The sequence below is a fragment of the Tasmannia lanceolata genome, unplaced genomic scaffold (assembly GCF_043159265.1).
Source record: "Tasmannia lanceolata isolate RefF3 unplaced genomic scaffold, GAP_Taslan_0.1 ptg000015l, whole genome shotgun sequence".
NCBI classification, from domain to species: domain Eukaryota; kingdom Viridiplantae; phylum Streptophyta; class Magnoliopsida; order Canellales; family Winteraceae; genus Tasmannia; species Tasmannia lanceolata.
Window position 1 is genome coordinate 40759285 of NW_027518692.1, and position 119371 is coordinate 40878655.

A 119371-nucleotide genomic window follows, 5' to 3' on the forward strand; every position below is an offset into this window, starting at 1 on the left:
CATGCAGGTAACTTTTGAACCCCAGCACCCTTCTGACATCAACATTTCTCCTTGCAGGTAACTTTTACATTAGAATCCCACTGTATTTAATGCCCATTAAATTAGCATGCTTCACAAGGCTTATTTTGGTTCTGTCTGAGCCGTCTGGAGATAACTAGAGACGAATGGATATTTGACACGTGTTAGAAAACATTTTAGAACGGTTGTTGTGCCTCTATAAACAGGTGGTTTGGTTTGGATTTGAAAATTTTCCTTTAAACCAAAGTCCATTGAGTTTGTTTAAATCTTGGCCGTTTCCAATATGCATAGACGGTTGGATCCACGACACCTAGACATCAATATTGAACGGTGACGTCTTCTAATAATACTGTCTCTCTGTATCAGATTCCGCCGACGTATCTTGTGATATTCCGGCGATGTACTCTAGAATCCGGCAGTGATATTCCAACGGCGTACAAAAAATCCAGCAGCGTACTCGATATTTCGGCGGCGTACACTAGAATCTGACGGCGTACTTGATATCTTTGAACGATGGGTGCTTCTTGAATCTGGCGGTGTACTTGATATTCCGGCGGCGTACTCAAGCGTTCTCAGCCAGCCAAAAGAGACGTGGGAAATAATAAAATTCTCAATAACCTCGCTTGTTCTAAGCAAAAAGAGACGTGATAAATAATAAAATATTCAATAACGTAACCATTCTTAACCAAAAGAGATGTGTAAATAATAAAATTTTCAATAACATAGCCGTTCTCACCCAAAAGAGAAGTGAGAAATAATAAAATATTACTTTAAAGATAATAATTAACGTCAGTGATAAATAATAAAATATTACAGATAATGATTCACGTTGGGTTGTGAATTTGTTATGAAGGGCAACATACGAGGACTCTGATCATGTCAGAAGGGTATTGGGGTCTTTTTCCACCTATTTTTGAAGAATCACCCGTGTTTGATGCTTGTTTTAAAAAGTACCTGAAATCCATAATTGCTCGAAACTATTATACACATCCTGTACTTTTCTCAAAAATATCTTAATTGGAATAGTCGAATAGAGCAATTATGAAATTTGAAAAATTAGGAGTAATTTAACATAAATTTAGGGAAATGATTCATGCGCTCCAGTGTTTTCATAAACATGCGCTCAACTTGTTTGTCGTGTACTATTTAAAGGGATGTAAGAGGATATTACGGTTCTCAAAAAGCTCTTAAAATCCTTTAAATACTACACGACAAACAAGTGAGTGAATGTTTACCAAAACATTGGAGGGCAGAAATCATTTCCCTAAATTTATAGGGAATGATTTTTTCACCCCTATAGGATAATGCGCCCAACTTTTAAGGTGATTTTGAGTATTTGAAGACCTCAAAAAAGTGTTAAAAGTTTGCCGACAATTCACCTTACAAGGGCCGCATTATCCTACAGGGAGGAAATAATATATTGGCCTCCTCTTCTTCCCTTGGTCAACTCGACAACCTCTATTAGTGTAAAAAGAGTAGTCATAATCATGGTTTTAAATTTCGACCAAAATTTGGATTTCGGACCGAAATTGCCAATCCCGCGTCGAAATTTTAAATTTTCATTTTAAAAAAAAATTTCATCCGAAATTTACCAAATTTTCATCCATCCAACTGTATAAAGACTTGGTGAGTTGGTGCAGTTATCAAAACACGGTAGCTCTAATATCAGTGGGCAATAAAAGAGGAAGGTAGAAAAGAAGGGTGTTTTGGAGATTTCATTATGAATAAGTCATTCGGAATTGTAAAGAGAGTGTGAAGAAAACAAGGGACAGGGGAGAGAAAAGAGTCCACAACGCGGCCTTCCCGGGATTCTCACCTTTCCCGTTTGTCCCTTTGCTCATCGCATGCGACCGTTGGGTGAAATGAATTTTGTCATTTTCTATGCCACTATTGACTATACTATACGTCAATAATTTAAGCATGCGCTCCTCTCCTTAGCCTAGTTTTCAAAAAGCAAAACCTAGTATCGTCTCTTGCCCCACTCTCACATTCCTTTTCTATGCAATGGTTTTTTTAAGAGAAAAAGCATATATTATTTTTATCGGGAAGAAGGGATTTGCTAACATCCATCGCAAAAGGCATTTTTCGGATGGACTGTTGCATGTGAGAGCAGCCCACATAGCTAGGGTAACTTTGCCGCATATTTTGTCTTCATTCACGAGGTGGCTGCTCTCAAATGCAAAGAAATGCCTTTTGTGATGGACGCTAAAAATCCATATATATATATATATATGAGAAAACGGTTTCTACACACATGTGTAGATAAGTTATCTACACACTAGCTTAAAATACAGTTGATGCCCACATTGTTTGGGTGATTCAAACCATTCATTTGATTGGCCCTCACATAGATAGGGTGTCCACAAAAAATCAGTTCTATAGGATCATCCTAACCCTTCGAACCGGGAGGCAAAAAATGGACAAATTTGTGAAGGTCTATACACGTCCATTTTACCTCCACAAATCGTAGGATTGGGATGATCCTATGGAGCTTATTTTTTATGGACACCCTATCTATGTGAGGGCCAATCAAATGAATGGTTTGGATCACCCAAACAACATGCCCTCCATTGTATGTTAAGCTAGTGTGTAGATAACTTATCTACACGTGTGTAGAAACCGTTTTCTCTCTCTCTCTCTCTCTCTCTCTCTCTCTCTCTCTCTATATATATATATATATATATATATATATATATATATATATATATATGAGAAAACATTTCCTACACACTTATGTAGGTAAGTTACCTACACACTAGCTTAGGCAAAAAATGGACTAATTTGTGAAGGTTTATACACGTCCATTTTACCTCCACAAATCGTAGGGTTGGGATGATCCTATGGATCTGATTTTTTGTTGACACTATATCTCTGTGAGGACCATTGTTTGGATCACCCAAACAATGTGGGTCCCCACTGTATTTTAAGCTAGTGTGTAGGTAACTTACCTACACAAGTGTGTAGAAAATGTTTTCTCATATATATATGTGTGTGTGTGTGTGTGTGTGTAGAGAGAGAGAGACATATATAAATCTATCTTATGAAATTAGAATACGTATACGTGTGAGATTTAAAATGTTGTCGAGATAGAAAGAAAATATTCGTTCTTCATTACAGTTCCTTCAATTGGTACGCACAAGAAATTGGCCGATTCAGCAAATTTTGTAACCATTTTGCAGCTCACTTTTGCCGGAGACAACCACCACTTCAGATGAACTAAATGAGGACGACAAAATCAGATAGAAAGTGAGCCTGTGACCGTTCCCTCCATGAAAGGCATTTCGCAAATGGTCTGTCGTACGTTAGAGCAGCCACCTCATGAATGGAGACAAAATCTGCTGAAAAAGTGAGCCTATGTGGCTGCTCTCACATGCGACAGATGGCCTGTGAAATGCCTTTTGCGATATGATTATGATTATGATTGTTGACTATCAACATATTACCTGTAACTCTGTAAGTTACTTGTATATAGTCGATAAATTAATGGCTACTAAAAAAAATCTGCTCAACCATGTTTTGATAACACGTGGCAAGCTCACCTTGTTTTACATGTTTTAATCATCCGTGAAGGCAATGGCAATTCCAAAAAGCTCTAAAAAACCAACAAGAGAAGTGTAAAATATAGTGAGTCGTCCCACTATCAAAACATGGTCGTGTGCATATTAGTGGGAGATGCCTGGAACCCCTAACAAAGAATGTGGGAGATGCCTAGATTTAGATGCTTAGATTAAACAAATGTTAAATTTATTGAATAGCCTAATCTAAATTATTACATGACATGCATTGGGTTATGGAAGACCAGAGGGGAGAGCATAATCTTGTGATTATTTTATAGGGAAGTGATATATTCTCTCTTTTTTTTTTACTTGGGAAGCCCCCTGTAGCATATTTATGACTACTCTTTTATACTAGAGGGGGCTGTCTCAAGTAATAAAAAGGGTAGAGTATATCATTTCCCTTAACTATAATCAAGAAAGTTTCCAGTCTAATTGGGCAGGTATGGAGAGGAATTATAAAACAATATAAGAACATGTGAAATTGGAAGCATAAATTAAATATACCACAAAAATGCTTTGATGTTGTAAGCTTCTTTGGCTGGTGATGATCATGGTCCCTAATCTTTAATTATTCAAGTGGAAGGGTGTCTAGCCTGGATCTTTTGTCTCTCATTAGAATAATACATTTGCAATATGAGTAGGTCTAAGTTTAATGCGATTCATTAATACCCACATTTTACTTTTTTGTGAAGAGCTGAGATTAAAAATAAATAAAAGTGATGGAGCTTAGACCATCTCTAGCAAAGCTAGAATGTAAATTAGAGAATTTTTATGTGGAAGTGATACATTAGACCCCTTTTCTTACTCAGGCCACCCCCTCTAGTGTAATTATGACTCCTCTTTTTACCCAACAAGGGAGTGGCACGGGTAAGAAAGGGGGTGAATATATCGGTTACCAAACTGAAGGACACCCTTGCAAAAATCCAGCCACAAGGGCGGACCTGTTGGATCCACATCATCAAAGTGCATTGATAATAGTATTGAAAATTTAAAAGTAATTGAACAGTTAATGCACATTGATGACGTGGAAGCAATAGGTGTGCCCTTGTGGCTGGTTTTTGCAAGTGTGCCATTCAATTTAGCATTCCTCTTTTATACGATGTCTACAAGTGCTCGTGCATATTTTTCAAAAAGTATTAAGTATAGTTGGGGCCTGTTAAATTATAAGAAGATTTTCACTAATATTGATGAATTACAATGATGCTAAAGAGTTATATAGAACACTCAAAAGATAAACATGGAAAGATGAAAAGTAATTATGGAAAGAAATAAAGAAATAAATCCTAGCCAAGGAAAGAGATGAAGATAGAAATCCTACCTATACTAAATCTAGCTCAGTTGCCAATCTAGCACCTTAATCAAATCCCATCAAATCTAATATCCCAAATCTAACAAGGTTACCTCTTTAACCACCTTGCCTAATCTACCACCATGATGATCCAATGGTGTGATTTCAATCCAATCCAACGGTAAGATTCTCATATTCTAACAGGGCCTAACTTGTTCGAAGATCCAAACCATTCATTTGATCAGTCCAACGTAAATTGGTTTGGCCCCTAAAACCATCTCCAATGGATTATCCATAGTATAAAAACTCTACAGATCATCGGAGGGTTTAGGATCATCACTCGGAGCCGATCAAATGAATGGTTTGGATCTTCGAACAAGGTGGGCCAAACTATAATTTTTGTAAAATACACGCAAAGTACGCAAAGACATCATAAAAAAACTCTTAAAATAAATTGAAGGTTACAATGAAGGTGACTGAGAGGAGGTATCTGACGATCATGATGTGACACGACACCCCCTTGTTATTAGTGGGAGTGGTTAAGTCACAAAGGTATTTAAATGGATATAATTTTAGCCCCACAAAGATGAGAATGTGAATGATTGTGAAAGGCACCGAAAGGATCACGAAAAGAGTTTGTATTGATATCATATTTTTACTAACCGGAGCCGGGGTGAACTGGGTCACTAGAGATTTTTTATTATTATTATCTAATCCCCTGAATTTGAGCTTGTTTTATGTTACGTTTGATGGCTTTTCCTTTGTACACTAGTTGCAGGCCCATGCAATGCACGGGTATTTCTGTCATTTCAATCGAAAATTAGGATTACATGCTCCACTTACCCCCTCACATAGGTTATCGACCGTTCATTTGTAGGCCACGCATCAAATGCGTGGGAGCTCGGGATGGCCAAAATTAAGAGAGCTATCAATCATGGGTCATGGGTTGGGTCTGTTTTCAAGATTCGGGTCAATCTGGATCGGGCTTTGGTATAAAAGCCAGACTGTAGCTGGGATAGTTTTTCAAGTAGGTTAAGGTATTACTATAGCATGGGTTGGGATTGCCAGAATCAGGAATTTAAATTGGCATCCTATCTATGCTTATTCCAATTCCCTAGAACCGCAATGGGAAAAATTAAAATAAAAGATTTAACTTTTTATTCCAACTGGGGCGGAATCAGAATACCTCTACTTGGGGTGGAAAATAGATTCTGGCATTTCCTCCTTTAATTCATTTATGCCATTAATTTTGTTCATTTTTTAATCCAAACACCAGAATCAGGTGGCATTGGAATAGGATGTGCTTAATTTCAGCAATTCAAACTCATCCTATAATCAGATCTTAAAAACTTTCAGTAAATATCGTATCGAAAAAGACAGTTATTAGGTCATGCTTCTGCCTCTGTACGTGATATGATTAGTTGATTCAAATTATAAATATAAGTCTAGCCAAGATGCCAATAAGGGCACTTTTATTGGATGATCTAGACCATTGACCCATCAAGCCTCATTTATGCTTCAATCGAGAAAAGATGAACCATTGATTTCTTACATCTTTTTAATTTTAGGAATGATCGAGGCAAAGGCGCCCTTGCATGAAGAGCCAGAAAGGGCCCTTGATTGGATCCATGCCATTTTCAGTTACTTTTTAAAATCGGTTGTGAAAGTAAAATCAGTTATACTTAATGATGTGGATCCAATCAAGGGCCCTTTTGTGGTTCTTTATGCAAGGGCGCCCTTGCCTCTATCATTCCTCTTATAATTTATATAGGGATGTTGGTTCAAGATTTTATAAGCTTAAGCCTGGATTTTATAAGCTAAAATCTGGATGTTCGTGAGCTTATATCACCTCTGAGAGTGCCACAGCCGAGATCGAAGTCAGCCTCAGTTCAGATTTTAGCGACAGCATGGATGCTTGGACAAATGTAGAGTGTAGGGATGAACAGAGTCGAGAGAGGAGACATGAATCGGGAAGCCCGAGTAAATATATGTTTACAAAGGGATTTGCTAGCGTCCATCCCATAAGGCATTTCGTGGATGGTCTGTTGCATGTGAGAGCAATCACCTCGTGAATGAAGATAAAATCTGTTGAAAAGTGAGCCTTGGTGGCTGCTCTCACATGAAACAGACCATTCTCGAGATGCCTTTTGCTTGCTAGCAAATCGCAAATCGCAGATTTGCTAGCGTCTATCGCATAAGGCATTTCGTAGATGGTCAAATCCTATCCTTTTTGGTAAAATCACATCTCTCTCTCTCTCTCTCTCTCTCTCTCTCTCTCTATATATATATATATATATATATATATATATATATATATATATATATATATATATATACCTAGAGGGCATCGATTGGGACACTGATTTTCGTCACCCCAGTAAAATGCTAGGACACCGGACTTCAGGAGGGGCTTCTCACGGGACGCTTCCTTCATCGTCATAGATCACCACTAGAGTGGGACGACACCAAACTTCAGCAAGGAAAGGCACTAATGGCCGGAAATCCTTGGAGTTTGTCACTGAGAGAACCCATCAGAGAGAAAGCGAATACTTGTGCCTCTGTTTTTGGGTACTTCCGGGGATGCAGTAGGGATGCCACATCACGCGACAAAGCCCCGACATCCCGAGTAACCCCCATGCTTTATTTGCTAAATTAACAACCAAGCTGAGGATAAGATGAACTGATGATTCTTTTTGTTGTTGTCTTTTTTATACAAATGTAAATTGCTAAGAACATGCGGTGTGGAAGAATTTTCTTATTTTTAATTATTATTTTTGCCATTTCATTTGCTCATTCTTTTTAGGCATCAAATCCCATCCGTTTGGCATGACTTTGGTATCTTTAGAAATTTTTTCAATTAAGATCATGCGATTTCGTTGTGATTTGAGCAAGTTATGGGCATTTTATGGATATGGTATATGCTTATTACGGGATTACTATTTTAGGTAAGTATTAGTCAAGATTTTATGTTCTATTTATGTTATTTTAGACGGACGGCAATGATTAGTTGATTGGGTATTAAGTTAGCTTTTAGGATTTCTTTTCTTATAAATATATGTTATAAAAGAACTATAATGGATTCTGATCATTGAATGAATTTAGGCTTTTAATTCATTGAGAACTTTTGGTTGCTTGAATTAGCATCTGCAGTGAAATTTTCAAGTTTTGCTCTGAGAAACTTGATAATCGAAATATTTTATTCCCTACGACGGTGATCAAAGGGCCTCTTTTCTTGTTATTTTATTTATTTTGCCTCTGCTGCTACGCAACAAAATATGTCCAAATTTTGGACTGCATCACTTTTATCTTATGGATGAGATGTCCCTTTGGATTTGGACCAAGACAATGTGGGTCATCTATGTTTTCTACAAGATCAATGGTTTTGATTTCATATGCATGCCCCATATGGATTTGATGAATCCTCTTAATTCTAGAAGCTACACTTTCCTTCCAGACTTTGGATTACATGTAATTTGGACCTCCTGTCTTGATTGGACTTCATTCACCGAGCAACAAAACTTCATGCAAAACTGAGCACTGATATGTGGCGATTTTTCCTATATAATGAAGCAAAATTTCAGTGGTAATGGCTTGCATCTGTATTGAACATTACAGAGACACTCTCTGTGTCTCAAGTCTCATCCCTAGAGTTTCAAATTCTCAAAAAGGAACTCGATTTCAAGGAAGGTCTGCAGGCCACCATCATTCATAGAAGAATGTGTGAAACAACCAATTACTCCAAAATCTTAAGCCGTTAGAGTGGGTGTTATCTACGCCTTTTCCTTTTACGGGGAAAAAAAACCCGAGCGTAAGAAATAAGACCAGCCATATCACTTTACTGTGTTTTGGACAAACAAGACAAGTTAGGCCCTGTACGTTTAAGATTATAACAACCGATTGTGAGTCCTAAACTGATTATTGGACTCAAATTTAAACTAATTTTGGGTCAAATAATCGCTTTGGCACTCACAATTGGTTGGCATAATCTAAAACAAACAGGGCATTAAGACTTCAGCCCATTTAGCAAGACAAATTACTATAATTTGCAATGTTTTCACATTAAAGGATAATATGAAGGTGTAGATGAATTTCTTGTTCTATTTGGGACGGACCTTGACCTCTGAACGACACTACTTGTAGCTGAATTTCATGACTTGTTGAAATTGCAAGGTCTATATTAGCATCTCCTTGAACTGGTATCAATTCATCTAGCCCGAGGCTTTATTAAAGTCTTTAAATTCTCCGCGATTTGGAAGACACATATTCACGGTCATATTAACATAGCGACTGCCATGGAAATGAGCTGGTTGAATCTTTTGTCCCTTGATTTTCTTGGACCAGTCAGTGGAGTTATTATGTAGAGGTATTATTTGAAACTTCATAGGAATAATTCTTGATCATTGATTGCAAGGACGCCATTGGTACATGACATTGGAGTATGGATAATCACTTTTGGTAATTGAAATCTAATTCCATAGGGAGTCTTTTGCACAAGGCATGCAAAACATACTGCATCAAAAATTCATCGTACAGGAGGACCCATTGCCATGTGTATGATGATCGGGTCTATGATTAAGCTAGCATACCTAAAAAGAAATAGTTGAAGATGTCTTTAAGCCGTTGGCTTTTGCATCCTTATTCTTGCAAATGACTGCTAGGATTAGCTGGGTCACCTTGTCACGCCATCATACCAACGACCCTCGATCACCAAACGCATGACATGTGGGCTAGTGTCATGCCTTTTTTTGTTCATCAAGATGTGATCTTCTTTGTAGTTGATCTTAAAAGTAAATTATGTCAACAATCACTAGTTGAAGTGATAAGTTGAATCTAAGTGTGTCCCATCCTAGCTTAGTTGAATCTAAGTGTGTCCCATCCTAGTTGAATCTAAGTCATGCCTTTTTTTGGCCATCAAGATGTGATCTTCTTCGTAGTTGATCTTAAAAGTAAATTATGTCAACAATCACTAGTTGAAGTGATAAGTTAAATCTAAGTGTGTCCCATCCTAGCTTACCGAAAGATACCTTCCTTTTTCATTTTTCAAACCATCTTTTAGAATTTTTTTTTTTTTTGCATTATCCCACTATTTACAAGAAATGGAAAATACATCTTTTAAGTGCATGTTTTTCAACCATGGAATATTCATTGGTCCAATTGTAAAAGAGGAAAAGAGAAAGAGGGAAGGGGAGAGACTTGTGAGGGCACGAGTGGAGAGATGATGAGAAAATCCTAAGAAAAATATAGGAGTGGTAAACTCAGGGTCACCCTTGGAAAAATTAGCTGAAAGGGCACTCCTATTGGCTGCACGTACCCGAAGTGCATGTGATACTCTTTGACTTTCAGCTATTAGAAATCCAACTTACTTTGGTGACTTTTTGCCGATGGGGGCATCCTTTCAACTGATTTTTACAAGGGCAATGATGCAATCCAAAAATTAGCAATAAATTTTGAGGATGGTTATTCTAGGAAGATTCATAAGTGGAAGTTTCACAAGTGAAAAATACGGAAAGTTTTCATGAATAAGGAGATGTTTTGGCAGAATGGAAACTTGCTAAGCTTATATGATTTTGAGATATGGGAAACTTACATTCTTGAAAAGCTTGCAAGATTACAAGCTTTGAGATTTAGCAAGTTTTAAGAATTGAAAAATATGATTTCATATTCCCTCAAGTATTGTGTTTCCTAGAAGATTATTATTTTCTAAATTAGCTATTTACTAGATTTGATAGGTTCTAGTCGCTTTTCTTATTTCTAGCTAGTTTTAGATAAGGAAACTTTAATATTTTAAATATATATGCTAATACCATATTTAGCTATTTTTTTAGATTGTGGAAATCTTTTAGAGATGTAATAAAAGAGATGTACGATTGGAGTTGGGATAATTTTTAAGATTGAATAAAATTTTATCTTCACGGCATACGTGAGATTTTGTATGAGTTCTTCTTATTACTTGTTCTTTCTTGATTTTGTTTGATCTTGGTATTTGGGATACGCAAGGCAACCTTGAATTTAGCCTACGTCATAAAAATAAGCTACTTCAAATTAAGTTTCACCCCCTTTTTTAGGAGGTATTTGCTTGCCAATTTCGCGGAAAGCCATTTCGTATCTTGCTTTTGCATGCATGTTGACTTTTTAGTAGATTTTGTCTCAACCATATAATTTAGTTCATCTGAGCTTGCTGCTCTCACATGCAAAAGCCAGCTGCAGAATAGCTTTCTACGAAATTGCCTAGCAAATCCCTTTCTAGAGTCTTTACATGCCTCTCTCTCTCTCTCTCTCTCTGAACCAGTGTTTAAAAACACGGATGTGACGGGGGTACGCGGCCAAGAGAAATCCTTGTCGACTCGGCGCGGATGCGGCCAAGAATTCGGTTGACGCAGTTGACACAGTCATAACTCAGGAGAGTCAAAAGAGTTTTTATTGACTATGTAGGGCAAAATGCGGAATGCGGATGTGGTGCAACGCGGAAAGGCTAAGAAAAATCCTTGTCGACTCTGGCGAGTCATATCTGAGTTTTTAAACACTGCTCTGAACTAGCCACACTAATATTCCAAGAAAGATTTTTTTCGTGATTGCCAAACATGCTAAGGGATTTTCCTTGGAACAATCTCTTTAGTTATCTTGAGAACCAAGACTCCCCCAACTCAACCCACAAGCAAGAGTAGATGGGTCCCATTTTCATTTGTTTCTTGCCCCCTCTACTCAAAAGAAGTATCCTGTAGAGAGTAACATGGCTAGACATATTCCCTGTTTTTTTTTTTTTTGATGACGTAGGGTGTCTCCACCTCTTTGTAGAGTGGGACTAATGTCCCTAAGATGCGCGCAATCACCCGTAAACCACGCGCACGGGTAAGCCGAGGGGGATTTGAAGCATTTTCCCTTTACGACAGAGAAACGGAGATTCCACCTATGAATGTCGAGACATGATGAAACCCTATTTCATTCCATTGCATGTGCTGTTTTCTTTCATCCAAACAAAACAAAAGGATAAGTGGACAAAAGACTGAACGAGACTTGTCATCGGAGAACACGCCTTATGGAATTTTGCAGGCTCTGGAAAAAGCCACGGCAACCACTTTGTATCTTATCTACTCCAACTAATACAAACATTTGTTTCACGTGACCATCACAAAAAGTAGACTACTTGACTTGCATTTCTTCCATCCCTCTAGAATGAGATTAGGAGTGTAGTAATACAATGGTTGTATGCCAATTAAGATGCTAATACTGCATTAGGAATATGAAGAACAGAACAACCGAACAACTATTAGTGAAAAAAAAAACATGAAAATTTTGAATTAAAGAAACAACCAACTAGGGCTGCCAATTTCATCCGTGAAAACGGGGATCCGCCGGATTCCCCGACTTGGAGCGGGGGAGTGGCGGGTGCGGGGATGGGGATGGCCCGGCCCGCCCATATTTTTTTTTACAATAAATATTTCTTTTATGCTAGTGATATTGGCACTACCATATTTTGATAAGTATATAAACACGGCTTGTCTTTTTCTTTTTTATGGGTGTTAAAAAGTTTTTTTGAGGTGAGAATTTTTGTGGGGCGGGGATAGGGATTAGGTATTACCCGCGTGGCGGGGACGGGGAATGCAACATCCGGCCCCGCCCTGTTGCCAGCCCTACAACCAACAGAAATAAAGTAATAGTCCACATGTAATCGAATAAAAAATAAATAAATTTTGAAGTTTTAAATGACTTTAATTCTCACACGAAAGAAATAAAGTCGACAAGTACTTGATTGGATGATCCTTGATCTATTAAGCCTTGAAATGATAAAGCATATCAATGTTCCCAATTACACACATAACGACCCACAATGGAACTTCTTTTCCTGAACGGCAACGATTTATTAAACCCTCTGTGAGACTTGGCAATGTTTGGCAGCCATAAAAAATAAATTTCCCATGGAATAGTAGTTGGGGAGAGAAAATTGTGAGAAGATGAGTGAGGAGTGGGTGAGAAGTGGCTGAAGGCAGGGAAAACAAAACTCAACTAAAAATGAGTTTTAATTTACCTATTGTTTAGTCTTCTCTTCCTCTCCCATTCTTTTTACCCCTCCCAACCATTTGGAAAACTTAGATTCCCTGAAAAGAATTACTGTTGTCAAGTATGGCCTTAATGCCTATCAACTTTATATTTAATTAGGTTTCTACACATGGGTCTTTAGAAGCCGTTCACATTAATCTATTTCTGCGATAAAAACTAGAATTGGGCATAGGAGTTTAGTCAACACAATTAGGTCCTGATTGGCATTAAGAAAGGGACCAGAAAAAACCAAATTCTTTATTTAATAAGAAAAGTAATATATTGGGAGATGATATCTGTGCCAAGGTGTTTCGATAAACAAGCGCTCCACTTGTTTGTCGTGTAGTATTTCTGAAATCCCTTTAAATAATACTACACGACAAACAAGTGGAGCGCTTGTTTATCGAAACACCTTGACGCAAATATCATTTCATGGTCCCTTCTTTTAATATTGGTACTCCTTGCATTATTGAGCAATTATTTGATTAGTTGTCGTAGCTTTATTAGGGCATGCTTGGCAACAATGATTTTTTTTTCTTTTAAAAAATTCCGTGGTCTAGTAAGTTTGCAATTTTTCTTGAGAACAAGGAAAAGTTTTCTTGAGTTGGGTGTCTTGAATTCACCTTGGGTGGGGTCTGAAATATTATATGCGACCCAGATGTGGCCTGTTTAGGACGTTTGACCCAGCCCGTTTTAAGTATTTTCGGCCCGATAAGAATTAGTTATGGGCCGCTTTATAAAAAAGGGGGTTTTAGGGCTTATTTTTTTATTCTTGTCTATGAGAAGAGGGTTGAGAGCTCAAGAAGGGAAAAGGGGTGTATTAGAGTTTCTTGTGGGTTGGGTTGAGAGATACTGATCTTCTCTTGTAATCTCCTGTTCTTATAGTGGATTCTCTCGCCACCTTTATCGTGGACATACGCTTTGTCAAACCACGTAAATATTTGTGACTTTGTGCGCTTGCTTATGTTTGTTTACTTTGTTTTGGTTCGCCATTGAAATTGCAGATCGCTAATTTTAGAGGGGTTTTTCACAAGAAGTTTTCAATTTAAAAATTGCGCGGAAAATGAGTTTACCAATTAATGTTGGAAAATTAATTTTTATGAAAATAAATCCTAATAAAAATTTCCTATGCAGCGAAACCATCTTGGAAAAGTTTTAGCCTAGATAATTAATGTTTACAAAAAATGGTATTGACAACCTTTGGAAAATAATAGACGGAAATATCGGGGAAAATCTTTCATGGTAGCAAATTATGCGCATGAGTTTTAAATTTTGTTTGGGCAAGGTTCATGCATCCTTAAAAAAGAGTCTTGTTTTTTCTTTCATCTTGAACTGTCTTTAGTTAGCTCAGTTTTTGTGGTTACACAGGCGAGAAGGTCGAGGGAACAAAGAAAACACAAAGATGATCAAATAACTACAAGAATTACAATCATCAAAGATCACTTGAGATGTATGAGCAACACTGGCTTTAGCCAAACAATCTGCCTTTAGCCGACCTCCGAATATGATGGAACCTAATTGGCATGGCTCTCCACACGGTCCAAGATCCTGTCTATGAACTCTGAGAATCTCCAAGGGTAGGGATCTCTCATCCAACCATCTAACAATGTTTAGGAAGTTGCTCTCCACAAAGATTAATTATCTAAAATTGTTCTTGTCGTTAATATAATGCCCTAAAGAATTGCCCTCACTTCTGTCTTGTTCGAATCCTTAATACCAGTTGTCCAAGAGAGCCCATTTGGTTGAGCCTATCTCATCTCTAAGTAGGCCTCTAATACGTGTCGTGATCGAGTTGACGAAGTGAGAGCAATCAAAGTTTAACTTCAAGTAACTAGAATGGGGTTACCATGTAAAACTTGCCTCTGTCCTTTTTTTTTTTTTTTTTTTTTTTTTGGTGCAGTTTCTTAAAATGGCAAAACTACCCCTCCTTATGCCAACTGACGTATAGGAATTTGGTTAGGCGACCATTTTCCTTATCAGCACATTTCCATTTGGACCCTAACTCCTGCAGAGGACAAAAGGAAAGAGGCCATTTCTTATAAGTTGCGTAGCTATTTGGAAGTACAAAACATATGATGAAATCGCAATGAAAATGTGTAAAATATGAGAGAGAGAGTGGGGGTGGGTGGGGGTGGAAAATGATCGGGACCGCTTATCTACTCTAGTGTGTCCCAAGTGTGTTGTGGCCTGAAAATAGGATAAGGCCGTGTTTGGCAACCATGAAAAGTTATTCTACGAAATACTCATGAGAAGAAGAGCCATGCGGAAAGGAAGGCAATCGAGATTCGACATAGAGCATTAAAATTCCCTAAAAACTAGTGAAAAGAAAATACTTATTAAAACTGGGTTTTTGTTTTCCAGGATTTTCAAAGCTTTTCATGCTCCCCTCACTCTCAAAACCATAGTTAGCAAAATGTGATTACGCATTAAAAAAACAGGGGGATTGGAAAAAATCGAGTTTAATACAATATTGGTTAAAAGAGAGGGCGATGATATTTTCACCCCCCTTGCATTACGCATGCGCTCCTCTTATACTGTGATTTGAAGTTTGCCCACTTTTCACTTCAAATCACAGTATAAGAGGAGCGCACTCGTAATGCAGGGGGAGTGAAAATATCATCACCCAAAAGGAAACATAGAAAAAATTGGAAACATGGGAAGCGATATATCTGCCCCTTTTGATTACTTGGGACACCCTACAGCACTGTATCAATGACTGCAGTGGGGCTGATGTACTTCATGTCAGAAAGATTCGATGGGGCTGATTGCCTTGGGTGTCCCAGGCAATCAAAAGGGGCAGATATATCACTTCCCCACAAAAACATGAATTTGAAAATTTGTAATTTACAAAATATGGTGGTGGTAAAGTTGGAAAGTTGGCCAAAATACGCATTTAGTATGTTTAAAACGCGTTTAAAAAAAATTGTTGAAGAGTTTTAAACAACGTATTAAAAAGGGCAAACCATTAAAATGCTTCTTTAAAATAAAAATAAAAACAATAAAAAAAAAAACCGCAGTTTAAAACGACGTTTTGCTAACCATGCTAACAACTAGGCTCACAAATATTCAATAGAATATTTTTTCCATGGTTGCCAAACATGGCCTAAAAGATGGTGACTTTCTACTTAGAGAAAGACTTTGGTGACACACGGTCCACATCAATAGTGAGAGGCACTTTTTGGGTCCCCCAAGGGCGTTTGTATGCAATCAAGATAGTTGATCATGTAGTTTATCATGAGATGTTAATTTTGGATGCGACGAAAGCTATGTAGTGCATCTTATATTGTTCTAAATATTTTTATCCTTTGATTTGGGGAGACTTTCCTGTTAAATGTGGATCATTGCCTTTAAATATAATTTAACTGAGTACTTATTTACAATTTTTTTAATTAGTTGACTCTAATAGGGGGATCTGCTCTTGATGGATCCCCTGTATTAGTCACTGTTCATTTAAATCCTTTATTAGTAGGATCAGTACCTACATTATGAGTTTGTGACTTTGTGTCACGTTCCATTTTGAATTGGGCATAAAAAATGATCAGGGGTGCCACCTGGTTCGGTCTCAACCCAAATCCGACGGTTAGGATCATCCCTACGGAGATTATTTACAGAGTAGAGCCGATTTACGTTGCGGCCAGTCAAAAGAACGGATTGGATCATCCCATGCACTGTGCCCCACAGTACTTTCTTACAAACACTGGACTTCACATGCACACAGCTTAGAAAATCTCTTTACAATATAAGGCAGGCATGAATGGGCCTCAACTCCAATCTCTAACGCATACATTTGACGCCCTCATGAATTGATCTAAGCCGTTAAAATGAATGAAGGGCTACGATTATCCAATCAAGGTGGGCCAAACAAAATCTGCGCTACATGTGGTCCCCAGTCAAATCAACTTATACGACCACATCCGCGTAGCACACAACGGCCCATAGGAAATTTCCAAACAACTACCTTTATTTTGACATTATCCTACTAGGATTAGTCCTTATCATGGCTTTAGTCAAGATAAAATGATAAACAACCCTCTAAAGACTTCTTCCCTCTTATTCAGGGTTGCAAACGAGTCGAGCTTTGGGGTGTTCGGGCTCGGCTCGTTTAGTTTTTAAGAAGGCTCGTGTTCGGCTCGGCTCGTGAAATATTCGAGAAAGCTCGACTCGTCTCAATAATGATAAAAACATACATATGTGGGATTTGAACCCAAGCCCCCTCTAAATCCAGCGCCTTAACCACTCGGCTTTGCTTGTTTATGAACCGAGCCTAAAAAAATCAAGAGCTTTTCCGAGTCGAACTATATAAAGCTCAAGTTCGGCTCGTTTATTTTGGCGAGCCTAATTTTTGGATTCGGTTTCGGCTTGTTTAGTAAATGAACGAGCCCGAGCCGAGCTTTTAACGAGCCGAACCCAAACATGTTCGCGAGCCGGCACGGTTCATTTGCAGCCGTACTCTTATTCCTTACGTTTCTAATTTTCCGTCAACGGCACGTACCAACCACTGAATTTTCCGTCAGATAGAAGCAACCTTGCCCAACACGTCAGTTAGCTGCCGTTAGGTAAGTACATGTGGGCCCCAATGACTTATTGTCGGTCGTTTGGTTTACGTTAAATCAGTCAAGACCATCCAGACCGTCCGTAGATCTGCTTCTGAATCCCGACCGTTCGTATGATGCCAGAGATAGGCTGTACATGTGGACAATGAAAGTGTGAGGAAAAGAGAGAGATCACGTGTCTCTTTATGAGTTATGACAGCATTTCTTCGGGGAAATTGTTAGGCAATTTCGTGGATAGTTATTATTTTGTGGGTCACTTTTTCAGGAGAAAGCAACCACGTCCGAGCAGATTTGTCCTATTGATTAACTATTCATCTGCGAAATTGCGTTCCAAATACTTCTTCTCGAATATTTTAATATTCATGCATTTGGCGCACGTTTTGTGCGCGGGAGGAGCTACTTACCAGCTACCAACTAACTTCATCTGATAATAAAAAACAAAACTTTCTTTATCTGGACACGCAATCCGGAATATCTTTTCCCCGAACAGTCATGATTTATACTGTGATAATGTGACGAAAATACCCATCGGAGCATATATTCCGCGTTTTGATTGGTACTTTTGATACGGTTGTCGATGGACCCAATATGTACAAGGGATCATTGAATTTGATTTTGGTCTTATCCATTGGATTTACTCGTGGTTTTAAATTTCGACCGGACTCAACCCGAAATTTGGCGAAATTTCAAATTTCGGAAAAGAAAATGCCATTTTTTTTTTTTAAAAGAGTTACTAAATTTCGGAATTTCGGTCCGGAATTTCAAACTGAAATACCAAATTTCGGCTTGAAATTTCGGATTTCGGTGAGGTCCAAAATCGGTACCGAAACTGAAATTTAAAACCTTGGATTTACTATGGCCTTGTTCCTTTATGCTCTGTTTGGTTGCCGGGTTTTTTTTGTTCCTGGGAGTTATTTAGGAGAGTAAGTTAAATTTTGGTCCCATCCCATGTTTGGTTGCCTTTTAGCACTAGGTTTATTTTAATCCCACTCTTGTAATGATTACTTGTGGGGTGAATTTTTTAATCCCACTTTTGTAATGATTGCCTTTTCATCCCATCCCAAGATAACCCCAGGAACAAAAATAAACTCAGGAACCAAAAATAAGCTTGAGAAGAATTTTTTTCTACCCAACAGTTCAAACAACCAAACAAAGGTTTTTTTTTTTTCCCACCATATCTCCCAGGGTATTTTTTTCTCCCACATAACCAAACATGGGATTTTTATTTTACCAGGATACTTCCAGGACTCTTTTTTTTCCCACCTATCTCCCAGGGTATTTTTTTCTCCCACATAACCAAACATGGGATTTTTATTTTACCAGGATACTTCCAGGACTCTTTTTTTTTCCACCTGTCTCCCAAGGTATTTTTTTCTCCCACATAACTCCCGGGAACAAAAAAAACCTGGCAACCATACAGAGCATTACAGAGTGTTGCAGCCGATGGTGGACCCCAAACCGATTAATGAACTCCAAACTAAACATAATTTGGAGTCCAATAATCAGTCTGGGCCCACAAGCGGTTGCAACAATCTGTAACGAACAAGCCCTAGGCCGTGTTCGTTTTAGATTGTGACAACCGATTGTGGGTCTAATCCGATTATTCAATTCCAAATTAAACTTAATTTGGAGTCCAATAATTTGCTTGGCACTCACAATCGGGTGTAATAATCATTAACAAACAGTGCCTAAATGATTAAAAAAAATCCGATAAGGCATCTTAAATTTGAGCAGACGGTTTAAATTTCAAAACATAAGGCATTTTCTTACCGTTTAAATACTAAGTCAAAACGACAAACAACATTTCATTTTCTCACTTTCCATTTTGACGGAGATTCTTCTATCTTCCTTCCCCTAGTCTAACCCTCTTACTAGGTACAGTTTCAACCTAAAACACTCTGATAGACTGTATGATTCAAAATAGATTGTGATTTGAGACCTAGATTTAGAAGGTATGATTCGAAAAGCACTCCAAAAAAGATACGACTGATGAGCGATTTAAACAAACTGTGATCAAGAAATTATTGTATCCAATCCAAACAGGGCTGATTAGCGATGTCAATGGATCTAGACAGTTCGATGGACTATCTGAATCTGAAGTTTAATAGATAGGACCTAGACACACTACCAGGGCCTATGGACATACTGAGAAGGATACGGGGCTGATTTATTAATAATGTCCTTGGAGTTCATGTTTAATAATGGGGTTTTGCTAGGGATCATCACGGTTTTGCTAGGGATCATCACATTAGGCATTTCACAGACTGGCTGTTGCATGAGAGACCAGCCACCTCAGAGCATAGGACAATGGTTCCTAGCAAATCCCTCTAACTTAAAAATCAAATGCAAGCGAGTGGAATTTATTATGTGTTGATGATTATCGACGGCCATGATCTAATCATTACAGATCTCCAATAGATGGCTGATGATGACCACACGATCTAACAAACATATGGGTCCATCTTTCGTTCTAATCTTCAATGAATGGTTAGGATCGTCGATCCAAGGACTGGGCCTCACTGGACTTAATTTTGCCACCACCATTCAAAGCCTCACACCATTTCCACGTAGGGCTGGCAATTTCATCCGGAAAAGAGGGGATCCGCCCCGCCCCGCCCCGTTTGGGGCGGGGATTCCCCGATTTGATAGGGGAAGGGGAAGGGGAATTTAAAAATTCCCCAGTGCGGGGAGGGGAAGGGGAAGGGGATGTAGTTGTCCCCTCTCCGCCCCGCCCCTCCCCGCTCAACCCGTTAATCAATGCCATTTTTTTGTATAATTTTAAGTGTTTTTTTTTAGGAAAACTACTAGAAACTCTGTGGATCGGCTATAAGATTTTCCCAAATATAAACTTAGCTTGTCTTTTCCTTTTAATTAGCTTCTGAGAGCATTTTGGGAACTATAATAACCTTTTGACAGATGTTGAAATAATAAAGACAAGCTGAGTGTATGCCATTATCAAAAAATCGTAGTGCCAACATCGGTGGCGAAAATAAAATAATAAATTGCATTTTTATTTTGGTTAGGGACTTTTTGCATTTTGGTGATTCCCAAGCCTCTGAACATTGCTGAGGCATCTATTTGGGTTTATAATGCCTGTTGGTGCCACTGCTGCGAGGGCACTCAAGAGTCAAGTCAGTACTTCAAGGGATTTTGCTATCTTCTGAAGAGTAAGAAATATATCTCCTTCGTCTACAAGTATGTTAGTTTATAACATTTTTATATATTGAAATTGCATCAAGTTGATTAGGGACACCCATCATCAGTGTATCAATGACTAAAGAGGGGGTGATGTTGGAGTAGGGCGGGGCGGGGATTTTGTCCCCGAAGGATGCTGGGAGGGGAAGGGGAGTAGATATTCCCCGCGGGGAGGGGAAGGGGATTCCCCACCATCCCCGCAAAGGAGAGGGAAGGGGAGGGGGGAAATTCCCCGCAAAGGGAAAGGGGTAGGGGACCCCAACATCCGGCCCCGACCCGCCCCGTTGCCAGCCCTATTTCCACGTGCCCGAATTTAAAAATAAGATTACCCAATCCTCACCGTTCATTCAGATTGGATAAAAATTTAAAATGCCCCATCAGTCCTTCATTTATTCATTCCTCATTAAAGCGGTATTTCCGTCTTTTCGTTTCCCTTGTACGAAAGTAGTAGAGAACAGTGTAGTAATTTCGTATTCTACCCTCTTCAATGCAACTCATGGAATTCATGTGCTCTCTCTCGATATGTCGATTTTTTCGGTACTCTCGCCCTAGTTTTTCTCGTGTTTGATAACACGTGTTTCTTCGCCGCTCCTTTCCATTTAAAAGAAGAGCTCTTTTTTATTTTTTTTCCAGAGAATTTTATTTTCTCCTCAAGAACTTGAAATACCCATTCGAAGAGGAGAAGAGAGAAAAAAGCAATGTCTAGGGCTAAGGTTGAGCTCGATTTCTTCCGAACCGAGAAGCAGAACGCAGAGATCCATTTCTTCGAAAAGCCTCTGGATCACAAAAGAACTATCCGAGGTAATCGATCTTCGCTTTTGGATTTTTTTTTTGTTGAGATTCTCTTTCTTCCTTCTTTTTCCGTTTCTAAACACTAGTTCTGCTATAGGCATTCGATTTTCTTATATATTTTTTCTGATTTTCTTAATTTTTTGTCTTTCTCCATTTCTAAACACTAGTTCTGTTACAGGCAATTAGATCTTCTCTGACCTTTCTATTTTTTTTTTTTGGTAGATCCTGTTGTTTTTTCTCCTTTTCTAAACACTAGTTCTGCTACAGGCATTCGATCTTTGCTTCTTTTTTTTTTTCTTTTTTTTGAGATCCTGTTGTTTTTCTCCGTTTCTAAACATTAGTTCCGCTACAGGCCTTCGATCTTCGCTTTCTGATTTTTTTTGTTTTAATTTTTTGTTGAGTTCCTGTTGTCTTTATCCGTTTCTAAACACTAGTTCTGTTACAGGCATTCGATCTTCTCTTTCTGATTTTTTTTTAGTGTTTTTTTTTTTTTTTTGGTGAGATCCTCTTGCCTTTCTCCGTTTCTAACCCTAGTTCTGCTACAGGCACTCGATCTTTTTTTTTTTTTAAGGAGTTCGATCTTCTCTTTCCGATTTTTGTACGTTTTTTTGGTGAGGTCCTGTTGTCATTATCCGTTTCTAACCCTAGTTCTGCTACAGGTATTCGATATTTTTTTTTTAAGGAATTCGATCTTCTCTTTCCGATTTTTTTTACTTTTTTTTGGTGAGATCCTGTTGTCCTTATCCGTTTCTAACCCTAGTTCTGCTACAGACATTCGATCTATTTTTTTAAGGAGTTCGATCTTCTCTTTCCGATTTTTTTACTTTTTTTTTTTGTTGAGATCCTGTGGTCATTATCCGTTTCTAAACCCTACTTCTGCTACAGGCATCCAGAACGCGATTTCTAGAATCGATCCCAAGCTCCTAAAGTCATTAATCGCTTCCGGAGTAGCGAACGGAGGCCTTGACGGAAAATCGTCGGAAAACAACGTCTTGTCGAGGCACGAAGTGGTTTTCCGTCAAAACGGAGTGGCAACTCAGAAAAATCGGAGACTCAGTTCGCCGTTGCCTCTCTTGAGTCCAGTTTTCCGGTACGCTTTATTTTTGTTTTGCACACATCTAAAAACTAAGTACCAAAATGTAGATCTTTAGTAGAGATTTTAATTCCGCAAATATTCAAGTTTTCCTCTTTATTTATGTATTTTTTTTATTTGAATCTATTTTTCAGACCAGGTACTGAAAATCCTTCAGGATCAGCTCCGCTAACGATATTCTATAATGGAACGGTCACAGTCTTTGATGTTCTTCAACATCAGGTTCGTTTTTTTAATTCTTCTTCTTCTTCTGCCTCAAATAAATCAAAATTCTCTATCTAATCTATTTTTTTTCCCATTTTTTGTTTTCATTTAGGCTGAGAGAATCATTAAGATGGCAGAAAAAGGAAATATCCGTACTCCCGAACCGTCCGATCTGAAGATCTCCGATTCTTCCATCGACGGTCAGGAACTTCTGGAGAAACTTAACGGAGGAGGTAAGAGGTCTTCTGTTACTAATTTAACTAAAAATGGCAAATTATTTGACGCTGTTTGTGGAAACCGTTTCCTTCCTAAAATTTGAAATTATTTTTGTTGTTATTTGCAGACCTGCCTATTGCGAGAAAGCACTCGTTACAGAGGTTCCTGGAAAAGCGCAAGGAGAGGTACTCGTTATTAACTTCTGTTTGTTTTTTCCATGAATTTTGTTTTTCTACTGATGGTTATACTAATATTCCATGAAATTTTTTTTCTTGGCCCCCAAGTATGGAAACATGTTTCCTTTGGGCTAGTGTTATAGCCACCCACGGATTTAGGCACTAATTAATGTAAGCTTGGATTTTTAATACGCTGTTCTATTAAAGGCATTTTAAAATTTTGTCATTTTCTAAATAGAGTGAGGGTAAAGTTGGCCAAAAAAAACCATGTTTAACTCGTTCAAAACGTGTTTTTTCCTAAAGAAAACGGAGTTTTTTCATTATAAAACCATTAGTTTTTTGGAAAAAAAATAGCCATTTAAAATGGAGTTTAATTAGGGGTGGCAAAATTGGCCGAACCGGAACCGAGCCGACACCGAACCGAAAATTCAGTTTTGGTTTGGGGATCAAACCGAACCGAAACCGAATATCTCCAATAATTATGAGTAAGGGGTGGTAAAATTGGCAGAACCTAAACCGAACCGAAAATTCGATTTTGGTACGGTTTTACCAAACCGAACCATTGCCACCCCTAAGTTTAATGGAGTTTTGTTAACTATGTCATGGATTGCAGGAAAAATTTTAGTGGCAGAAAATTTTTTCTTTGAAACTTTTTTCCTTCACACTATTTAGATGTAAATGAGATGGTCAGGGCTTATCTTAAAAGAATATTATGATTGAAGCGTGGTGGTGCAACTGTGCAAGTAGTTTTCATTTCATGTGTATTCAAAATCGTATATTCAAACAATAGAACAACTAGAAATTCTGGAAAAGGTTTTCCAAACTTTTCCAGAAAATTCCTACAATCCAAAGAGTGTGTAATAAAAACAAAGGGAAAAAAAATCCCCCGAATTTTGCACCCAATTTTTTTTTATACGGTATGTATGTACATGCACATGAACGTATTTTTAAATATATAATTGGACGCATAGAAAAAAAAATTCCACAAAAAAGCACGTGGGTTGGAGCAATTAGGTTGACGGGTTGAACCATCTCTCATTAAATTATGGTCATTTATATACACAAGCGAAATGATATATTCCCCCCTTTTTCTTCCTCGGGCCACCTTTTTGTAGCGTAAAAGGGTAGTCCACTCCTAAATAGTAAATGGAACAAATATTTCACTTCCCTTAATTTATTGCGAAGAACATTCATTAGGTTTGTTTGGTGAGTCGGCATGACCTGTGTTCTTTCTTCTTATGTTATAGAAGTCTTTTCCTCTTTTCTTCTAGGTTTCTTAATATGATAAAGAGGAAATTTTGGTAACGGCACCCCTGCCTTTGAAATTTGCAGGTTGACTTCCGCTGCACCCTACTCGAGTGCTGCTTTTCCAAACGAAGACAAGAAGAAGTTCATGGAGATCGTTGGAGCGTAGTGGGGCCCACCCACTTCCCTAGTTGTGTCGGGCTAACTTTAACCTCTACTGTTATTAGTATTATTTTACTTGTTATTAGTATTATTTTACTATCGCATATACTCTGGTCGATGGTGTATACATGCAAGTTAAGAGTTTGTTCTGAATCCACATTTATAGTAATCTAGATTTTTTGTTTCTTCTTTATGATAATTCCCCCTTACGTCGATTGCATCAATTAGAACCGTGGGAGCATGATTTTTAATGAGATATCTAGTGAAGTGATATATGCGGCCCTTTTTCTTCCTCTCCCTTGGGCCACCCTCCTCCACTCTATTCTATGGCTACTCCGTTACACTACGAGGAGCTGGCCGGGGGAATAAAATGGGGGTAAATATATAATTATATTTCATTTCCCATCCTATTTGGAGTTAAAGTTTTGGGTCGGGCCCTACCCGAACCCGTCTAGTTTTACCCGATTTCGGCTCAGGTTGGGTTGGCCTTACCTTGGACTGGGTCGGGAAAAAGCCACAGGATTTAATTCCGGGTTGGGTATGGATGGAGGCAACCCGACCCTTACTAAATAAGATCATGTCCCCTTAATACAATGGTGATTTTCTTTAACCCGACTCAGAACCTGAACTCAATATTCACTTCTTTTTTTTTAAATTTTTGTCACGTGCCAACAATAACCCGGCTCAGACCTATTTGAAAATAGGGTTATACAAGTTGGATTAGGCTTGATAGGTTTGGATTGGGTTAAGGTTGACTCTCCTCAACCTCAGGCGTGCGTTTAGTTGGGTTAGGGTTAGGGGTTGAGGTAATGTTACCTTAGGTTGGGTTGAGTTTGACTCTCCCCCATCCCCTCAACCTAACGTTTTGGTTGAGTTAGGTTAGGAACTTAGGATTAGGGTTTTAGTAATGCTACCTTGGCTTGGGTTAGGCTTGAGAGGTTTGGGTTGGGTTAAGGTTGACTCTCTCCAACCTAAGGTTTGCGTTGAGTTGGTGTAGGATTGGTGTAATATAATAATTAATAAATCTTTATAAAGTATTAAAAAGTAAAAGATAACACAAACAATAAATTTAACTGATTTCAACTAAAAAAATCTATTACAACTATTTTTTCAAGCCTCAGGAAAGTTTGCTCAACTCTCCTGGGCAAGTTTTCATGTTTTGAGAACTTTAAATCCAATAAACCAATTCATTACTAAAAGATCAGAGAGAGAGAGAGAGACAGAGAGAGAGAGAGAGAATTTTAAAGTTATTCACACTCTGATAGTTAAAAAAAAGATTGAAATGAGGGTTGGAAAGGTTGAGAGATAAAGAGAGAAAGATTGAGAAAGAGAAGGATATAAACATACCTCCGCAGTTGAATATCCGAACATGGAAGAAACAATAACCCAAAAAATCGTCTCGAGATTGAAGATGGGAGAATGAAACCCCAATCGAAGTTCTTTCTCGAAATTAAGGGTTTTGCGCAAATAAAAAGGGGAGAATTCATTTTTAGGTATATCACGTTTTTAGTTTTGAAAAAAAAAGGCAAGTGATAAATTAGAATTCGTTTTTAAGTAAAACACGTTTTCAGTTTCGCACAAAAAAAGGCGAGTGATAAATTAGCCCCCTGTTTTTACTTAGAACAGCCCTCTCTAGTGAATTTATGACTACTCTTTTACACTGTATGGGGCTGTCCTGTGTAAAAAAGGAGTGGATGTATCACACGCCAACAAAAATGGCATGAATCGGTTTTTATAAAAAGCAAAGATACGATTTAGCAAAAAAGTTGAAAGGAGCAACTTCCCCATTCATTGCAAAATCAGGAAATAAAAGGGGCCAATAGGGTAGTTTAGAAATTTAAACTAATAGGAGAAAAAAAATCATATTTTTTAGGGGGGGCATTCGCCCCCCCTTGCCCCCCCTCCTGAATCCGTCCGTGGGTTGAGGTAATGCTACCTTAGGTTGGGTTAGGATTGGCCTCAACCAAACACAATCTAGCCCGCATTGCAGAGAGGTGCAACTCGCGTTGATTTTTGGGAATTCAGGTTGAGCTCTTACTATGAATTTGGGCTGCGTTCGGACTGATTCTAATCCATTTTTAGCAAAAGCTCAATCCGACCCAACCCGAGTTGCACCCTCTAATTTCTACAATCTTGAGGGCGGGTACATTATAAATCGGACTCATATTGAAGCTGGAGTAGAAAAGCTAATAAAAGTAAACTCTGGATGTATAATCAAGGGTTAGAACCAAATATGAAAGTTTCCTGTAAACGGAGAACACGGGTCGAACGTAGTATATTTTGTACCCCAAAATTGCAACTATTGTTAAAAAGTTTTGTCCTTTGGCTTGATTCAAATATTATGTAGATGATGTCATCTGTTCAGAATGAGTCCACAGAAGGAATTTTTCTAGTCAAAGCCTTTATGGACTATCTCATCGTCTCTTCCTGTTCTCACCTCGCTTCCTCCTTCAAATATCTGCCTAGTGAGTGGATATTGTCTACCCAGCCAATTATCAAAGCTTTGAATCTTGAGATTCAATGGTGCAATGAGGGTTTATCCAGCATGGAGAGAACTCAATCGACCCCCTTTCTTTTTCAGGAATTTTTTTCCAAATAGAGTGTTACATCTTTCTCCCGCAAAATCATAGCTCAGTTAGTTGAGGTTTTGTATCTCAATCTTGATGTGGCAAAATTCAATCCCATCTTACCAACACAAAAAAAAAAAAACAATGGTAAATGCGTCGTTTTGCTACGGGTTGAAGGTGCAAGGCTTTAAGGTTTGTATGTGAATTGATACTGGGACTGGTGTGGAAGGCTATGGTTGGGAAACGATGGTTGATGTGGTGTTAAGGCTGAAGTTTAGAAGGGAGAAGAGGGTGGTTAGAAAAGGTGAATATAGGCTCTCTGGTGACGGTTCACCAATGTAAAAAACGAAGAGCAGCATATGGCTCTTTTGGGTGCAATGGCAACAAAGGCAACAACTTTGATCGACCAAAGCTAAATTTTATTTCCAATAAAAGAAGATGATATTGCTTACAAGAATAGTCTATTTATAAACTTGCAAAGACAAATCCTATTCAAACTTAAATTAGTTTCATAATAAAACAAGGAAACTCAAAAGTACTTCCTAAAACTCTAACCCCTAAACTCAAACCAAAATCTAAAAATCCTAGAACTCCATATGTCCAAGACTCAAAGAATCTCTCCTACACTTTATTTCCTAAAATCTATCCCCATCAACCTATCAAAACAAGTTTCCCTATTTCATCACAAAAGAAATAATAATGAAACTCAAATTACTAATTTTCTTTCTCCTCATGGCAGTGGAAGCTATGCAAACGGTAGATCAAATGGTGCTTGGATCTTCTGTCGATCCGGGGCGATCGGCCTTTGGATGGTACTTCTCTTCCATAGTCTGGGCTTGATCGGCGATATCCCTTGTCGAATTGTTGATCTGATGGTGCTGGATGATCCTATCAAGGTCTTGGTGATCTTGATCGTTGATCTTTGCAATTTGGAGGGATCGATGAACCTTCATCACATTTCAACCATGTTGTACGTTTTTGAGTTTTGATCTCTTCAAATGGATCTTGACCTTTTGGCTTATATTTGATGTGATTTCAATTTTGTCGAAAATTGGATCGGAGAAAGTCTTTCAGATTTCTTAATTTTTTATTTTGAACTTGCATTTTTTTTATGGGTAAGCTAGGGTTAGGCGGACCCCTACCAGATATATTAATAAACAGAAATATACATCAATAAGAACAAATAACAACCCCTAATGTTGTGTTCTCTTGTTTCCTTTCCCGTTGGGTTTCCGGGGAAACCCCTGTATTTTTCTGTGGAAATTGATATTTGTGGTGTTCTTTTAATTTCCTCGGAAACTATTTTATCAAACGTGGAAAATGAAATAATTACGTGGAAAAGACTTTTCCGCGACTTTTCTCCCATCCCATTTCCGTTACAAACTATCGGAAAACCCTACTTTCTCTCAAGTTTCCCCGATCGTAGCTGTGTGGAGAAAAAAAAGAAGACAAACAACTTTGTCGTCTCCATCCTCCCACTGTGGCGAAAAAGCCTCATCTCCGACCTCGCTCACGGTACATCCTCTCACTCTCTCTTCTCTGTTTCTTGTCTCTCTTCCCCATTCTTTCATTTTTTTTTTTGAAACCCTTGTGCTCATCTTCTCCAATCTGAAATAGGGTTTCTATAAACCTGATTTAGTAAATCTGAAATAGGGTTTCTATAAATAGCTCTGTAAAATTGATTTGAGAAATCCTATTTCATGTTTTTGAGAAACCCTATTTGAGAATATTTAGAGAAACCCTATTTCGGGTTTCATAAAATTGAAATAAAGTTTCATTCTCCCTCTTTTCCGAGTCTAAGAACCGATAATCCAAGCTCTAGGTTTGTTGGGTTTTTTTTAGATTTAGGGATTTTTTTATTGCGGGTTTTGGTTGCTTTTTTTTAAAAAACTTTTTATGCTAAAAATAGGCATAAAAAGAGTTTGTTGGTATGTCTTTGCTTGGGGGTTTCTGTACAATGCATTTTGCTAGTGTTTATTTTTGTGATTTTGTTGTACTGAGTGTGGACCCCGATCCGAGGACGGTGCCGAGGGACGCGAGATCCCACCTGCAATCCTCAAAGATCTCCACAACGTGAAGGAGAGCTCTGCCAAGGAACTCTCGAAACGGATGCCACCCTCACAGCATAGCATGAGTGGCGATAGAAAAAGAAAGAGATACATCCTGATCCGGAGCCAGGGCTCGAAACCGAGATATATCTGAAAATAACTCAGAGTCGCCATCCATGGACACGCCATGGAACCAAAAACAAATGTTCTGTTTGCAATGGATAACCAGAGATACAAAAGGTCCGTGCCTGATGACGAATGGAGAAGGTCCGAAGAGCGCCCCCAATTCGCCCGAGTGCGAACACTTGGTCTCTTATGCCATTTATTATTAACCTTGAAGAGTTTTAGGCGAAAATCAAGTGAAATGGGAACAATCCTCAGGAGTCGTTTACCTAAGCATGCATTTCCTGAGAATACAAATGATAAGCACACAAAATAAAATAAAAGATGTGTCGCCTAATGATTGCTAGGCTATGAGTGACATACCTAACTGGTGTCTAAGTTCTGGTGGACGAACACATGCATGCTACAGCTAAAGGTATAGGTCTGCACAAGAAAGCAAGAAAACATAGCAAAACAAACGATGACTACACAACAAATCCTAAGACTCTAAATGATTAGCCCGAGTCCTCGGATGGTCTGGTATTCATCCAAAGAAGCCTACGTATCCCCGCCTCCACGAGAATCAAGGCAACGTAGTTCTTCGCGCCTATTCTAAGCTATGATGCCTAAGACACCTAGGCCTCTATCTTAGACTCGATCTAAAAGACCGGACTAGTTATTAAAGTTTCTTGTACGATCATTTAAATTCCAGTGAATTGTAGATTTTAGGACACCCTATATGCCCTAACTAAATGCAGGTTAGCCCTAAGCTAATGCAGGTGGTTCCTACAACCTACGTGTAACTAGGCTGTACGCCCTAAGGAAAACAATAGGATTGCTAACGTATCCAAGACCTAGTCATCAGTCGGCGATGTGAATCGCCAACTGACCGGACGGAGACGCTCCTAGCTAGGACAGACTCCTAACTCTAACACAAACACACAACAAGCACACAACAAAAGACAAGCTCCTAACTCTAAAACAAAACAAACAAGCACACAACAAATAAAAGACAAACTCCTAACTCTAAAACTCTCTATCTAGGACAAACTCCTAACTCTAGAGGAAGATCTTGTTGAAAATAAGGTTTTAAAGAAAAAAAGGTTAAAATATATTTATTTACAAAGTTTGGCTGGACCTGAGATAAGAATCCCAAGCTGCACTACGTACCTCGTGGAAGAGGATCAAGCCAACGTAGTTCGAAACGAACTCTCAAACTACGCTTCTAAAAGAAACACTCACACTTCAGATTTTTTAAGGTTTTTTATATTTTCAAATGTTTTTGATATTTTTAAAGTTTTCAAGTGTTTTTGAGTTTTAAATTTCTAATGTTTTTGGATTTTAAAGCTTTTCCAATGCTCAGGATCTTTAGATGAATTCACTCTTACGGAGAACAAACAAGCATAACCATAAACTAGGGCAAAGCCCTAAAGCAAAAAGGGAAAACCCCAAACAAGCAACTAACGCCTCAAAGAGACGAACCACAACAAGAAAGATAGCGCCCCAAGAAGAGAGAAAACGATCCAAGATCCCAAGCAAGCAAAGCTCTAACAAGACTGAGTTAGTCTCTAATCAAAGTGAAGAAAAAGGTTATCAAATAAACTTAGATTTCCATTCAATTATTATAAAAATAAATCAAGTGTTAAGCAAAGAAGAATTTTCAATTAAAAAAAATACACAACCTATAGCAATCATAAAATGATAAACAACATAAATTAGTCCAGACCAGCCGCTGGATAGCCTAATAAAGCAAAAATAATATCAAACACTTCTATGCCCAACCACAAACATCACCCCAATATGGGGATGAAATCAGATGATGCTAAAGTAATCATCTGATATCATAATACACAAAATAATATTTCTAATCCCGCCTTGAAATCAGACAGTACTCATGTCGATAATATCGAATAGAGTAGTCATCTGATCTCCTTCTTTCATAAAACAATTTATTTAAATAAAATTTAAACAAATATGATAAGCTTCAAAATAATCTCACCTGAACAGTCCATTCATTATTGTCTTCAGAACCTAACTCAATGCTTAAGATAAGAAGAGTATTAGAAATATCAAAAGATTATGATAATTCCAATTAGTAAAAAATTTCAGTGCATACAGGGGACATCAACTTGTGCAGATCCAAGTGCGAAGCAGTGAGCAACAAAACATAAAGACGGGCTCCAAGTAACCTTATCATTGCCCAGAGAAGGGTTCTTTTTTAAAAAAAAATGGTTAAAGAAAATCCAAAAGGTTGGGTAGGCCTACTAAACAAAAGAGGGGAGCGCTACTTAAAGTTTAAAACAAATTGTTCAAAAGAACCTTATAAAAGGGAAAGACCTGAACAGTAGAAGAAAATATCTCAAAGAGTTTGTCTTCACAAACAGTGCTAACACTTTAATGAAATCAAAATGAGATTATAACCTTCATGAGAATGAAATGGAGCCCATTCAATTTACAAAGAAATTTCCACAATTAATTAATACTCAATGCCTATCGCATACCCTATATTAGCCACATCAGCCAAATCCATGTTCTGGCTATGAATTAGCAAGAAGAACAGGGAACATGAGATTAGAACCATAACCTAGCATCAAACATCTTACGAATCTATATACCAGCATCATTCAATCATAGAGATGACTAAAATAAGGACAGCCACACGAATTCCAAACCAAAACAGGAGCAGATTAAGATTTTACCTGAAATATGCAATTGAATTGATAACACCTTAGTCCTCTTTTTCTCTTCTTAGTCTCCTCTTGCTCCAGCAACGATTTGGTGATGAAGATTCAAGGAGATGACGACCAAACAAGGTGAAAAGGGATAGATCTGCGATGGGAGAAATGGGCAGAAATGGGGGGAAATGGTTTTAATGGTGGTAAAAGGGGTTTGGGTATTGGGTTTTAGAGAGGAAAAAGATGGAGATGGGTTTGAGGGTGGGGATGGGTCGGATTTTTGGGTTAGAGGTGGTTTGGGTAGATCCGACGGGCGTGGGGGCTCTGATCGGAGAAGAGGAGATGGGTGAGGGTTTGATGGAGGTAGAAGTGGGTTTGAGATGGTGGGTCGAAACAGAGGGTTAGAAAAATGGTGGAGATGGAATGGGTTTAGTGGGGGTTTTATTGGGGAAATGGGAATGAGAAGCGGCTCACAACGGAGGTGGCCGGCCGGAGTTGCAGAGGCTAGAATGGGTGGAGAAAAAAAATGGTCGGTGATGGTAGCTTGCCGGAGATGAGGCCGGAGGTGGTGCGGCTGCGATGGAGGAAAGGGTCGGTGGTCGGAGGTGGCACGGCCGGAGTAGATGGAGGATAGTGGTGGAAATGGGTGGCTGAGATTGAAGATGGTGGATGGCGGCTCCTCCTCTTCCCCTCTCTCGATTTCTCCTTCTCTCTATTTTTCTAACAAAAATGGGAAAACCGCTTTTGCTTTTCTTTGCAAGAAGAATCAAATGGGGTTTGAGGTGGATCTTGACAGGTAGAAGGTTGAAATTAAAATGGTGGCTTGGCTGATATGGTGGAGGGGGTTTGATGGAGAAGATGATGGTGGTGCCGGATTCCGGTGGTTGGATTCCGGTGGCCGAGGTTGGAAGAGGGGTTGCCGGATTTGCAGAGAAATAGGAGGTGACTGATGGTGGTGGGTTTGGGTGAAAGGAAATGGGGTTTTGAGGGAGGAGATGAGCGAAGAAGGAGGCCGGATTCTGCTGTAGCGGTGGTTGAGATGGGGGCTTAGGGAAGAAAATTGAAATGGGTTTGGGGTAAATAAAATGGGCGGAAATGGACCTTGGGAATCTGGAGCTCCGGTGACACATCGGAGAAGATGGAGGCGATGGTTGCACAATCCCCCCCTTCTGCTCTGCAAGCCTCCTTCCTTTCTTCCTACTTCTCTCTCTCTCTCTCTCTCTGCGCGATTTTTCTAGCGACTATGGAAATCCACCTCTAGTATTTCGAAAATGCGGGTTTTGGTGGCCGGCCGGAGGATTTGAGGGGCGGAGATCCAGCGGATCTGCCGGAGAAGAAGGCAAACCCTTCTCTCCCTCTCTTGCAGCTGCCGAAATCTCTCCACCCTCAACCCTAATTCGCTGCCTTATTTAGGGAAATGATAAATTCGCACCCCCCCCATCCTCCATGGACAGCCCTCCCTAATCCATTTACAAACATTTTTTGTACTAGCAAGGGGGGGGGGGGGGTCCCAAGCAAAAAATAGCGGTAAATACTTGCTTTTTTTCTCCACAAATCCTAGGCCTTCATTTTACCTCTTGCATTGGATGGCTAGGATCAAAAGAAGACTAACCACCTAGGAAGCTTCCTAAGATTCCCCCTAACTGATTTTGATACACACTAATCCGCATACCCCCGTATCTCCCTGGACAACCCATTATGGCAAATTTGAACTGGCTTTTTTAGGTTCCAGAGCACCCCCTCTTCAGGCTAAAACGCTACCCCTCCGAACTTGTACCACGAAACTTTCTGAGGTTTGCTCGCTGGGCAAATTAGCTCGGATTTCGACGAAATTTTACGGGGACTTAAGGGGGATCCTAACCTAGCTTAGGGTGAAATTAGGGACCCTGAAACACTCATCTGATGGAATTTTTATTCAAAATGATAGCTTGGGGTACGGTCAAAATGGGGTGTCTACACTGAGCTTTGTGAGTTTAACCCTATTTCATTTCCTTGAAATACGGTTTTTCGAAATCGAAAGGTACTGAGATTTTTTTTTGGATCTTGGTGGTGGGTATGTTTGATTCCTTTATTTTGGTGTTATTTTTGTGTTATATAAATTTTTGTGATTGAAACCTCTGTTTTTCTCTGTTATTTTTGAAATGTTGGCATCATTCTGCATATCAGTTTGTCACAGTTTCTATTTAACAGGTTTCTATTGAGTTTCCCTTCAACGAAACGCATATTTCTGTAGTTTCTCTGAGGTTTTTGTCAGGTTTTTTTCCCTTCACTTTCCTTTCTGCCACATCAGTTTACTTCCCTTCATTTCCCTTTCCTTTCCTTTTCCGATGAGAGAACAGAGCATAACAGACAAGGGGAAAGCAACAAAAGGATAAACCAGAGGCTAAAGAGCCTACAAAGAAGAACAAAAGATGCAACAAGAGAGAACCAAAGCTAACCAGCCCATCCTAAGCCGGGGCTTTTGTTTGCTGTTGGGACAGTGGGTACATGAGGATTATTGGTGGTGATTTTTGGGTTCTTGGTTCTCTCTTGTTTTTAGTTTGAACTTGCATTTTGACATCTCTATAAAAAGGTTATTCTGACGTCTCTATTGAAGGTTCTGCCAGCTCGATCAAAATGACGATGGTTTTGTCTCTAGTAATGAACTCTTTCATAGTTTTCCCATGACTTCACGTCTGATCTCAACCTTTTCAAAAGAATAAATTTAATCATGGCGTCCACCTAACTTAGCTACTCCAACCATGGAAAATCCAATGATACTATACATTGCGGATATTATAGGCAATGGATATGTCCTTTGAGGCTCAATGAATGCAAGGAAAATGAATTGTATTACCTAATTTGTACCCTTGTTAGCACTGAATTAAGATATTCTCCATAGAGAAAATTTATTTAGTCTTGATCTCTGCCACTTAGAAATTAAGGCAAGAAATTAAGGCATTACTTGCAAGCATATTAATTGCACCTTTTTCTCAAAAGTAAAACTCCTACAAATTTTCATTCTAATTATTTTAGCATTGATCTTTGAAGCTTAGTGTCTATTTCCTTCCCAAGCGGTGGTATTCTGATTTCGCTCCGATCAGAATTACTTTTTTATTGAAATTTTTTATTAGAATTTACTATCCATTTTTTTTTTACTGGCGAATCTGAATAGGATGTCGATTCTGATTTTTTATTCCGACAATCCAAGCGTTTGAGGCAGAACACGCCGGTGAGCACTAGTGAACTAGAAACATTTTACATGTTATTCTGATTCCACCCCAATCGAAGTTAAATTTTTATTAAAATTTCTTATTAGAATTTTTTATCCACTTCATTTACAGGTGAATCTGAATAGGATGCCGATTCTGATTTTTTATTCCGACAGCCCCAAGTGTTTAGGTAGAACATGCCAGGGATCACTAGTGAAAATGCTGGCGGTATATCTGATTCCACGCCTCGATTGGAATTAACTTTTTATTGAATTTTTGTATTGGAATTTTTACCCACTCATCTGGTGAATCCAAACAGATTCTGATTCAAGATTGCGACAATCCAATGTCTGGGGCAGAACGTGTTAGGGACCACTACTATAAACACGCTTATAGAAACACACCTACACACTTAGGTCAGGCTCAACCCGAACCCGATGGGTCCAACCCGATTTTGGCTCGGATTGGGTTGGCATTTCCTCAGGTAGGATTGGGTTAGGGTTGAGGTCTTAGCATCCCGACCTGACCCGAGCCCGACCTCCGTCCTCTAATTTTATCTTGATTTTCTTTGGGTTATCATATTTTTCTGTTTCGCCCAAGGTGAAGCCGAACTAACCTGACTCAACCCAACCCGATTTCAGGTTAGATGGGTTGGGTTAGGGTTAAGGGTGTCAATTTTGGCTCGGTCTCGGAAGCTAGCTCGAGCTCAGCTTGATAAAAGCTTGGCTCAAATCTTTAACGAGCCAAGCCGAGCTGGCTAGCCAGGCTCGTTAAGCTTAACGAGCAGAGCCCGAGCTATGCCAGGCTCGGCTCGGCTCGTTAAGGATTTAATATATTTAAATATATATATATTATATATTAATATATACACTAAAAGGGTTGTCCATGGAGTTAAAGGGGGAGGCAAAATATTTTAATTTTTTTGGGAACCCCATTTGTTACTTGGACCACCCTCCGTAGTGTAAAAAGAGTAGTCAAATTACACTAGATAGGGCTGTCTAGGGATAAGGGTGTCAATTTTGGCTCGGGCTCGGAAGCTCCCTCGAGCTCGGCTCGAATCCTTAACGAGCTGAGCCCGAGTTAGGCCAGGCTCGGCTCGTTAAGGCTCGTTAAGAATTTAATATATTTAAATATATATATTATATATTAGTATATACACTAAAAGGGTTGTCTAGGGAGTGAAAGGGGGAGGCAAAATATGTCACTTCTTTTTTGGAACCCCATTTGTTACTTGGACCACCCTCCTAGTGTAAAAAGAGTAGTAGAAAAACACTAGATAGGGCTGTCCAGGGAAAATGAGGGGTGTAAAATTAATATAATTCGAGCTCGATAAGGCTCGCGAGCCTGGCCGAGCCTGGCTTTTGAGCTTAACGAGCAGAGCCGAGCCGAGCCTGGCCAACCTCGGCTCGGCTCGGCTCGTTTACACCCCTATCTAGGGAAGATGAGGGGTGTGAATATATCAATGCCCTTAATATAACCAGAGCTCGGTAAGGCTCGCGAGCCTGGTCGAGCCCGAGCCCGGCTCGTTTACAACCCTAGTTAGGGTTGAGAGATTTAGAGGCGGGTTGGGCTAGGGTTGAACATCCTCAACCCGAGGCTCAGGTTGGGTTGGTTTGGGTTAGGGTTGAGGGAATGCCATCTCGGGTTGGGTTAGGGTTGGCCTCAACTCGATCCAATAGGGGTGTTAATGGACCCAAACGGTCCTCCGAATCCGAACCTTGATAGACAGGATCTAGGCAGATTAGAAGGATCCCTGGACATATTTTGGATCATCTTCATAAGATCCGAAAAATTTCGGATCGTGATCTAGACATGGCAAAAAAATCCGATGGATAGTCACAATCTGAAGTCCTTTTACTAAAATACCCTTAAGAAATTTCTTATAATAAGTCTTAAAGGAGGGGTATTTTCCATAAAAATGAAGTAAATATTTCTTAGCTTACGACTTTCCACTTCCCCTGTTTTCCAGACATCATTTTCTCTTCCTTTCCTCAATTGGCTTTTCTTTATGTAAACTTGCCACTCAACCTCGATAAAAAGTTATTTTCAACAATAAAATCCTATTTCTCATCAAAATAATGGGTTGTTATTAGATATAGTAACTAATTCTTTTCTGAATTGAGGAAATTTTGGAGTTCATTTCAAATGAAGAAAGCTGAGTTTTTTTGTTGTTTTGTAAGTAGGTCGTATTAGGACCAGGGGTGTAAACGAGCCGAGCCGAGCCTGGCTCGCGAGCCTTACCAAGCTCGGGTGATATTAAGTTCACACCCCTCATCTTCCTTGGACAGCCCTATCTAATGTAATTTGACTACTTTTTTACACTATGGGGGGTGGTCCAAGTAACAAATGGGGTTCCAAAAATGAAGTGACATATTTTGCCTCTCCCTTTCACTCCCTGGATAACCCTTTTAGTGTATATATTAATATATAATATATATATTTAAATATATTAAATTCTTAACGAGCCTTAACGAGCCGATCCTGGCCTAAATCGGGCTCGGCTCGTTAAGCTTAACGAGCCTGGCAAGCCGGTTTCGCTCGGCTCGTTAAGGATTCGAGCCGAGCTCGAGCGAGCTTCCGAGCCCGAGCCAAAATTGACACCCTTAACTAGGACACTCCGATTTGAAATGGATCGTGACCGGGACGCAAGAAGCAGGATCTGAAGAAACTCCGAATCCGATCCGATCGATAAGGGATTTGAGTGGATCGTGACTAGACATAGGTAGATCCGATCCGAAGTGGATCCGTTGACACTCCTACGATCCAACCCGACCAGAGTTGCACCCTTTCAGTGATGCATCAATCTCATGTTCCTCAATTTATTACGTACGGCTGGGGCTAATCATGATCTGAACCATTCATGTAGTAGGGCTCACCTGGATTGTTTATTGCCGAAGATCAGTTGGTCAATCGATCTTAACCGTCCAATCAAGATCCATAAGGGGTCAATCCAAATCGACCCTACATGGATGTGGTTTTTACACTCTGGCATAGCTATGTTGGGACCCACAACATGGATGATATAAATCATATTGATCTAGCAAGTTTACTTAATCACATCTCTCTATGCTCTCCATTCGCCTAATATTTGGATCGTTAGTCTTGTGGGCCCAACTTAGTCAAAAAATCCTTAAATCATTGAATCAGGGAAGCGATATATATATTCTCCCTGCCACCTCCCTCCAGTGTATTTACGACCATGGTTTGAAATTTCGGTTTCGGCATATATTTCAGACCTAGCCGAAACCGAAATTTCAGCCGAAATTCGGTAAAGAATAAAGATGCGCGAAATGTCGTTTTTTTGGGCCGAAATTTAGGCCGAAAGTACCAAAATGAACCAAGGAATAAAGTGAATTTTCTACTCAAATTTGAATTTGCGACATATACAAATAGATTGATAAAAAATTCCCGGAAACGAAATTCTAACATAGGGATTATAAATTCTCCCATTTTCATCCGTTAAATAATGTTTAAGCACGTGGAAAGTCTGTTTTAAATTGTCAAGTAATCTATCCCATTAAATTTACAGGAGAAAGACTTATCATCTCTATAGGATTAGATCCCGAGTTATTGCAAATAAAAAAAAAGGATGAAATTATGGCGAAATTTCAGCTGGAATTTTATAAAGGAATAAAAAAATAATATTTTTTTGAAATTTCGACCAAAATTTGGTAAGTTTCGGTAATTTCGGATTTCGGTCATTTCGGTTTCGTTGTTGACCGAAAAATTTCAGATTTCGGTTGAAATTTAAAACCATGTTTTTGACAACACTTTTTACACAACAAAGAGGGTCGCTTGGGGAAGAAAAGTGGGGCGATACATCTATCATTTTCCCCTTAAATTAGTAAGATTTTCTGAATGTGTCCCATCTATGATGGAACTCACTATTGAACCGTTAGGATTAGCTGGGGCCCACAAAAGAAACTTGTTTTTTAAAGGGAAATGATATATTCTTCCCTTTTTCTTACTTCGTACAACCCCCCTCGAGTTTAAAATAAGGGTGCAACTTTGGTAGGGCTCAACCCGAATTTGGCTCAATATGGGATGCATTTACTTGGGTTGGGTTGGTAAATGTAAACCCGATTTAATTTCGGGTTGCAATAAGGTTGAGGCTTTAGCAACCCGACCTCTGTCCTCTAATTTTATTGTGATTTTCTTAGGTTTATGTTTTTTTCTTGTATTTTTTCTATTTGGCTTAGGTGAACCCGAACCCAACACCATCCAATTTTGAAAAAATCAGGTTAGATGGGTTGGGTTAGGGTTGAGAGATTTAGATGTGGATTGGGTTAGGGTTGACTATCCTTGACCTGAGGCTCGGGTTGCGTCGGATTAGGGTTGGGGGAATGCTACATGGGGTTGGGCTAGGATTGGCCTCAACCTGATCCAACCGACCCGAGTTGCACCCCATTTATAAGAGTAGTCATAGCCCATAAATACGCCAGTGGGGCTGTCCCAAGTAAGAAAAAAGGGGCGAATATATCCCTTTCCTTTTTAAAAATTCAATTATATATAGGAAATGATATCAACACAACCATATTTTAATATTTTCACAAAACCATCTTTAGTATTTAAAGAGCTGTCAAAAGGTTCCCAAAAGAAGAAAAGACAGCTAGGTTTGTGCAATTATTAAAATAGGTTGTGCTGGTTATAGAAAAATTATTTGATCGGAAAATTTGCGCGAGAATCTCCAATCAGGGCCGTAGGGATTAGACGGGGATAAAAGAAAAGGTACATTAGTTTTTCGCTCCACTGTAGAATAATGCGCCCCACTCTTTAACGTTATTTGACGCCAATTTACGTTACCAGGGGGCGCATTAGCCCGCAATGTGGCGAAAAAAACCATCTCCCAATATAAAAAGTATATAGAAAGAGACGATTATCCACCCCTTGCCTCTGCTCCGTCATTCGAATCCCTCTTTATCTCATTCCATTTTCAAAATCTCTTTTTTTCACTTTCATTTTTTCTCCTTCTTCTTTCTACCGATCTAGGGCTTCTAAGAAAAAAAAAAGCTTCAGATTCTCAAATCACCGATCCGAAAATCTTTCAAAATCCATCATTGTCCGAGTCCAGATCCGATCTGTTTCATCGATCGAATGATCGCGATTCCCATCCCTTAAGAAATTAGGTAAATCTTTCAAATTTCGACATGATTACGATCCCTTACCTCACTGCTCTCACCACGCTCTTTAGCTACGGCCTCCTCTTCGCTTTCGGTCAAATCAGAGATCTGTTTCGGAAATTCCTCGATTGGTCGAAAAATAACAATCTCCAGGTATTTTGATTTTCTTCAGATCTGATTTCTTCAGAATATTTTTTTTTTTTTGCACTTTATTTGTATAAGATTTGTGAACAGATTTGTTTTTCTTGGAATAGGGATACGCGCCGATCTGTTTAGGTCTTGAGGATTTCTATACTCGGCGTTTGTATCTTCGTATTCAGGTAATTAAAATGTTTTATTTATTTTTTTCGATCGGTTTTTTTATATTCTTAATTGTGTGAAATTCATGGTTTTTATTCGTTTTGTTATTGTCATGGATTGTTTAGGCTTTTTTTCTTGACATTCGATGCCATTGGGTTAAAGAGGACTGGAAATTTACTGTTTTAGTTGCCGCACGTTTTTTTCTTTTTAAGATTTTCAAAAGAATTACGGAGAGAAATGAACTTAGGGCAGAAGTTTTGTTATTAGATTGAGAATGATGAGAAGATGCTCTAGACTCATGTGCACGCGTTCTAACATCTGTGAAAACAAAGGAGTTTGCTGGAAAGTCACTGTAATTAAAATTCATAATAGCTCATTTAAAACAGATTTGAGTAGGAAATTACGTGAGTAATACAGTTCCTTCTGCAAATAGTATGGTCCAAAGACAGGTTCAATTTACTTTTTGATAAATAACAGAAAATTTTGTTAGAAAATGCAACTAAAATATGTAGATGTATCACGATACATTAGATCAAAGGAAAATGAGATTAAAAACAACCGGTGGTTAATTAAGTGTGAACACCCTTTTTAGTATGTAAATTTGCCTCATGGTTAGCCTTCCTATGAATAATGATTGAAAGACACCTGAAGAGAACAACACATGTTTAAAATCTTCTTAGTTGGGTTAGAAAACCTACAGGGATCCCCTAAAATCTCATCAGGTGTGTGGATACTCTAATCTCATGGCCCTTGGCGTCTTGCTGCCAATTTGGTCTCAATGATTATTGTTATTTCTATAAATTGACATACTACATCTTGGATTGTGGACACTAGAGTGCCAGAAATCATGAGATTTTGATCTAGGCAAACTTAAATGTTCTTATTCTTTACAAGGTGGATTCGTGACTTTTATGAATGATGAAACTAATTTACCCATTACACCAAAATAGCAAATGTCAATTCTAACTTTTTGAGAGAGTTGAAAAGTTATATATATATATATATATATATATATATATATATATATATATATATATATATATATATACACACAGAGAGAGAGAGAGAGAGAGAGAGAGAGAGAGAGAGAGAGAGAGAGAGAGAGAGAGAGAATAGAGTTCCTAAGGGTGCCCTCATATAGCTTATATGAGGTGGCTCTCACAAAACATAAGGGGCCCACATTGTTAGGATGATCCGAAGCATTCATTTGAAAGGCCCCATCATAGATGGGGTGTGTACAAAAAATCAGCTCCATTGGATCATCCTAACCCCTCCAAAAGTGGGGGCGAAAATGGGCAGATTTGTGGACAAAACGTGTCTATCCATTTTTGCCCCCACTTTTGGAGGGGTTAGGACGATCTAATGGAGCTGATTTTTTGTACACAACCTATCTATGATGGGGCCTTTCAAATGAATGCTTCGGATCATCCTAACAATGTGGGCCCCTTATGTTTTGTGAGAGCCACCTCATATAAGCTTATATGAGGGCACCCTTAGGAACTCTATTCTCATATATATATATATATATATATATATATATATATATATTTTTGGTATAATGAAAGAAGAAATACAAAATGGCCGGAACAAGGAAAAGAAGCAGAAAAAAGCAAGAGGAAAGAAACAAAAGAATCGAGAGTCCTTAATGCGGAAGGAAATCAAAGATCTCCAGGGCTGCTCTAGTAACACCGGCTTGCGCCGCGTCACTGTTCGCCGACCTCTTCACATGCTGAAAGGCGCACATAGAAGTTTTTCACTCACTCCTGGATCTCGTCTATCATGTCAATAAATCTCTAAGGGTGGAGATGTCTACCATCCATCCATCATCTGATGACATTGAGTGAATCTCTCTCTACAATTAGCCTACTTAAATCCCTCTCCTCGATGATTGTTAAACCTTGTAAGTTGGCTCTCAAGCCCCCATCATTTCAATCCATGATCATAATGGGTCCAGAGAATGCCCACTTGGTCAGATTGGGATCAGAGAAGGCCACCTGGTCAACCTCTTTTCATCTTCGACAATACCTCCAATGCCCGCTGGATCCGGGTCACCCAAGCTCGATCCAAACACTCGATCCTGAGGGGACCACACAGGGACATGAAATTCTTTATACTTCCCTGAATTACGGACCTCTCTCCAACCTGTCCATAGGTCTGAGCTCGAAGTAAACCTGAAAGATGGAAGAGTCTTCACCCAATCCATAGTAAGGAAAATGATTTTAATAAATGAATAATACGAGCTTTTAACCAAGCCTCTGAAGATTCTATCATTTCGTTCCTTCCGAATAACCCACATGGATGCCATCAAGACCACTCTCTGCAAGATTTCCCCCTATTTATCCATGGGTCGAAGAACCAACAATCGAGGAGATCTATCAAATGATTATGTAAGACCCATGATAAACCATATCTCCCAAGAATACGACTCCATCTCTGGCAAACCTACAGTGAATAAAGATATGATCCACTGTCTCTCATGCCTTTAGACACAAAGCACAATGATCTATGTTTCGCATCTGGCGATTTCGAAGGTGATCCACCATCCGAATTTTATTCTAAAATGCATTTCCACCCAAATGCACAGACTTTTTGGGGTTGGATACTCCACCCTCTAGCTAGATGCAAGGAAAGAAAATTTGGGACAAGGTGGCGATAAAAGGATTTGATAGTGAATACCCTAGTCGAACTCCATATCCAAACCCTCTTTTCTTCCCCGGACTTCTGTTTTTTTTTTGTTGAAAAATATTCCCCAGACTTCTTAATGTAGCACAAACCCAATAAATTCAGCAAGCGAGCTATGTCGTCGATTCCCGTTCAAGGAAATTCCTTCTAAAGTTGATCTTCCATGAGAACCAGCCCTCCTCCCACTAGAAACAATCCTTTACAAAGACATCCGTATTTAATACCACTTCATACAAATCAGGGAACACTCTGGCCAAAACTAACCTATCACGCCAATTGTCAAGCCAGGATTTGAACCTATCACCTTTGGAAACTTTGAATCTATGCCCTCATCAAACTTTTTCTTAATCTTCAAGATATCTCTCCATACCAAACCGATCGTCGGCGATCCATCTATCAAGAAGGGAGCCATATTTGCTCTCAATCACCTTGTATCATAGTTCCGATCGTCCTTCCCCAAATCTCCAAAGACATTTCCATAGAATAGCATTGTTCACACTTCTCAATCTTCTAATGTCCAATTCTCCAGCCTTAATCGGTTTGCAAACTTGAACCCAACTAACAAGATGAATTTTCCTTTTTTCATCAGACCCACCTCATAAGATGTTTCTCTAAATATGCTCAATATGATTAACTACAGTTATTGGGCATCTTAAAACAGACAAGAAGTAAATAGATATGTTTGTAAGGACTGCCTTGTTAAGCGTAATTCTTCCTCTCAATGATCCTAGGCCTCGCTTCCAAGAGGCAAGCTGTTTTCCACCCTCTCAACTATTGGGCCCCACACCTATGTTTTGGGTTTTCCTTCACCAAGTGATAAATAGAGATAGGTAGTCGAAAATTGATCAACCGGGCACCCAATGAGACTCGCCAAACTCTCTGACCACGGTAACAGAAATTTATTAGTTGAAGAGAAAAATGTATAAAGAAATAATTAAGGCATGTTTGGTTGTGAAGAGATTTTTTTCCTTTCAACCATTTCCCCCAATAAATTAGTTGTTCGGTTCTCTATTTTCTACCATTTCCCAAAAAAGTTTTCTACTATCTTCTTCATTTGCACAAAGATGAGGAGGGCACGAATTAACCAGCTTTGGCCTGATTTGACCAACATAAGGTCGGAATGTTGTCACTGGAACAATACAAATATGTCATCAAAATTGTTGGCATAGCTTTTTGGGGAATCTAAGCATCTGGCTAGGTGAATGATAGTGGGAATGCCACTAGTACAACCGAGACTTGGGCCAACCATGGAAGTGTTGAAGGTCGTCGGCCAATGTAGGCGTGTGGTTGTTGGTGGTCCTCGACAAATGCAGGTGCAAGAGAGGGCATGAGAGGTCTTCGACAAACATAGAGATGAGGGAGAGAGCATGATAGGTTGTTCGTAAACACAGAGGCGTTTGAGATGACAATTATGGTTTTAAATCTCCATTGAAACCGACACAAAATGACCGAAATGTTTCCGTTTTGTCCTCACCGAAATGATACCGAAATTGAAACGCATACCAAAACCAAAATTCTAAGTGCATTAATGGTGTATTATATCAATATGTGTTATATAATTTTATTTAGATGAATTGCATGCGAAATGTGGTCTATGCATTTTGTATAAATCTTTATATGAATTACATGTAAAATGCAATATGTACTGTATCATACATGCACGACAACACATGTCACAAGGTGTTTGATATTGTAAAACCGTTATGGATGGCTGTGATTCTTATGTGATGGTTTCTAAGTATGTATTTATGCTTATTCTAGCATTTCCGAAAGTTTCGTCTTAAAATTCTTGATTATGTTTCCATATGTTTCTGTGATTTTTCAAGTTCTTCACCAAAATTTCTAACCGAAACCGAAAAATTTCCGTTTCCGGGATGACCGAAACTGAAAGCAAAATTTAAAACCTTGATGGCAAGCGAGAGCTTTAGAGATTGTCAGCAAGCACAGAGATGGGAATATCAGAAATGGAGGGAGGGCCAAAATTTTCTACGAGTGGCCAGAAAAACTAGGTTGCTTACATTCTCACGAAAGTGCTACCATGACCATGTTAAAATACTGAATATACAGATATGGAGATTTGACATGTACTCTTTAAAGTTAAGGGGAGTGTTGAAAGGTTAAGGGCTAATTCCATTTCTCATAGGAATCACATTTACTTTTCAAGTAAGCTAATAATGGCTTTTTTTTCTTTGCCTTAACTGTATCAATCAATTTATTTAGTGCTTCCCTAGGGCTGTTCAATTACTGCTGGAACTAAGCTCTACCTTTTCCGTAGATAATGGGTGATTATAATGCACACAAATAATGTACACAGTACACATAAAGGTCCTCGTATTTTGCTACCATCTTTTCCATACAAGGTTCTGAGGTGTTACTTCTAAGATGTTAATAACAAATTTTATTTAATACTCCAATTTTGCTCTCAATTTTTGGCAGGACTGTTTTGGAAGACCAATATCAAGTGCACCTGATGCTTGGATTGATGTGGTAGAGCGTTACTCTAATGACAATAACAAGACACTATTGTGAGTTTTCCCATTTGTTTTGGAATTTATTTTCTTTTGAGTCATTTGGCTTTTGACTCTTGATTATCCTCTTACTTTTAATGGCTTGCCTTTTTATTGCTTAAACAATTGTCTTAGTAATATCCTCTTACTTCTAATGACTTCCCTTTTTACTGCTTAAACAATTGTTTTGGTAACTTAAAGTGTAATTCTCAACTCAACTCAGCTCAACAAAGCCTTTGTCCCTAACTAGTTGGGGTCGGCTAAATGAATCCTTTAGAAAAATTTCATGAAGAAGGTGAAAGGAATCTACCCTGCTCTAATCAGGGCTCTAGTTGGGTTCGTCTGCGTGAATCATTTTCTTCCATTCTATCCTATCCAAGGTCATGTTCTCTGTTATGTTCCTAGCTATCAAGTCTTTCCTCATTGTTTCTACTCAAGTTGTTTTCGATCTGCCCCTACCTCTTTTTACCCCATCAACTTGCACGAGTCGCCTCTTCTCACCGGAGCATCCAAAGGCCTACGTTGGATGTGTCCAAACCATCTTAAGCGGCGCTCTCTCATCTTCTCCACAATTGGTGCCACCCCCACCTTTTTACGAATGTCTTCATTTTTAATTCTATCTTGGTAACTTAAAGTGTAATTATGATATTATAAATCAACTCAACTCAACTAAGCCTTTGTCCCAAATTAGTTGGGGTCGGCTAATGAATCCTTTAGAAAATTTCCATGAAGAAGGTGAAAGAATCTACGGTCTCAAATTAACTAAGTCTAATAATGACACTAGTTGAGTAAAAGTTTTTACCATTCAAAAAAAAAAAAAAAATAAAATAAAAAATATAATGACACTAGTTGGGTTAGTCTACATATAAATCATATGGGAGATAATACATCAGGTACTATATCTTGACATTCTAGATGATATTCTTCTAGTGATTTTTATTTATTAATGACATCCTCCCCATTTATTTGTCTCGTATGTTTCTGAATAAAATATTTTATCAAACCTGGAATGTGTTGAGGATGTTATCCAACTGATTTCTTTTGACGTAGACGAACCACAAAGGTAAATAAGTGCTTGAACTTAGGATCATACAACTACCTTGGGTTTGCGGCAGCGGATGAATATTGTACACCCCGTGTAATTGAATCTTTGAAGAAATTTTCACCAAGTACCTGCTGTAGTCGTGTAGATGGTGGTACGTATATTGTGATAACAAATTCCATTGTCGACAATCTTGCTCTTCACGTATTCAGCTAATGTTGTTATGGCATTAGGCACTACTACGTTGCATGTGGAATTGGAGGAGGCTGTTGCTAAATTTGTCGGGAAGCCATCTGCTGTATGTTTTGGTATGGGATATGTGACAAACTCCGCTATCATTCCAGCTTTGATCGGGAAGGTTTGTCAAGTTGCTGAAAATAGAATGGTTTCCTTTATAGTCATTGGTTTTTTATTATGAGAAAGGAAAGATGGTCTGGGAGGATGCTGCAAATTGTGTACATGTTGCTGGTGGTTAACCAGTCATCTGGTTTGCGCCACCTTGGTACCTGGTTAATCATCAGCAACATGTAATACCTACATAAGAAATTTACGCCAAGTACCTAATTAAACATTAAGGGCCATTTGGATAGATGGATTTTATAATCTAGGATTGTAAAATCTTGGATTTTATAAGCTAAAACCTAGATTTTGCTAGATTGAGTGTTAACACACCTTATTTACGCATTTAAAATCCAGGTTTTCGCATTTAAACTCTAGGTTTTTTCTTATAAAATCCAGATTTTAGCTTGTAAAATTTGTGATTTTACAATCCTGGATTATAAAATCCATGCATCCATTGTTTCTGGTAATTAACCAATCACATAGTTAGCCATACGTCGGATGGGCCAAGGTGCAATAATTGATAAGGTTGTAAGTTTTAACTGTCCCATCACTGTGATCTTATGCACCATGGTACATGCATTTTGTCCCAACAGTTGGACATTCCAGATCATCTGACTGCTGTGCTACATATATAATGGTTCTGGGTGGTGGGAGGCAGTCTTTCCTCGTGGGACACCAAACCCATCTTCTTCTTTTTTATAATAACCTGATTAGCATTTATAACAATGAACATTTGCTTATCATGGTCATATACAGGGTGGTTTGATAATTAGTGATTCTTTGAACCACAACTCTATTGTCAATGGCGCTCGAGGATCGGGAGCCACAGTTCGGGTTTTTCAACATAATAGTGAGTTTAATACTTCAGATGCACTGTTGATGCCAACTTCAAAGTTACAAGAATGTAGCCTTTTAATAATTTATTCTTATCCATCTCACAAACTCTTACAAGACCTTAGCATCCCAGCAAACTTCTATCCCACAAACTTCTAGAAGATGTGGATTTCAAGAAAGCTTTTATCTCACGAACATCTGCAAGAATGCAGCCTCCTAACAAAATTGTTTCTTGCTCTTAGCACCATCTCACTTGGAGGAAGTGCTGAGAGAACAGATTGCTGATGGACAGCCTCGCACGCATAGACCTTGGAAAAAGATAATAGTTTTCGTTGAAGGAATCTACAGTATGGAAGGGGAAATTTGCAAACTCCCTGAGATAATTGCAGTCTGCAAGAAATATAAGGTTGTACCAATTCAATACGGTCACTTTCTATTGTCCTTTTTGTTGAAACTTTTTAGCACTTGAAATTTAATGATTTTATATAATTATAGACTGTTTTGGAATTTTTACTCTGCATATGTTTCTGGCGTGATAATTTTTATGTTTCTATATCGATGTTTCTTTTCATCTTCAGATTGGCCTTGACAAAACTTTTAGTTGCCTACCTCTTAAAAATTAACAAAACTTATAAGCTATAACAGGTTTTTGATACTTCTTTGTTTAAACATCATGATTAATTATATAATAGTCTTTAGTAGTATGATTAATTGATAATGTTATGAATTACACTTTGTTACAGGTTCAACTTTCTAAATGTTGCGTTATGATTCAAGGTATAAGAAGCTATGAAAATCTTTTCCTTTGCAAATGTTCCTTGAGTGGAGGTTTTTATGGTATATATGTATGTTTCTTTGCATATTCAGAATGACCTTGATAATGTAACCGATACCTACCTATAAAATCTTTACAAAAATTATGACAGATTTTTGACAGTTATGTCCTTAACATCACGATTAATTATAAGGCCACCCCAGCACGAACTCATGGAAAGAGAGAAAGAGAGAAACATTCTATGTATATGAAAATCTACAAAACTGCATAATATATGTAGTCTCTAATTCCTTTTGTGCATAAACGCGTGAAAACACAGAGTTGGCATAATAACTGAATATCTCATAAAGGTAACTTGTAACTTCATAAAAGGATTGGCAAAAGACTGTAATTGCAAGTCACACAACATCAGTCCTGACTGTGATTGAGCTTGAAGGGTTTAATACCTTCTTTGAGATAAATCAAAGTATGAAATGCATATATTGAACTGCAGTATGGACATGGAGATGTGCTGTTAAGCATCACATAAAATGATCTGTTTATTTTGATATTAAAAAAGGCAGTCTAGTGCACGAGGCTCCCGCCATTGCGAGGTCTGAAGAGGGCTAGATGTACGCCCTTTTTGATATTCAGATAGTAAATATTTTAGATCAAAGTACTAGTGTAGGTACCATTAAAAAATAAAAGGTACTAGTGTAGGTACACTATAGTATGATTATGAATATGGAAGACAGCTGAGTTCTTAACTGATGGATACGACTAATGTTCTATTGTTGCAAAATATATATATATATATATATATATATATATATATATATATATAGAGAGAGAGAGAGAGAGAGAGAGAGAGAGAGGTGTTCCTGCGCTGCAGCGCAGGGAGCTTCCCTGCGCTTTAGTGGCTTACAAAGCCTCCCTTTGGTTCGTAAGGCGGGTCCACCTTTGCGGGTCCACAAAAAGTGACGAATGGGAGGCTTTATAAGCCACTAAAGCGCAGGGGGCTCCCTGCGCTGCAGCACAGGAACACTTTCTTCACACACACACACACACACACACACACATATATATATATATATATATATATATATATATAGAGAGAGAGAGAGAGAGAGAGAGAGAGAGAGAGAGGAAATGGTTTTTGAGCAGCTGGTCAGATAAGCTTATCTGAGCAGAGCTCACAAACAATAGGGGGGCCACATTTTTTGGGGGATCCAAAGCATTCATTTGTAGGGTGTGTTCCAAAAATCAGGCCTATAGGATCATCCTAACCCAATCAGAGGTGGAGGGGAAAATGGGCAGACACTGTGTGTCCATGTTTCTGCCCATTTTCCCCCTCCACAAATGGCAGGGTTAGGATGATCCAATAGGGCTGATTTTCGGTGCACACCCTATGCATGGAAGGGCCTTCCAAGTGAATGCTTAAGATCTCCCAAAAATGTGGCCCCCCCTATGGTTTGTGAGCTCTGCTCAGATAAGCTTATATGAGCATCTGCTCACAAACCATTTCCTCATATATATATATATATATATATATATATATATATATATATATATATATATATATATATATATATATAGAGAGAGAGAGAGAGAGAGAGAGAGAGAGAGAGAGAGAGAGAGAGAGAAAACGGTTCCTACACACATGTGTAGATAAGTTATCTACACACTAGCTTAAAATACAGTGGGGGCCACATTATTTGGGTGATCCAAACCATTCATTTTTAAGGCCCTCTCATAGATAGGGTGTCCACTAAAAATCAGATCCATAGGATCATCCTAACCATTCGAACTTTGGAGGCAAAAAATGAAATAATTTGTGAAGGTTTAAAGACATCCATTTTACCTCCACAAATCGTAGGGTTGGGATGATCCTATGGATCTGATTTTTTGTGGACACCCTATCTATGTGAGGGCCTTTAAAATGGATGGCTTGGATCACCCAAACAATGTGGGCCCCCACTGTATTTTAAGCTAGTGTGTAGAGAACTCTCTACACATATGTGTAGGAACCGTTTTCTCATATATATATATATATATAAACGATTGCTGACCTCCCATTTTTTGGAGTAAAGATGGTAGGGATTTCTCTCTTTCCGTGCACATGATTGGTTCTAATCAAGCTCTTATAGGTTGCATATAAAGCCACCCAGTGTTGATGTAACTTTTGTTGATGCACCTGCCAGTGCCCTTTGACCTGAAACCATTTTAAAGGTGCATGGTTTTACACAATTTACTTGCGGCCTTTAAAATGTTTCTCAAATTTCCAATTACATGATTTTCCTCCGGGGAAGAAGGTGAACTAACTTCTTATAGATTTGTGGTCTATCTGCAATGGCTACTGGCAGTGATCTTATTTTAATGGAAAGATAACTAGTCCTGAAACATAGGGTAAGGTGCCACTTCCAGTGCCTATCTGACCATTTCACATATGCTAATCAATTAATCTCCATGTTGACTTATGATTTGTTGTTTTGGGCTATACCCACTGTTAAAAACTCCCCAAGTCAATCATCGACTAGCTGAGTCGACTCCGTTTTACCTTGGTTGAGTTCTCATCCGTGTCTGCGTTTTCCCTAACAAGTCAACCAGAGCCTCTTTGACTCGCCCTAGTTAATGAAAAATTGACTGCATTAATCTTTGGCTAGCACGAGCTGACTTCCTTTTACGTTGGCCGAGTTTTTGTCCGAGTCCGAGTTTCGAAACACTGGCTATACCTACTCATATAGTAATGTGCACGGTTTGTCCTTTTAATATATGTATCAAGATCTCAATCACTTGTCTACGACTTAGGAATGTTGGTCTACAATGCAAGTGCTTAGTAAGGCATATAAAATGGAGTGATATTTTTGCAGTTTTTAGTGATGTCTAATGTGGCAAGCTTATTGTTTTATAGCTGTTTGGTCTCTGAAGCAATTTTCTTCTTTGTCAAACCTCATGTAGCCACTTTTATTTTCCAAAATATATATTCATTTAGATATTTTTCTTCTTTTGTCTGATATTTGAAATGGTTGATTCATAGGCTTTTTCTTGTGGCCATGCTTCACTCATATCTATGTTACCTATTGTTGGTCTATAGTGATGTTCTCTCAATTTTCAAACTGATAAATGTTCTGAGGGAATTTTGGGTTTCTTTGTTTTTCTCATTTTGTTTCTCTTTTTGAAAAAGGCATACACTTATTTAGATGAGGCCCACAGCATTGGAGCAATTGGAAAAACAGGAAGAGGTGTTTGTGAGCTCCTGGGAGTGGATACTGCTGATGTCGATATTATGATGGGAACTTTTACAAAATCTTTTGGATCATGTGGAGGGTACATTGCAGGATCCAAGGTCAATTTATTCTTGTGCACTTTATTTTATTTTTATGTTTAGAATAGTGCATATTGGGAAGTAGTATTTGATGTGCACCACCCCACATCATTCATTTTTTTCTTTAGAAAAATAGAATTAAAGTTGAAAAATAGGGGTTTCTTATTGGAGGACCTTGGATGATAGCAAACCATTATCTTACTGTTCGAAAGTGGCACTCTGATTTTAGGTGTGACTGATTAATTCCTATCACACCCAGATAAGGAGACATAAATGGAGATATGATGCAACTTTTTTCAAAATATAAGTCACGGATAATATCCCATTCCCATGCCATGAGATAGGATGGAAAACCACTATAAATAAATATTATATAGCTTAACTAGATTTAACTTAGACGATAAAAATAATAATAAATTTAAAATCAATTTTTTAGCTCAGCTGGTAAAGACTTCTTTCACCGTGAGGTTGGGGGTTCGATCCCAGCTTACCAACCAAAAAAAAATAAAAATAAAAATCATTCGTAAGACTCGCATGGTCAAAGTTATAATTGCTAGTAATCACTAACAGCTACCAAGCAAAAAAAAAATGATAGTTAGTTCAAATAGAGAGGTATGTGTTTGAAACAAGACAATTATTTGGCTAATAAAAGTATTCATGAAGTATCAGTAAGGTATCCGACTATCGTATCATGCCAGGCACTGTACATTGGATATTATAGGTTAATTCAGGGCCATGCAATTATCAATGACATGTTACACCAATTTGTAATTTTTGATTCTACCGAAATAGTTTTTTTTTTCTTTTTTTTTTCATGAACATGTGCTATCTGGATTCTGGAGATATTGTCATTTCAGGAAGCGACATAAATTACCCTCCGAATGGAACATGCCATTTTTTTGTCAAAAATTACCATCTGAATTCTGAATGGAATGTGCCATTTTTTTCATTCGCAATTTTATTAGTTTTCTGAAAACTCAGTTTTAATGTGACCAAGTCATCTATGGACTATGGTGGTTCCAAATTGCATCGTGTACACTTGGATGTGGAGTAGGCATTGGTGTGCTTGAGTCTTGCACATTTGAATGGGCATTTATGGAGTAGGCATTGCTGTGCTTGATTATTCCGGGGATGTTATTAGTAACATTTTTCACTTTTATTTTTTGTTTCTAGAAGTATTAGGATGTCTTTGGATGGTTCTAGGATGTTAGATACTCAGGTTTTGGATCTGATTTGCTTCAACCATATCTTGTCATTTTCAGGAACTTATTAAATATTTGAAGTACACTTGTCCAGCTCATCTTTATGCAACATCCATGTCACCACCTGCTGTACAACAAGTTATATCTGCTATTAAAGTCATTCTTGGAGAGGATGGTTCAAATAGAGGTATGAAATGTTTTTCTCTAACATAGCTTATGATATTTAATTTTGAAGTGTGCTCATTTCAATGCTTGAAAACTTTATGACATTTAGTTCCAATACAGGGGCTCAGAAACTGTCACGAATCCGTGAGAACAGCAATTTTTTCCGATCAGAACTGCACAAGATGGGATTCGAGGTTCTTGGTGATAATGATTCTCCTGTAATGCCAATAATGCTTTACAATCCAGCGAAAATCCCTGCTTTTTCCCGAGAGTGTCTTAAACAGAATGTGAGTGTCAGCCTTCCATCTGGTCATCTAACATAGTTATGTATTTACAGCCAGAAGTGTGTTAAGGATTAATAGGTTTATATATATATATATATATATATATATATAGGAGGAAAAGGATTGTACGCTCGAGCGTACCAAGCTTATGGTACGCTCGAGTGCTCAATCACATGGGTCCCACATTTTTTGTGGTGATCCAAAGCATTCATTTGCAAGGCCCTATCATAGATAGGGTGTGTACCAAAAATCAGCTCCATTGAATCATCCTAACCCCTCCAAAAGTGGAGGGCAAAAATGGGCAGATTTGTGGACAAACAGTGTCTGTCCATTTTGACCTCCACAAATGGATGGGTTAGGATGATCCTATGGAGCTGATTTTTGGTACACACCCCATCTATGTAAGGGCCTTTCAAATGAATGCTTTGGATCATTCTACCGAAGTGGGCCCACATGTGATTGGGCACTCGAGCGTACAATCCCTTTCCTCTATATATATATATATATATATGAGGAAACTGTTAAGCTCACCAAACTTATGGTGAGCTAGCTTGCCCAATCACATGGGTCCCACATTTTGGGGAGTGATCCAAACCATTCATTTGAAAGTCCCTTACATAGATGGGGGGTGTACCAAAAATCAGCTCCATGGGATCATCCTAACCCCTCCATTTGTGGAGGACAAAAATGGACAGACACAAATCTGCCCCATTTTTGTCCTCCACAAATGGAGGGGTTAGGATGATGCTATGGAGCTGATTTTTGGTACACCCCCTATCTATGATAAGGCCTTGCAAATGAATGGTTTGGATCACTCCCCAAAATGTGGGACCCATGTGATTGGGCAAGCTAGCTCACCATGAGTTAAGTGAAGCTACACATACGTGTAGCTAACTTAGCTACACCGACGGCTTAAAATACAGTGGGCCCACATTATTTGGGTGATCCAAACCATTCATTTGATAGGACCTCACATTGATAGGGTGTGCCCAAAAAATCAGCTCCATTGGATGATCTCAACCCTTCAAACTATGGAGGAAAAAATGGACAGATTTGTGAAGGTTTTTACACGTCCATTTTTGCCTCCACAAATCGTAGGGTTGCGATGATCCTATGGAGCTGATTTTTTGGGCACACCCTATCTATGTGAGGGCCCATCAAATGAATGGTTTGCATCACCCAAACAATGTGGGGCCCACTGTATTTTAAGCCGTCGGTGTAGCTAAGTTAGCTACACTTTTCTCTCTCTCTCTCTCTCTCTATATATATATATATATATATATATACCCTATCTATGTGAGGGCCCATCAAATGAATGGTTTGCATCACCCAAACAATGTGGGGCCCACTGTATTTTAAGCCGTGGGTGTAGCTAAGTTAGCGCTACACATACGTGTAGCTAAGTTAGCTACACATACGTGTAGCTAAGTTAGCTACACTTTTCTCTCTCTCTCTCTCTCTCTCTCTCTCTATATATATATATATATATATATATATATATATATATATATATATATATATATAGAGAGAGAGAGAGAGAGAGAGAGAGAGAGAGAGAGAGATAGCTTGACAAGCAGTTTACCTTGTTTTATAAATAACATAAAGAGTTTTGTATTAGTGGCAAAATGCTTGTTTTTTTTAAATATCGGACCCACATGCAAGCTTTTCTTTCCCAAATGGTTTCAGTTGTAAGAACACTAATATTGTTTTGTGATCTTCCACCATAATCTAATACCAGCTGCCATTTTGTGTAGGTCGCGGTGGTGACAGTTGCATTCCCTGCAACACCACTACTATTGGCGAGGGCACGTATCTGCATATCTGCTTCTCATACCAAGGAAGATTTAATTAAAGGATTGGAGGTATGACCAGTTCTCAAAACTCCTTTTTTCACGTCATGGTTCATTAGGGTCTGTTTTGGATGCACGTAACATACAAGTAGAAGGAAAGGATTATTGATTCTCATTTTTTTTACTTTCCTTTTTCGTCTGATTTGAGAGGAAAGTAAAACAGTGCTAAACAGCTTGCATTTGAAAATTTACAATTGACTAGGACTGTCTTGTGAATAGTAAATGGCAACCAAACAATGCTAGTAAATGAAAAATGTCCTTTTTACTTTGATTTGCCCACTTTTTAGGCATTCTCGTTCCATTTTCAGATATTAGTGGGTTCTCATTTAGTTAAACTGATTGATTTTTCTGTTACTATTTTCTTGCTTGGATCTGTCAGGTCATCAGCAGAGTGGGCGACCTTGTTGGCATAAAATACTTCCCAGCTGAGCCTCAGAAGCACCAGGATGAAGTGAGGGAGAAGCTGGAGTAAAACATTTTGGCAGAGAGACAATTCCTCACATGCTTTAGATCTACTACTGGTAAATCCCTCCGTATGTTATTGTACTCTTGGAAACTGGGAGTATCTGAAACTTATTTTTGGGTGTCTGTTTTTACTCTTATGATTTTTATTAGCATGATGTACAGTTTCTACTGTAATTTGTAATCTATGCTCTGATAGTTTTCTTTCCTTTCCGACGTCATTGGTTGCCTTTATCATGCCCCTATAACAGATGTGGTAAATTACGAGAATTTTTTTGCCATGAATGTTGAATATCTGTGATTACAAGAAACTACTCTATTCAAGCAATGAGAAACAGATCAGAAGTTGATCATATAGAGAAATATCAAGAGGAAAAGGAAGGTACTTTCCATTTTCATTGAAAGTAAAATTGTGGGACCCACCCCTGAAACGATTGGAGCTGCCGATCTTTCATGGGCTTCTTCTATCTCTTAAAAATGGGCAGAGAGCCAGAGAGCAGTGCTCTGCAGTACCAAACTGCCTTTGAAGATCAAGATGAAGAGAAACTTTGCATGATAGATAACATGTATAAAGTTGTGTTCATTAACCATTCTCGGCAGCACCTTTGCACTTTTTTCCTGTGCAAAGAATGACAAAAGCCCCAATCGTTCACCTGTTTCTCTACGTTGGGTTGCCGGAAATTTTTTGATTCTTGGGACTTTTGTGGAATTTCCGAGATACTTTCAGGGAGTTCTTTTTCCCACCAATCTCTCAGGAAGTTTTTTGTTCCACAAAAATCCCAAGAACGAAAAAAATTCCGGCAATCAAACGGAAAATTTGAATTGCAGGAATTCTCAGGCCCTGTTTGGATTGGAAGAAAAGCAGTTCTCATGAATATTTTTTTTCTGTTGGGAGAATTTTTCCCCTCCAGTTAGAGGGAAATAATATTATTAGGATTAATTTAGAGGGATATCATCAGAAATTGGAGGTCCCTCTAAATAAAATTTGAATAGGGTTAGTTCATGTCTTGTTTTCCTTGTGTAAAAAAAAGTAGGAAATTTTAAAAATATTTTTCCTTTCCAAAAAATTCTTGCAATCCAAACCGGGCCTCAGTGAAGCGGAGTCCCTCCAAGCGATTCTGATCAAAAGACATCGCCTGTTCCGAATGTCAGAGAATGAGACACACTGAAGAACACGAACAAAACTTTAGGCCCGGTTTGGATTGCAGGAATCTTCTGAAAAGTTCTTACTTTTTCAAAATTTCATGCTGCCCTGTTTGGATTGCCGGAATTTTCTGGATCAGTTCTTACTTTTTTGAAATTTCATGCTTTTCCAGTGTTTGATTGGATATGAAAAAAGGTGACTTGAACCACCACAGTTCAAGTTTTATTTACAGGGGCCTTTAATTTATAATGATATCCCTAAAATCTTCATCTAGAAATATTTTTCGAGCAATCCAAACTGGAGTGGGTTTTCCAACTCCAAAATTTTACAAAGAGTTTGCCTTGCCATGGCCATCCACTGCAGAGAATAATACATTTCCCTCCATCTGTTATTGTTAGGTATATACTTACACAATCATTTTTTGGGAAAGTAAGGCAAACGTTTCTAACCTTACTCAATTTCACAAGAGTTTTTGAAGTGGTGAGAAAGAGGGCGGGGGTTCAATTAAGTAGCTTTGAGTGGAAGAAGATCCACGAATTCTTAGAAATTATACAGTCCTGGGAGGGGGCCTACGCATGTATGGGACTAGGTGGGACTCAGCCTCATATGTGATATGTTTCAAGGCCCTAACGAGTTCCATCAGCTCTAGAATGATTCCTCAATTGACACTAAAAAATTTTGCACTCTATTTTATACCTTGTTTTATTTGAGTTATTGCATGATGCCCGTGTGTTCCTGCACACATATTGAAATTATACTCTTGAGGCATACCTTGATTCAAGATTCAAACCATTCATATTTTTAGGCCGGAATTTATCTAGGAACCCAGGTGTGAACCTTAATTTATTTTTTTTTTGTTTTTTGGTACCATAGGGTATCCCCACCCCACTTTGAAGGGCGGGACTAGTCCCTAGGGATGCGCGCAGGCACCCGGAGACCACGCGCATCAGGTAAACAAGGGGGATTCGAACGCGTCACTGGGGAGCAAACCCATGACTTTATGCCAAAGAGCCACACCCTTCGGGGTTTAATATGTAATATGTAAAAAGAATTACAAGAAAAAGAATTACACCCTTCGGGGTATCCCCACCCCACTTTGAAGGGCGGGACTAGTCCCTAGGGATGCGCGCAGGCACCCGGAGACCACGCGCATCAGGTAAACAAGGGGGATTCGAACGCGTCACTGGGGAGCAAACCCATGACTTTATGCCAAAGAGCCACACCCTTCCGGGTTTAATATGTAATATGTAAAAAGAATTACAAGAGAAGGAATAACTCCTTACCTCCAAACTGAAGAGAAAACTAGACTTACAAGTTACAACTAATGCTAGGAGTTCCCAAAACATATTTAAGTGCACCTCAAGATCTAGTCAGTAGATCCTTCCAATATCTAAAAACTGAGAATTTATATGATGATGGGTGGCCGTGAAAACACGTGAAGTCTCAAAAAGGAGGTACGGCCCACTTTTTGAGATGATCCAAACCGTTCATCTGTTTGGGCACAATGTAAATAGGTTGTGCCCCAAAAATCATTTCCATTGGATGATCCTAACCCTCCGATCTGAACTGATCTGAATATGGAGATTTTCAAAAACCATTTATGGAATCTTCTACAGATCGGAGGGTTAGGATCATCCTATGGAAATGATTTTTGGGGCAACCCCTATCTACGTTGTGCCCAAACAGATGAACGGTTTGGATCATCAATAAAAAGTGTTTTGGATCATCAATAAAAAGTGGGCCGTACCTGTTTTCCAAGACTTCACGTGTTTTCACGGCCACCCATCATATAAATTCTTTACCTTTTTTTTTATGATGGGTAAAGAAGAAAGTGTGTGAGTGAAGGTCCTACCGGGAGTCGAACCCAGGTCGCTGGATTCAAAGTCCAGAGTGCTAACCACTACACCATAGAACCCTTACATCTAAAATCTTTATTACTTTTACTTTCACAAGAATGATGAAAGACTCTCCAACTTGATTTCCTTCTATTAAAGCATGAGAAATCCGTGGCTTCAGCTCCAAGTAGGGGTGTAAACGAGCCGAGCTTGGCCAGGCTCGGGCTCGGCTCGGCCCGAACAGGCTCGGCCAGGCTCGCGAGCCTTACCGAGCTCGGGTAATATTAAGTTCACACCCCTCATCTTCCCTGGACAGCCCTATCTAGTGTAATTTGACTACTTTTTTACACTATGGGGGTGGTCCAAGTAACAAATGGGGTTCTAAAAATGAAATGACATATTTTGCCTCCCCCTTTCACTCCCTGGACAACCCTTTTAGTGTATATATTAATATATAATATATATATTTAAATATATTAAATTCTTAACGAGCCGAGCTCGAGCGAGCTTCCGAGCCCGAGCCAAAATTGACACCCTTAGCTCCAAGATAACTAAAATCAGACCCTTCAAATAAAATTTAATGTTCCAAGGAGGGTCTTTCTTACCATTAATAAGGTCGATCAACACTCGTCAGATTCCATCCATGTATTCACTAAGATCCAAACCATTCATTTGTCGGGCCCCAAAGATTCCATCCATAGGTTGATCCTAACCCCGGTTTCTATAAATTGCCCTCATAAAGATTGAAGGGTTAGGATCACCTTATGGTGATGATTTTGTGGAGAACCACCTATTTACGTTGGGGCCCAACAAATAATGGTTAGTTGAAGCACAAAATATTACCCTCTTCAGATTTCACCCCAGTAAACTTTTACCCCTTTTTTAGCTGAAAATAATAATAATATGGGCATTCATTAAGACTTACTAATAAGTGGGCCCACTATTGATATTGGTGATACGGCACTGATACCAAAAGATCTTCCCTCCTTGGACAATCCTCACCGTCCGATTCGTTCCCTTACAAAACCTGCGAATTGAAAGTTGAAACCCTCTAACTCATTGTTTTGATAGAATTTGTCCACAGCCGATATTTTTCCCTCATCTTCTTCCATGAACAACAAAACCCTCTGTTTTTCCAGTTTCCTTCTTCTGAAACCTTTATCTCCGTGATATGTTGAATTCAAAACTGAGAAATGTCTATCGCAAGTTGGGGTTTCGTCTCCAAAACCAGTTTCCCTTTCCGTCCTCCTCTAGTTTACTGCGTTCGCAAGGTTCTCTCTCTTAATCTTTTCCCCTTTCAAAGATTTTTTTTTTTCATTCTTTTGAAGCTTTTTCAGGTTCGTAATCGGAGCTCTGCTGCTGCGGTAGAAACCCTCTCTGAGTCTGAATGTTTCACCAAAGAGGAAATTCGGGATCCCATTACTCCTCGCCAAAGAGGTGAAAAATAAGCTTTTTTATTATTTTTATGGTTATTAATCAAGGGCAATGATATCAACACAACCATGTTTTGGTATTTGCACTAACCCATCTTGTCTTTTATTATTTAAAGAACTGTTTAAAGTCATTACAGTTCCCAAATAGGCCTATTAAAAAGGAGAAATCAAGTTGGGTTTGTGCAATTATTAAATCGTGGTTGTGCTGATATCATTTCCCTCAAAATTTTTTTTTTTTTTTTTTTTTTCGATTGCCGAAGGGGAATGAATACCTTGGATTCGACTACCTTCCTTTAGGCCCTGTTTGGATTGCGAGAGAAACGTGTCTATGGGAAAGTTTTCTCTTTTCATGTTTTAGAGGGAAATTATATGATTATGGTTAATTTTGAGTGATATCATCATAAATTGAAGCTTCCTCTAATTAAAAATTTAATAGGGTTTGTTGTAGATGTCTTTTTCGTGTAAAAAAAAGGTAAGAAATTGTTGGCCCAGCCCAAGAGGGGGGTAAATTGGGATTTGGAAAGACTTGTTCTTTAAAACAACTAACAATTAAGATCAAGAACAAAGATGATTAAGATCAAAGAAGGTAAATGCAATGCACAATTAAAAGTAAGAAAAGAGAGGACGAATATGTGCGCTGGTTTTATAGTGGTTCGGCCCAATCCCGACCTACATCCACTCTCACGACACGTCCCCTCTCGTGGCTTCACTGTCCCTCTATTCTTACAGGTGAAGACCAAACCGTTACAAGCTTTGCTCCAAGCTTCAAGGGTTGATTTGGTGCCCTCCTACCAAGCCAAGGCTTTATCCCCAAGCCTTGAGACCGGAGGTTGATGCGGTATCCTTCTCACCAAATCCAAAGAAGAAAGAAAACAAAAAATGATCATTCTCATGGAGGATTTACAAGATAAATCTCACTACACAATCACTCAAAGGATTTACAAAGAATTCTTAGTCTAATCCCTCAATGGATATGCAAATAATGGCACAAAAGGGTGTTTACACAAGTGTATAGGTCAAAGATAGTCCCAAGTGTGTTCTTCACATGTTTAGGGGCCTTAGAGCCCTTTATATAGAGCTTGGAACACAAAACTAGCCGTTATAGGCTTCCAATGGTTGGATTGGATGATCCACGGTCGACCGTCCAACTAGCTGTTGGACTTTATTTTTTGGGGACAGATTCCCGGACGGTCGACCGTGCACTTCCACTGTCGTTCGTGGGCAGTTCTGTTCGGATTGCACAATTAACTTCTAAAAGTCATATCTCCCTCGTTTCTTATCGAATTTCGACGTTCTTGTGTATTCCGGAACCTTAGAGAGCCTACTATCTGTTAAAAATGATTTAAAATGTTTTGAGACTTACCTAGTTCCATTATCCACCTATTTACTTCGTTTACTTCGAGGGACTAGAATTACACTCTAGACTTCACAAAAACTTCTTCAATTCTTCAAGTCTTGAGATCCATCTTCTTCTCCATGCATCTTCTAGCTTGAAAGTCTTCTCACTTAGCTCCATTATCCATGGCTTTAAGTTCCATGCCTTCATGGTCACATCTTCAATATGGTCCCTTGAAGAGCATTCATAAACAAACTAAAACACATTTTAAGAATTAGTATAAACAACTAATTTAAAGTGTGTTTGGAAAATTGAGAAGGTTGAACCCTTGGGCTTATAGAAATTTAAGATATATTTTTCTTTTCCAATCTTTTCCTAAAAAATTCCTGCAATCCAGCAGGGCCTTAAATTTTCGGTGAGATTGACTTTTGTAATTTTTTTGAAGTGGTGGACCATTCGGATGTGCCAGAATGGAAGAAGCTGAGTTCGAAAGATCTTGGCATCACTACATCGATGATATCAAAACCTACGAGATTGGTGCTAAATGGGCTTCGGAAAAAAGGTGTAATATCTCTCACTAACTTAGTTTTTTTTTTATTGCTTTACATTTGTTATTAGCACTGTAATTAGTTTATGCTGTGTTTTATCGGGATCAGAATTTGGTCGAGTCTTGTCTACATTCTATTAGTGTCTACCCGAATTGTGTAGTTTATTCTGTAGTATGTACTTAGCAGAGAATGTTATATATGTTGTAATTCACATGTATTAACCATGAAGATGGTTTGAATAGATGATTGGACCACCCACCTGGTGGCTCCACTTTGCATTTCCCTTGGGCAATAATCTGAGAAAGGCATAGGTAATAGTCCACATTTGATTACTAATAATCTCTTGGTTTGATGGTCGTAGTTGTCCAATACATGTATGGTCACTGGTAATGGATGATCCAGACCGATGTGTTACATGCTTCATTAGATGTAGGCTTCTTTGGTTATACTTAGGTTAACCATTCAAATTCTCCTCAAGTCCCTACGGATGCTACCTATATGGGAGGTGGAAATTCGATGACTCACAAGTGGAAAGTGGAGAGTATACATATGAGAGTTGGAGATACGAGAGTCGAAGCTGAAGTTGGACAAAACTGCTACTTTCCATTCACTAGTTTTTGTCAATTATTGTGACCCATATTTCAAGCCGATTGACAGTATGGTATAACATTGATCGAACTAGAAGCCAGTATCAGACCATCTTAAGGCACCGTACCCGTAATCTGGTGTACATGTGTTGCACTGGATTATTCCTCCACTTAATGTACTGTACTCCTCATAAATCGTAACTGTTTTAAAATATTCTCTCTAGAATTTTGTGCTATATCACACAACACAAGATACAATATTTTCTGTATGTCATGATCATAATTAGTTACAATTATCCGCTTTTCATTTGGAGCTAGAATGGGATTATGTCTAAATTGGATTGTTGATGCAGTTTGCAATCTTTATAGTGTATTATGTTCTTACCATTACAATTGGTCATTACAGATATAGAAATTATTATCATTTCCAAAAAAAAAAAAGATATAGAAATTATTAATTCAATTTAGAGTTTATGTTATAAATGAAAGAAAAAATGATAGTCTATCTTGTCATATGTAGAGTAATAGAGTGCAATTCTAGATTTGTGAAACAACAGGATTGCCAAATGCTTCAAAAATTAAACAGCTAAGATTTCCCTAATGTGCTAATCATTCCAAAAGTAGCAAGGCTACCAGTGGTTATAATATTATTTTTTTGAATGGTAATGAGATTTCATTAAAAGAGAAGATACCAAGAAGGACTCCAAAATACAAATAAAATCAAACAGAAGAACAGAATAGCCAAAACAATACAAATAATAGAAGCTAGGGAGGGAGAAAATCAAATAATTCTGTACTCTCTTTAGATACTCCCTCATGCTAATTTATCCGTCTCCCCATCAGCTGACCGTCTAACTTGGGATAAGACACCGATACCGAACCCATTCTATCTTAGATTTCATCAAATAAGGCTGCAAATCTCCAAGGAGGTAAACGTGCGCCTCTCAACCATCTGATGACGTTGAGAGAGTCTCCTTCTATCACAAACTTGTTCAAATTGACATTCTGGAGCCTTTTAACTCCTTCATGAATGGGACGAACCTCTGCTTCATTAGCATCTGCCACCCCATTCAGGCCCATGAATGCCCAAATTACTCTCCCTTCTTCATTCTGTATAGACTTGGCAAAAAGTGACCCGGACCTGCGGGTCCACCCGGCCCGCCAGTAAATTCCGGGTCCGGGTCCATAATTAATGACCCGTTAGAAAGTGACCTGCGGGTCCACCCGGCCCGTCAAAACTGGGCCGGGTCGGGTGAACCCGTGGGTGCCCGTAAAAGTGCAAGAGTCATTAATAGAAGGTGGAAATATCATTTCCCAGGCCTCTTTATATGTCAATCTTCTTTCGCAGTAGGTGGGAAAAGACTTGTCAGTCCTCTCTCTCTCTCTGACGAGACTTAACGGGAGTTGCAGATATCATTTTCTAAAGGTCAATTTTTTATTTGCCAAAACATCAATATCTCTGTAAAAACGTCCTCTTTCTCTGTCAAAACATCATTGTTTTTAAAAAAGTGACAGGCAACGGTTCCCTTTCTCTCTCTTGCAAGGCAAAAACCAAACAGGAGGTGGAAATATCATATTTTAAAACAGCTAAGCTCCAAAACAGTGAATACAAAATTTCCTTTAAAAAAAACGGGTGACCCGCGGGTCGACCCGGCCCGTACGGGCCGGGCGCGGGTCCAAGCTAAGTGACCCGTAAAATTTTCCGGGTCATTTTGACCCGGCCCCGTACGGGCCGGGTCAAACCCGGCCCGGCCCGCCCGTTTGCCAGATCTAATTCTGTAATAGTCCTCCAACGCTAGCGGGACCGGGATTTCCCATATTAGACCCGTCGAAGTTTAATTTTAGAAGACCATGGGCCGGCGGATTCATTTCTCGATGATTTGCAAATCTCCCTCCACCCATACCATAAATCATATGCCGATACAAACCTAAAGCTTTCTAGAATTTTGACCCATAATATTGTAAGCGCAATCACCTTATTGAAAAGTACTGAGCTCCTTTAGAACGACCCTTGAAAATTCTAGCATTGCGTTCTTTCCATAGCACCCAAATTGTGGCCAAGAAGGATACATACCATAGTGTTTTTCCTTTGCTTCCCCAAGGCACTAAAACCTAGCTTTCCAGGAGCTCTAGGAATGTTGCCGAGAACACCCAGTCTACCAAACCTGATAGCAATCTGCCCCACACCTCACTAGCCATCTTTCAATGGACTAGAAGGTGATCCACGGACTCCCCCGACTCCACACACAAGGCACAATAATCAATAAACCACATATTCCCAATTTTTCTGGTTATAATTTATTATTAACTGCTTCCCAATTTTCTTGGATAATAAATATATGAGTCTAACCACAAAGAACAACACGTTCTGCCTCAAGGAAAAAAGACAAATCAAATATTTCCACGTCAGAAAATTGTGTTGCTTTTGATTCGAGCAACTGGATGACTGGTTGAGGGGCTTTCACCCTTTTTTAAAAATGGTGACTCGAAGAGACACCATAATTGCTAGCGTTGCTAGAGATGAGATGAAGCTGGGGCTTCGCTCGTCTTCATCATGTGAGGGCAGATTCAAGTCCACTTGCAATAGGAGTAGGTCGGCGGTGTGGTGCGACCGAGGCAAGGATGGGAGGGGCCTAGCAGCTTGAGAGGCGGTGGAGAGGTTGTAAATAGGTAAATATTTTCTCCTTCATCTTAAGTGAAAGGTTAAATTGATTCCTGCCCAATCAGAAAAACTAATCAATCAAGCAAGCAATAAAAAGACCATATGGGGATTGGTTCTGTGGGTTAGTGTGTAACATTGCATTTGGTGACCAGAGTCGATATCTTGACTGCTTCACATCAAACGATCAAAAAGTCTTTTGAACTTCCTACTTATCTCCATGGTAGAAAAGCATTGTCTATGCTTATGGAGCTTAGAGAGGTTGGTTATGGCGGAGAAGAAAGTTTGAGGGGTTGTAAACAGGCAATATAGGTGGAGGAAATCGAATGAGTGGCTTCGGAGAGGGGAAGCATTGCTGTACGACAAGAGAGAAGGTTGGGTGGTTGGCCCCACAAAGCTTGTTTTTTTGCTGATGGCAAAGGTTGGGTGGTTTGCTCTCATCATCACCTTTTTCATTTAAAAAAAAATCAAATACTGATTATGCTGACAGTTAGCCAATATATGAGTACACATGTATAATTTTTGTTTGTCTTTCTTCCTCTTTCTAGAATGTGTCTTTCTGCATAGCATTTTTCTAAATATATAATTTGATTTTAATTCTATAAGCTTTTGGTTAAAGTATTGGGATTTGACTTTAAACTAGTTTTATGTTTAGACCATTTCATTGCAAATGTGAGAGCCTCATGTGGTGTACAAATCATTTGTTTCTTTCTTGCAGGATATCAGGTCTACCTTGTTGGGGGTTGCGTGCGGGATCTCATTCTGAAGCGAACTCCAAAGGACTTCGACATTATAACTTCAGCTGAGCTAAAACAGGTACTCACAAACCAATTTCTTATTTTTTTTAAAGATGAATTACGTGCCATTATGCGGTTGAATTTGGTCTTATACAAGTTATGAATATCATTTTGGTGGGCACATTTCGTTTTGCTCTCTGGAATGGAGTGTATTGTTTTTTTTGGAATGAAATGGAGTGTATTGGTGTTTCATCCATTTCAGTGTTTCGTTTTGGAAAAGACGTTACAGTCAGCATTTTTTTAAATCGACCATTATATCAACGAAATTTAAACAAAAAGACACATTTTATTATTTAAAACATCTACCATAGGTATGAATTTGGCTCTTGATGAGCCTAATTAATATCAAATTTCGTAAAAATCAGTAAAACTCACAATTCATTATACCAAATACCAACCATAATTATTACAAGCGTAAATCAAGTTTATGAATGGTACTCTTCATCATCAACACCAACAGCTCCACGAACATCATCATCATCATCATCATCTTCACCATTGTTGTCCTCATCTCTGTGGTTTGTGGCGCTAACAGGTTGTTCCACTTGTGACCAACCTAAATGTTCTATGGTGAAAACAACATGATCATCCTCTACTATCCAGTCTTTGAAGATATCCACATTGTCTAGATTGATGGGGTCGCTAGTGGTTGATGTCTTCATTTTGTAAATCCCTATTATAAAATATTAAAAATTATAATTGGTTAACTTTAAAGTATGAGTCTTAAAAAGGGATTACATTAACTAAAAACACTATACATTTTTCTAAACTTCAAGTTGTAGTAGACAAACACCAGATCATCGAAAGTGTTCAGCGGTGTCAGAGTGTCAGATTTGGTCCGTTTCGCCGGACGAGAAAGTGTAAACCTTAGGTGGGGTCTTGGTCCACTGCTTTGGTCATTTATGGGCTTGTTTTACCTTGGTTGCTTATTCTTTAAACAATTTTAAAACTGGTAATTCCCCATGTTTGTGCCCAAACCATTTAGAACCCAAGGCAATATCTATGGCTCAATGTTTTTTATTATGTCAAACTGTAATTTGTTTCATATATTCATCATTATGTTTGTTGTGATAAAAATGCTTGATTGGGACATCTGATTAACTAGTACAAATTTTGGCTAACATCACAGGTAATGAGAACATTTTCACAATGTGAAATAGTTGGAAAGCGGTTTCCTATCTGTCATGTGCACGTTGATGATTCCATTGTAGAGGTTCGTGCTTATTTATCGTTGTGTATTCTGGTAGAATTGTCACCTAGAGAAAAGTAAAGGTTTTATGATGAAGTTTTTGGGTGTTTGTTGTGTATTATTTTTCATATTATATTTGTTGATTTAAGATTCCTCTATGAACCAGGTTTCAAGTTTTAGCACATCTGGAAGAAAGTCTGGCGGTGACTTGGCTTATTTCTTCAGAAGACCCCCGGGTTGCAATGAGAAGGATTATGTCCGCTGGAGGAATTGTCTGCGGCGGGATTTCACAATTAACGGGTTACTTATAATAATAATTTTTTTTTTGAAATGGATTAATGGGTTACTTATTTAACCTTGTATACTTGGAAAATTGATTCTTTGAGCGAAGTTATTCTCTCATATTTTAAGTTTGATTTTTCAACTGTTTAATCAATCTATCCTTGTTAATCACATTTCTTCAATCATTGTCACGTAAATTTGTTTTACTTTCGATTCACATTTCTTCAATCATTGTCACGTAAATTTGTTTTACTTTCGTTTGACACTTTCTTTTTTCTTCTGGTCAGGTTGATGTTTGATCCATTTGCAAATCTAGTGTATGACTACACGGGAGGCATGGAAGATATTAAAAAAGCTAAAGTGTGCATGTATCTCTTAATTGTAACAGTTTCATTGTGTTATTTTTGACATCTTGCTTATGTTTTTTTTTGCTAATGTGACTTTTCTCTGTCGTTAGGTTCGGACTGTAATTCCCGCAAACACTTCTTTCCAGGAGGATTGTGGTATGCATCTATTTACTTAGTTTGCATGATTAATTTAAGTGTAGCTGTATATATTGTTGTTGAAGTCTGTAAGATACAACCTACAACGGTCGATACCTATATAAGATTAGCTTCATCTACTGGTGATGCCTAGCTGCATAGTTGTCAACCCGGGAATCGACTCATGACTCGATTTCTTAATTTTATGACTCGTGACTCGTAAGAGTTTTTGACGTGAATAGGAATTTAGTTGGAAAAAATATAGTTATATATCAAAAGATGAAGCATGTAAAAAATATAACCCAATAGTACATTGATAAAGCACTAAGCCAAAAATATAAATAACTATATTCTTGTAACTTGCATGCACAAAAATAATTAAGTTTTAAGTTCCAACTTCCAAGTTTTCAACCATCAAAACAAGAAAGCCCATGCCCAACAACTCAACTCGACTCGTAAGAGCCTTATTTTATCGACGACTCCCAGCGACTTGTTCTAGTCACCAGACAACTCGGATGAGTCTTCAGCAGAGGCGAGTCACCAGCCTCGAAAGCCCAGCGACTCGACTCGATTCGGGAGTTGACTCGTACAAGTCGTAAGAGTTTGACAACTATACCTAGTTATTTTCATCTAATGCCATTAATTATCGATTGTACAGCTCGCATACTACGTGGGGTCCGAATTGCAGCTCGGTTAGGCTTCCGTTTTACAAGAGAAACAGCTCATTATGTGAAAGACTTCTCTTATTCAGTGTTAAGACTTGACAAGGTGGTAATATATTTCTATGGTTTTTTTTCACTTGATCTAGTTTCATCCTACACTCTGTGACAAAAAATATCCTGATCTCCAGTTCTTGTTGTTGCACATACTGTAGGGAAGGCTTCTTATGGAAGCGAATTATATGCTGGCATATGGGTCTGCAGAAGCTTCTTTGAGATTACTTTGGAAATTTGGTATTCTGGAGATCCTTCTGCCCATTCAAGTATGTTGTTGTCTTTTTCCTCATTTTGATGTCTCTTTTGGTTTCATTGTATATCTATCTACACAACATTTTCTTTAGATCATGTGATATAGCTATACCACACAGGCTGCATATCTTGTGTCACAAGGTTTTCGGAGACGTGACAAGCGATCTAACATGCTCCTGGTATGTGCAAATAATGACTCTTGGCATGCATGAGTTTTTAGTATAGTTATTTACCTGTATGTTTGTGCAACTCTTGAGTTATTTTATTGTTTTTCTTGAGATAATAAGAAAATTTATTAGGCAAAAGCAAAGCTGAGAGGAGTAGAGGTTGCCCCATTCTTAATGAATCCCTATATACCTAGGTTTTAAAATTTCGGTTTTTGTTTCGGTTGCCGTGGAAACGGATATGTTTTGGTTTTGATGGAAATCCCGCAAAATCATGAAAATATATAGAAACATATGCAGATAATAGAATTTTAAGATGAAACTTCAAGAAATGCTGGAATAAGCACAAATACACATTTAGAAACCATCACATAAGAAAGAAAATGATCCATGATAGTTTAACAACATCAAATACCTTGTGACATGCACTGACGTGTAGACCTGGCAAAAGCAACCCGTGCCCGCGGGTCGACCCGACCCACCCGCAAATTTGCGGGCACGGGTCTGACTTTTAGTGACCCGTCAAATGTAACCCGCGGGTTGACCCAACCAGCAAAAACACGGGCCGGGTCGGGTCAACCCGCGGCCACCCGCATTTTTACAGTAATTTTTAAGAATTTCTCGGAGAATGTTATCAGCACTTGGGAAATCATCCTATGGAAATGATTTTTGGAGCATAACCTATTTCCGCTATGGCCCATCTAATGGACGGTTTGGATCATCCGATGGTGTGGGCCATACCATACTTTTAATAAAGTGAGAGTGCCCTCAGTAGTGTTGATAACATTTCGTTTTTTTTTTTCATAGGTGGTAATACTCTGTGCAAAGATGAGCAAATGGCGAAGGTTTCTAGCAAAAGAAAAAAGAAAAAAAAAAGTAATCATTACAAAACAAAAGTAAAATAACTGAGTTTATAAAGTTTGAAATGAAAAATTACGTATAAATGGTTCTCAAGTTATAAAATTACGAGAAAAATACTAACAACATGTAGAGAGTTATGACAATTACTGGAAAAACTTTCTGCGGTGCGGTCAAATCATGAGAATTGGTCAAATCATGAGAATTACAATCCCATATTATATTTGCGGGTGACCCGCGGGTTGACCCGGCCCACCCGCGGGCCGCGCGGGTCACCAAAATTCTGACCCGCAAAAATGCGGGTCATCTCTTGACCCGACCCGTGTGACCCGCACCCGCATCACCCGCGGGTTGACCCGGCCCGACCCACCCGTTTGCCAGGTCCACTGACGTGCATGTTTGATAATTCGGTACATACCACATTTCACATGTAATTCATATAAATATTTATACATAATATATACGACACATTTCACTTTCATTTCAGATAAATATAACTATGTAATGCATACTGATATAGAACACTACTAATACACTTATGGGTTTGATTTCGGTTTCCGTATGCAATTCTGTGGGGATGGAAACAGAAACATTTTATTCTTTTCGTTTCGCTTTTGGTGGTAGTTTAAAACCATGCTATAATCTATATACACCTTATTTGGCTAAATCGTGTGCTATCTTACTAGGCTATTCGAGGTACTTGAAGAGGGTTGCATTAAGCAGTCTGGGAAGGATAAAAGGATTTGGATATGGAACTCACCTAGGGATTTCTCTGTAAAGTCATACTACCATCATCTTATTTCTAGTCCTGAATCTAGTGTAGCTAGAATTTGGGCGATTCAAGCACTCCCAAGAGTATGTACTTTTGGGTGGGCGGCGCTGTTGGACAGGATTCAGACAGTCGATTTCTTGCGAAAACGGGAGATTATGATCATTGACCACTGCGCCTTATGCATTGAGGCTGGGGAATCAGTTGACCATATATTCATTCATCGCAAAGTTGCGAGGAGGTTTGGAGCAAAATCCTAGCTAGATTTGGCATTGCTTGGGTGTTTCCCTCCATTCTCGTGGATCTTTTTCTCAGCTGGCCTATGGTTCCTTCGAAGAAAAAAGGGTAAATTCCATGGGATGTATCTTTTGTAGCCACCATATGGGTCTTATGGAAAGAGTGTAATGCTAGAGTATTCAAAGCATCCTCCTAGGGTTCTCATTTCCTCCATTGCAAAGTGGTTGCTATGGTGATTTCTTTCATAAAAACCCTAGCTATCTTTAGATTTGTATCTGCCTACGACCAAGGTTTTAAATTTCGATTGAAATCCGAAATTTCGGACTAAAGTTTCGGGTTTCGGTGGAGACCGAAACCGAAATTGGGTAAAGTTGAAACGTTACAAAATTTCAATCGAATTTTCGTTTCCCCCGAAATTTCGGACCCAAATTGAAGGAATATCTCCATAAAATCAGTTCTTTATTGATTATTTAATATTATCGGGGATTTCGTCGAAATTTGGTAATGGATAAAATATTCCTTTTTTTTTTAATTTCGATCAATTTCGTCGAAATTTTAGAAATTTCGGTTTCGGTGAGGACCGAAACGCATTCCGAAACCGAAATTTAAAACCTTGCCTACGACTTGCGGTTTGGGTGGCGGGAGGTGCAACCAAAGTTTTTGCAGGCGTGGGAGCCTCCGATTCCAGGAATTTTGAAATTCAATTTTGATCCTTAGTTTGGGGAACCCTGGTGCCGCTGGAGTGGGGAGAGTGCTTAGAGATGATAGTGGGGAGGTGATTTGGGCTTTTGCGTGTCCCATTGGTGTAGCGGATGCCAATGAAGATAAGGTTAGGGCGATGTATCAAGACTCCAAGTTGTTTGATAAAAATAGCCTTGATAAAGTGGTGGTTGAAGGGGATTCTTTAAATGTGATTTGGTGGCTCAAAGGCCTTCACCCTTATCCTTGGAGATTTGCTAGATTCTTTGATGAGATACAAGATTGGGTGGGGTCCTCATCTATTGTTTTTAAGCATGTGCGGCATTCTGCTAATGGGGTGGTTGAGGCGCTTGCTAGGGAAGCCGTGGAAAAGGATGATTTGGAGCTTTTTGAATTTTTGCCGCCTTGATTTTCTCCTTTTTCGCTTTTATCGATGTTTTTTCTCCTTTTTTTGAATGGTGAAATTTCATTCAAGAAAGGGACTGAGATGGTAAAGTACAATAACTAGAGAAAATAAAAGAAGAATACAAGAGGATAGCATATGAGATAGACTTTGAAAACTCAAGGCGGAAGAAAATCAAATTGCTCCAAGGCCAATAGGCGCACTGCATTTTTGGCAAGCCTATCCGCCACTTCATTGGCCGACCTCCTGATATGGTGAAAGGAGATGGTCGAGTTGGCCACAATATCTTTTATCTCCTCGAAAATCTATGCAAATCTCCACGAGAAAATATGGGATTCGCTTAGCCAACGTATAACATTGAGTGAGTCCCCTTCTACCACAACTCTATGTAGATCCCGTCCCTCTAAAGCTTAATTCCTTGATGCATTGCACAAGCCTCCACCTCACTTGAGTCGGCCACTCCAATAGGGCCGGAGAAGGCCCATATCACTGATCCCCTTTCATCTCCTAGGACTCCCCCTATCCCAGTCGGACCCGGATTTCCATGACTTGAACCATCAAAGTTTAGCTTCAGGAATCCGGGGGCGGTTGTTTCGCCTTATTCTTTATTTGTAATTGACCATTTCGGTCCTTTTTAATGATATTAGCTGCCATGCAAAAAAAAAAAAAGAAGAAAAAAACGGTGTGCTATCTTCTTAGTCTTTTCATTAGAAAATATCATGATTTTACCAAGAATGTCTGCCAATCTTTATAGGATTCTGAAACAGCCTTTGAAAGTGTATCAACATAGACACTAAGGGCTGAATTCCAAAGCCCAAATTTTGATTCGGAATGAGGATGATGGTGTGGGGCTCATGTGGTTTTGGTGACCTTTTGGTCCTTTTCCCTTGTTATGGGGGCATATGAGTCTTTTACCTTTTCATTCACTTAATGTATTTAAGTTAATCTAGAGGGCCCACCTAAAGCTTGCGACCAAGAGGGGAAAACCACAATTTATGGGAGTCCATGTTATGCCTGGAAGTTTCTTTAAGAGTCCATGTTTTACTCTATCCAGAGTCCTAGTTAGTCTCATGTCTGGCAAGATTTGATTTGATTTTTTGTTTGAGATTTAGTAGAAGTGGAGTCCTACAGACCACAACCACCCGATCGTGGGATTTGATTGAAAGCTATATATGTAGGCCTTTGATTGAAGTCTGTATATGTAGGCCTTTGGCCCTTTTTGAGAGACACGATGAATAAAGTTTCAGACTGTTGCAGTCCTTGCATGCTTTGGAGTGAGATGCTTCAATCCTAGGAGTGATTCCTAGGAACCTTAAGAGTGATTTTAGGTTCTTTTCCTTCCCTCTCTTCTTGATTTCCTATTCTTTATACACATTTATTGATTTCCTTTAGATCTTTAATATGTCATTGATTGTTGATCAAGAACCATCTGATTACCTCTTTATTCCCGCCACTTTTCCAATCTATTTTCCAAGCCTTTGCACGACCGAAAACCCCAACCCTGCTCTTCTCTTGACCTTTTGTTGATCTGTCCATAAATCCATGAAACAGTCTCAAATCCTACCTCCCTACAGTCTAAAACCCCTCACATCCAATCGCACACCATAAAGCCCCTCATCCAATCACCATCATAAAGCAGTCCATACAGTTCTATTCAATCACCCCCAACTGTCCCATCCAATCAGTCCCAACAGTCATACCCAATTAGTCCCCAACCCGCCAAGTGAAGCTGAATCATTGATTTTTTGTAGGCCTTAGGCATGGGACAAAGACCATGTGGGTCACCTTATGATGGTCAACTGGATGAGTGGTCCCAATCAAAGTTTTAAATTTCGGTTCGGAGAGCGTTTCGGTCCTCACCGAAACCAAAATTTTCGGCCAAATTTTCGGGCGAAATCCACGAAACCTGATAGAAGTATATTTTATTACGTAGAAAATTTCGGCTGAAATTTCTGGAAAGTAATAAATAATTAAAAAAATCTAGATTTTTGGGTGAAATTCCTTAAATTTCGGGGAAAAAGAGATCAAAATTTCGAACGAAATATTGTAACGTTTCAAGTATATCCAATTTCGGTTTCGGGGTTGACCGAAACCCAAAATTTCGGATTTCGGTCAAAATTTAAAACCTTGGTCCCAATTACACACACGCCCCATATGAGACCCATTGATTATCGTTTGTATTGATCCTAACGGTAGTTGTCTGCATAGTCACTCATCTTTCACAATTGCTTAGTTGCTATGAACTATATTTTATGAAATTTTGCTCAAAGTACTATACATTTAACTGCATGGATGTGCCACATTCAACTATGGTAGGTTGTTTCCCTTTCTGATGCCAGCAATTAGTTATTGTAGGGAAGCTTTGTAGATTCCATCACAATTTAAAACCTCCCAAGACAATTCAAAATATTATGACTTTTTTAATCAAGAGCCAATGATTTATTTGATTAAAACAGACCATTTGAGGGAAGAAAGAAAAATATCTGCATGTGGTACCCAGGGAATATAAATGTGTTTATTCATTTGATCCGTAGTTTCTATTTCAAGGTTCAATTTACGTTCACTGCTTAAGTTGTCTTATAGATGCTTATCCTATTCTTTGATCATTATGTAAATTTTAAGCTGTCTTAATGAAATGTTTTGCTTACTCTAGTTGGCAAATCAATGTTATTTTCGTTGGTTTTTTGAGAAATTCGTATTGATTATTAGCATGTAGTATTATTTGCACATAAAAAGGAATTTGAAACCCTTAGCCATTAAAAAAAATAATAAATACTGAAGACTGCCTTCGAAATGGAACTATTTTACATTTCAGTGTTGTAAAGAAAATAATATATTTTAATCAGGGGCTTCAAATTATTTTTAGACAAGTGCATGCCAGAATCTCTAGTTTGTTAACTTTACATTTTTCTGTGCAGGCTTTGTTTTCTAACTTGGATAGGCTTCTTGCACCTGACAGGCCTTGTCATAGTAGCTTATGGTAAGACGTGAATATTTTGATTATATTAATGGTATTGAGTATTTAGAATAAATTATTAAAGTTGAACGAGAAGTTGAGAAGAAAGCCATGGTTTGCACCTCCACTGATTCATGTGGCAGAAAAGTGTGAACGAGAATGGCTACTTTAAATTTACTATTGGTTACATCTTCTAAGTTAAAGCTAGTTAAGTTTTAGGATTTTTTTTTTATACACGCCTTGTTTCTTATCTCATGGTATGGGACACCTGTATCCATATTCGTGTCCTGGAATTTGGAAAATGGATTCAAATCTTCATTCATGTTCCTGTGTCCATATCCATGTCTGGGTATCTTAGAAGAGCAACTGTCCTTATGAAACCCTGCAACTAAAAACTAAATTCCTGAGTTGAAAGTTCAAACTCAGTCAGTTGCGCACTTTTACCGAGGAAAAGCAATCCAAAATAAACTAAAATTCCTTAAAATTACATGAATATTCTTCCCAATTTTATCTTCATGCCTGAGAGTCCAAAGCCAGCAAAAATATGCTTGAAATCTATTGCAGAAGCTACTCCCAAATCTTCCTGAAATGTCAGCATGCATGCTGCATGGTCATCCTCAAAAGGGACTTCTTAAAACCACTTTAATCATCTACTAATCTTGAAAAAAGTCACAGAAATCCCCAACAAAAACCACATGGTCTAGAGATTTTTATTTGTTTTTGACATCGGTCTGTTCTCCTGCTGAAACATGTGCCAGGCTGGCATTATGATTATATCAGTAATATGGCTTGTGGCTATTTTCTTCTTCCGCCCTCATACTCATGAAATGTTTCAACCAAAGTTACCGGAAACTCCCCGGAAAGTGGGAAGCATGCTTCGGGGGGAGTGTGTTTTGGAAGAGGGAAACACTACAGTTCCCCAAAATTGGTGAAGCGCGTTTCCTCAATCTTTGCACTGTATCCTTTACCACTATCAGGAAACAGAATTACAGGGAAATACGAAGAACATGGTATTTACATACAAAGTCATTTAAGTTCCATTTACTTATGATTTACATGTAAATAGGGAAATACCCCCGTTTGGATTTATTAAAAATAGTTTCAAGATCCACATCTAAAAGGGTAAAAAGTCAACTTCCCAATTCTAGGACAAAATCCAACATTTTTTTGGTCATTCCGGGCCGCGTCAAAATCAACTTCCCTAAATAGGGAAATACCCCCATTTGAATTTATTAAAAACAGTTTCAAGACCCAAATTTAAAAGGATAAAAAGTCGACTTCCCAGTTCTAGTACAAAATCCGACTTTTTTCTGTCATTTCGGGCTAGGTTAAAATCTTAACTTCCAAATGATAGGGTATTTTGCCATTTTTAAAAATTCATAAATTCTATCATGTCCAAACATTACTAAATTCCTAAAGTCTGGTAAAAAATCTCATAATTTTTTTTTTCAGCTGACCCCAACTAGTTTGGGACAAAGGCTTAGGTGAGTTGAGTTGAGTAGTGAGGCGATGGCCAACACAGGCATTTCACCTGACGGTGATTTTCCTTTGCATATATGTTCCATGTAATTTATGATGATTGGATTCAAATTGCTTACGTTAATTGGAAACTATAATTTCCTTGTTTTTAAATTATCATTTTTCCATTTATTTCATGCTTCCCTTCACTCTTTCCCATGGCTTCCCTTCACGCTTCCCCGACCCTTCACGCTTCCCGCCTCCCCTCCTTCCCGGGAGTCTTCACTTCCCGCACTGGCAACTATGGTTTTAACCATCGTCAGCTGGTTTAGAGTTGTATTTTCTGCATTACCTTCCAAACAAGTAGTGCTTTTCCTCGAACTAGGTGCCTATGGCCTTGAATTTTGGCATGTCTTTGTGTCTATGTGTAGAAATTGTCAATGCATCCCCTGAGCATGACATTTGTTTTGGGAATTTAATATAAATTAACTTAGTGTTTTACATCTGCTACTTTCTTTTGTTTGTTTCTTGAATTCACGTGTTTTCATCACACTTCTACAATGTATGCATCAATGCCACCAAGTGCTTATGGGCTGATTATGGGTTTTACAGGGTGGGAATATTAGCATTCCATCAAGCAGTGGTGGATGAATCTCAAGATCCTTTGGTGGTTGCTACTTTTGCTCTCGCTGTCCATAATGGGGGGGATCTGTTAGAAGCAGTAAACATAGTGAGGGGAATATCCAGATTGCATGAGACTAGTTTTAGTGAATTACAGGAACCTCAAAAACTTGTGGATGGGGAATTGATGGATGAGGTGTTGGATCTTGCATCTTCGGTGAAATCCGCATTGACTATGATGACGGATGAGTCTTTTGTCTCTCAAGCAATGGCAAAGTATCCCCAAGCTCCGTATTCAGATCTGGTAATCATCCTTTTCTTCATCTGCCATGTTTTCATTTTCCTTTTTTTTTTGGAAAGAGGCAGCTGATGTCATTGGAGTAAAAAAGACCGAGATGGACAATACAAAGAGGGAACAAAAACAATACAGAAAAAAAAAAAAAAAAGCTCGACGGGGAAGGGAATCAAAAAGTGCTAAAGATTCCATAGAGACTCCATCTCTAGCAAGACTATCCGCCGGACCGCCACCTTGTTGGCGGAACGGACGGCGCACATGCTGAAATGCTACTGAAGAAGATCTCACCTAATCAAACATCTCATCAAAATATCTGTCGAACCTCCAGGGCGGCTTTTGGGAACCATTGAGCCACCGAATTACATTCAATGAGTCACCTTCCACGACATTGCTTGTTGGTGGAACAACACACATGTTTTCATTTTCCTGTGGATAGACGAAAAAGAGGATTTCCATGAATTCTATACTGCAAAGTTTTCCAAATTCCAAAACTCAAAGCCTTAAATTAGAAACCATTAGCTACTTCAAGAACCTTAAACCTTCAAACCTTAACATTAATAACCAAAATTCTGGCAGGTTCTAGTTTAATTTTGATGGGTCTAGCATTGGAAATCCGGGGCCTGCTGGCGTGGGCGGTTTGCTTAGAGATGATAATAGGGAGACTAGGTAGGTTTTCTCGAGACCCATTGGGGTTAAGGAACTCCAATGAGGCAGAGGTTAGAGCAGCACTCCAGGGCATGAGAATTGTGGATGTTAGCTTGTTGAATAGATTGATAGTCGATGGGACTCACTTAACCCCATTAGATGGATGGAGGGCAGCTGGCCGTATCCATGGAGATTCACAGATTTGATTGACGACCATGTAGATGGTCATCCTATTCAGTTTCAACATGCCCGTTGCTCAGCAAATAACAACGTGCATCAGTTAGCTAGGGAAGGGGTTAGTCGGGCGTCATTGGAGATATTTGAATTCCCACCGGTGCGAATTGTGTTTTCTTTGCCTTCCATCTTTAGTTCTTTCTCATTTGGAAACGTTATCATCGTCTCTCTTTCAGCAGCCCATGAATTCATGTATGTGTTTCTCAGTGGTTTTTGGGGTGAACAGAGCCACCAGCCTGAGAATCTCATACCCGAGTCCAAAACCAAAACCTTAAACCTTGATACTCAACTGAACTGTGACATTATTATTATGAGGATTCCCCATCGCTAATAACTTATATGATTTGTGGACACGGACACGAGTGTCGCGTGTCGACACTGAAGATGGAAGGCAAAGAAACGTGGACTCGGCTAAAATTGAAAGTATATACAATCATAATTTGTCAATATGGATTCACGTGTAGAGTTTCGACACGGATATGAGTTGTCCAACATGGCAACATCTAAAAATCTAGAAACAGTGGCACACCCTTACACATAGTTATTGATTATTGCACAAATGTGTCTACACACCCACATTAACTCTGACACTCCTAGCAATACATTTAAAAGTATCCAAAGGAGTGTTGACGCGCGTGTCGTGTCGGACATGGTGATGCAGCACCGTGAAGTGAAGAAAAGAAGAGAGAAATAGACGAAAGGGGATAGAATTAGAAGAATATGGGAAGAAGAGACGAATTTATGGAGAAGTAGAAGAAGAAGAGAAGAATTGACGAATTTAGGGAGAGGAGAAGAAATCAGAAGAGGGAAGAAGAAAACCAGAATTAGAGGGAGAAGAATCTTTATTCAATATCAATCAAAGTTAACAATAAAGCTGTAAAGAGGCCTATATATAGGCAAATAAGCAACCTAAGAATATAGAAACCTTCTGAAATAAGAATTCCCTAAAAGACTAAACTTCCTAATTCTAAATAACATAGAAAATAAAATCCTAGAAAATAATAACATGGAAATAAAAATACTAGAAACTAAATAATACGAAAATAAATCCTAATATCCGCATCACATGGTAGGACACGTTTGTCAGAAAGAAATTCGAAGTGCCGGCTAAATCATAGCTAATAACTTAATGACAGTTAGTTAAACAGGAACCATAAAAGAAAAAAAATGAAGAATCTGGAAGGGGCTGTCATTATGAAATGGATCTCCCCCTTTGTCTTTTAACTTGCAACCAATCTACTACATGAGGTTTCTCTGCTTTCTTCTTTCTTGACCAATGGTGTTTAATTTTATCATTGCAGGTCCTTATCCCATTGCAATTATATTTGAAGACGTGCAAGATCTTCGACTGTGTGGGACGGAATGGTAAGGAGAAAGGTTTTGTCGCTAAACGCGGGAGTAGGATTAATTATGAAGCTTTAACCCAAGGTGAGTTACAAGAGGTTCGACACACGTTTGCTCGCGTTGTGTTTGACACTGTTTACCCTCCCAACATTAATCACAGTCCTGTGTGAAAATTGAAAATGAAAGTCTTTTTGTTTAGATTTTCAGTCTTTAGCACCCATTTTTTCTCAATGAGTATAGCTTATTGCCCTCTCAACACTGATCACAGTCCTGCATGAAAATTGAAAATGAAAATCTTTTTGTTGAGATTTTCTTAGCACCCATTTTTTCTCTAGAAATATAGCTTATAAAATATTTCAACTGTGTGTAAAATGTGTCGCCTATGGGTTCCTTAGAATATTTCAACTGTTTTTGTGTAAAATGTGTCGCATATGGGTTCCTAATCATACCTACCTTACATGTGGTGTCAGTTCTACGTTGGTCGTGGCTGTTGATCCGGTTGGGATACAACATGATGTGCTTTGCCTGAACAGGTGTCGAATTTTCCGTAAACATATCTAACTTTTTATGAATATTCCCCAATTAGTCATTGAAAATTATGAAATGTCTAAAAAGTTCAGCTTTTGGAAAAATATTCATTAAAACCCCCAACTGCACTAGACATCTTCCACCATCCTCCGTAGCTCTTTTCATAGCTCGAACTTTCCATGGCTCCAGTACGAGTTTTGGTGTAGGCTCTGATACCAAATGTTAGCTTCCTAACACATACCGAATGTTAGCTACCTAACCAATACACCAAAAGCTCTCCCATACCAAATGTTAGCTACCTAACCAATACACCAAAAGCTCTCGGGTGCTGGAACGCATTTGGGTAGCCCCTTAAGCCACTTAGGATCGTAACCGTAGCTAGCAAAACTTTGACTGTTTTTTACTACGTTTTTTTCTCATCATATACTTTATGAAATTCGAAAAATTTTCCTCCCATTTTTTGCGGATCACATTTTGCTATCATTGTAACAGTCTTGCCCTAAAAAATGAGGTAAGTCATTTAAATATAAATATAATGTATATTATCCAACCCTCTCAATTTTGTTTAACCTTAGGCCCTGTTTTGTTTAACTTTAATTAGGCCCTTTTTGGACATGAAGAAAGTATTAATTTTTTTTCCTTGAGTGGAGAGGGCAGTTTTTTGAAATTTTAATCCTAAAAAGGATATTTGGGTCATTATTCACCATAGTTTTTTTATTTCAACAATGGAGGCATACCTCTTCCAAGGGGATTTTTCTAATAAAAAGGCTTAGAAAGTGGTTACCCTAACCCTAGCACCAATTCAATGTGTATACTATTTGGAGGGCTTTGCCCTTAACTTCGTTCCATCTCTTTTATTTTTTCTTCAATCTTCTGTAATGTGTTTTCCCGTCTTCTTCTATTCGTCTCTTCTTTTTCTTTGTCCTCTATTTTTTGTAGTTTTAATGTGTTTGAGAAAGTGAGGTTTTGAGCGGATGATGATATAGAAAAACACAGCTGATTTTTAAAACTGATGCTCACGCCCAATCTAACGCCATCTTCTTTTTAAACTGATGCTTAAGCAAGATAGCTATTTATATCGGTTTAAAAACATCGAATACGGAGTAATAATATGCAAATATGCACTGTCGCGAATGTTTGATAATTTATTACTTTCTAAATTTCACATGTAATTCATATAAAGATCTATACGTAATACATGCACCACATTTCATATGCATTTCTGTAACATATATATGTTGAGAAAACGGTTCCTGCACACATGTGTAGATAAGTTATCTACACACTAGCTTAAAATACAGTGGGGGCCCACATTGTTTGGGTGATCCAAACCATTCGTTTTTAAGGCCCTCACATAGATAGGGTGTCCACAAACAATCAGATCCATAGGATCATCCTAACCATTCGAACTGTGGAGGCAAAAGATGGACTAATTTGTGAAGGTTTAAAGACATCCATTTTACATCCACAAATCGTAGGGTTGGGATAATCCTATGGATCTGATTTTTTGTAGACACCCTATCTATGTGAGGGCCTTTAAAATGGATGACTTGGATCACCCAAACAATGTGGCCCCCCACTGTATTTTAAGCTAGTGTGTAGAGAACTCTCTACACATGTGTAGGAACCGTTTTCTCATATATGTTATACAACTATTACGCTTGGATTTTGGTTATGTATTTCGGTTTCGGTTGGGATTGAAACAAAAGCCGTAATTTTGTGTTGGTTTCGGTGAAAATTTAAAATCATGGTAACATAAACCTTAAACAACTTAGTAAAACTAATTATTTCTCGGGCATCTTAATCCCCCCTTCACCCTCGGTTATAAAAAAAATCGAATTCAATGAGTAAAACCACACTTCACGATGGCAGTCAAATAAGTGAAGGGACTATTCACAAAATTGATGGTTTATAATTGCAGGTTCATCCTTCATGGATCACGCATTCCACATCTTTAATTTTGGGAGATACCTATAACTTCAGTCAACTTATCAATTCTAAAATTTCTTGTACATAACAAAAATAAGCATCTTTGCGACAGAGCTTTCTAAAATGCAGTCAATATATAATCAAATATAGAATGATACCTAAGAAGCATCTAGGCCCAAGCTAAGACTAATGGAGATTTTATATGGTTTGGTGTGAAGCCCATTGTTTTTCAAAAAAGTACTGTGTGGACCATGATGCAGACCATTCATCTGTTTGACCGCAATGTAAATAGGATGAGGATGATCCTAACCATCCGATCTGTAGACGGCTTTGGCCCACAACTGAGTGAAGCCTATTTAACTCTAAAAGGGCCCAAAAAACTATGAAAATATTCATGTGCGTCTTTTGTAAAAATGGTATGATGGCCTTAAAAGGTGATTAGGCCTACAGTAATACAACCATATCTAAATATTTAGGTGCACTAATTACCAATTATAGCCTCATAATCACTTCTTGATATGGGTTAGGAGATTACAACCACAAGTACCAAGTCTGAATAGCTCCATTGTTTCCAACTTTGGTGTTACAAAATCGAGATTTTACATGGTCTAAGCCCTTGTAGTCTTGTATTTTTCAAAAGTACTGTAAGGACCATACTATAGGATGATCCAAACTGTGCCCGCAACTTAAATAGGTTGTGCCCCAAAACTCATTTCCATAGGTTGATCCAAGCCCTCCGATCTATATAGTTTTTCATAATATGCAGTTCCACTATAGATTGGAGGGTTGGGATCATCCTATAGAAATGATTTTTTGGGCACAACCTATTTTCGTTGTGGCCCATCACATGGACGGTTTGGATCATCGTACAGTGTGGTATGTATAGTACTTTTTAAAAAAAACGGGACTACTATAAGGACTTACACCAGATAAAAACTCAAAATCTCCTTTTTACTGAGAGAGAGATTTAAAGCAAGGAAAAGGATTTACATGCTTTTGTCTTCTTTAGGGGAGCGAAGGACGGTTTTTAATGTAAGATGGGGACGTGACGCCAATTGGCGTAGCGAGAGGATTGAGGATTTTTTTTTCAAAGAAAAAATCTGTTTTGCTGAGAAAAGAACTATGTCTTCGTATGATGACAAATGACTAGACAGTCACGCCTTCCAGATAAGTCGCACTCAAAAGATCCTCACATTCACTCTATAATTTTCCTAACCTTCAATGCTCCAATACAACCTCCCACTAAATTTGACATTGACATCCCTCGTGTTATCTGAGTTGTATGCATGATTTTAAATTTCAATTCGGTTTCGGCATCCATTTCGGCCGAAATCTGGTACAGCAATATTTTATTCTTTACCGAATTTCGGCCGAAGTATCGAATAAATACTATATATATATATATATATATATATATATATATATATATATATATATATATATATATATTCAACTTGAAATTTCTGAAATTTCAGCCAAAATTTAGTAAGTCCGAATTTCGGATTCGGATGAAATTTAAAACCATGGTGTATATTGGGATTTGCTAGGGACCATTGCAGAAGGCATTTAGTGGCTCGGATGTTGCATGTGAGAGCAGCCACCTCAGCTGAATTAAGTGAATATAGGACAAAATCTGCACCTGTGTGGCTGCTCTCACATGCAACAGTCCAACTGCGAAATGCCTTATGCGATTGTCCTAGCAAATTCCTTGTATATTTTAATTTTCTTTAACCTTTCACTCTATAGCCTTCAATATCTAACCCTCAGGGGACCGGATCTATAATTTGTTGTCAATCAAGTTTGCCCAACATATGCAAAATCCACGCTTGGGTCATCTTCTTACTGTTAAATAGATTCTTCGCTTTGTCAAAGGGACACTTACACTTGAATGAACTTTCACTGCCTCCGAGCATTTTAAACTTGGTTGCCTTTCAGATGCTGATTGGGCAGGTAATCCCGATGATTAGACTACAAAAATTAGGCTTTTACCGACGTACATTTAATTTAAAACCACGGGTATATGTGCGTTTTAACAATATATACCAGTGGTGATAAAAGAAAAAAAAACCACCACCATTTTACCACCTGTAAAGTCTTTACTAATGACACATTTAGCAACCCCCGGTAATCTGCAGCTATAACCTTTACCAGTGGATATTTACTCCTTTAGGGGCTATCATGACCGCCGGTAGTCATGTGTCTTTCTTGGAACAAACTTGGTATCATGGTCATCCAAGAAACAGACCACGGTCTCACGATCAAGCGCTGAACCGGAATATAGGGCTCTTTCACTGTAGAATTAATTTGGCTATAATATCTACTTTGTGACCTTGGGGTACAACTCAGTGGTCCTTTATTATATTGTGATAATATCAGTGTCACTTACTTTGGCGAAAATCCAGTCTTCCATGTAAGAACTAAGCACATTGAGATTGATTTTCACTTTGTACGAGAACAAGTTGCTAGAAAGTTGCTTCGTTCATGTACACAATAGGATCAAGTGGCAAACATATTCACTAGAGGACACTTATCACATCGTTTTCAAATTTTATCAGGCTTACTCTAACATATAGGCCATTGCATTTGAAGGGGAGTGATAATGATAGGAGATGCCAGACTACCGAAAACCTTTCAACTACTAAAAAGTCCTCAGCAGAAGTCTTCACGCATGATGCTCTCGTCAGCAACTTCCTATGTTAATCTCTTCGATGACGTGTCTTGTATGTCTTGTCCATATCTGGTGTCCTGTGTAAACAAAACATTATAAAAATAGTAATGTAATGATAAGTTGACATAGTGGAAAATATACAAACTCGTTTTCCTCTCCATTTTTACATGGATTGCTTGAAAAATGGTTCTTTAGCTACGAATCTAGTGACTGATATGGTTAGAATTGATTTTTTTTTTCATCTGTAATCAAACAATAGAAAGCATGAAATTCAAGAAAAGTTTTTTCTTTCCCAAACTTTTTGTAGAAAATTCCTGCAATTGATCCAAACAGGGCCTGGATTAGGGGTGCAAGTTTGGCCCCATCAGCCCTGACCGGCCTTGAGCCCGAACAGGATCAAGGTTCATTTTTTTAGACCCTGACTCAGGTCGGGTCGGGTTCTAGGTTAATGCCTCGGGTGCCCTGACCCGTCCCGTCCCTAAGTTTTCTATTATAGAATTGAACCATCTGTGCATGTTTCTTTTGCTAATGTTTTCTATTATCTTGGATTGATGTTTCTTTAGATTATTATTATTAATTGTCCATGTTGCCCGTCATGTTGTTGAATTCATATTGTCTTATTTTGTTCCCTTTCTCTGTTTATTGATCATTTTGTTCTATATGATAAGTGGTTGCTTTATTTTTGGCACTCTTAACAGGTATTTGCCCTAGGGTCAATTCGGCCCGGCCCAATCATGGCCAATCAGGGCGGGCCAGGGCAAGCACTGAGCCCTGTAAGACGGGCAATGGGTTGATGTTTTTCGGCCCTGACTCAGGGTCAGGGCGGGTCAAGGCCGAGATAATGGGATCCAGGGTTGGGCTAGGCTTTTGAAAAACCCGACCCTGTTGCAGCCCTAGCTTGGATTGCAAGAATTTTCTAGAGAAATTCGGAAGGAAAAATATTTCTAAAATTTCCTACCTTTTTTTGTTACACACACTAAAAAATATAACTTGACTCAAGCCTATTCAATTTTTATTTAGGGATCTTCAATTTATGACAATATCCCTCTATATTATGGAAAGAAAGAAAAGAAACTTTCCAAGAATTTTTTTTTTGTCGGTAATGTTTTTCTTGCAATCCAAACAGGGCCAATTGACGATATCCCTCTAAATAGGAGCTAGGCAAATTGATGGGATTTTATCTTGTTCCCCACTCTTTTGATCGTTTGATCACCGAATGGTTGTGTTGGAAAGAAAGTAAGAGGAAAGGCAACCTCAAGTGGGTCATCTCGTTGGGTTAAGAGCGAGTGAGAAATCGTTAATGGTTAGCAAGAAAGAGGCGAGAATTTAGGAAGTGTTTTGTATGCAACAACGGGCGGGGCATACCTTGATCGGCCGTGGCAGTGATCGATCTGGGCTGGATCTTCTGGATGATCTGACCTTCTAATCGGTTAGATGTTAGTAGAGATCAACCCCTTACCAATAGACAAATAACAGTTAGAGTTCTACCCATAACTTAACTTTAATCAGTCTAGATCTTACCTAGATTAATTTAATTAACTACTAGTCCTAATGTAAATAACCTAGTGCTACACTAAAACATCCATAACTAACTAGGATACTTAAGATGCATTGATTATATAACCCTCATTGATCACTTAATCAATGAGTAAATCAAAGATCAATAGTTGCCCGAAGTCTTACAATTTGTTCTTCTACAGGGGCGTGAGACGAAATGATGTTCAATCTTTGAAATGAGAGAATACGGTTACATTTCTAGGCTTAAGAAATTCCTCTGTAATCGTATATTATTTCTCACATATAATGAAGATCATGTTCTTACCCATGGAAATAGGCTTTTATGTGAACCGCTTATATCTTATATTCTTAATTAGTGTGCTTGCTATTGTCATTATTATTTTACATGATTTTAGCCTATTAGATTTCTACTAATTAGTACAATAACTAATGAACTGATCTAAGCAGAGTGTAACAGTAGAGTCGAAACCAGTTATTTGGCAAGTCATCAACTTCTGATCTTTTCAATCCGAGTGGAGTACTCAGGAGTCCATCTTTTCTGGCCACCCTAAAAAAGTTCATCTTCATTACCAACTTCAAACTCCCTGCAATGGCTCTTTCTATTACTGATAGTTTATTGAGTTAAATATATGGTCGATGATCTCTCTATTATTCAAATAGGGATTTGCTAGGGTCCGTAGCAAAAGGCATTTTGCGGAACGTCTATTGCATGATAGAGCAGCTACATCATGAATAATGACAAAATCTGTTGGAAAGTGAGCCTATGGGGCTGCTCTCTCATGCAACAGGTGTTCCGCAAAATGCCTTTTGCTATGGACCCTAGCAAATTTCATTCAATATGTTTCTCAGACATTCATCTCATTCTCTACACACTTATAGGACATGGTCCCGAATATGGCAGTTCCACGATTGCTCTTTTCATTCGCAATCTGCCCCTAACTTCAACCGACTTTATTCTCTTCTCCTTGTCTATGAGATGTTCCTCGATAGGACCATGTAAAAACAAAGTTGTGTGATCAAACCATAAGCATGCGATTTTAACAACAAAAGCATGTGAAGGATTAAACATAGATACCTTCGTCCATGTGCTTGCTTGAACGACGAAGTTTGATCCTGGGATGATACCAATCCTCTGCAAAATGAAGAATATTATTTGGTCTTCTACTCTCTCCACAATCACCTTATGTTGATTCCAATGGGGAGAAATAACAAACCTGAATGTGTGAAGTAGGAATGAAGTCTACATATATAAGAATAAAGGACGACCTATCGTCCATCCATTGCGGACTAGCTCTTGTTCCTCAAGTAAGCTCACCTACCTTATTGAGCTTATATTGGGCCCATAGACATTGTTAACTCATTAGTATACCCTTACAACATGACCACACACATGGCTAAGGTGTTCCCGGCTCAAAACCTAATTGATCATTAACAATCTATGAGTCAATCTTGATTGTTCTTACTATAGTCAAAAATCAAGTTTTTAGCTTATAAAATCCAAGTTTTAGCTTGTAAAATTCAAAATTGTGAAATTCATGTATCTAAATGGCCCCATTGTATGCAAATAATTTTTATACGTATCTAAGCATGCCCTAAATTACTATGATGTGTACATAGCGATATATGACCTCTTTGGATGCCTCCAATAAATATTTGCATATAATCAGTGTTAAAGATGAGCATGATTATTTGCAAATATGGTTATAATAGTTTCAGAAATAATATAATTAGGGAAATGATATTAGAGCGCTGCAATGTTTTGATATATCCTCTCAAGTTTCTTGTCCTTTAGTATTTAAAAGGCTGTCATACTTACCAGGATGCAGGGGTGGAGGCACATATAGCTTGAGGGGGCCATGCCCCCCCCCCCCCCCCACCAAAATAACCATAGCAGACAATTGTAAACTAATCCAGCCCCCCAACTGTAAATTCCTGGCACCGCCCCAGCCAGGATGGGAAGCGAATTCGGGAAACGAAACGTGAAACGGAAACAAGAAACTCGTGAGAAAAATATAGGGGAAACGAGAAATGAGAAAAACGATAGAAAATCGTTTGAGAAACGTCTTAGGAAACGCATTCGAAGCATTTAGAAAAAAAAAATACATGAAACACAAGGGAAACCCGAAATACATGGTTTTGTAGATTTAAATTTTGTTAATTTCAATTTTCTATTTGATTTTTTTAAATTTATATTACAACATATGGTATTGTTTTCTTTTTTAGCATCCATTCCACAAATTTTGATGTGTTTTTTTTCAAAATGGTTTTCGTAAGTTCTACACATGTTTCCTACGCGTTTCACATGCGTTTCTACAAGTGGTGCATTAGTTTATCACTCATTTTACACATGATTTACATAAGTTTTTCATATGTTTCCCATGCGTTTCGGAAACATTTCTCCAATTTTTTTATCATGTTTCGGAAACGTTTTCGAAACTCGTTTCCCACGTCTTAGGATAAACGAGTTTCCCATCCGCGAGAAACACATTTTAGGAGAAACAGGTTTCCCATCTGCCCAAGGAGTTTTCCGCAACTATGGTCAAAAGGTTATTACAGTTCCCAGAAAGCTCTGAACGTGTAAGTTGGGTATTGTGCCACAAGAGAATCAGAAAATTGGAGACTCATCCATGTCCACGCATGGAAGCCTACATGATAGTCTGCCTTTCACTGGAGCAACTAAGGATATAGATCCACGGTCCAAAAGTGTAGAGGGACGCTTGGATTTGGTAGGAAAGACCCTAGAGAGGGACTTCAAAGTGAACATTGTGGAGCCACAAAAGGTAATCCAAGAGAGTATCCAAGAATCCTCCCAGAATGCACCTAGAAAATGAGTTTTCATCCCCCATTATCCAAATGATAAAAAAAGGAACCCAAAGTCTCTAGTGGAGTACCTAACATACCATAAGGAAAAGTCTATCTTTGCTTTAGCCTCCTGCTAAGGCAAAAAATGTTGGGACCCGAGTAAAACTTACCCTTGAAAGCTAGCCGTTAAGGAGAGGGTGCGCCCAAGCCCTTATAAGCCATTGCCCGGCTCTTAGTCTTGGTTTTTAGGGCTCTAAGCCATTTGCTTCTTTTTGTTTTGGCAGGTAAGCTAGGATTGAACATCCCACCTCAATGTTGAAAAACAGAGCCTCAACCAATTGAGGTAGAACCTTGACCGCCTGTGTTAGAGGCTAGGCCGTTAATCCTCCTCATGCGCTTCTTCTTATGTATGTCATTTTCAATTCCATCACATTGGTCGGATTCTTTTCCGTGTTAAAAAAAGAAGAAGAATTTGTAACGTTATATTTGCGTCTAAGATTAAATTAAAATAATCTTAAATTAAAATCCCCCGCAATAACTGTAAAATATTGAAGATTTCCACTAATCTTTGCTTATCTTACAATCAAGCCTAATGAGTGTTTATATAGAACACTCAAGAGGATAAACATAGAAACTAGTATCACAAGATTTATGGAAAGAGATTTGACAAGATATGAGAAGATAATCTCAATACCTAATTTAGCCTCCCTGAATAATCTTCCCCAATTAATCCAAATCAAATCTTGGAAAATGTGATTTTATTCTACCTAATCAAACTATAGTTGCCTAATCTAACCTATTGGTGAGATCTCACATATTCTAATATGCCCCCTCAAACGTATATGAATATATACGTTTGATTACAATTAATATCCCCAAAAAAATATAAAAATTTGCCAATTTTGTTGCACGTTGTCACGATTGATGTCTGCTTGAGGTATTTTGCCAATATTGTTGAAGATGATGGATGATGGCCGCCTGTTGTTGAAGAATGTGTCGCATTAAAAAGGTGAGCCGCAAAAAGCTTCAATGAACTGGATTGGACTCAAGCCTGAATGGGCGAGTCATTAGGCCGATTAGAATATCGAACCTTCTGAAAATGGGTCACAATGGACCAATGCCAGAATGGGCAAGAAATGAGTCACAATGGACGAATGCCGAAAGGGGCAAGAAGTGGCCTCTATGAGCAAAAGAAAGCCTCAATGGGCAGACTTCACAGGTCAGCTTGAGATACCGATCCTTATGAAAGAGAGAAATTGCTCTCTCAGGCACGAACCTCAAGGAGAGAGGCCCCTCAATTGAGTAGAGCTCTTATTTTAGGCACGCACCACAAAGAAGTACCTCAACCGAAATAGGCGAAAGACAAAAATATAAAGAAATATAGGAAAGAAATAGAAGAGAAAGCGACAAATAGCGGCTAAAAATGGTGGCAACAATTATCGACGAAAAATTGGACATTGGGAAAAAGTGTGCAAATATCAAATATGTGTTTTGAAAATGCAAATCCCTTTTTTTTTTTTTTTGTGAAGGTGCTGACAGCAAAATAAGGAGACTGTGTAATTGGCACAAGATGATGAGATGGGCGCATTCAAGAAGATGAGGGGTTATTGAAGGCAACCAAGAAAGTCTTGAAAATTAGATGGGAAAAGAATGCAAGGAGATTGAACAAGAATGCTAAGGAATTATGCTAAGGATGTAAAGAGATTGAAACTAATGAAGCTGGTAAGGAAGGCAATTCTAGTAGTGTTAATTTGAGAAAGAGAATGTGGGAGCAATGGTGGCCGGGTGGCCGGGTGGACGGCTAGATCGGCCGTCCGCTGGAGAGAGCAGCTATTTGTCTTGTGGTCACTCCAAGATCGGTGGCTTTGATACCATGTAAAATATTGAAGATTTCCACTAATCTTTGCTTATCTTACAATCAAGCCTAATGAGTATTTATATAGAACACTCAAGAGGATAAACATAGAAACTAGCATCACAAGATTTATGGAAAGAGATTTGACAAAATATGAGAAGATAATCTCAATACCTAATCTAGCCTCCCTGCATAATCTTCCCCAATTAATCCAAATCAAATCTTGGAAAATGTGATTTTATTCTACCTAATCTAACCTATTGGTGAAATCTCACATATTCTAACAATAACAACATGCAATTTCAATGGCAAAGCAAAACGAAACATGTAAACACAAGCAAACACACATACACAAAAATTTAGGTAGTTTGGAGTAAATCCTACATCCTCGGCACAGACGACGAGAAAATTCATTATAGGAACTAGAGATTGCAAAAGAAAATTGGTATCTCTCACGAATCCCACCAAAAAACTCTGGTACATCCTTTTCTACCTTTTGAGCTCTCAACCCTCTTCCAAAAAACAAGAACTCGAAAATAATCCCTAAAAGGTCTTATGCAAAGTCGGTCAAAACAAGCTTATCTGAACCAGGCCAAACTCACTTAGATGATAGGCCGGGCCGCACACATTTTTTTGGAGCTAATCACGTTGAATTCAAGACACCGAACTCAACATCTTATTTGCTAATAAGGACCAATTTTGGTGGCATCCAAAGATGCCCTTAATTTTTTTTAGTAAGCAACAAATGGGTTTGTAGCAAAATTCAAATGAAGCTAAAGTGCTAATTATAATTGGATATTAATATACATATATAATAATAATCTATTTACTGATAAAAGAAGATGAAAGTGAAAGAAACACTTAGTTTTTTCTTTAAAAATCGAATAAAATACACTGTTGATTATAATGATAAAGTATAATCTATTAACCCACCGAGGCGTTGGCTCTTCGGCATAAAGTCATGGGTTTGCTCCCTATTGACAAGTGTTCGAATCCTGCCCCCGACTTACCTGATACCCGTGGTGACGGGTGAGTGGGTCGTTGCGTGTATCTGTATGTATGGACTAGTCCTACTCCCGAAGGAGGTGGGGACATCCTACGTCATCAAAAAAGAAAAAAAAAAGTTTAATCTATTAATCTACTAAACTCTCAAGTCTCAAACAAAGATAAATAGAACATCTAGGCCTCTCTAGGAAAACCAAATCAAACTAATCTACTGACTTTGGAGAGCAGTTTTCATTATTAAATTATTACAGTTATCTGGAATTCTCTGCATAGAAAGTAGACACCCTAGTAATTTATTGGCTGGTGATCACAAATTACAGATTCACTACTTGCCTTGTACATTCCAGAGTGACAAAAGAGGATGGTGCTCTTTTGTTTTATTCTATTCTTCTCCTTCACTGACATGACACTTTTTTCTTTGATGTGAACTCTCTCGGCCGCTTATAACTCCAGACTCTTCTTAATTCATTATTATAGTTTGTGGAGAGAACTGGATTTCAATAAAAATAAGCAAAAAAATATTAAAAAATGACTTAAATTAAGATGAGCATGAAATTCCTGAACATCCTTCATGGGGAATGAAATGTTGGAAGATCTCCTGTAAAAATTTTTAATAACATTAGAACAAAAAATCAGGTATCTGGATATGTGGGTCGGTTTTAAAATGGTAAAACAGAAGGAATAAGTCATGGGAATTGGCATATGGGTTTTTTGGGAAAAAAAAAAAAAAAAAAAAAAGAGTTTGTAGAATTTTTTGTTTTTAAAAGAATGTCTTCAAACAACCCTGACTAACGGTCACAACTCCTTGATTTTCCTCCAACACAGTAGCCCAATAGATATTTTGATGGGTTGGTTTGGAAAATAGGAAAATGATGATGTTTCTGAGAAGGCTGGTGATATTGGGACTACAATGTTTTAATAATTGCACAAACTCAACTTGTCTTTTCTTTTTAAATGGGCCTCTCATAGCTTTTGAGAACTGCTATAACTTAATGACAATTGTTTAAATAATAAAAGACAAGCTGAGTCTGTGAAATTATCAAAACAGGGTAGTGCCAACATCAGTCGCCTTCTGAAAATTGTGATAAATGTTTTTGGCTATTGGCACTACAATGTTTTGATAATTGCAAAATCTCACCTTGTCTTTTATTATTTAACCGCCTGTCAAAAGCTATTACAATTCCAAACAAAAAAGCTATCAACAGCCAATTAAGAGGGAAAAGACAAGGTATGTCTGTGTCATTATCAAAACATGGCAGTGCAAATATCAGTAGCCATGTTTTTTGCCCAAATAATCGAAACATCATACAGTTACACTAACCATCAATGCGAAAACAAGATTGTCTGAAGGTAGAATGAAAAGGTGTGTTTCTCTTGATTTATTTTTACAGAAAAGGGAAAGAAAAAGACAAATCTAGATACTATTTGGGCTCTTTATGAGCCCTACCTTCCCCAAACCTGTATGTATTTATCTCCAATACGGAGCAATGGACAAACGAAAAAGAAAAAGAAAAGAAGAGCAGAAAAAACACTGATAAGACCAATCAAATGCACATAAAGTTGCATGGATTAATAAAATGTTACAATTTCTCTCTATATATACCACCTTTGCATTAACAAGTTTTGCTCCTTGTAGGCTTGTAGCAAACCCACCTTCTTTCTCGCCTATACAACTTTTAATTCAATTATCAGCTCTCAAATGGCAGCCTTTTCATATCAAAACCCTCTTTTTTTTCTTGACAATGTTTTCTTAACAAACACCAATGTTAAGATGTCTGATTTACTTGAAGGTGGTATGAATTCTGCTACTTATTCTTACTTCCCATCAGATCCTAATCTTAGTGAAAACCAGTTGTATTTCAGCAATGAAAATGCTGTGATGGATGAACAAAAGGCAGAGGATGTGTCCTCCATAGTTGTTGAAGGGGAAGATCAGACTCCGAATCCGCACAGTCCAACGACTAAGCGGAAAATTAGAGATGAGCATATCTCCAATTCTGCTCAATCCAAGGTAAAACCATTGTTTCAAAACTCCCCGCATCATCTTTGACTCGCCCGAGTCGACACCTTTTTACCTGGGCCACATTCTTGTCCAAGTCCGCATTTTGCACTTTTGACTCTTCCGAGTACTCGACCGCATTATCCGGTTACTCGTATAGTATCACCGAGTCAACTAAAATTTGCTTTGGCCGCATTTTGACCTGTACCTTCTTTGAAACATTGAGTAAAATAGTTGAAAGGAACACAAATTTTCTTGAATAGGATTGTGGTTAGTTCTTGATTTTGATCATCTTCGTTTGCTGAAATTGAATTCCATTGTTCTGATTTTTTTAGGATGTAAAGGAAGATAAAGGCAAGAAGCAAAAGAAATGCAGTAGTAGTTCAAAAGAAACACAAGAGAAGATGCCGAAATCTAGTAGGAAGAATCAGAAAAAGGCATGTGAAGTGACTCCCTCTGACTACATTCATGTGAGGGCTAGGAGGGGTCAAGCAACAGACAGCCACAGCCTTGCAGAGAGGGTAATTATATACTCTATTAAGAAATAAAACTACTTTTCTTATTCTACTCACTATTCTACTATTATTGTTTGAACACATATAAGATCCATCCCACTAATTGCATTTTTCTAATCGGGTTTCTTTAGGTAAGAAGAGAGAAAATCAGTGAGAGGATGAAGCTGTTACAAGGTCTTGTTCCTGGTTGTGAGAAGGTGAGTTTCAGTTCATGATCAAGTGTCCTTTTTCTACTTTTTAAGGGAGATCATGATCAAATTCTGACAGTCTCATGTGGTTTTTTATGAACAGGTGACTGGAAAGGCCCTTATGCTGGATGAAATAATCAACTATGTTCAGTCTTTGCAGAACCAAGTACAGGTAATAATTTCAAATAGACAGAGTGATAGATCATCAATTCTCTAAGGCTACTGATAGTGGCACTACCATGTTTTCATAATTACACAAATTCTGCTTGTCTTTGCCTTTTAAATTGGCTTGTAAGAGCTTTTTCGGAACAGTAATAACCTTTTGACAGCTGTTTAAACAGTAAAAAACAAGATGAGTTGGTACAATTATCAAAACATGGCAGTGCCAAAATCAGTGGCCATTCTCTAATTCATTATCTTTTCTAGTAATTGTATTTTAATGAAATTTATGATTTTTCCCCATTTCCAGTCTCTCTCCATGAAGCTTGCTTCTGTGAATCCTATGTTCTATGAGTTTTCTGTTGATTTAGAAGACTACTTGCCTTCAACAGAGGTACAATAAATCCCCATCTTCGTTTTTCATTAAATTCAAATAAAATGTGTATATCTATCTATTTCTCTCTATCTTATTTTTCTTGTTTTCTTATGTTTGTAACATTGAACTTCAGAAATTGTGGACTTTTCAATCTCCAATGGCATATGCACAGCAATCCAATCAAACCCAAACTGCATATTTTGCAGACGCAACCACCACCACAACAACAAAAGCATCTTTCTCTTCAGAAAACAACTACGCTCTATCGGGCATTTCAGCTTCTCATTTACTACATGGACAGATGGCAAATATCTTCTCTAAGGTACTAAAAAGAAAGGAAGATGACCCATTTGTCAGAAGTTCAGAAAAACAAAACATTTTCTTAACATTAAAAGATATCTTTCATGGGCATATGCCAAATAGGCAAATACCTTCTACCCTGTTTGGATTGCAGGAATTTTTTGGGAAAGTTGGGAAACGAAAGACATTTTCAAAAGGGAAATGATATCAGCACAACCATGTTTTAATAATTGCACAAACTCTGCCTGTCTTTTCTTTCTTAATTGGCTTGTCAGAGCTTTTTGGGAAGTGTAATAACCTTTGACTGCTCTTTAAATAATAAAAGACAAGTTAGTGCAATTATTAAAACATGGTTGTGCTGATATCATATCCCTTTCAAAATTCCCTACACAAAAAAAAAATAACAATAGCTTGAACCAACTCTATTTAATTTTTACTTAAGAAGGACCTTCAATTTAATTTATGATGATATTCCTCTAACTTAATCATAATTATATTATTTTCTTCTAAATTGTGAAAAGAAAACAATTCCCCAAGATTTTTTTTTCCATCGGAAATATTTTTCTTGCAATCCAAACAGGGCCTAAAGGTACTAAAAAGCAAGGAAAAGAGAAAGGAAAAGGACCCATTTATCCTCTACAGCCTCTTGAGAAATTCAATAAAGAACTATTTTCCTAACATTTAAATGTATTTTTTCAGGCCAATCCTAATAGCTCATGGGATGTGGAAAACCATATACAAGAGCTTATCGGTCAAGCTGGGTACCACAACATGTGTTGTTTTCAGTAAAAAAAACAGCCCTCCAAACATTGGGTAAGACCAAATTTCCAGCCAATAAAGAGGCAGATAAATTTACGCTACTGATACCACCACTAACAAATTTTGATACTTGCACTAACTCCCATTGTCTTTTTCTTTTTAATCAGCTTGCGAGATTTTTTTAGAATTGTGATAACCTTTTGACAGCTGATTCAATACTAAAAGACAAGGTAGTTAGTGCAATTATTAAACATGGTAATGGGGATATCAGTAGCCTAAATTTATGTTCTAGTGTTCTAATGCTTATCTTGATGGGTTTTCCTGTTTTGTTTTTTAATTTATCTCTGCAGTTTGTAAGGAGACATTCCTTGACCCACTGAAGTAAAAGCAGAGAACAAAACCCATGAATTCAAATCAAAGCTGCTTGCTCAATGTCAGTTCGAATGGAGTGAGCTTCTTCAAATCCATTGTTTCTACATGTCTCTGAATATAAGAAAGGGATAACAGGAGAACAGACAAGAGACAACCGACAAAATAAAATCAGATCTTTTTGAGATCTCTTGCTGGCTGGCTTATTGACTATTTGGGTTTGAAACACAAATCCCAAGGAATAAGTTGTGAAATTAAAATCATAAGTTCAATAATAAATTGAAGCCAATCATATTGGCACTACCATGCTTTAATAATTGCACAATCTCACCTTGTCTTCTCTTTTTTAATTCAGTGATATTGGCACTACCATGCTTTAATAATTGCACAAACCCACCTCTGTCTTTTCTTTTTAATGGGTCTTTGAAAGCTTTTGGGAACTGTAATAACCTTTGGCAGCTGTTTAAATAATAAAAGACAAGCAGAGTTTGTGCAGTTATCAAAACATGGTAGTGCCAATATCAGTAGTTTAAATTAAATACAAAACTAAAATAATTACCATCGGTTTTATTTTCTTGTAAACTCTACTGAGATAAAGAAAGAGCGGGGAAGACTTTCATACCTTTACTGTCTCTGATATGACTAGTTATAGCAAGCTTTTTATCTTGAGATCTCATGGGAATCTTCTATGTTATGTTATCTTGGTTGGAGTTGCTGAACTGAATTCACCTGGGTATAACGGTTGTGGGAAGAGCATCTACAAAGAAAATATTGTGAGTAGATATCTTCTAAAATAAAACCAGACCTGTGGATTTGATGCCCTCAACTTGAATTTCCTCCCTCGTATCTTTGTGGGAGCTAGAGGCTGTACACATCTTTTCTCCACAGGAAATAATATATAAAATTTATCCTAGGATTCTCCACCATGAAGTTCCATTTCTTTGGAAAACAAAGCTGCATCATGATATGGCCTAAAATACTGAAAAGACACTTTGTTGTACGTTAATTTGCATACGATCAAAGGAAACTCACAGGAGAAATGGTATTTTGGGTAACAAATGATCTCCACACTCTTGTTTCCGTAATGGCACTCTCTATATTTACACTCATAATTATACACCAAAGGGAAATGATATCTCCCCCAAGCACCCAACGTTATCAGTTAACTTTCAAAAGTAAGGAAAAACGTTGAAGGGGACGAATTTATCCTCAAGCAGTGAACCATTCTCACGGAAAATGTTAAAGGGGATTTTATCCGGGGGGGGGGGGGGGCGGGGGGAATAATATCATTCCCCTTAAATGCTATCAACAGTCAATCAGAAAAGTGAAAAGGGCCATTATCAAATAGGAGAGTGCAAATATCAGATAAATTTGAACCAAACAAATGAAAATATTATGTTCACCCCCATTTCCAGCATCCTCTCTCTTGAGAAAATTTGCCACGCAAATCCATCCAATCGAGCACAAATAAACGGAAAAGTAAAAATAATCACAAGCCACAAGACAAACACCGTGATTTTACGTGATTCGGCCAAGATGCCTACATTTATGGGTGAGAACATGATCTTCCACTATGAGAAAGCAATACTACAAGGATTACAATGGATTGATCCTGTTGCCTTTGAAATCTGATCTAAAGTTGAATGGGTCCGGAAGCACGCCTAAGGAGGTAACCTGCACTCTTGAACAAACGGTCAGAAAACACGACCTGGAGTTTGGATTCCGGAGAGGCACTTGAATGCTCAAGTCAGAAACAGAAGTATGAAGTCTCTAATGAGAACTCTTAGAACTCACTAAATGCAAAAGTGATTCAGCTAATCAGCTTCAATACGCCTTCATTTATGGGAATTAGAGTCCTTACTTGCCATTGGTTGGATGCCTGCCACATGTCCATTCTAATGGGATTCCTTGTGTCTACGCCCGATAGGTGCCACATGTCCCCTCCCAAATGGTGGCAAATTTTACCAAAACCCCCAATGGATCCCTTGTCCCCTCAACCCATCATACACAAGAAAAACCCAAGAGAAAAAATCCCAAAAAAAACCCAAGAGAATACTGTGGATCCCTTGTCCCCTCAACCCTTCGTACACAAGAAAACCCCAAGAGAAAAAATCCCAAAAAGAAACCCAAGAGAATAGTCTCTCTCTCTCTCTCTCTCTCTCTCTCTCTCTCTCTCTCTCTCTCGAGCTGCCATACAAAGAGGCTTTCACGTGCTTGAATATGGCCATGGCCCCACATATGCATTACCACATCATCATCACTAATAAAACTTCTAGATGTAGTTAGAGATTAGCTAGGTTGGTTGTGGGTAGATTTCCTTTATGCTGATCTTTTTCTTGTTAAGATATGATATCTATTAGGAGTACTTATGATAGCTATTAGGAGTTACTGCTAGTTGATAGGGAAGTATCAGGATTGTAATAGGTCATATAAAAGCTTGTTGAAGGGCATTGAAGAGGGGATGTTGAGGTTGGTTTTCCCTTGTTATCTTGTCTCCCTTCTCACCTTATTTCGTTTTCACCTCCATTATACTCCTTTAATTCTCCTTTTGCATGCAGCGAAGATAGGCCCTCGTAGCACAAGGGAGGAACTAAGGGGCGAGGTGGTCAAGCATCCACGTTGGAACATAACAGGCTCCTACCATTTTTCATTGTGTCATAAAAGTGCTTTTATAACTAGACTTTTCCAAAAACCTAAACCAAACCATTTCTAATTTTGTATTCCATTAGATCTCACAAAACCGTGGGAAACAAGGAAACTTAATAATGTGGGTCTGTTTTGTTTTTTCATTACTGTCTATTTATACTTACAGTTTTCATATATCAATGCTAAAAACCGATGCCAAAGAGAGATGAACAAACTTAGTTCAATTATTAAACAGTATTAAGTTTTAAGTTTTAACTAATTATAGTTTACTGCTTTGCCCCAAAAAAAGTAGCAACTGAAGTGATTATCTGATGATTAGAAGACAAAACACCTTTTTCGTAGCTGAAAGAAAATTTACATAAAATAATAGGACAGATTTTATATTGATAAAAAGAGCATAACAGCTGTTATTTAAAAGCCATAATTCTCATCTCCCCCTTCATTGATGGCGAACCCACTTGTTCTTTCGCTGTTCTAACCTTTTGATTTTTTGTTTTTTGTTTTAGTATTATCTCTAGTGATCTTGTGTATAATCTACATTGTACATACCAAAGCTCGGTGTATAAGCTGTCTTTATCATCCTATTAGGGCCCATTGATCTAAAACTGTGTTTCGAAACTCGGAGTCAAACCTAAACTTGGCAAGGCAAAAGGGAGGAGACTCGCCCGAGTCAGAGTTGTAGGAATATTTTCAAATATAGTTTTTAAAAATGCCTTATTTTAGAAAGCCTCTAGAAAGACTAAAAGTTTAATCCCACATGTAAAAAGACTAAGGGCCCGTTTGGAAGCTTGGTATTTTGTAATTGGATTTGGCATTGAGTTTTGAATACAAAATGAACAGATCAGCCAGCTCATATGAGGGAGGGAGAGAGAGGGAAGGGGGTACTTCCAACTGGAGGAGGGGAGAGGTTGAGGAGCAAAGAGGGTGAACGAAACTGGCAGATCTGTGGATTTCCAATTACTTATTTCCACAGCATATTTGGAAATCTGATTTTTTTTTCACTGTCAGTCGCTGATTTGGAAATCCAAGGACTTGATCCGGATCCAAATCACAATGCAACATGGGCTACAAATTTGAAAAATCCAAATCAAAATATTGTCGGCATCCAAACGGGACCTAAAAGTTTAATCTCACATGTAAAATTTGGAAGGGTGGAGAAGGGTTTATAAGGATTGATCGGTTCAAACTACAAAGCATTTATTTTAAACTCATGAACCATGGGATGGTGTGTTACTACACCGCATGCACTCTGCGAAATAGGGATGGTGGGATGTAGGACGCTAAAGGAGCATAGTGGTGCTTTGTTGACATGCTATTTTTTCTTTCTGAACAAATTTGGATAGTTAATCGTGTTGGGTCTTGATTCTGGTATAATTATGTGAGATCGCATGGTGATCGGATCAGAAGGATCATGAATGAGTCCGATCTTAACACCAGGACTGCATCCATGTCATGTAGACATGTACCAATGGTCAGAAGTAATTAATCTGAAGCATAGATTTACGATCAATCACAACCAATAGACAAATTTATGTTTAATTTTGAGTCAAATAATCAGTTTTGAACTCGGGATCAGTTCTAAAAATCCAAAACATACGGGCCTAATTTGAGTCCGGTAATCAGTTTTGGACTCACAAACTGGTACTCATTATCCCATGATGGGTTCATTGCATGTCCAATAATCAGTTTTATCTGCTTTTGGATCAAATTATCTGATGAGTGGGCCCACAAACTTGTACTCATCATCCTATCCTTGATATTTGATCCAAAAGTTGCTCACTTTTCGAAAAGCTGCTGTTGGATTAAGTATCAAGGGTGCTACTTCCATCTTACCACCTTTAGTATGCCCTTTCATCCTACAATTTATCGAGATTTTATATGGTGTAAGCCCTTGGAGTCCATTATTTTTCAAAAAGCACTGTAGGGCCTAAAGCATAGGATGATCCAAACCGTCCATTTAAATATGTCCTTCCCAAAAACCCTTTTCAATAGTATGATCCTAGCCCTCTGATATACAGAAGAACTGCATATATTATGGAATCCTCTATAGATCGAAGGGTTGGGATCATCCTATGGAAATGATTTTTTGGGCAGCACATATCTACGTAATGGCCCACAAATGGACGGTTCTGATAATCCTGTGGTGTAAGACTATACGGGCTTACACCTTATAAAAACTCAAGATGACGTGAACTCAGACGACATGGGGGGGGGGGGATGCGCCACGTTTCCTTACCTCATATTTCCCAAACTCTAGTTCAATAATCAAAAGAAGGCCCCTGGAAAAAGCGCAAGGGGCTCCAATGTCCCGTGACTCGTCACACTCAAAAGCCCGGTCGTTGGTCCCTTAGCACCCACGTTTCAAAATATATACAAATCATCCTGCCTGGTGCCATTTGTTGATGTGTCAATACAAATGTTGGGATCCATCTATGCCTAGATCACGATCTGTTCAGATTTCTTATGGGCCGGATCCTATTCAGAATGTTTAGTCTTGAGTCCAATAATCAGTTTTTAGACTCAAAATCAAGGGCAGTGATAAATCGACCACCATATAGGGCAGTGCTTAGAGAGATAGAGAGAGAGATATGAGGGATCGATTTAAGATGTTAGGGGGCTGATTTATCACTGCCCAAAATCAATTGTCAAAATCCAATTTGAATCGGACCGCCCATCGAAGTGTGTTATGTCCTAGGTGGATTGCATAAATTAAATTTCTGGAAAAAAAATTAAAATATTTTGCCCGCTATTAATGTGTCTACACTTTATTTATCGATCCCATCGGTGCCTTTCATGTGACTAATCTAAACTTTTAAATAAATACCTGAGTTTTCATATGCTGTATGTTGATGAAGTCCAATATGTTTCACAAAGCACGCGGGAGCCCACTTCATAGGATGAATTTTTTTATCCTATCAATAAAAAAAAAAGTCCACTATATTTTCACAAGGCACAGTGGAGCCCACTTTATAGGATGATCCAAACTGTTCATTTGTTGGGCCACATCGTAAATAAGTTGTACCGCATTAGAACATCTCTATAGGATGATTCTAACCCTTCGATCTATAGAGGTTGCTATAATGTGCAGTCCCTGTACAGCTCGGAGAGTAAGGTTCATCCTAGGGAGATGATATTCAGGGTACAACCTATTTATGTTGTGACCCGACAAATGAATGGTTTATAGATCATATTACGAAGTAGCTCCCACTGTACTTTCTAAAAGATATTGGACTTCATGCACACTCACCGTATAAAATCTCATAAATACGTGAAATATTTATAAACAATGAAATGAGAGAGACAGAGAGAGAGAGAGAGAGAGGGAGAGAGCCATAAGGGATGTGGAACCATTACATTAAATCAATGTCACCTTCTTTCTTCTTCCTCATGACCTTTACCTTCACCTTTCAACTCCATTTTGCCAGACAAACAGGTGCCATGCCATGAGGGCATGCCTCCCAGCCACCAGCGGCTACACGGGCCTGGGCCCACACAGCTTAGTGGCCAGGGACCGGGCAGACCAATTTCTCCGAGTGAGATGATAATGAATTTGATAATCCCCATCCTTATCCTAAAAAACAAAGCAGATAAAAGGAGTAAAGAATTTTTCTTTCTTATTTTTTTATATTAAGTGAACGTTTGTGTTATTCTCTACACCCTGTATTTGTTGGCAATGTCAGCTAGATGGAAACAGCCTGAGGGACATGAGCCCGACCCTCGACGTTGCGTGTTTTGCAAGGTTTCCAACATGGGGGAGAGGTTTAAGTGGTTGTTTGTTACTGTGGACTCCGATCCAAGAGAGGCGGGGGACGAGCCCCACACGAGTCTCAGGATCATCCACGTGAATGGAGAGCTCTACCAAGGAACTCTCGAAAGAAGTGCCCCTCACAGTATGAGTGGCGATAAAATGTGAGTGTGGGACCCTGATCCCGCGAGAGGGGTGGGGCGCGAGCCGCCGCGCTCTCTCTCTTGGTCTCCCGTACCCACGCGATTGGCGTGTGCATTTAATTATTGATTTGAATTCGTCTTTCATGTGAACTTGGGATCACTAAGGCAATCCGAATTCCACACGAAAGAGACTGACAGAGTCGCCACCTAGATGTGGGATCTAGGACCCGAAATTAACCAGAAATCTAGACTCGCTACCTGGTTACGAGAATGGAAGGTATGGGGAGTTATCCGCCACATGCACCATTCTTGCCCGATAATCGGTCTTCGATTCCAAAAGCTAACTCTTTTAAATTTATTTTAAATGACTCATTCAACTCTATGTTAATGTGCGAACTAAGTGACATGCATCCTATGATCTAATTTCAATGAGAATCCTAAATGTGTATCTTGATTTATTAATTTGTCTGGATTCAATCTAAGTGAAAGTTCTCCTAGAATTCTAATTTCATGGAAAGTCCTAAGTGATTTGATTAAGTATTTACGAGAAAATTAATATACAAAACACCACAATTTGTTGTGGTGCCGACTCGCGGGTGGTATGCCATCAGACATCCAAGCTGCCTACGTACCCAAGCCTTACTGGGATCAGAGTCGACGTAGTTCGGTGCACCTAAGCTAAGTTACATATGCCTAACTCAACTAAGACACCGACCTAGACGGGATTGACTGTTTCAACAGTTTTAGGAGAAGTTATTTAATTCAAGTTGAGGATTTTATTATCTTAGGATTTCATCGAAGATGCTATATGATTCTTATCTAAATGCAAGTTGTCCCTTAGACTAATGCAGGTTAGCCTACATCCTAGTTTACTAGGCTTGTCCTAGGGAAAGATCGGGTGACTAGTGTAACTAGGCCTATGGCACGGTTGCTATACATAGCAAACGTCCGTGATGAGGCTGGACTCCTAACTCTAGGACTCCCTAAAACTTAGGACACGACACGACACCAGTGTTCCTAAAGTGGGCTCTAATGGTTCTTAAGACGGAAACCGTGATCCAACGGTTCCGAAAGACACAAGACAAATCGATTTAAATTCTCGAGGTTAGTGAAAAAAAGGATGGAAGAGATGATGAAATAGTGTGAGGGAATGAGAAAGATAGAGAAAGGTGCGACTGAACTTGGGAGTGCCAAATTGCCTACGTACCCCGCGATGGGGATCAAGCCACACGTAGTTCCGCTGGGGAGGTTACTTGGATTTTGGAAAACAGAATTGGTATTTGGATCAGGAATCGGGTTTGTATTTGAGCATTGGACTTGAGATTCAGAAACATTGATTTATCAATGGGATTTTGGAATTGGGAATTTGCATCAAAGAATTGAGCATATAGGAATCATCAAGGGTTTGAATTTTGGGAATTCAAAATGGGCGGGCTTATGAGATTCGGCCAAATGGATTCAGACATGCGACTCAGATTGTGTTGGGATATGACTTGGTTAGGCAAAAGGGAGGAAGTTCTATTAGGTGTAAACGGGCATTAGTAGAATAGGGGAATGACTCGGTTGTGACATGGAAGGCCGCCACTTGGTCGAATGCGACTCGGTTGCATTGGGATGGGTTGATTAAGGAATTGGATTGAGTCAACTAAGGGGAGAGTCCAATCGGTTAAAGAGGTTGAGCATACTCGACTAGAGAGTTGGGTCAACTCGACTAGGGAGGTTGGCTAGAGTTGACTCAGTTGAGCTGGGTTGGGATCCCACTTGGTTGGATTGTATTGGGGCGATTTGACTTAAGCTGCAGGTGGCCTGGCTGGGTTAGATTTAATGTAACCAGATTTATGGATAAATGGTGTGCCTCAGTGAGTGGACAAAGGTATGGCTTGGGTTGATGTGACTCGGTTATAGGGTTTAAGGCTTATGGGTATGGGGTTTAGTGAGTTGGGTCTAAGTTAGGAGCAAACCCGAGACTAGCCATGGTCTAACCAGGAGGAAGCAGGGTACAAACCAGGGTGCGGACCAGGGTGCACCAGGGTGCGAACCAGCAGGGAACCAGGGTGCGAACCAGCAGGGGAACCAGGGTGCAACCAGCAGGGAACCTGGGTGCAACCAGCAGCGAACCTGGGTGCAACCAGGGTCTAACCAGAGTGCGAACCAGCAGGGAACCAGGGTGCGAACCAGTATCGAACCTGGGTGCAACCAGCAACGAACCTGGGTGCAACCAGGGTCTAACCAGAGGCTAACCAGGGGGAACCAGGGTGTGAACCAGGGTACGAACCAGAGTACAACCAGGGGCTGGCCAGGGTGCGAACCAGGGTGCGAATTAGTAGGGAACCAGAGTGCGAACCAGGTGCGAACCAGCAGGGAACCAGGGTGCAACCAGTATCGAACCTGGGTGCAACCAGCAGCGAACCTGGGTGCAACCAGGAGCTAACCAGAGGCTAACCAGGGGGAACCAGGGTATGAACCATTAGGGAAAAATAAAAATGAAGATCAGATGGGTTAAGAGAAGAGGGAAACATGTATAACTTCAAAGTCTACCATCAAGAAGAATATGAGTAAAGATTGATCCTAGATGCTTCCTAACATGGTTTTTCTTTTAAAGTAAAAGATATGCATGAAAACAGACCCTACATAAAATTGAAATAAATGCCTACCTCTTTGAAAACCCACTTTGTGTTTGATTTTTCTTTGATGTTAATTCCTTGAAGATGATTCCTTGCTTGATAATGACCGCTTTTGATATATATCACCCAACGTATAAAATCACCCGATCCGGCAAGGATGGCCGATCCCTTGAAGAGATGAGGGAGAGGGATGAGTTTTCTAAGAGAGGGGTTCTTTTTTTTCTTCTCTTCTTCCTTCTCCTCATTTGGATGGTGGGATGAGAGGGTATTTATAGGAGAATGGGATAGGAGGTTAGGTGAGGTTAGGTGAGGTTAGGTAAGGTTAGGTGAGGTTAGGTGGTTAGGTGAGGTTAGGTGAGGTTAGGTGAGGTTTGGATGGTTAGGATGAGAGGAGAGGTTAGGTGAGGTTAGGTGAGGTTTGGATGGTTAGGATGAGAGGAGAGGTTAGGTGATTTTGGATGGTTAGACCTAGGTCGAGATCTGCCATTGATCTAACGATTTACGGAAATCGGATCTCGGAATGGAATCAGGGTCCGGGCTATGAAGTGACCCTAGCTTATTTTGTCCCGATTGATGATCCGTAAAGTCAGATCAAGATATTAATGACCTAAAACATATAAATCAATGATAGAGGGGGTTCTCACATGGATTTAACACACTAAATTCACCAATCAGGGTATTTTTCAATTTTTCGGGTCTAATCATCTCACCAGGTACATCTCTTTATCATTTTGTTTTTTTCAAAAAAGTTGAGGATGCATACTTTACCAATGAAATTCTACGGATCAATATATTAGGTTATTGTTGGTTAAAGTAAGGCAAAATGTGGGTGTCTACAGTGAGATACCTCTCGATTCGGGGACTAGCCCAGATTCGAGGCGTACCTTAAACAAAGAAGAGTCGTCATCCAAGGAAGTGGGCCCTGGATCCCATACTATGCTCTGTTGCAACGGATAACTAGAGATTATAAAAGAAAGGTTCGTGCCTGGTTACGAATTTGGAAGGTCCGAAGAGCACATCATCCGCCCAAGTGCAAACACCTGGTCTCTTATGCCATTTACTTATTGATTTTGAAGAGTTTTTGGCGAAAGTCATGTGAAATGGGAACGAATATCTCCGAGAAGACATCTATCTAATCATGCATGTCTCGGAGATGATTAATAAGCACACATAAAAGAAATGAAATAAGTGTCACCTGAGAATAATTAGGTTATGAATATCATACCTAATTGGTGTCTAAGTTCTGGTGTGCAAATACATGCATGCTACAGCTAAAAGTATAGGATCTTTACATGAAAGTAAGAAAACACAGCAAAACATACAACACAATTCAATTCTATACATGACCGGACAAGACAAATCCTAAAACTCTAATGCAAGACTTGACTCGGACCAGAATGGCCATCCACCCTGGCTGCTCTATGTATCCCGGCTTCCGAAAGAATCGGAGTAAACGTAGTTCGATGACCTATTCTAAACTACGATGCCTAACCATCTAGAACCGCTATCCTAGACTCGACTGATTTTTAAAGCTTTTTGTACGATTGCTTAAATTCAAGTGAATTGTAATTTTTAGGACTCTCTATATGCCTTAACTAATGCAAGTTGATTAGCCTTAAGCTAATGCAGGTGGGCCCTACATCCTATCTGTAATTAGGCTGTGCATCTTAAAGAAAACCACGGGCTGACTATATGCTTCCTAGTCTAGCCATCGATTCGACTAAATGTCTAACCGACCAACTCGAGACCTCCTAACTCTAGGGACACCCACACGACAGGACACAGCATATCAAAACAAACAGGACAGACTCCTAACTCTAAAACACCCCAAATATCTAGGACTGACTCCTAACTCTAGGGGAAGATCTTTTTGAAAAGGTCTTGAAGAATTTTTGTATTTTTGGAGGTTTTGAAATGCTTATTTTTAAAGGTTTGACTGGACTTGGGATATGAATCACAAGCTGCACTACGTAGCCTGTTGAAAGGGATCAAGCCAACGTAGTTCGGAACAGAATTTCCTAACTACTCCTAATGACTCTTGATTTTTGAGATTTTTAGTTTTTAGATGTTTTTGAATTTTCAAGTGTTTTTTACTCAAAATGACAAATTCCTATCATCATAAGAGTATGACAGACTTCTGATATCCCGCAAAGGTTAGACGGCATTTTATGCTTTGCGGGGGAATGAACAGAATAACAACTCTGCAAGGGTTGGACAGCATCCTATACCTTGCAGGGGTGGATAAAAAATCAAAAGAATTGATGAGAGGATGGATAGAATCCTAACCCTTATGATGATAGGACAGACTCCTGAACTGAAGGACTGATTCCTATGCTAAAGGACTGACTCTTAGATTAGTGACTCTAAGAGAGATGCTAATGAGACAAGGCATGTCTCCTAAAAAAAATGAGATAAATAAGGGTGCTAGTGAGACTATGCAAGTGTCCTAGACACAGAGGTGGGCTCCAAGTATCCTTATCATTGCCCTTGCAATGATAGAAACGGTTAGGGCAACTACTAGACCAAGTTGGTTTTCAACTAAAAATGGAATTTCTAATGATAAGGCTAAACAAGCCCCATATGTAAGACTCACTAATGAGACAAAGCCAATCTCTTAAAGAGTATGACTTTCTGCTGAGACATAACTTGTCTCCCTAAAGGATAAGCTCAAGATGACTCTTTCATCGCCCATGCAATTAGAAGTAGAATCTAATTATTTAAAGGTATTTAAAAGACTGTGTGAGTCTTCCAAATTAAAAGAGAGAAGTTCATTTTGGACTGGGCAAGTCCCCTAAGGATGGGCTTAGGCTAGCGCCTTCATCGCCCTTTCATAATGAGAAAGGGCAAGGGTTCAAGGGGTGTCTAAAAAGTTAAGAAACTTCTATCTAAAGAAGGAGAAAGAAAAACATGGGGACTACTATGACAAAGTATGTCCCTCTAAAAATGGGCTTGGGCTAGCGCCTTCATCGCCCTCTTTATGAATAGACTAAAATGGGACTGACACAAACATCCAAATGAATAGCACAATGATTCAAATATACAAAGACTACTAGGATCCATAACCAATGATGATAAACATAGAGCTGAATCCAATGTATGATGAAAAATGATTTTGAGGTTCTTTAGTAGTAATTATACCTACTTAGATATGGGAGTTAGCAAGCAGCTATGATTTGTCATGGCTCATCAAAGATAAAAGTATAATCAAAGGGTTCCACTTACTGCTATAATATGAGAGTGATCCATATTCCCATATTTTTTAAAAAGAAAGGAGGCAACACAATTAGTAGCCCAAGACCATAGACAACACAACTCTAGATACATACATTAAATGTGATACATCAAGGAAGTTTGATAACATAATACTCACAAGTCACTTTATTACATGATCTCAATTTAGAAAGAATAAATGAGTTCCCACAAAGGGCAACCCATTGACCAATGCCCTGTTTCAGACATTAAGAAATACCCACGGGATACCCAAGCCATAAATGATCTATAAAATTCTAAATAATAATAATAATAATTGCTATAGAGTATGTTTCAACATTTTGGTAGTTATCTAACCTGTTTTGCATTTGCCCAAGCTGAATTCATATGACAAAATACCATTAGCACCCATCATATCAATTCTTATCACTAAAAAAACAACCTTATTCTTCTCACAATTAAATGAAATATTGCTAACAAGAAATCAACAATGAAAGTCTCAGAGTAGCAAATATTCGAGTCAGCTGATCATATTGTTCTCAAAATTAAATCAAATCTTGCCTGAGAAAACAAAGATCCGCCTAAAATTTTGAAATAGTCAATGTTTGGAGATGAAGGCCACAAGATCAGAACCTTTTCCCTCTGTTTTTAATGAAGTATTGGACCATACACATTGAAGTGATCCAAATAAGAGAAATCTAACCTGAGCTACATTAAAATATGATTCTTCAACTATCACCAGCACATAAAAAACACTCAGGTCAATGATCTATAAAACAAGTGATCATTTTAAATGGAGATTAACCATTGTTACTGAAAGATCATGAAAATATACAATCCAAAACGCTCATAAATATGAGATCATAGTCAAATTATATTCTGTTCTAATTTATGCATGTAAATCAACAGTTAATTCAAAAATCTAACTATGTACTAAATGCTAAGAGCAAAAATCAACATATTGCCTTAAAATAATGAGGTATCACCTGTATATGTCAAAGGATCTAAACACTTCTTTTCTCTTTCTTCTTTAAATGCTTTTAAATTTTTTTTCTTTTGCTTTTATACAGATCTAAGGTTTTGAGATTAATAAAAGTATAGATCTAAGGTAGAATTGCTGGAACAAGGTTGGAAATTACAAATCTATAACCTGAAAATCTGAATCTTTGTCTTAAGAACTCAAATTAGGATTTCAAGGAGAAAACATGAAAAAGTTAGGGCTTCGAACAAATTAAGGTTTGCAAAGATTGATCGGAACTTTGCCGGAGAAGATGAAGAGAGCCGGTTAGGGTTTCAAGGGATTTCCAACTTGGATCTATGGCTATTGGCAACGCAAAATGTGGATCTTATGGTTTATGAACAGCACACAGTAACAAAAAGCTTTAAAAAAATGAAGTGATGCTCGGCGAAAATCTGATTGGAGCATGGCCGGAAACCTGGCCGAAGAAAGAAACTTTTGATCGGAAATGGTAGGGTTAGGGTTAGAGTTTTAGGATATGAAAATTGAGGTTTTTCATGGCTCGAATATGAGTTTTGATGTAAGAACAATAGCTTAAAGGAAAAAAAGTACAGCTGGCCGGAGTTAGGCCGGAATCCGGCGGAATTCACCGGAGAAGATGATAAAAAGGGTTTTGGATTTACACATACAAGAATTTTAGAGGAAAAAAAAATTAGTGCAATGGAAAAGAAGGACCTGAATAGTAGATGTTAAGGAAGAGGTTGAACGTTCAGATCTCCGGCGAGATCTCCGAAGAAAATGATCGGAGATCTACTCCTTCTCTCTCTCTATAGTTCTGGGTAGGTCCGATTTCTAAGAAGGAGAAAAGAGATGGAGCTTTGACAGAGGTTGGCCGGAGCTAAAATGTTGCCGGAGAAGAAGATGGCGGAGAAAATGGGTTTGGGAGATGATCTCAAAGATCCGTTGAAAGAGATGGATCTAATGGTGAAGAGGTGAAAGTAGGTGGAGGATGACGGTCGGATCTCTGGCGAGATCGCCGGTGAAGGAGATCAAAAACCCCTCTCTCTCTCTCTCCCTCTCTCTGCAGATCTCTTTTTTTCTTTTCTTTTTTGAAAAATGAGAGAAAATTAATATTTATAGGCATTTTCGAGAATTGATATTGGCACCCTGATTGATAAGGCGCGCGAAAAATTGATATGGCGCGCCCGTAACTTTTGTCCTATCAGCCCAGGTTCGGCCCCATCCAGGATAATCCACCTCCCTTTTGTACTTGCACTACGACACTTACCTCGGCTCGTTTGCTAGGCAAACACATTCGGATTTCAACGAAATTTTACAGGGACCTTGGTGGGACCCTAACCAAGCTTAGGGTGAAATTTGGAGTTTTAAAACATGGGTTTGGTTAGGTTTTGCTCAAACATGGGAGGTTTAGGGTACGGTCAAAATGGGGTGTCTACAGTTACATGCAAAGATGGGTCCCACTTAGCGTAGAATAAATTATTTTATATTTTTATACTTGTGGAATTTTCTCTCTAGTTGTTTGGTATGTATAGGAGTCTCTTAGGCATGTCTGGCTACCAAGATTTTGTTTTCATTATAAATCAGTAATCTCCAAGTGGAAATCAGGAAACGAAATCCAGGAATGGGTGTCTCCCGTGATGAAATGGGTTTAAAAATTAGGAAAAATCGCCCTCCCATTCCTGGATTTTTGTTTCCTGATTTTGAGCAACTTCACCCTCATCTCCACTTAGAGACTACCAATTTCTCAAGAAAACAAATTCATAAGAGCCAAATGTGCCCTTAGAGATAAAGGTTACATAGATTGGGTTGGGTTGGACTTTTAGAGGTAGTGGTCAAGTGGATTTTGTATTTATAAATAACATGTAAGCAATCTTTTTCAAATTAATGAAGAATTCCAAACTCAAAATAGGATTTCCGTACACACGAAGGAGGACTGACCCGTCGAAGTGGGTCGAGAGGCTAATCTCTTCCATCTAAGAAGATCAATCGTGTTGCGAACCAATTTTGGTTCGTAACATTATTCCCCTTCCAGCAATAAAAAACAAAAGGAGAGATTGCCAATTGCTAGTAAGCTGTAAAAATTAAACTAATAAATTGTAGCTACCAAGTCCCTATTCTTTGCTCTCATTTTTGGAATAGTGAATTATACACCGATTTTAGATGTATATCATTTTAGGAAATGATATTTCCACCTCTCCCACTTCATTTCCACTATTTTGGTTTCTTTTACTGAAAATTGAAGAAAAGGACAAACAAAAAGCGGTGAAAAGCAACACTATTTGTAAAGACAAAACGTTAGTGTAGAAATGTTGGAAATGAGGTGAAACTATCCCCCACTGTGTGTTAGGAATCCGAATCGGTTTGCAACGGATTTGATCTTCTTAGAAGGAAGATTGACCTCTTGGCCCACTTTGAGAAAAGGGTATGTCCTCCTTTGTGCTCAAAACACAATTTATGGGATAAAATCTTCATTGATTTAAGAAAGACCAGATGCATGTTATTTTTAGAAAACCCTTAATCTAGATAACCCTTATATCTAAGACTCCTACCTATACTAAACAACTAGAGAGCAAATCTAGAAATAACAAATATCTAAACTAATTTATTTCACCCTTAGTGGGGACCATTTAGTCACATAACAGTCAACCCGCCTTGAAATCAACCTTGTCCTCAAGGTTGGATTGTTGGAGAAAATAATTTCTTCCACCTCGGTCCCAAAATCTTATTGGGCATAATCTTGTTGAAAAGCATAGTTGAAATTAGCCCCGCGATCATTCGAACCCCACCTTCAAAATCATTTGTGATCCAAGTTGGAAAGAAATGGGTTTAAACAAGAAAAACGTGAAACAACCGATTACTTCAAAAGCTTAAGCTATTAGAGTTGGTGTTATTTAACCATTTATACTTCAACACTCAGCCCAATACCTGTTTTGTGAGGCACTCCACACAAAGACCTGTTGTGAGGCAATAGCTCTGATACTGTGTGAAACAATCCAAAAACTTAAGCTATTAGAGTTGGTGTCATTTAATCAATTTATACTTGAACAAAAAATAACTATTTGGTCCTTCGTCAATAAGTGTGTCAATGGATCCAAACGGTCTGATGGATCCAAAGCGCAAGAACTTAAGTGGATTACATGATTTAGGCTCAATAGATGGATTCGTCGGACATAATTTAAATCCATATCCTAAGATTCGAAATCGTGTTGGACATAATTTAAATTCTTTGCTCCTAAATCTGATTGGAGGCACTGCTATGGTAGTTTTTCTTTTAGTGTTATGAAATACCTACAAAGAGAGGATATAAATATCATCTCCCCCTAAAAGCAATTAATTGCACCATGGAAAATATCCAATGAGTGTAAGTTGCATCCAAATAATGCCGACATGTGTCTCCCAATTTGGAGATTTAGGTTTTAGTATTTCGGCTGACCATGGAAGTCACATTAGAAATTCTGGTTTTGTCCCTCCCGTCGGCAGCAATCAAGGAGGCCTACCACACTAAAAATACAAAGGGTGACACAGTAAATAATGTCCATAGTTATCATATAAAAGAGTGTGAGAGACTACCTACCTTTTCTCTTCTCTTCAATATGTGCAAAGTACTGCATTTATATGTTATATCTTGTCAATCTATTTCAACTTTTTTTTTCTTGAAAAATACTTCAAAGGTGACATGTCTAGAGATAAAGACACCATGTGGCACTTCCGAAGAGACGGTTTTGTTGCCACATTGGTGCTAAATGGACACCGACATGCCATGCATGCAATGTCGGTGCTATTTTTACACTTATCAGGGAGTCATAATGTTACTTATTCACTTGTTGAGATTTTTAAGGGATTAGATATGGACGTGGGTTATTAGGTAGATTTTTAAGGGATTAGTTATGGACGTGGGTTATTAGGTAGGCTATGGTTATCACTTTGCAATTTTTTAGGAAAGTTGCTATTATTTAGGATTTGGCACGTGGGATGTTGGTTGCTAATGTTTAGGCAAGGTGGTAAGTTATTTTCTCTTTAAATAATATGTAGCCATTCGTTTTGAGAAAATGAAGAAAGTTTTAAGAAAATGAAGAAAGTCATTTCAAAACTTGTCTCGTGCACAAAGGAGGATTAATCTTTCCCTTGAAGTGGATCAAGAGGCCGATCTTCCCTCTAAGAAGATCAATCCATTGCGATCTAAATCAAGATCGTAACACATATATGTCATTCCCTTCTTATATAAGAGGCCATGGTGCATCTTTCAAAAAAAGGGAAAATGTCTGCATTAAAGAATCCAAATCGATTCTCTGCAAAGTTGAGCATTTGATTGGCAAAGTCATGTACTTTTGCTGGGATGTATAATCGATTTGAGTTGAAATTTGATTCTACAATTGAGAAGCAAAGGTTCTGGACTGTGAATATTAAAAACAAAAAGAATGTATGCATTAAATTACAAAACTGCCCATCAATTCCCTATGCAAGCCCTACCTCTAAAAAGGGATTGACGTATAGACAATCTGACTTATGCTAAGAAAGGGAGGCCCATTCGGAGGCCACCCAAGGGGTTCAAGTACAACCAACCAACATCAAACCCAAAAGGGATAGTGGGTCCCACAACCACTTTGACCACTTGTGAAGAGAAGAAAAGTTATCCCTTCACCAATGCAATCAATTACTTGAAAACCAAACATCTTTAAGAAAGATCAAGCCAGCATGCAAGGTCAGGAGGAAACTTACACACCTTCACAACAGATGAAGCTCGAAGCCCAGAGTGACACTCACACATTTTTCATTACCGAGACACAAGAAATATGCTAGAAAGTCCTTTTTAATCCAAGGAATACATTGTCCATTGCACATTTCTAATGTTTTCAGAAGCCTTTTACATCAAATTTTCTCTCTAGTTGTAATTTTGGTGCAGAAATAGAAACCAATGTCTCACAAACTTTGCAAAATCCAAAGGTGTATAGTTCTATTTTCATTTATAAAATTACGTCGCGGACTTAATTTAGGTGCACATTAATTTGTCAATTGGTCGGGAGAAATATTACCTTAATGCTCTCATTTGGATTGCAAGAAAAACATTTTAGACGAAAAATTTGTTCTTGGGAAAAATTTTCTCTACACAATTACGAAGGAATTGATATGATTGTGGTTAATTTGGAGGGATATTATCATAAATTGAAAGTCCCCCTACATAAAAGTAGAATAGGGTTGGTTCAAGTTCCCTTTTTTGCTGTGTAAAACAAGTAGGAATTTTTAAAATATTTTTCATTTCCAAACTCTTCCTGAAAATTCCTGAATGCGATTGAAGTAATGCCAGTTGGAGCAATTTTTCTTTCATTTTCTCCACCAAATAGTCGTGATTGAATTGATAGGACAAAACATGGATTTAGACAAAAATTAGGCAAAGATGGATAGAAGAAAAGGAGAATTCAGCATGGAATGATAAGTAGGTGTCATTACCTCATATTTCCCAAAGTCTTCAATAATCAAAAGAAGGCACTAGAAAGAGCGCAAGGGTCCCCAATGTCCCGTGACTCGTCTCACTCAAAAGCCTGACCTTCACCGCGTCATCATATAATTCATCCACGTGGCCTTCCTCATATGTTCATCAATGACCAGACATTGATCCATCGCCATCCATGCATGGCATCGTCACCTCACCCTCGCTTAAATCGGGAGACTTCTTGACTCGTCGCCAACTTCTTTTCAAAACCCATCATCGTCATCATCATCCTCTTCCCCACATAACATAAAATGCATGCCTTGCTTTCATGTCATGGGAACAGCCATGGACTGAGCAAGGAATTTGCTCGACCCCGGGGGCAAAGAATGGTTATTATAGCATGTTGAGGCCCACAATTTTACACTTCATTTTTTGATAGGTGGGGCCCACTATCTCCCCCTAATTAAAGCATTAGTCTACAATTTACACCTCATATTTTATTTTGATGCAGTGGAGCCTACCTTTTATAATGAAACTTGGCTCAGGTCCTGGTCTGAAGTTCCTCAGACCCCTTGCTAATAGTCTAATAGGAAGGAGGTGTGGAAATATCAACTACTTTTGAAAATAAAAAGTAAGCATGGAATTGATATTTCCACACCTCCACACTCTTTGCTATTATAGGGGGTTAGAGGAAAGTCCCTAGCTCAGACCCCGACCTGAGCCAAGTTTTGTTCTACCTTTTACACCTACGAGTGTCGCTACTATTTTACACCCATGCATGGCATGGCCTAGTGATTGAATAAAATCCAAACCCTCCAAAAAAAATCTCATTCTACATTGAAATCCCAATAATTTCTGAGATTTTATATGTTGTGTGTGCGTTAAGTCCAGAATTTTTCAAAAGCTACTATGGGCCTATTTCACAGGATGATCCAAACCGTTCCTTTGTTGGGCCACAACGTAAAGAGGCTGCATCGCTTAAATCATCTCCATAGGATTATCTTAACACGCTGGTCTATAGACGTTTCTATAATAGGTAGCTTATTTACAATGTGACCCAACAAATGAACAACTTGGGGGCTTACCTACAGAGAAGAGAAGAGAAGAGAGAGAGAGAGAGAGAGAGAGAGAGAGAGAGAGAGAGAGAGAGGGGTCCATGCCTAGCTATAAGGGATGTGTAGACCATTACATTAAATCGATGTCACCCTTTTTCTTCTTCCTCATGACCTTTACCTTCTCCTTCAAACCCCATTTTGCCAGACAAAGAAGACAAATGGATTGAAAGGCACACGTGCCTCCCCGCCACTAGCGACTACACTGGGCCGGCCCCCACCGCCCCAACCTCACCCTGCACTGCCTAGCAGCCATGTCCGTTTGTGGGACCGGGCGCACCCATCTCGCCGACTGAGATATGATAATGAATTTGATAATCCTTATCTCCTCTCTCACCACTTGGAGACACTAATTTATCATGAAAAAAAGTCCTTGCTGCCATGGCCTAAAAAAATGCAAATAAAGAGTTAAAATAATTTTTTTTTCTTCTTATTTTTTATACTAAGAGAACGTTTGTGTTAATCTGTGGACCTTGCATTTGTTGTCAGTGACACCTAGATGGAAACAGCCGGAGGGACAAAAACCACGTTATGAGTTTTCCATCAATGTTTCCAGCAACGGAGAGATGTTAATGTGAAACACCAACTCCTCTAAAACTTTTAGATGTCCTCCCCCCACTCCTTTTGACAAAAAAAAGTTAACGAAAACTGTTAAGGAAGAGAGGGGGGGAGGAGGAAATCACTCCCCTTCTATTAATCATTTATACTTCAATACTTTCCCTCATGTGTGACCCCTCTTTTAGATTTTTCCCAAGAATTTTTAATATCAAGGAGTTGTTGGGTTTTTAACTGAGGACCTACCCTTAGTCAATATCTCTGATACCATGTGAAACAACCAATTAACCCAAAAGTTTAAGCTGTTAGAGTTGTTGTAATATAATCAATTATTTGCTATCACTTGTGGGAACAGACCATTAGATTATATCATTGTAGGAAATGATATTTTCACCCCCTTTCACTTCATTTCCACTTTTTTTGTTTGTCTTTTACTAAAAATTAAGAAAGGGAGTAAAAAAAGAGGTGAAAAGCAGCACTTTTTAGGAAAAGACAAACAGTTAGTGTAGAAATGTTGGAAAAGGGAGTGAAATTATCACCCACTATGTTATTTATGACTTTTTATATGCTGTAAAGCCATATAGTCTATTTTTCAAAAAGTAATGTACGGATTACCCCATGGGATAATCCAAACCGTCCATTTGATAAGTCACAATGTAAATAGGTTGTACCCAAAAAAATCATGTCCATAAGATGATCCTAGTTTTTCGATCTATATAGGTTTCCATAATTTGCAGTTCCTCTATAGATAGATAGGAAGGCTAGGATCATCCAATGGACATAATTTTTTGGGCACAACCTATTTATTTTGTCCGTGGGGTGTCAATGGATCCAAAGGGCATGAACTTAATTGGATTACAGGACTTGGGCACAATAGCTGGATTCGTCGAACATAATTTAAATCCATAGCATAAGGTTCAAAATCGTGTTGGATCAGACCCAGACATAAGCATAGAATATATCTAAACGTTCTAAACCTGATTGGAGGCACTGCTAATGTACAAAAGAAATCCTTCATATCATAGGAATGAGAAAAGTGTTCATGCGCAACCGCAGGGAGTTACCTGCGCATTAGTGGCTTAAAAAACCACCGATTGTTTCTGCACAGCTGCGCAGGGAGTTACCTATGCATTAGTGGCTTAAAAAGCCATCGATTGGTCGTTTTTTGTGGACCCCGCAAAGGTGGACCTGCCATGTGAACCAATCGGTGGCTTTTTAAGCCACTAATGCGCAGGTAACTCCCTGCGCAGCTGCGCAGAAACACTTTTCTCTATAATATCATATTTTCATCATACAAAATCCCTAATCAAAACTATTATCCTCTCGGCAAAAAGAAAAAAAAAGGGAGAAATCTCAAGGCTCTGTTTGAATTGCAGGAAAAATATTTCTCGTGGATTTTTTTTTCTTCTATGATTTAGAGCAAAATGATATGATTATAATTTATAACTGTTTATAGGGATATCATTATAAATTGAAGGTCCCTCTAAATAAAACTTGAGCCCTTCCAGGTTAAGTTATTTTTTTTTGCATGTGTAATCAAACATGGAAAAGGATAAAATTCTATTTTTCTTACTTTCCAATTTAATTTAGAAATTCTCGCAACTCTCTCTCTCATATGGTGTGTTGCCATATAGTCCAGTATTTTTCAAAAAGTAATACACATCCCATTTCATAGGATGATCCAAACTTGGGTCACAATGTAAAATAGGTTGTACCCCATAAGTCATTAAGTCATTTCCATAGGATGATCCTAACCCACCAATCTATAGAGGGGCTGCACATTATGGAAACCTCTATAGATCAAAGGGTTAGGATCACCGTATGGAAATAATTTTTGGATCATAACCTATTTACGTCTTGACCCAACAAATCAATAGTTAGTGCATACGCATGCTTCAAAAATTTTCTATTCTTGGATTTTCGAATGAGAAGGGTAGTCACTCGATGAAAGACCACGGTCTAATAAAGTGAAGAACGAAAGAACCTCCAAAGGGGTTTTGTACATACACCACGAGGACATTTGTA

General features: G+C 38.5%; 4 protein-coding genes and 1 non-coding gene across 5 annotated transcripts; 4 read left to right on the forward strand and 1 right to left on the reverse strand.

The window, feature by feature from the left end:
- Window positions 1-21203: 21203 nt before the first annotated feature.
- On the forward strand, window positions 21204-24727 carry LOC143847267 (protein TIFY 9-like). The gene is made up of 6 exons (XM_077356045.1): window positions 21204-21449; window positions 22326-22530; window positions 22668-22755; window positions 22850-22970; window positions 23081-23138; window positions 24462-24727. The coding sequence occupies exons 1-6, from the start codon at window positions 21347-21349 to the stop codon at window positions 24541-24543; spliced, it is 657 nt and encodes a 218-aa protein (XP_077212160.1). The 5' UTR covers window positions 21204-21346; the 3' UTR covers window positions 24544-24727.
- A 15237-nt stretch (window positions 24728-39964) lies between these two features.
- LOC143847270 (long chain base biosynthesis protein 2a) lies at window positions 39965-56196 on the forward strand. The gene is made up of 12 exons (XM_077356048.1): window positions 39965-40392; window positions 40494-40559; window positions 45658-45746; window positions 46779-46924; window positions 47004-47128; window positions 47869-47962; window positions 48189-48352; window positions 51885-52046; window positions 53288-53414; window positions 53513-53679; window positions 55431-55538; window positions 55906-56196. Exons 1-12 carry the CDS (start codon window positions 40267-40269, stop codon window positions 55996-55998), a joined length of 1467 nt encoding a protein of 488 aa, XP_077212163.1. The 5' UTR covers window positions 39965-40266; the 3' UTR covers window positions 55999-56196.
- A 2779-nt stretch (window positions 56197-58975) lies between these two features.
- Window positions 58976-59047, reverse strand: TRNAQ-UUG (transfer RNA glutamine (anticodon UUG)). Its single transcript has one exon. It is a non-coding gene; the product is annotated as a tRNA-Gln (tRNA).
- Window positions 59048-60012: 965 nt separating this feature from the next.
- Window positions 60013-80250, forward strand: LOC143847272 (uncharacterized). Its single transcript, XM_077356050.1, has 14 exons — window positions 60013-60238; window positions 60305-60404; window positions 62182-62298; window positions 66249-66346; window positions 67457-67540; window positions 67683-67816; window positions 68086-68158; window positions 68256-68301; window positions 68939-69048; window positions 69155-69262; window positions 69368-69427; window positions 75297-75358; window positions 77405-77717; window positions 79889-80250. Exons 1-14 carry the CDS (start codon window positions 60161-60163, stop codon window positions 80099-80101), a joined length of 1596 nt encoding a protein of 531 aa, XP_077212165.1. The 5' UTR covers window positions 60013-60160; the 3' UTR covers window positions 80102-80250.
- A 13481-nt stretch (window positions 80251-93731) lies between these two features.
- LOC143846284 (basic helix-loop-helix protein 80-like) lies at window positions 93732-97649 on the forward strand. The gene is made up of 8 exons (XM_077354716.1): window positions 93732-94247; window positions 94571-94756; window positions 94882-94947; window positions 95042-95110; window positions 95408-95491; window positions 95607-95795; window positions 96473-96586; window positions 96883-97649. Exons 1-7 carry the CDS (start codon window positions 93936-93938, stop codon window positions 96560-96562), a joined length of 996 nt encoding a protein of 331 aa, XP_077210831.1. The 5' UTR covers window positions 93732-93935; the 3' UTR covers window positions 96563-96586; window positions 96883-97649.
- The last annotated feature ends 21722 nt before the right edge of the window (window positions 97650-119371 follow it).

What these genes read in the sequence shown, in the direction of transcription:
- LOC143847267 (XM_077356045.1), top strand. Translation starts at nt 21,347, where the DNA reads ATGTCTAGGGCTAAGGTTGAGCTCGATTTCTTCCGAACCGAGAAGCAG. An exon ending in TCACAAAAGAACTATCCGAG is followed by an intron (nt 21,450 to 22,325) that starts GTAATCGATCTT and finishes CTTCTGCTACAG; the next exon opens with GCATCCAGAACGCGATTTCT. An exon ending in CTCTTGAGTCCAGTTTTCCG is followed by an intron (nt 22,531 to 22,667) that starts GTACGCTTTATT and finishes TCTATTTTTCAG; the next exon opens with ACCAGGTACTGAAAATCCTT.
- LOC143847272 (XM_077356050.1), top strand. Translation starts at nt 60,161, where the DNA reads ATGTCTATCGCAAGTTGGGGTTTCGTCTCCAAAACCAGTTTCCCTTTC. An exon ending in AAATGGGCTTCGGAAAAAAG is followed by an intron (nt 62,299 to 66,248) that starts GTGTAATATCTC and finishes TCTTTCTTGCAG; the next exon opens with GATATCAGGTCTACCTTGTT. An exon ending in AGATCCTTCTGCCCATTCAA is followed by an intron (nt 69,263 to 69,367) that starts GTATGTTGTTGT and finishes TATACCACACAG; the next exon opens with GCTGCATATCTTGTGTCACA.
- LOC143846284 (XM_077354716.1), top strand. Translation starts at nt 93,936, where the DNA reads ATGGCAGCCTTTTCATATCAAAACCCTCTTTTTTTTCTTGACAATGTT. An exon ending in CCAATTCTGCTCAATCCAAG is followed by an intron (nt 94,248 to 94,570) that starts GTAAAACCATTG and finishes TGATTTTTTTAG; the next exon opens with GATGTAAAGGAAGATAAAGG. An exon ending in TGGCAAATATCTTCTCTAAG is followed by an intron (nt 95,796 to 96,472) that starts GTACTAAAAAGA and finishes GTATTTTTTCAG; the next exon opens with GCCAATCCTAATAGCTCATG.
- LOC143847270 (XM_077356048.1), top strand. Translation starts at nt 40,267, where the DNA reads ATGATTACGATCCCTTACCTCACTGCTCTCACCACGCTCTTTAGCTAC. An exon ending in GTTTGTATCTTCGTATTCAG is followed by an intron (nt 40,560 to 45,657) that starts GTAATTAAAATG and finishes AATTTTTGGCAG; the next exon opens with GACTGTTTTGGAAGACCAAT. An exon ending in GGTACATTGCAGGATCCAAG is followed by an intron (nt 52,047 to 53,287) that starts GTCAATTTATTC and finishes TGTCATTTTCAG; the next exon opens with GAACTTATTAAATATTTGAA.